Source organism: Dermochelys coriacea, chromosome 10 (genome assembly GCF_009764565.3).
Source record: "Dermochelys coriacea isolate rDerCor1 chromosome 10, rDerCor1.pri.v4, whole genome shotgun sequence".
Taxonomy (NCBI): Eukaryota; Metazoa; Chordata; order Testudines; family Dermochelyidae; genus Dermochelys; species Dermochelys coriacea.
The window spans coordinates 642,272-786,450 of record NC_050077.1 but is presented as its reverse complement, the minus strand read 5'-3'; the positions used below and the strand labels follow the sequence as shown (position 1 = coordinate 786,450).

At 48.7% G+C, this 144,179-nt stretch overlaps 1 long non-coding RNA gene across 1 annotated transcript; it reads right to left on the bottom strand.

Moving 5' to 3' along the window:
- Positions 1 to 62,474: 62,474 nt before the first annotated feature.
- Positions 62,475 to 111,757, bottom strand: LOC122456071. The gene is made up of 5 exons (XR_006274711.1): positions 111,230 to 111,757; positions 108,173 to 108,266; positions 102,192 to 102,263; positions 63,419 to 63,530; positions 62,475 to 63,121 (listed from the first exon to the last, which is right to left on the bottom strand). It is a non-coding gene; the product is annotated as an uncharacterized LOC122456071 (long non-coding RNA).
- Between the last annotated feature and the right edge of the window lie 32,422 nt (positions 111,758 to 144,179).

Here is a 144,179-nt window from a genome sequence, read left to right as displayed (position 1 = left end):
AAAAATACAGAGCTTTATTTATAAACTGCATAATAGATTTCAAAGGACAGGCACGCCACATTTTACTTTTTATTGCCACTTATCTTCAATCTCTGCCGTTGTATTTGTCCTGCTCTGTACAAAGGTGCATCAGCAGCCTTGAGTTTTTCTAAGCCTGACATAGTAGAATGCTAGGAACTCAGTCAAGTGCAATCCTTGTAATTTGTCATAATGCTCCTGGAAGAGATCAGCCTGATCTCTGAAATACCACTGAGCATATAAAGCAAAACTAAAAACCATAAACGATCACTGACCATGGAGCCTGCAGTAGGTACAATCTGAGCGCTACAGTCATGGAAATTGTGAAATCAGACTGGGACTGTGGTTTGCTGCCTGGCCGTAGGAAGGGAAGTGCTTTGCTGCCAGTGAGTTAGTGCCCCTGGGAGGAAAAGCTGCCACCTGCTTGCTAGGCCCACCTGCAGCTTGTGAACAAAGCCCTGCCATTCCCCTCCCCCCAAACCTTTCCCACGCACAGAAGAAATCCCAACCCCCACCTCCAAGTGAAGACGCTCAGGTCCCCCACCTTTGCTAACACAGATGCAGTGTACGGTGTGCAGGCCATGGACTGTTTTTGGGAAGTTCCCCACACAGCTTCAAGGCAGGGAGACAAAGGGAGGAAAAGAACGACACCTCCTGGCCTTAGGCCTGTAAAGCCCTCTGGGGAGGTGCCCAGACCCTGCAGGGATGAGGGCTGAGTAAGAGGCACCATGTGACATGTCTCTACCATGGCTGGGTCTCACATGCCCACTCACATGTCTTGGAGCACCAAGATTTACTCCTATAAAGAGCACTCATTGCCCCAGGGATCAGCCCGCCTCCCCTCCCCCCACAGGAGCCCAGGCTTTGGCCTCAGTTCAGGAACATGTCTTTAGCAAAGGGCCAGACAACCTACAGCTCCCCATGCATGTGGTTGATTCATGCAAAGGGAGATAAGCTTTTCTAGGTGCCTCCCTCGGGAAAACCAGGGGCCCCTACCCCCCAGATGATTAGTACTAAGGCTGTAGCAATGCTGCGGCTGGGGCTGGATGATCCTGCATGAGCCCCACCTCTCTGGATTGAACCTGCCTTCATGGGGCACTTTCTGCCTGGTGCCTGTGTGATCCCTGGCAGGTGGCTGGAGAGTGCAAGTGAACCCAGAGGAAAGAGCCAGAGCAGCTTGCAGAAAGCTGGCAATTCCTCTGGCAGTGTTGCTGAACAGGACGCTCCCTCTGGAACACCATTTGGGTCGCCTCTGTCAGAAACGTTGGCAAAGTCGCTCTGTGTTTCATATGGTGAAAGAGCATCCCACCAATGCTGGAAACGCTAGTGAATCTTTAGTTCTCTCTACTGACATGAAGACAGGTCTTGTGGCTGCCCCTCAGGAGACATAAGACAAGTGCATGGAGGCAGCTAAGCACTTGGACCTAAATAATACAACCCCTTTCTAACAGCATTTTAATATCCAAAACAAGTCAAGAACCCTAGCATTTCCCAGCCAGAGTAACTTTTTGCAAGTGCAGGAACACTGATTATAAAGGGAGCAAGGTAATTAAATGTCAGCTGTTTGTAATTACCCACTCAAACTATTTTGCCTCCCAGCTCCCCGAAATATTAAAAAATTGTTCTCAGGTCATTGTGCTGTGCCAAATGCCTTAAGATAATAGCTCTGGCTCGCTGAGCACTCAGCTTATCTCCCTCTCATGGTAGTATGCACCACTGGAGTTTGGTGTTTTTCAGTGAGAATGAGAAGGGTAGCAATTGTTTGATTCATTGGTTAATTATATGCCGCTGGTGTTTCCTTGCCGGGCTAGCTGTTAAACCAGTGCAAGGGAGGCAGTTTCTATGGCAGGGAAGAGGAGGGACCTGCTCAGACTTTGGGCAGGGCATTATAAACCAGCCAGGAGGGCCCAGGCTAAGATGGTGCTGTATGATGATTGATGGTGGCTGGCCATCTGTGTGCTTTGACATGCCTGGACTGGTGACACACTTAGCTACAGTTTGGAGGTGTCCTGGCGGCTGCTTGTGGGTGAAGCTTTCAGACTCGTCTCTTCAGGAATTGCCCAGTTCTTGCTGATTGGCGATGGATGCCCTCAGCCAAATTCACCCCCAGTGTAATGCCACTGAGGTGAATGGAGTTACACCGGAGATGGAGCCAACCCTCTGAAACCAAGGGAAGGCATTTCATTTCCCTGTCAAGTGTCCTCCCCCAAAGTCCGGGGAGAGGCGTACTTCCTTGTCTCTGTCACTCTCAGCTGGCGAAGGGGCCTGGAACTCGTCCTCTTCCCCACGGTCTCTGCCAGACCACAACAAGCCTCATCCCCCTTCGGTTTTACTTCCCTGCTGTGCTGAGCTCTGCTCGCTGGTGCTGAACTGCCCCTGGAGCCTCGTGCCCCTCATGTGGCTCTGACCGGGGGGAGCAGCTCTGCTCCTGAGCAGCCCTCGTGCTACAGAACTCATTGACTCCACCAAGGTCACCGGCACTTTACTAATTGGACGCGAGGAGGAGTCTCATCCCTCATTAGTTTTAGGCCTGGAATCCATTCGCTCCCTGGCAGCGTCTTCGACTATTAAACCCAGGGCCTTGTGTCCTTTCTCCCTTTGTTAGGGCTGTTGCCGCCACTCCAAGGCACGGGCTGTGATTTATTACCACACACCATATGGCTGCGCTCGTCTTCCATTTGTCTGCTTTAAATAATTATTTAAGCTTTATTAGGTATTTATCAAATAAACTGTCAGCATCTGAAGTTTCCTTATTGTAGCCAGAGATTTAGAGTGGCAATTTGTATGCATCCCAGCCCCTCTGCAGAAAAGCTCTCTGTGGGCTGAAATTATGATATGAACATGATGTTTTATGAGATAATAGAACTTGAGTTCAAAATTCTGGGGGGTTTAAGCTCCCGTGCACTTGGTTAGCAATCAGATGGAGGCTCTCCTGGCTGTATTTCTCTCTGGAAGGTGCTAGGCAGTGAGCTGGAGGTCAGGGCAGTGACAGATAAATTGAAGAAACTGCTACACTCTCAGCTCCAGTAAGTTTGACTTAGCTCAAGTTTAGCAGCCCATGGATCCTCTGCTCCCCATATTCACCCAGAGACTCCGCTCTGCAAAGGATGACCAGGACTGGGCTGGCTTTCTCCCTAGTTCACCCAATCCTCCCTTCTCTGTGGGAGGATTGGAAGCTCCGGATCCTAGGTGAGAATGTAACTGCAATGGTGTTCCATGCCGACTGGGTGCTGAGGGAGTAGCCCCGAGGCAGCCGCTGTATTAGAGGAGAGATGGAGCCCTGCCTATGCCCCACTCCTCCTCTGCAACAGGAGGGCTGCAGCTGCCAGAGGGACCAGAACAGGATGCTGAATCGCACACCTGTCCTGGGGACGATGACTCGGGCACCCAATTCCATGCACTGACAATGCCGTTAAACTTTCCCCATCCAGCACACTGGGCCAGCGGGAGTCCACTGTAAATGGGGTTCCTTGTCTGCACTCTTTGCTTCTGGTGCCTTCACATGTTAATACCAAAAGTTTGAAACGGAAAATGGAGAGGCCAGCGGCACTGTGGGAAGGGAGCAGGGACGAGCTGTCCTGGGCAGCGTGTTAGTTCAAACATGAGGAAGCTGTTGAGGGAAATCTGGCCAGGAAAGCAGAGTTCCTGGTCTCCATGTGGTGGTGTAATTATTCTGCTCTCCCCTGTCTCTGGCCTTGGCACCGGCTGTCTACTGTGACTTTAATTTTCCTGATATCTGCTGGGAGAGCAATACAGCGGTGCATAGACAATCCAGGAAGTTTTTGGAAAGCGTAGGGGACAATTTCCTGGTGCAAGTGCTAGGGGAGCCAACTAGGGGGAGCGCTTTTCTTGACCTGCTGCTCACAAACCGGGTAGAATTAGTGGGGGAAGCAAAAGTGGATGGGAATCTGGGAGGCAGTGACCATGAGTTGGTTGAGTTCAGGATCCTGACGCAGGGAAGAAAGGTAAGCAGCAGGATACGGACCCTGGACTTCAGGAAAGCAGACTTTGACTCCCTCAGGGAACAGATGGCCAGGATCCCCTGGGGGACTAACATGAAAGGGAAGGGAGTCCAGGAGAGCTGGCTGTATTTCAAGGAATCCCTGTTGAGGTTACAGGGACAAACCATCCCGATGAGTCGAAAGAATAGTAAATATGGCAGGCGACCAGCTTGGCTTAATGGTGAAATCCTAGCGGATCTTAAACATAAAAAAGAAGCTTACAAGAAGTGGAAGGTTGGACATATGACCAGGGAAGAGTATAAAAATATTGCTCGGGCATGTAGGAAAGATATCAGGAGGGCCAAATCGCACCTGGAGCTGCAGCTAGCAAGAGATGTCAAGAGTAACAAGAAGGGTTTCTTCAGGTATGTTGGCAACAAGAAGAAAGCCAAGGAAAGTGTGGGCCCCTTACTGAATGAGGGAGGCAAGCTAGTGACAGAGGATGTGGAAAAAGCTAATGTACTCAATGCTTTTTTTGCCTCTGTTTTCACTAACAAGGTCAGCTCCCAGACTGCTGTGCTGGGCAACACAAAATGGGGAAGAGATGGCCAGCCCTCTGTAGAGATAGAGGTGGTTAGGGACTATTTAGAAAAGCTGGACGTGCACAAGTCCATGGGGCCGGACGAATTGCATCCGAGAGTGCTGAAGGAATTGGCGGCTGTGATTGCAGAGCCCTTGGCCATTATCTTTGAAAACTCGTGGCGAACGGGGGAAGTCCCGGATGACTGGAAAAAGGCTAATGTAGTGCCCATCTTTAAAAAAGGGAAGAAGGAGGATCCTGGGAACTACAGGCCAGTCAGCCTCATCTCAGTCCCTGGAAAAATCATGGAGCAGGTCCTCAAAGAATCAATCCTGAAGCACTTAGAGGAGAGGAAAGTGATCAGGAACAGTCAGCATGGATTCACCAAGGGAAGGTCATGCCTGACTAATCTAATCGCCTTTTATGATGAGATTACTGGTTCTGTGGATGAAGGGAAAGCAGTGGATGTATTGTTTCTTGACTTTAGCAAAGCTTTTGACACGGTCTCCCACAGCATTCTTGTCAGCAAGTTAAGGAAGTATGGGCTGGATGAATGCACTATAAGGTGGGTAGAAAGCTGGCTAGATTGTCGGGCTCAACGGGTAGTGATCAATGGCTCCATGTCTAGTTGGCAGCCGGTGTCAAGTGGAGTGCCCCAGGGGTCGGTCCTGGGGCCCGTTTTGTTCAATATCTTCATAAATGATCTGGAGGATGGTGTGGATTGCACTCTCAGCAAATTTGCGGATGATACTAAACTGGGAGGAGTGGTAGATACGCTGGAGGGGAGGGATAGGATACAGAAGGACCTAGACAAATTGGAAGATTGGGCCAAAAGAAATCTAATGAGGTTCAATAAGGATAAGTGCAGGGTCCTGCACTTAGGATGGAAGAATCCAATGCACCGCTACAGACTAGGGACCGAATGGCTCGGCAGCAGTTCTGCGGAAAAGGACCTAGGGGTGACAGTGGACGAGAAGCTGGATATGAGTCAGCAGTGTGCCCTTGTTGCCAAGAAGGCCAATGGCATTTTGGGATGTATAAGTAGGGGCATAGCGAGCAGATCGAGGGACGTGATCGTTCCCCTCTATTCGACACTGGTGAGGCCTCATCTGGAGTACTGTGTCCAGTTTTGGGCCCCACACTACAAGAAGGATGTGGATAAATTGGAAAGAGTACAGCGAAGGGCAACAAAAATGATTGGGGGTCTAGAGCACATGACTTATGAGGAGAGGCTGAGGGAGCTGGGATTGTTTAGTCTGCAGAAGAGAAGAATGAGGGGGGATTTGATAGCTGCTTTCAACTACCTGAAAGGGGGTTTCAAAGAGGATGGCTCTAGACTGTTCTCAATGGTAGCAGATGACAGAACGAGGAGTAATGGTCTCAAGTTGCAATGGGGGAGGTTTAGATTGGATATTAGGAAAAACTTTTTCACTAAGAGGGTGGTGAAACACTGGAATGCGTTACCTAGGGAGGTGGTAGAATCTCCTTCCTTAGAGGTTTTTAAGGTCAGGCTTGACAAAGCCCTGGCTAGGATGATTTAACTGGGACTTGGTCCTGCTTTGAGCAGGCGGTTGGACTAGATGACCTTCTGGGGTCCCTTCCAACCCTGAGATTCTATGATTCTATGATTCTACACTTCTCTCTCCCATGCTGGAGCCTGCTCTTTCCCACCAAGGGAATGGCTCAAGTCCAGAAGCTACATCTTTGCATTTCAAAGGCATTTCTCTCTGGTAGCTTATCTTCCCTGCTATTTCTTCTCTTTCTTCTCTCCTCTCTGCTGAGCCTTGGGGAGCTGCCGGCTTCCTTCCCTCTATGGAACCCTCCCTTGCTGCATCCCCAGGCAGACCAGCCACCGGGGGAGTTTAATGGACATTGTTTACAAGAGAGTCAACACTGAAATCTGTTTGGTTGGAGCCCTTTGCTGATCTCTGCGAGAGCAGGAGCCTGGCCACACACGCGCGGTCCAGGTCAGCCTCACATCGCAGACCACGGCGCAGAGAACTTTAAAAGGCTTCCCCTCGGTTGATGACATCTAATGTGCCCCATACTGTTTCACCCCTACACTGGGGCCATCACTCCTCGCCCTGCCAACTCCTCCCAGCTTGCCCAGATGGCAACTGGTGGCAGAGGAGCAGCTGCAACACAAAGGATGAGACCCACCCACAGACATCATGATTCCAGTTGCTTGCTCCAGTGTGCTTAGTGAGTCAGGGAATTCTCGGCTACTCTTTTGTGACTCGGGCCCTCGAGAATTCGAGTCCCTTCTCTGTGCTAACCAGCTGGGTGCTGCAATGCCATCAGATTCCACAGGGCCTTGCTTATCACCAGGAAAAGCGACTTGAAACTGACGGAATGTGCTGCTTGCAGTCTCTCTTTGTTGTCACGAAGGTGTTGTTTTCTGGGCTTATCCAGCATTCCATCCTCCTTGTAATCTATGAAAGACACCTGCCCTAGAAAGCACAAGCTGGGACTCCAGTTACAAACATTTCATCTGTAGGGAGATTCTTGGCATCTTCAGGCTCTGAGCCTGCAGATGCTACTTCTGCAAGTAGTTTTACACAGCTGAGGAGTCTCCTAAGATAGGAGCCTTTGGCTGTCATCTCCAACTGGGTCCATGCAACTGAAATGAAGACCTAACTCTAAATGCCTACTTGGAGCAGTGCCTCACTGACTTGGTCTTGCAGGAGAGCCCTAGTGGGGAACAGCACTCTCGCTGCACTTCCTGAGACATATTTCATTCCGGGAATTAATTTTGGGGGTAAATTATGTCATTTCATCAAAACAGTGATGCCATCGGTGCATATGAGTTGGGCCAGGTAGCTAGAAGATATTTGGGGTGCATTTTTTAATAGAAAACATGATGAGTGTTCCTACTGTGAAATGTAAAATGAGCCATTCCACTGACACTATCCACAACTTATTAAAAGATAACAGGAGTTACAAAGAGTCAATGGGAAATTATTTCAGGTACATGACATGGAAAGGAGAAAATCGTAGTACTAACGTACAGTAACTTCTTGTTAGGGCAGAATCGTGAGATGATTAATGCGGGGGTGGAAACTTGTCCAGATTTTGATTCCTGCAACAATGCACATGAACCATTTTTCCTTTATAGATTCTCGACACTTAACCTACTCAATGCTTTTTATTTGCATTGATCATGTTTTATAGTATGATTAAATTTGTATGGAAGAGAACCAATTAGTTTTGTTTTACACTTATTGAATGCATTTTATGGTCAGACAAATTAACTCTCAGCAGTTAGTTTGATTTATCCACCAGTGTAAAGCTTGACAGCCTGTACTCTTGACTAAGCAGGTTTAAAAGAACGATCTTTCTTGTTCTTTCCTGATTGGAAGGAAACCTGAAGGGAGATGGAAAGGAGGATGCTCCTGTGGGTGCCACCATTCACTCTCTCAGGCCAGAGCCCTTACTGCTAAGCCAGGGAGCAGAGATTCCAGACACAGAGTCACTGACTGAACTGGACCTTCCAACAGCGACACCAGGCTGCAGCCTTCTTTGCTCTCACTACCGTCCTACCTGTGTCTCACAGCCCCTCCTCAACCTGGAGCCTCGCAGCAAGAGGTCACCTAATGACATGGTGGCCCAGCATCTGCTTCCCCTTCTGAAGATGTGGGTATTGGGGTAGCACATCGCCAACGTTGCCAGCAGAGGTCTGACAAACGGGGGCCACCCTGAGTGGGCAAAACAGCGTTTCTTGCCTCCTGAGCTTCTCGTTCTCTGAAGGTCGGGGGTGGGGTCACCAGGTGGGACGGGGCTTTGAAGGTTTTTTTGTTAAAGAAAAAACCCTTCTGACCTTGAATGGTCCCAGGTGCAGACCGGCAGCAGCCCAAGCAGTTCCTTTCTGTCTGAGAAAGCTGCTGACTTCAGTTGCTTCATAGCAATGGAGCCGCGGGTGTGGGACGGATGGCGCCTCCACCAGCCTGCCCCCCATGCTACAGGGATCCCCGCCCTCAGGCTAAGGGGAAGGTCGGGGATGCTGCAGCAGAGCAGCTGAGACCCTTCCCTAGGGGGAAGAGGGAGAAATCAGTGCATCCACCTCCGGGGCATGGCCAGCCACAAGTCTGTGGACGGCTCTCTGTCGGAAGGGGATGGAAGCCGCACCACTGGGCTCGTTCACATTAGACTGGACAATGCCTAGGCAGTATTGTGTGCACCAGGGAGCAGTGCACTCTGTCCCCTGGACGTGGGTTAGCACTCACCTAGAGCAATGGGCTTTCCCGCTATTACGGCCATGCCCAGAGGCCTACACCAGTGCACAGCGGCACAGCCTATGGCCGCATTTTGGAATGTGCCTGCCCCAGAGTGGCCATTGGTTTTCTCTGCTGTTGGCGCAGGGCAAACCAGAAGTACTTTTAACATTGGCAAGAATCAATGTTGGGATTGGGAGCAGGCCAGCTATTGCCCCAGCACTGCAAGGGGCCCACTGTCTCAGTTTCCCCTCTTTTCAGGGCTTCCTCTATCAAACTATCAAAAAACAGCTCTTCCCTGGTCCCAAAACACCCCTCCTTGGGGCTGGATTTAACAACACAAAAATCATCCCCAAAATAAAGTTTGCAAATCCAGCAAGTCCATTCTCCCAGCCTCCCCCCGCAGGAGCTCCCAGCCATTGCATGCCTGGAGCAGTCTCCCCAGCAGGATAAGTTTGCCATTGACACAAGGACAAATAGGCAGGGGAGGCCACCATGGTGCTATGGGAGCTCTGCCTCCCAGGCTCATTCCTACTTAACAGCTACCAGATAAACAAATGCATTTGTTCTCTGTTCATAAATTGGCTCATCTGAGTAGCCTTGCAACTCTGCCTAGGGGATGCAATAAGCTAGTAGGTTAAAGGCTATTATTTAAGGGCGGAGAGCTGCTTACATAGCTCCTTCAGGACTAGACACTGCTGGGCAGGTGTTTAATGCCTTTGCTGGCATCAGTAATTACCCAATGCTCCCAACGATGAGCCCGTTACATTTCCCAGCACTATTAACATGCTGCTCAGACTCCGGACCAGCACCTCAGCCAGCTGAACTGGGGATCCAGCCCCAGCCACACCAGTGTTCTCCCAGATCTTAGGAGATCTGTGGGGACACCTGCCAAGACTTTGACCCCAGGCTTTGGGAGGCTCAGCCCAGCCAGACTTTTCCATGACATGCCTGCCTAAGGACAGGAGACGCCGAGCCCCCTGCTGAAGATAGAGGAGCTGGCTCTGGCGGGAGCCCCAAGGCTAAGGGGGTGCTCCTGGCGTGGGCAGGGAGACAGTGGCCTCACAGCCCGTCTCTCGTGTGTTGCCTAGTGAAACACCCTCCATGAGGCCACGTGCTAGAACGCCACCCTCTGGAAGAGCCAGGACTGGCTCATTTAGGGCCATGGGAGCAGCTGGCTGGGGCCGATGTGGGGGCGCTCAGATTTAGGTGAACCTCAAGGCTCCAGGAGGCAGAAAACAAAGGCCGTCATGGGGGAGAGCCTGCTAAGGCCAATGAGGATGCAGGGGGCTGAGATGGGAGGCATCAGATCCAAAAGCCCAGACATTGTAGCAGGAGCCAGAGAGGGAGCCCTGCAACCCCAGCTCACGCAGGAGGGCCCCAGCCTGCGGGTGTTAGGACGTGATAGGACAGGAGCCCCGAAGCCAGTACCTGCCATAAGTCAGTCACAGCACCAGGACTTCCCTTCGCAGGGACTTCAAAGGCCTGCGTGGCTCGTTCCTATGCGGGCAGCGGGCTGGGCATCTCTCGCTCTATCCCTCTGGCAGTCAGAGACTTGACGAATAAGGCTCATGAACGCAGGAAGAGGACATCGTGAGATGGGGAAATGCAAATCAAGCTCAGACCAGAGAACCAATTTTTCTGTTCCAAAATGTAATTAATCAATTATGTCCGGTAAGGGGGAATCGATATTTGTATAAATGAGATGTTCAGATCCAGAGTAGGAATTGTTGTGGTTGTTGCTTAATCTTTCTAATCTAATGTAAATGTTGGTCCTTGGTAGCTAGGCTCAGTTCTGCTTGTCCAGTGAGCCATCTCTCCTTGCAGATTCATGTCATGCTGTGAGCAAGATGCTGTTTTCCCTGCTGCTGCGGCATGCTGGGGACTGGGGTCTCGTTGCATTGTCCAGAGATTCCCACTTACGAGGGCTGCTTCTAGGCCTGTGTTTGGGAAGGTGAAAACCCCTTTCCCATTCCCCTGTCTCCTTCCAACACTTATATAGAAGGTTACTTGGCCATTTGCCTCTGGAGCCAAGTAAAAATCAGCTGTGGGACCCATAACGGGGCCTGTTGCCTCTGATTGCCCCCTCATGGCTAGCAGTTGCTCTGCAGCACCATGCCTCTGTTCTCCTCTTCAGGGTCCCTTAAGAATGACACAGTCCACAGATGATGCAAACAATTCCCTCAAGGGGTCCCAGTTATTTGGGTCTCTGGGGACACACGGACCCTCCACCCCCAACCCTTCCCTCCCGGTTGTCCAAAATAACCCGAAGTCTTTGAAAACAGAACACAACTCTCACAGGCTGGGATGCCCCCTCCTCCTGGGGGTCTGTCAGTTTCCCAGCACTGCCTGTTTGCCCTTCTCCATAGTGGGTGCCATCTCCCTGCGGACATGGGGCCTGCTGGAGCCTTCTGACTACTCCCTGCAGTGTCAGCAGACATCGCTACAGTTCCCTAAGTGTCCCTGTCCCTGCTCCTTGTACACTGGACTCACCTGATTCCTTTCCAGTGGGGCCTATTCTCTGATCAGCTCGGCTTCACCTCACGCTTTCCTGAGCCTGGGGCAAGCCACCCTGTCCTAGACCCGCCGCCCTTCACTCGGTCCTTTACCTCAATGGATGTTGGCACATACTCCCAGAATTAAATATTTCATCCCAGGTCACTCACCCTTTGGACAAAAGGGTTTGTTAAAGCAGCCCCAGCCCCAGCTAGCAGGGGTGTGTGCCAGGCTTCTGGGGATAATTACAGTCCGGGACTTTCTGAAGACAAAATGTCCCTTTTCCTGTGGCTTGGCATCTTTCCCCAGCCTATGGTGGAAACCCCCTCGTGTCTAGCCCAGTGGCTCTAGGCTCCCCGTGTGCAGGCACAGGGCACATTTTAGAAAGTAAAAGGAGATCTTACAGACTGGCTGGTGGAGCAGCCTCACACCCCACGTGGCGAGGGGGATGTGTTTTCACATGGATGTAAAACAACGGTCTCTGACAGTAAAAATTTGGATGAGTGTTTGGCAGCAGCATCCCAAGCCATCAGTCAGGACCAAGGCCCCATCTGCCCTGCAAAAGACTAGCAGCAACCTCTGCTTCCAGTGCTCTCCTTTCTCTTTAGTGGTATGGCAGCTGCCTCATCATGTCAAGTCTGCTGTTTGCTGAGTGAGTATCGCTGAGGGCGGCTGCTGTGTGAGAGGGGAGCTCAAACCCCCTGTGCCCCACTCCTCTGCATCAGGAGAACCTGCAGCTGCCTGCTGTAAAGAACAGGCTGGTGGGTGTCTGGTCATAAGAGTCTGTCTCCTGGGAATCGACAGCTCTGATGAATTTCAGAAGCACCGCACTGGGCAGCACATCCTGGGTGCGAGAAGCCAGCCGCACCCAGCTGCACAGCAGCATGATGCACAAACCAGTTTGTTCCAGGGCTCCTGCTCCCTAATTCTTACTTACTGGCCGGAGACCTGTGAATTGCATTGAAACCAAATTCCTGTGCAACATGGCGAGGAAGCTGCTCAGCTGTCTGAATGTTCTGAGACTCTATCATGTTTGTCTGTCCCTCCTGGATAGTGGGGAGGTCCGTGGCCAGCAGGCCTTGCTGACACTGCCATTAGTTATTTCTTTGTTTACTTTTCATGGTTTTAAAAAATGTGATTGATCAAAGCCCCCTTAACTGTGCCCTTTGCTCCCTTCGTGTTCTTCCTGGTGCCTCGTTCTCCCTCGTTGCCTCCCATTCACAGTTACACCCCTTGGCATTTCTTTTCTTAATGAATGCATGCATTGAGGCAGGGTCTGTCCTCACTATGTGTTTGTGCAATGCCTGGCATGCTGAGCCCCTGATCCTGATTGAAGGCTCCAGATGCTACTGTAAACCAGTAATAGAAATGGCAACTGATCATTTTCAGATTGCTACAGAATGAGGTTCTGCCTTCTTGCACATCATGAAAAACACACAGTCATCACCAACTGGGCAGACGGAGGATGTCTTGCAAGCCTAGTGTGCTATCCTGGGAGAGGGCTCCAGGACACAAAGCCACCCAGGCCAAGCTTGGGGCTATGGACAAGAGCCACAATGTCCCTTGCTCCAGGAAGGGCTAAGGAGGCCAGGGCCAGCTCAAGCATTGGGAGACTGTGGCTGGAGATGCACTGAATGACTGTTTGTTCCATAGATCCAGCATGCATGCCCAGTGAGCCCACTCCTTCAGTGCAAGTGGACAGTCACAGAAGTTTTGTGCAAGTGAAGATAGCAGCAGAGTGTTCTCAGGGGAAGGAGTGGCATCCAAGGCACAGATGCAAGTAGACAACTCACTGGCCACATTTGAAATCAGCACAGAAATATGTGAATGGGCAGACCCAGTGCATGCTCCTTGCTGTATGTTCTGCACTCAGTGCAGTCCATCACCCCCGCAGCAAGCAAAGGGAAGCCGTGGGGGTGGGGGTGGGGGTAAGAGAAAGGGCTTGATGGAATGGAATCCCAGGCACTGAAATGGGAGGTACCAGGACTTATCAAACATTTCCATGACCTGTTGAACGACACATATCCAGAGGCAGATAGTAAATCCTCAGAGACAGCTGCCAGCCACCTGCTTTCCCTGTGGCTCCCGCTTGGGCAGTCATGATCAGCCGCCACCCTAGGAAATGAATATGCTTAGGGTATGGTCAATTCACGGATCTCGCCGGAAGAAGGAAAAGCCACTAGACTGCTGCCAGCACAGAGAGGTATTGGGCATTCTGGGGAAAGGAGAGCCGTACACTGAGCTGCTGGAGAGCTGGCATCCAAGTGATACTTCTGCAGCGTCCCAGCCTGAATAACACCAACATTTAATTGTGGACAAATTGGAACACAAAAGAAAGTGAAAAACGTAACAGAGACATTTTCCCTGTGACAATTCTGACAGCTATTCCCCGAGCACTACACAATGTGGCCCCTCCCTCTGCGTCGTACTGTAGCTGGCAATTAGAGCATGCCAGTCACTGTCACTGCCTTATTGGTGATGATGGGGAGACGAAGAAGCTGCGAGACACACAGATTCTCCCGAAGCCTTTCTCTCCCATTTGTCATTTCAGACTTGTAATTAGAATCAAAGGTTATGTTCAAAATGTGTTTCAAGGATTTCACTTCAGTTTTGTCCTGTACATAAAAAAACTTTGGTTGCTCATGAAAGGGCTTCATTTCAGTCATCTTCAGTACACAATAAAGTGCTGTAATAAGGACTTGCCAGGAAATAATCAGTGCTGGATCAAACCCTTGGCACCCTGCCAGCAAACTTCTGAATGCTCTGCGCTGGACGTAACTATTCATAAATGCTAGTGATGTCACCGGTACGGAAATCAAATCCTCCTATTAGCCACAGTCTGTACTTACAGAAATGGCAAATATACGTCATTCCAGCAACATGGAGGGCTAACTCCTAGACTGTATCAAACCTTAAAGGAATTCAGAACAAATGACCAAGAGTACGGGGGGAGAGCGATAAATAATCCCCTGTGTTTGACCCAGCTTTTTGGCATGTTACAGCAACCTACACCCGGAAGATTCCCTTTGTACACATGGTCTGAAGTATGGGGACAGCATCTCCTGGCTGATCAGCCTAAGTGTTTATTGCTTGAATGGAAAGTGAACTGCAAGTGGAAGCTTGCTGAACAGAGCCCAGCTTCTGTTTCTACAAAGCACTATACATAGCTAAAGAAAGGGCATGTGAACAGCGCCTCTGGAGTGGCTGGCTGTGGGGCAGAGGGAGGTGGGTGTTCTTTTGTCTGGGAGGAGAGATGGCCAAGGCTCCAGGTGCCTCCGACTGGTCCATCTGAGAAGGAGGCCTCACAGGAGAGCCCAGCCCAGAGGTGTAATTGCTGCTACAGCAGAGGTGAGTAGCAGGATAATAGCACCCACTCCAGTTCCTGCCAGGAGGATCAGATGACCTCCCAGAACAGAATAAGTATTTGCATCAGGCAGTCCAGTTTCATAGACACCTTATTGTGGCTTAAAAATATTCAAAGCCAATTATCTTTGTAACAGAGAATAAAATTCTTGGCAGCCAAAAGAGAAGTCTGAAAAGTCTGGAGTTCGAATCCACCTTCTAGGACTCACCTAGGCAGGGGATAGAAATCATTTGGCTGCATGAAAAAATGGCCTTCATTCCCTCTTAGCATCTGACCCTCTTTGCAGTGTGGCCACTTCCAAGCAGGACCTATACGTTGGGAGTGTTGGAGACTCCCACTGGGCCTTGTATTTCAGTGCTCGTTGTTCTTTTTCTCTCCTGTTTGCACTTTATGTTTCTTTCTTGAACAATGACCTGACACAGACAAGCCTGCAGCAGACAGGCAGAATGCTGATGGTTTCATCTGACTCTCGCCCAGGCATTTTACCCCGCCATTGCTACAGGAAACACCTTGGCTCTGTTAGCTCCATCTTTCGTCTCTTTGTGAGCTGGATGGGTACTTTCCCCAAAGAAAGGGCTGAAATGCTTCAGTGACTTTGAAAAAAAGGTTGTGTAGATTCTGTGAGATTTTGGAGTTGAGTTAAAGAACAGTCTTCTAACAAGCAGGATGTCGTTTTTTTTCAAAGATAAGAAAAAGGCTACGCGAGCTGTCAGAGTTTAAGCTGCAACCTTTATGTTTACAAAGCAAAAAAGGGCAATTAAGTGTGGAAAAATAAATCTTCCAGGATTCTGTCAAAGGTTCTGCAAGGTTTGTACTCAGACTGCTGAGTGACAGGCTGTATTAGTGCCTGAGGCGCTGACTCAATTTAGAGCAGCCCCTGAAATTTCTTTGATGCTGCATTGTATCCCAATAAAGATGTCTCTTAAAACTGTACCCCTCCTCGCTGGTAACTTTTCACTGTAAAATTCTACCCTGGATGTTGTCTGCAGTGCTGCTTTGGCACACCATGGTCTGCCTTCTCTGTTAAGATGCACTAATTTGGGGCATGTTATTAAGGGCACAAGAGCAAATTATTCCATTGCATAGGAACAATAGGAAGTATGGCAAGAGACTGTGCTTGCTTATCCAGGAGATCTTCATCGAGCTGAAACTCAATAAAGAGTCCTACAAAAAGTGGAAACTAGGTCAAATGACAAAGGATGAATATAAACAAATAATACAAGTAAGTAGGGACAAAATTAGAAAGGCCCAGGCACAAAACAAGATTAAACTAGTTAGAGACATAAAGGGTAACAAGACAACACTCTATGAATGCATTAGAAGCAAGAGGAAGACCAAGGAAAGGGTAGGCTCATTACTCAATGGCCGGGGTGGGGGAAACAGTAACAGAAAATGTGGAAATGGCAGAGGTGTTTAATGACTTCTTTGTTTCGGTTTTCACCGAAAAGTAGTGATCGGATGTCTGACATAGTGAATGCCAGTAAAAATGAAGCAGGATCAGAGGCTAAAATAGGGAAAGAACAAGTTAAAAATTACTTAGACAACTTAGATGGCTTCAGGTCACCAGGGCTTGATGAAATACATCCTAGAACACTCAAGGAGCTGACTGAGGAGATATCTGAGCCATTAGCAGTTATCTTCAAAAAGTGACAGAAGATGGGAGAGATTCCAGAGGACTGGAAAGAGGCAAATCTAGTGCCCATCTATAAAAAGGACAATAAGGACAACCTGGGGAATTACAGAACAGTCAGCTTAACTTCACTACCTGGAAAAATAATGGAGCAAATAATTAAGCAATCAGTTTGCAGACACCTAGAAGAAAATAAGGTGATAAGTAACAGTGAGAATGGATTTGTCAAGAACAAATCATGTCAAATCAACCTGTTAGCTTTCTTTGATGGGGTATCAAGCCTTGTCGATAGGGGGGAAGTGGCAGATGTGGTATATCTTGACTTTAGTAAGGCTTTTGATACTGTCTTGCATGACCTTCTCATAAGCAAACCAGGGAAATACAACCTAGATGGAGCTACTATAAGGTGGGTGCAAAACTGGTTGGAAAATCGTCCCCAGAGAGTAGTTGTCAGTGGTTCACAGTCAAGCTGGAAGGGCATAACGAGTGGAGTCCTGCAGTTCTGTTCAGTATCTTCATCAATGATTTAGATAATGGCAATCATCTATTAGCACCTTTCACGCACGGTCAGCTGCTTGGGGAGCGCTGCACTCCAGGGGCCTCAGACATTGTTCCACTTGGCACAGAATGAACCATGAAGAGGAAGGAGGGACAGGGCAGGGAGCAGAGGCTGGGAGCCCAATGTCCAAGCACTGAGTCCTGATTCAGTAACAGACAAAGGGCTCAGCCCTGCAGAGCCTATGTCAGAGCAGCACCATTATCACCAGCTTGCCAGGCTGCCACTTCTCCTCTTCCTCCTTATGGAAAGGTCATGTTTCTAGTGATTTGCAGCCACCTTCCAGCAGTGCCACAGCACAGCCCGCCGCCAGCCACACCACTGCTCCGATGGGGTCTAGGCTCACTGTCCCTGCGTCTCCCTGGGATGACCTGTTTAGAATCTGACACCCCAGCGCTCACCGCAGCCTTGACGCCTGGCCCAGTCTGAGATGCTTGGGATCAACTCAGCATCATTAAGGACAGTCACGTGCCACATACATGCCATACTGCTGCTGCCCCAGCTGACGCCTCAGGGCAGGGAGGCACAAGGGACAGGAACTAGCACTGCCCACTGCCACCTCAACAGAGTGACGCTGGTGTCCAAGTGGAGCCAGGCCGCTCTGAATCTGGCCACGTGAACGTGCTGTGGGAGTTGAGTGGTAGGACAGGGTTACACCAGCTGCTCTCCCTGAGTTCGCTTTCCATAAGCCAGCTGCAGCAGGGATCGCCTTTGCGTGTGGCGGTGTGGAAGAGCTGGGACGTTCTCCCAGGGGCTTCTTGCGCACACCGGGAGCAGAGTGCAGAGTAGGGTGACTAGATGTCCCAGTTTTATAGGGACAGTCCCGATATTTGGGGTTTTTTCTTATATAGGCTCCTATTACCCCCCACCCCGTCCCGATTTTTCACACTTGCTGTCTGGTCGCCCTTGTGCAGAGAGCTACATGGAGCTCGGGAACAGGGCTGAGGCATACCACCATGGCCCCCTTCCCATCCCAGCTCTGGCTCCCCCTTGCTCTCCCCATCCAGTCCACACTGCTGGCATCCATCCTGGGCGGGGGGGGTTCTCTTCCCTGGCTTTCCTACTGACACAAAACATTTTTGTAGCCATCCCCAGGAGAACAGCCAAAGGCACAATCATCCTGACAGCCATGCAGGCCTGAGGGCTCTTTGCAGAGCCTGTCCCTTGGCCCCATGCTCAGGATGGTTTAGCACAGGCTCTGTCCTCCGGTACCTTGGCCAGCAGGGGCAGGTGGCCCACACCAGGGGTCCAGACAGCATAGGCCATGCAGGCTCCCGCTGTCTCCATGGCATAGCTCTGCATTGCCACCATGAATGGTGGTGCCCACAAGGCCAATTCAGCCCTTGGGGGAGCACCCAACACCAGGGTGCAGAAGGGACCCAATGCCGCAGGACTAGCCGTCCCCCACTACCCAGGCTCAAATCAGGCCAGCTGGGGACTGCGATCCTAGGGACCCTGCCAGGAAATGTGGATCTAGGCCAGGCTCCAGTTCCATCCCCTCTGCTGAAACACACACGTTGCATGTGCCAAACAGGCCCTGGGGCGCACTGGTCTGCACACAGCCCAGGCCACAGCATGGCTAGTGTAAAGAGGTGGAAAGCACGCATTGCCCTCCCCGATCCTGCAGCACCTCTCTGCTGGGACAGCCCTCTGTGCCACAACAGGGCAGGCAGGAGGCTACACGTAGCCACCAGATGGGAAATGCAGCCAGGAATGGGTAATGCACAGGGGCATTCCAGCCAGACATCCCTAGTCCCATGGCGATAGAGTACATGGGGAGCATTGCAATCTGCAGTGGCACACAGTGCTGAGAGAGACATGGTGACTCCGAGTAGATGTTTCACTTTCTCTCTGCAGGAGCCTCCCAAAAACCTGGCAGCTGCTGCTGAGGGAACACAACCAAATCCCCATGTTGAGGACGCCCAGCTGCCCTGGGCCAGCCTGGGATCCAGCCACCTCTAGAGGGGGATTCATGAGAAAACAAGCCTAGGGCCCAGGCTTTTCTTCCGGGCCTGGGGTTTCTTACTGTTCACCCGCGGCTGGGATTAAGCCTGGGCTGACATTGCGACTCTAGGCCAACCAGCGAGGCTGTTCCAGTGCTTACAGGTGAGGCTTTTTTCTCATCCCCAATGTGTTTTCTAGGAACTGCCCCAACATTAGCAAATCACTGAGCACAGAAATGGCATCAGTGCATGCACACACACACACACACACACGTGCACAAACACATGCACACACACACACAAATGCATGTGCACACACATGTGCACACACACACGGCGCCTGCACATTGGCACACAAACACCACTCGTTAGAGAGTAGATACGGTTAAGCTCAGCTACCCCAGCCCACAGGCCTCCGAGAAGCAGATGCTCTTTACCCAGAGGTGACGGAGACCTACACAATATGTGTAGCTCTGAGTAGCTATGCCACCTTGTCACAGGGCTTTGCCTGGGCCAGAGCAAAGGGCTGGGGTGGAATTAGGAGGGGTCTCCTTTATTAAATAAATCCAAGGGAATGTGCAGCCATTGCCTCTGTGCAGTTCACCACATTCATCGCCATGGGGCAGGCAGGAACGAGATGTTCTGGTCTCCTGGGCATGAACTGCCCATCCCAACACTTCAGTGAAATGACGCTTCTTTTGTTGTTGCTGTTTGCTTAGTTATACGGCACCCCCGTGCATCCAGCTCCCCCGGAGAATGGTTCTGCTGGGGAGTCAGGCTGAACTGAGAGAGCCTTTGCTGCTCACTCAGAGCCCTTTCTGCCCATTTGCAAGCTGCAGGGAGCAGCACCTGGGCTCAGAAGAAACATTTGGCTACAGAGAGGGCCCAGAAACACCCATGCCAGGAGCCCTCCCATCTGCAAGACGGTGACCTGCTTCGGACTGGGGAGTGTAAAGAAGTCAGTTGGAGGCACCAGGACCACATGAAGTTATCGCCCAGCAGGGGCCAGAGTCCAGCTGCCCCACCCACACTGAGAGGTATCTTCCCCGTTGGCAGCATGGCTACTCCCCATGTCTGGGGCTGCTTCATTTGCACCGGGGGACAGAATGGGCCTGCAGATATCTGTGTTACAGACAGACTGTCCTTGCTCACTGTATATTATTGGTTCCTCTGCCACGCGCCGGGAAGCCTGAGCCCTGTGATAAATGGACTGAAGGGCTCCCGGTTGCACTGTAGTGTCTGGAAGTTCAATCACTGAGAGCTTGGCATATTTTACAGCTTGTCTCCTTATACAAGGGCACAGAGGGCACATAAAAATATCTGGCACTGTGCCTGCCAGGGAATAAGCTCAGACATGGATACAGTGACTGATGGCAGAGCTCAGCGTCCAGACAATTGAATGGAAAGAACCACTGGCTCCCGGGGTAGAAGGGGTCTGGTGCTGAACATCAGGGGGCTCAAGAGAAGAGAAGAGAAGAGAAGAGAAGAGAAGAGAAGAGAAGAGAAGAGAAGAGAAGAGAAGAGAAGAGGGCGGGAGTCAATGTTTCTTGCCGTGCAGGCTGTCAGTGAGAGCTGGGTTCTTGCACACGAGGGACTGGTTAGCACTGGGCTTGGCAAAGCGTAAGACAGAAGAAGTCCCCAGCAGTGCCAAGTGGGGGAACCTTAGGGCTCCATAGCTTCTGCTATTTCGGGCCAGATTCTGCCAGCCTTATGCCCACCAAATGGTTTCTCTCGCCCACTGAAGTCCCTCTGAGTGAGGGTTACACAGCGGGACCCTGGTAGGGCCCAAAGAGTCTTTCCTTCATTAACATTATTTTACATTGCCGTTGTCTGCACTTACAGCAATTCTCCAGCCAGTGTTCATCTGTAAAACTCCTCGCCTGAGCCCTCGCAGCCCCAGTGCCCCCTCCTCCTGCTGCTTTTTAGATGCCTGCTGTCAACATGAGATTGCACCCGGTTAGCAAACACACAGCTGATCACTTGCACAGAGGTGCGTAACGTTTGCCATGCTTATGTCCAGGTGTCTGGCAGCAAATGATAAATGGCCCCTTTGGGGAAAATTCGTGAGCCATACTGCCTGGGTAAAAGAGCGCCTTCTGCTCACTGATCTAGAAAGTTATAAACACTGGAGAAGCATATGTTTGGGAGACAGAATTCAAATTGAATTAACTTGTTGAACAAGCGTGGAAAACTCTGGTCTCATTATTTACACAAATAAATGCAGACTGGGCAGAATACAATCAGCTGATAAATATACAGTGGGCACGTCCATATTCACACTCCTCTGCAGGCCAGAGGGTGCTCTCACAGTGCCAGCCCCTCAGCAGAGTTTGCTACATGGCAGACTCATAAGTGTGGCAGGTTTATCAAAACAGAACCCTTTGCAAAACTCTGCAGGAAATATATGACACTTACTGGAAAGAACTTTTTAGTGCAAACCTGGTTAATGATTAGTTGGAGTTTTCATCATTTATTACTTTACAAGAACATCAGAAACTCAAGGAGAGTTATTCCAGGCACGATACAGGGATTGTGGGACTGGGTTTGAGCTGCATGAACAAAGCAGGATAAAGAAAATTGAAAAGATGAAGGGCAGCTTTTAATTCTTTGCAGTATTTATTACACAGAGAAGTGTGTATGGATTGCCTATTGAAGTAAATTGTAGATAAATAAAGAGGTCATCAGATTTCCTAGGGTTTGCATACACAGGCTGTTTATATTGGTTTGCAGGACACTTACGTATTTCAAAGGTTTCATATATTGTACATTTGCAGTGAAGGTGTTGCATCTAAATGATGCAAGTGCAGAATCCATGTGTGTATTTATTAACAGCTGCCACAAACAGAACGAGAAAAGAAAATTGCTATGGGAGTTGCTGTTAGCATATGTCAGAGAGATGTTTCCAGTGAGATGTTTCTTTACACTCATATGTGATCAGATATGTATCAGATATGGAGATTCCTATGATTGCCTGCAGTCAGAGCACACAGACTACCAGCCCCCAAATCCAAGCGCAAAGGCAAGGTTTCAGAGAGCCCCAGATATTCAGCCTCCCAAACAATAACCATTTCTATAAAAGCCAGGCCAGTGTTTGTCATGGTATGAATCCAGTCAGACTACATTGCAGGGCTGGCTCACTGTCAGCCATTGATCTGAGGTGCTTCCATACGTGTCCCCAGCACACGGCATCCAAGCGCCCCACAAACCAGAACGAATAATCCCCCTCCGTCACTGTGCTGCAAGCCAGGTTTGAGCCGAGTCCAGGCAAGGGAAGCACTGGCACCATACAAAGCTGTTTGTCTCACCCAGTAGTTTCATTGCAGAGGCTGGAGCCATAGATGGATTTTCCATTGAGGTCACGGGGTTCTGGGAGTTTTCGCTGAGCCTTGGGCGGCTCTTTGCACTGAGCAGCAGGATAAAGACATACGTATCAGGCTGCACTGGCACGGCACCCGGCACGGTTGCTTTGTCTATTAATAACTGATTGGAAAGCAGGGAACAGGGGCAGGAGGGATCAGAAAGCTTCCCTTGCTGTCTGAATCTGCGTTCGCTGGATCAGGCAAATGCGGCCTGAGGACTGTCACCCTGGCCGGAGACTTCAGCATCACTCACCAGAGGCTAGCACGGTGACTGCTTCCTATGCAGCCACGCTGCCAACAGCCACTGCACCTAACGCCGGGCCCCCTCTGTGTTTAACGTGGGGCAAACCCTGTGCATCTACACCATTCGCTCTGCAGGGGTCTGAACGCGACATGGAAGCAGCTGCAGAACTTCCGACCTGCCGTGCAGACCCCTGGAGCAGGGACATATACAGGGCCAGACTTAGTAGCACTGACTGGAGTATGCACAGACATTGCGCCTCCCTGCACCAGCCTGGCACCCAAGGGGGCATTCACCCAGAGGGAGGGCAGAGTTGAGGCTACAAAGGAGCCCCACCATTGGGGAACAATGTGACACAGTGAATCCACCAACTGCACTGGCCACAGCCGCTTCCCAGCCAGCCTGCCTACTTTTTGAGCGTCTTCCTAGGGCCCAGCAAGGCCCCCAGAGGAGGGCAGGTGGCAGCCACTTTCTGCCTCCACAGTCTTTCCCCAGACTCTGCCACTCGGGCTCTGGGCCTGGGTCAGCAGAAAGCACTGCAGAGTCCGGCTGAGCCCGGCCCAGCTTGGTAAGCAGGGCAAGGTACGATCTAGGCTAGTGTTTGGATCCAGCTCTGAATGGGTTGCATCTGGACTTGGGAGAGCGATCAGGAGTCAACCAACTGGGCTCCCACCTGATGGCTGGTGTCTACAGCTCAGCTGGTGTATGAATCTGGGCACCTTCCCTAGCCATGCAGCGAGTCTGACCCAGGTCAAGGTCTGCTGCCTCAGGAGGGCAGCGTGGCAGCAGTTCAGTGAGTCTGTGTGAAGGAGACACTGCAGAGCTCTCCAGACCTGGCCGCAGACAGATCCTGTGTGTGGTAGTGATCCTCCCGGGAGTCAGTGACACCTTGTACTGGATGGGCCTGAGGGGGACTGGGATTAGAAGCTCGGTTTCATTCAGTCAGGAGTCAGCTCCCCACCAGTTGCACTGTGCATGGCAGATGCACTCAGCCTTTTGGAAATGCAGAACTGAGTCTGCTGCGTGGCTGTGTCTCTGGGAGCCCAGCCCAGTATGGTGGGAGCCGGTGGCCATGCAGGGGGCGAGGCTGAGGCGCACTCCTCCATCTCTCTATTTGAAAAGACCAGACTTGGTGACAGAATCACTCTCACACACTCTGGCCTGTCCAAACTATTGTCATTTCCCAGCTGTATCTCTGGGAGAAGCATGAGGCTCTATTGTACCAATTATCTTTGGTGCCCTTGGCAATGCCGATTTTCCTTTCATCTCTCCACTGTGTTTCATCTCCCTCCATGCAAGCAGTTCGTGGTGCTTTTTTAAGGCACTTTAACAATCCCTGGTTATTCTATTGCACCCGAGGGATATTGTTATTTACTTGTTTGCCGGTAGGTTAAGTAGAGCACCAATGTGCAAGCCATGGCAGTGCCTTGGTGTTCCCAACCACGGCCCATAGACCTACCTCCCACCATTTCTCTCTGCGCACTTCACCAGTCACATAATACAGCCTCATGTTTCAAAAATATATAATTTTTAAGAGAAGCTGCAAGGAACGTGGCCATGGTAATGAGATTTCAGTGGGGAGTTAATGGAGTGTGATCAATAGCACTTCATCAGCAGCGTATGTACAATCAATCCGCAGCCAGCACAGCACTAGTTTTCATTACACTGGAAGGCGCACATGGGTCTCGATCTCTAGGCACTGGCAGTTCTTTCTGACACAGCAGGGGACAGTTCGTAGCTTAAAAGAAGCAGCCGTTCTCGAAGGCTGGGAACTATATGCCATCTGCCCAGCCGCAGGGCACTGACTTGCCCTGGCTTCACGAGAGTTTTGCCAGAACATGGACTGCAGGAACCCGCCTAGTGCAAGGATTATCCCGCCTAGTAAAGTGACTCCACAGACCACAAAGTCTCCCAGCAAGACGCCAGCCACAGTCACTGTTCACCAGCCTCCCGGAGCGGGAGGCTTGGAGCTCAGCCAGCCGTTTCTCATGCATGTTTTAGCCTAGGCCATTAATGCCGTGCTAAAGGATGCTGATGCGTGACCCAGGGCTGCTCAGGGACACATCCAGGAATCCCAGTGGCAGGGCCGTGTCGTTTGTCACCAGCTGAATCCCACACTTGTGTCCCAGAAAGCCAGGAGCCAGGGCCAGCCCCAGAGGCTGCAGCCCAGTCGTGCCAGTCTGTGCCTGGCCTTTGGGCCAGCTAAGCGGGGTGTTATGCAGACTGTGAGGGAGAGGACACTGGGCTCTGTGTGCCTGGGGAGACCCAGAGGTTGTATCAGAATAAAACAGCTCCAGCAACTCAGGTGTTAATGTCAGATTCTATCTCCCCTCCCAAAAGAAGGAGGAATGAATGGGGCCTGGCCATCCTGAAGGCAGCTTCTGTCCCTGCTGCACAGGCAGACACGTGTAGATGGCTGTGAGACTGTCAGGGCAGCTGCTAGAAGAGTCAGTCTGGACACAGCTGGCCTCTCCCCCTTGACTCACCAGTACCTCCTGCCCAGGGAGGGGCTGGCGAAGCAGCCAGCTTCCCGGTGCCAGCTGCCAGCACCCAATTATTGTTCAACACTTTGCATGGACCAGGTCCCACAGGGCCCTGGGATCGTGCCTCCAAAGAGGGTGACCAGCCCTGCAGCCCGGGGGGAGGGAACGTGGGGGGAAACTGGTAGGGAGGGGTCAGAGGGGACTCTGCCAGCAGGTGCAGTGCTCATCCCATGAGGGGCCCTTGAGCATCTGGAACTAGCACCAGTGAGTGCGGCTATCCCAGTGAGGCTGGTGGCGAGCGATGCAGTCTGCCTCTCACACCATGCGCTGCACCACTCCATATGGCTAGGAAACGAATGTGCGTAACGATGGGTCAAGCTGCCTGGCTGGGTTGGGCAGAAAAGGCGAATTAGAGGGTGAGCGTAGTCTTCTGGACAAGGGCAGGTCTGAGAACCGGAGACTTGGGGGTTTGAATTTCAGCTCTGCCATTGATTGGCCATGTGATTTTGGGCATCACTTAAACTTTCTTTGCCTCCCTGTCTTTGTCAATAAAGTAGAGCTATTGAGACTGGCCCAAGTCACAGGGTTATGCTGTAATCATTCTTTACATCATTATCTCCATAGAGCACTAGAGAAACCCTGAGTATTATTCACACCACAGGATTGTTGAGCCAAAGGTGCATTTGAGAAACCTGAAAAACTGAGCCCTGTGAGTTGTTGGTGCCTGGTAATGAACCTTGCAAATAGTGAAAACTTAAATAATAACAACACAACACTTATATGATGCTTTCCGTCATTTCTCTTTAGAGGAGTCCAGACTCTATAGCGATGGGACTATTAATGGAGCGCCCCCTTGTGGAACTGTGCAGTGCAGCAGCCACTCAGCCTCAGTTTCCCAACTGATCTTCTGCTCTGCCCAGCCTCCAATTGCCTTCTGGGTTGCAGAGATGTAACACTTCAGCTAGGTTACAGTTCCACCCCTCTGGGGCATGCCATGTCCAGAACATGTATGAAACAATATAAACAAACTCTCCCGTTCCTCCAGGAGATCTGCTAGGCGCTAGGCACCAGTCTGGTCCTGGCCACCCATCTCTCCCACAGTGAGATTTCCACATCTGCCCTCTCTGCTTGCTCCCCTCCAACTGAGCAGGGCTCTTTTCTTTAAGCCCCTCTCTGGAAGCCTGATTGCTGCTCCTGTTTTCTTAATTTGGGCTAATTGGGCCTTCAGTAGCCAATAATCCCCTTCCTGCCTTGTGTGGAGGTTTGGGTGCCCCATTAAAGGGACCATGCACACAAACAGGCAGAGAGACAACACAGCCCTAAACTAGACACCCAGGCAAAATGGATGATGCAGAGCTGGAAGTCGCACAGATTCTATGATGCAGTGACCAGGACAAGAAGCTACATAGACCCGAATGATGGCATCACAAGCTGGTCGGATGCATTCTGTAAGTACTAGCTGGTGGGTTAGTCATGACAGCCTGCCAGGAAAGACCATCCTGAGGGGCAATTTAAATGAGAATTAGGACCATGATTTGCTGCATCTTCTCTGATTTCAGTGATGCCCATCACTGCCTCTGGATTGACAACTCTCAGGAAACGCACCAGCCCAATCCCAATTAAAGTGCCTGAGTTTAATAAATAAAAGTCACATAAGTATTAAGTTATAATCTTCTGGGAAATGAGGCCAGACCCTTCCCACCAACAGTGCACAGAGGAGCAATGTTGTGTATGTCCAAAGCTCTGCACCATGTCTAGATCCTCTCTGGGATCCCAGCCAGGCCCCATACATGAAGCCAAGTTGTTACTAATGCAGCAAATTGAACCATTTTCCATTAAAAAAAAAAACCCTAACCAAGCTGGGCTGCCAATCAAAGTCTCTTTAAACCTGCTCCAGCATACACCCACTGATGCAGAGCTGCAGCGCTCCACTGTTGATGCCAGTCTAACATTCTCAACAGAGCTTGCTGAAACACTGCAACGGCTCTGCTGACCTCCATTATTTATGACAGCATGTGAAATTGATTGTGGTTGAAAGATCCTTCCTGGAATAAAATGAGCTTCTCAATTATTGCTATGCGAATAAATCTCTGTTTGCCCATGATCCCCCCTGGGGAGCACTTACATAACCCCTGGTTCATGGCAATAGATACTTCTAGCTGGCAAAATACAGGTGACTGTATTGTAATAATTGTCAAGTTACATGAATCCAGAGGTCAAGTGATTTTCTCTCTCTCTCTAACAATACCAAAGGAAAAACATTAGAACAACATCTCTATTGTAAGGCTAATGCATAGCTCTGGGTAGACACATGACAAAACCTCTTGTATTGCAAGCTGTGGTCCTTTTCAATATCTTCTTTCAAATGTAGAACAGAAGATATGCACTCAGTGTTAATGGGGTTAGGGAAAGATTAATAGACCTTTCAGGGATCCAGCTTCCCTCTGCTTTTTCTTTCCCAGAAAATCTTCAGCTAAGTGTAATGTAATGACTGAACTTAACCCATTACAACAACACTGAGAAACCCTCCTGGTATTTTGCTGTATTTATTTCTTCCATCAAGAATGCAATTTTTGTCTGCTGGCGACAGGACACCACACAGCTGTGAGTGGGAAGATTTACCAACCCGTTGTCTGTCTGTCTGTCTGGGCAGCTGTCTGAGTGCCTCGTGAGCAGGGGGCAAGTGCAAGGATGTTGCATCTGTGCCAGCTCCAAGCCTGGCAAACACGCAGCCCAATCACCACACACAGGAGCTTGGTTCTAACGCGAATCCCCATCTGGGGCTGGCTCCAGGCCCTGGGACCTCTGTACTGTGACGGGTGTAAACAGGTAGCTTGTGGACAGCGGCAAAGTATGAAAGGGAAAAAGAATTGTGGGGAGTCCATCCAGTGGTCCAAATCTGCAGGGGGAAGAGAAGCACAGCATGTGGGAGGGGAGGGAATCCAGCACTCTCCGTCCTATCTCAGTCTCACAAACCAGAGGACAGCACATGGGCTCAGGCTCTCCTCCTAGCTGGGAGCATCCATTCGCCAGCTCTGCGGACCCTACCCCAGGGGGAGTCAATTAGTTTTTGTCAAGGTCCAAATTTATTTGTCTAGGTACAGCCAAGGTCCAGATTCCAGAGATAATAATAAAAAACTACCAATGATACCAAATATGTAGGAAGATTTCGCAGTCCATTCAAAAGCATCTGGTTGTCCGGATTTGGCCCTTGGGCCACTTATTGGCCTCCTGCCCTACCCTACACCTGTACAGATGTTCCCAAGGCAGCTGGGGCATCCCCACCGCGCACTGTCCAGAGTGCTGACTTCACCAGAGCCTGGCGTGCTGGCAGCGTTTAACTCCCCATCTGTGCAGCCAGGGCAGCGACTCCATGAGCCCAGCGCTCCCGTCCAGCAAACAGGCCATTTACCCTGGCTTTGAATACCAGGGCTCTTCCACACGGGCCACACAGACTGCCCCAGCTCCAGGTCACTAACTGGCTCGGGTCACCCAGACTCCGCTCCTGCTGCTGGTCTCCTCCCTCTGCGCATGAAGCAAACCCCGCTGTGCACGCCCAGCCGACCCGTCACATGCTCCCGGGAGCTACCGGGCATGGGGCAGCAGCAGCCCCTCCTGTGACCACTCATGCACTCCCAATGCCACGTCTTTGATTGAGCCTGCCCGTAACAGAAATAAACCAACGCCTGCTTTCCTGGGGGCAGAGGCCATTCTGTGCCCACTAGATACCTTTGGGAGGGGCTCACATACCACAATGTTGGGCACCTACACAGACAGAAACTCCTCCAGCTGGAAAAACCAGAGCCTTCATTGCCGGGCTCTTGGCATAGCCCCCATGCCCTCTGCAGCCACCACGCGGTGAAGGCAGCCGCTCCAGGAGCTGCCAGCACCTGCACTGAGCCAGGGAGGTGTCAGAGGGACACTGCTCGCATGGGCCCGTGGGTAGTCAGGCCTGCCTACATTGCGCCAGAGAGCCAATTTGCATAAATGTGTGCTGCTTTGCATACATTTGCATACTCTGACCATTTGAAACCAAGTTTTTTTTTAATTTCTACCCCCCCCCCAGAACCAAGTGGCCTCAGTCCCCCTCGCCCCAGGTGGCCCCTCTCCCCATTGCTGTTCCTCCCTTCAGGGCTCAGCCTCCTTCAAGTCCCCCAGCCCCGCGTCCCTCTCTCTGTAACACCCAGAGCTGTCAGCTCAGTTGTGCTTCCCTACAGTTGCCCCCTCAGGGCTCTGCTCCCCTCCAGTTCTCTCCTGGCCCAGCTGGCCTCCGCACACACATGCCCCACAGAGCACTGAGGGAGACAAGACCCACCCCAGCAGCCCAAGGAGACAGGGCCTGGAGTGGAGTGTGAGAGGCAAAGCTATTAAAGCAGAGCATTAGCTGGCTGCCAAGAAAAGCAGGCAGGAGAAGCCAAGGGCAGAGGCTGGCTGGCCACAAGTCACAGGCCTGGCAGCTCGGCTGTCTGTCTCACCTCCCTTTGCCAGCAGCACACGGCCCCGGGCCCTCTGTCAGAACCACTGAGGGGCTGTGTCGCCATCGTCCCCGGACAGGCTGGGCCTCCTGTGGCATCTGTCCCAGCCGCATAGCTCTGCTGCCATGAGACGAGGGTCTATCGGGGTAACCTGAGGCGCTGGCTCCTGGGCTGGAGCAGGAGGGGCCAGGTGCTCTCTGGCTTCCTGCCTACATCATGGCAGACAGCCCCAGCCAGCAGAGCCAGACGCGAGAGCGTGGGCCAGGATCATGACCTGTCGTTGCCGCTGACGCTCCACAGTGCCTGGGCGCCACGTCACAGATCATCACCAGCTGGTGCCATTACTTGAGAGCCTAGTGTTATTACACAAGCCTGCCCAAAGAGCTCACAGTCTGCCAGGGCACAGGAGGACGGCCATAGATGGCACCGCATGGCTAGTCTGGAATGTGGTTCCATGGGGGAAGTGACCTTGTTATTGCTGCTGTCCTGTCCTGTCCCCGGCTCAGAGGCAGGCAAGTGGTGCAGGGAGGAATCTGAATGTGTTACGGGTCAAATAGGGCTGAGGAGGGTGTTCGCGGCACCAAGGGGATGGCTGGGCTCATCCGTAGCGGAAGCGGGTGGGACATGGAAGGAGACAAGGCCTCCCAAAGCAACAATCCCTTCCCACGCTGGCAGTAGGCAGCGCCCCTGAGCACTGCCCATAGAAGGGGGTGTTCTCGATCCATCCCTGCCATGCTGATCATGCAGCGCACCCAGCCTCTGCTGGCTCAGAAGGCAGGGGACCAAAGATCTCCAAGTGACCCCGTCCCAGGCAGGCCCAGCCAGAGATTTTCACAGCCTATATTACAGCAGCTAGTTATGACACTCTGCTCTGCATTCCACCCCGCACACTGCCCTCTCCAAAGTCTAATGGCCATAGGAGACAACAAGGGCTATGCAAACATCCAGCTTAGCCTCCCTTAAAAGAACTCCAGGGAATATTATATTAATTAATTATATTATACCGAGCAGGCACAAACCCGACACACTCCTTTTTCCTAAGGGTTGATTTTTTTATATGCATTTTATATGCAAAAGCGTCACTTCAAATGCATAGTTAGAGCACTTGGGTCATTTACATTGTGGTGATGTTTAAGACCTCCTTAACCTTCTCAACTACAGAAGAACTTAACAGGACTATAGAAATATATTTGCTAATCCATATTTCGAAAGGCCATGCTATGTTGATCCAGTTGTGGTCTTGTCCTTAGCACACTAAGATGCTACTATATGGCGAGCCCTTTTAAATATTAAACACTGTGAGCTTCCTACAGCACTACCCAAGCAGTCTTTTGGAGCATGCAATGCTGTTTCTGATATATTATTTCATTTCTTTTAAAATCCCTTGTTCACCGTCTCTCAGGAGGGACTCATAGTTCAAAGCTTCTAGCTGTACCTTTCTTGGCGACCTTTAATGTAAAAGAACATTATTAATTCTTGATTTATTTAAAAGAGTCATTTTATGCCATTATTGCAGGTAAGGACACTGCTCTGTATTAGGCTCATAGTTCATCTATTAATCAAACTCCAATGGCAGAACACCAAATACTTTTCCAAATGCCTGTTAAAGTCTCTCTCTCTCTCTCTCTCTCTCTCTCACACACACACACACACATACACACACGTTCTTTACTACAGAGACCAAAAGTGGCCACCAGTCGCCGACCATACCGGCAGGGCTGCTGATAGGGCGGGGCAAAAGGGGCAGCTGTCCCAGGGCCTGGAGATTTAAAAGGGCCCAGGGCTCTGGCAACGATTTAAAGGCCCTGGGGCTTCTGGCAGCAGCCAGAGCCCCAGGCCCTTTAAATCACCGCTGGAGCCCCGGGCAGTGCAACCTGGCACTGCTGAAGGCTGGCTGGGGGAGTCTGGCCCCAGCCCTGCCCATGGCCCCACCCCTTCCAGGGGCTCAGAGTCCCCCAGACAGGACCCCAGCCACCCTTAAGTTACTTTCACCCCTGATCCTACCCTCCCCGGGCTTCCATTCCAGGAGCAAGTGGAACAGAGACAGAAGGGCCTTGCATTCTCCCCAGTTACTGCGTTCCATAACTTCCCAAATCAGATCTCCCCAATCAGTAATGAACCACTTTTATCGGCACACCGGCCCTGAGTCTGATCTCACACCAGTTTAGCAGAGGAGATGCCAGACTGCATCTGACCAAACCTCCATCCACTCTAGGATCCTGTCCCTGGCAGAGGCTAATGCCAGACGCTCCAGAGGCAGAAGCAAGACACCCCACAGAGCAGTGGTTCTCAACCAGGGGTCCAGGGCACCCTGGGGGGCTGCGAGCAGGTTTCAGGGGGTCCGTCAAACTGGGCCTGTGTTAGACTCACTGGGGCCCAGGGCCGAAAGCTGAAGTCCCACCACATGGGGCTGAAGCCAGGGCCCTGAGCTCTTCCATCTGGGACTGAAGCAGAAGCCTGAGCAACTTAGCTTCCTGGAGACCCCTGTGGCATGGGGTCCCAGGCAATTGCCCTGCTTGCTACCCCCTAATGCCGGCCCTGGCTTTTATATGCAGAAAACTAATTGTGGCACAGGTGGACTGTGGAGTTTTTATAGCACGTTGGGGAGGCCTCAGAAAGAAAAAGGTTGAGAACCCCTGCCACAAAGGACAATAATGGAATAAAGTTCCTCCCAATGGAGGTTTCTCCCTGACCCTGCTAAAGTTGGTACAGGCTCTGTAGCCGGAGGGTTGCAGCACTTTAATATCCTCTTTAATTTCACAGTGATTGGCCTCATTAGCCATATGAGTCTCTGATCCTTTTTTAATCTTACTAAGATCTTGACATTCATCATCCTCAGAGCTCTTTTCTGAACCAGTTCCACTCTGAATCCATCCTTCCTGCACAGGGGTGACCAAATACAGCCAGCAGGAAGGCAACAAACCCCTGGGCGTCCACTAGCCTGATCTGAATGAACTGCTCAACCAGTAAGTGCCTGATCTAGTCACTCAGCATCTGGACAGTGTTTTATAGCCTCCACGCACCCCGATGATTGGCTGCTGGTTATTAATACTCTTTTCTGTCTGGAACTCCACCTAGGGCATGCACCCTGCACCTCACTGGCACAGACTCATCTCCATTTCACTAGCTTCTCTTTGCCCCTGCAAGGGATCCCCACCTGCTGGGGAACCAAGTCAGTTTGACGCCAGTCCAGGAGTCCTCCGACCCTTGCACCCAGCTGTGCCATCACCCGTTGCCCTCCTGAGTCACTTCCCCTTCTGCTTGCTCACTCAGTGCAATCCAGACCCCCTGCACAAGGTCCAGATGCTGCACAGGACCCAGATTAGCCCTAAACTGAGTCCTGCCCTCTGACCATCAGGGCCCCTGGAGTCATCTCAAGCTGATCACCAAAATCCCTAGTCGCTTTGTAACCAGGAGGAGACTCCAGTCTTGGCCTTTTCCATCCCACTCTCTGGCTCCTCCTCACCTCCCAGGATAACAGACATTAATTAAATAGCATTATGAGCAGCGCAGTGTGGAAATCCCCTAATAATCCACAGTGACTCGCTCTGCTGCTTGTTATTTTTTCTTCATCTTCACTGTTCTCATCCTAGATTTATGAGGGGTAAAAAAGCAAAGTGGGGTATCCAAGGGAAATAACTGGTCCAGGCCAGTGCCTGGAACTAGAGAGGTGTCAGCAGTGAGAACAATGAAATGTCCCTGAGAGCGGCTCTGGGGACAGATGTTTCCCGGAGAGGCCAGAGGATGAGGAACTCAGCTGTGAAGCTGTCCAGAGCTGGAGGCTTGTGCCATTACTAACTCGCTGCAGCTTCGAGTCCAGCCCTGCGTCAGCCTAGAGTCCACCCAAAAGGCTTCTGAAATGCCAGCTTTGGATGTGAGGAGGTGAGTGCTGGTCTGGCAGTGCTGGGACAGGGCACCACTCTGTGCCCTGGGGCTGACCCCGGGGCTGCCAGCTGTGCTGGGCTGCTTCTGATTTTTAAGTTTCTGGGCATAAGGGGCCTGGCTGGGGTGACCCACCCAATCTTCCTGGCTGCGGCAAAGCATCCGTATGGCCTGTCAGTGCAGCAGGGACGCTCACTCTGTTGTAGGGAGAACCCCAAAATCCCCATCTTTCTGGAGCTGTTCCCTTAATATGCCCTTTCCAGCTTCATTTCCGTGCCCCTCACCAGTTTATTGGTAGCCAAATAGTAATCACTAAAAACCACAAGTTTCCTTCCTGCTTCCCTGGGGCTCAGCCCTCAAAGCTCTAGCAGCTGGACATAGCCCTGGGCTCGTGCTACTCCGCAAGGCCCTCATGAGTACAGGCTGCAGCCTGGCTCTTATGCAGCCGGTTCCTTCATTTAACGCACTGTGTTTCTTGGTGAAATGGGTTTGAAAATTGCTAGTAAAATCGAATGGGAGGGCACCGAGCCATGGAAAGACTGGGAGCTATACAGCAAAGGCTGTCTGTCTCCCCAAGATCCTGGTCCCAGCTGGAGACATCCTCTGCTCCGGAGACAGCACTTAGCCACCGCAGAGCCACTGCGGCTGGCCCCGCAGCACACAGCCGAGGTAGTCACTGACTGGCTACTCAGCTGGCTAGCAAGGCCTGCAGTTTAAGGAGCTTCTAACAGGCGAGGTGAGCTCAGACTGGGCTCAATGATACACTCTAGAGCAAAGCCCAGTGCAGCCCCAGGATCCTGCATTCTCCATACCTTGCTCCCACCAGGGCAGGCCGGGGAGCTAGGCTGGTGACAGAGGCATGTTGGAGCATTATGAGCAAGCATTTCCCAGGCCGTGAGCTCCCTGTCCACTACACCTCAAGGGCTTTCAAGGCCCTTTAGCTCTAGCCCATGCTGGTCAGGGCTCATCGGTCATTGGGCTCAGGGGCTAGATTTCTCTGCAGATGAACAGACTAGCCATCCCTTAGGGATAGCAGCAATGACCGAGGTTTAGCCGTGGCTCCCTATCGCTATAGCAACAATGAGAGCTGAGCCCACGTATTTTGTTTTTCAGAGAAAAATGCAGATTTGGCAACACCAAAATGTTTTGCAAACTGGAGTCCATTTAGCTGAATTGGTCATTTTGGAGAAATACAGAAGCCCCAGAAACATTACAAAATGAAAACATTTTATTTTAACGTTTTCAAATGTTTTAAATGGTTGAAATTAAAACAAAACATTTGGGCCCCCTCCCCTTGATGATTTTTTTCTGACTTTTCAAAAATGTTGACAAACCAAGACACATGTAATTCCCCCCGCTCTGGAACAACCAGGCAGGGCCGGACTTGCAGGACTCGGCTCTGTTAGGGCTACTGGCTGCCTCAGAGCTATTGGGAGTCACACCAGCTGGTGTTCTAGCCCACAGTGTTACAACGGGGCCAAACTGCCCCTGTCCCATGTCCAGAACACAGCCCCAACCCCCGCTTCTTTTCAGTGCCAGCACAGCAGTGGGACCCCAACATGCCCAACCCGGACAGTAGTCTCTGGGAGCCATACCTCTGTGTTAAATATGCATTTATGCAAATTAGACAGAGCCCTGCAGCTCCTAGTTAGCTGCTAGCATGGCTCTCCAGTGGTCAGTTTGGGCATCAGCCCTGGGGCAGGGTGCCCGCCACTCTCTGCGCTAGAGGAAGTCCTCCGGCAAAGCCAGTCCAGACATGCAGTGGGAGAGGGAAGACAAGGCACCTCTCCATGCACCCTGGGTCATCCCACCTGCACACAGGCCTGCGGCCCAGGAAAGGGAAATGCAAACCTGAGTGTCTGTGCCTCAGAAACCAGTGGGCATAGGCCCGCACACAGCACGCCTGGCCTTTGTTCAGGGCTGCGCTTTGGGTGGGGCAGGAAGGTGAGAGAGGGACAAAAGCCTAGGAAAAGCCTCCAAACCCAGTATTTCCAGCTGCGAGCATGCCAAGCCTGGACTCAGTGCCCCACAAGTATGAGTCTGGCTTAAAACTCGTCAGGGCTTTTTAAATAACAACTCAGGGGGACGGGGGGCTGTGTCTTTGCTTTCTGGCTTTTGAGCCTTTAGAGGGTCATGCATTTTACAATTTTAAGCTTTTCTCTGCAGCTATGAGGGTTAAAAACAGATCTTTTTTAACAGAAGCTGAGATTCTCCTGCAATCTACTGACTCCAGCAGCTGGGGCTTTCAGTAAAATACTAATTATTGCGATAGCTGGCAACGCTGACAGTTTGCCTATCTAAAGTCCTAATGAAGCTGGAACCAGGAGCACCAACTCCTGTCTCACCCTTCCACAGAGACAGGCAGCTGCAGTGCTAGGGGGCTGGTAGAACCCAACACCCCAAAATTCAAGCATACCAGAGCCTGGATTCCAGCAGCCATGATTCTGGTCAGGAAACGGGCTGTTTGTGAATGAAAATCCCCGTCCTCAGCACTGCAGCCACAGTGATACATGGCATCGCTCAGTGTAAACTCACCCATCAGGTCAGGAACTACCCCATGGTTCCTACCTGCATTGTTACCACGTCTGGCACAATGAACTCCATACAAAGCTGCAGGAACATGGTGCCTGCTACACTGAAGCAGATCATGGGCCACCTAGCCAGTGTCCTATCTCATTTCTCAGGCTCTCCCAAGTCTTGGATTCATTTCAAGTGGGACTGGCTGGATCTCCCAGAACCCTGCAAGGTCTGGTCATGAGCTCACTCTGCTGTTACTGGAAGCTGTCACTGGGTGTCTGCTTGGCTTGCTGAGCCTATCAAAATGAAGGCTGAGGGGAGATAGGATTGTGCTCTACAAATACAGCAGAGGGATAAACACCAGGGAGGGAGGGGAGTTTTAGGGCCAGTATTGGCACAAGAACAAACATGGATATGAACTGGCCATCAATAAGTTTTGGCTTGAAATGAGGTGATGGGTTCTAACCATCAGAGGAGTGATGGTCTGGAACAGCTTCCATGGGGAGCTATGGGGGCAAAAAAATCAACTGGTTTTAAGACCAAGCTTGATAAGCCTACTGATGGGGCAGTGTGATGAGTTTACCTACAATGGCATGTGGCCCATCTGCAATTGCTATTAGCAACTAGCTCCAACAGCCAGAGACGGGACACTAGATGGGGAGGGCTCTGAGTTACTTCAGAGAATCCTTTCCCAGGTGTCTCACTGGTGGGTTTTGCCCATGTGCTCAGGGTCCAACTGATCGCCATATTTGAGGTCAGGAAGGAATTTCCCCCAAGGTCAGCTTGGCAGAGACCAGGACGGGGGGGGGGGGGGGGGGTCTTCGCCTTTCTCTGCAGCATAGGGCACAGGTCACTTGCTGGTTTGAACTAGTATAAATGGTGAAGTCTCTGAAATTTGGAGTCTTTAAATCAGGATATGAGGAGTTCAGTAACTCAGCCAGGGTTACAGGCCTGTCACAGGAGTGGGTGGGTGAGGTTCTCATAGACTTTAAGGCCATCAAGGACCATCAGAATCATCTCATCTAACGTCCTGCGTATTGCAAGCCACCGAACTGCCATGTGGAGGAAGTCAGATTAGATGATCATGCTGGTCCCTTCTGGCCTAACAAGTCATGAATCCTGATGATGCTTTGAACCCCATCTGTAGGGCAGTTTCCAGTTTCACCAGGGTGACCCAGACACATTGTTTGTTACAGCCAGAAAAGTGCACGCCCAGTTTGATGGTGCCATGTGACTCCACCCAGTGCTGCTGAAGAGTTAGTGCAGGAGCAGGCTAGATTCCTGTCAAACCAAACCGGAGTTCACATATGCTGATCCCTGTGACTCTCAGCTTGGTTCCCTGCATTATGATCAATAGGAACCCTCAGACTAATAAGGAAGCTAATACACATTGCCCATGTATCTGACAATTATTTACACATACATTAACAGACCTTGCAGACTGCTTAATATAAATGCCATTTCCATTTCCATTATAACCTATTGAAGTTGGAGTCTTTTGAGTGACTGTAACAGAAGGAAGGTTTCTGAACAAGTGATTTGAATATGGCTACTTAAAGTGACAAGAACCAGGCAATTGGCAGAGCTCTCTCAGTTCGACCACAGATGTATTTGGTATAGTGAGCACTGGCCATGGCACTTTGGTCATCGGGATTCTAATGGGTTTTGCATTTGCTTTTTAAACAATTCAGAACTGGATTTCTCAGTTTGCATCTCTTTGGATTTTGGGGGTTTCTGTGCAAGAAAATAAAATAACAAAATGTCCATGAACGTTTTCCCCAAAGCCTGCCCCTGCAAATCACTAATTCATTCCTTGGCCTGACAATGAGAGCAGAGCGCTCATTAGCATCTCGCTTCAATCCCAGACATGACCATGGGAAACTAAGTAACGATGAGCAGCGCTTCCCACTGATACGTTGCCAGAGCAGCCGTTCCCAGCAGCGTGGCTGGGCTCTCCAGGGTGGCATTGACTGCGTGACCTGGCCCAGTGCAGACCAGCCCGGAGGTTATCCTGGGTCAGCCATTGTTTGTCTTGCACCAATGAGGGTGGAAGAAGGTGTCTCTGGTTCCTGGAGCAGGATTCCCTTGTTGCTCAAATCATTGATATTTGTGTTTTCACTGATGACATGAAGGGGTCACTGGTTTTGGAGAACCATGAATGAGTTCTGAGGGTAAGACTGAGCCCTTCATATTTCACAAGTGACGTTGCTGGAAGTGGCTCTGCGTGAGCCAACACACTGCCAGGTGTGTTCCTATGAATCACAGGAGCCCTGTGATCTGTAGCCACTGTGAAGAGGAAGGCATGAATGGAGGGCTAATAAGAAATTAATAGCACTGGTGGAAGCTTTGTCACTGGCCTGATCCGAGCAGGGTTTGCCTCTGGGGGAAAGTGGAGAAGTCCCATTGCTGCCATATTTAAAAGCCCCAGAACTCTCTGAGGGACTGCTTATAGTGGTGTCTAATGCAACAATTCTGCATTGGCACTAGGGGCTGGCACCCAATGGGGCTTTCCCAGCGCTAATTTCTATGGGTTTTTGAGCCCAGAAATGTGCCAGCCTGTTCCCAAGTTATCCTTCAGTCCCCATCAACCAATCCAAGCAGGCTGGGGTTAGGCATGATGGGCTTCATCCTGTTCTCAGTGGATTAACACTGGCCTAGCCAGCTTGGGGTCAGCTCTGAATTTGCACTAGCCGTGTAAGTAGAGGTCCACTCCAGTGGCAGGGTAAAGGGAGAAAGTGGGCAACAAGACGGTGCAGGAGGCAGGGGAGAGAAGGGACTGACACAGGCGCCTTTACAAAGGAGGCAGCTCATTAGCAGGAGGACGACTGCAATGATTTCTGAGCACAGATTACAGAGGAGCCCAGAGACCCAGCGTAACAACATCCAATTCTGGAATCAGAGCAGAATGGTTGTTCCTTTCGGCATAATGATGAAGGAGGCTACAGAGCAGAGTGATCCATCTCAGATATGCAGCTTACACAGATTTCTCCAAGGACTGAACTGCCAGCTCACTACCTTTCTTGATCTTACTGAAAACCCAGCAGGCTTTATACCAGGGTCCTCAGTACCAATTACTTCCACGTGCTAACCGAAGTGCTGGTAGGAAGGACAAATGCCATGGAAGTCACTGCCCCTGGTGCAGGAGCTGTCATTCACCCAGCAAAAGCTTGTGGCTCCTGTTAGTGTGTCAGGAAAGGTCCATCCCCGTGCCCAACCTTAGCTATGGAGTGTGCCAAAGGGAAGCTGTGGAGGGAGCTAGAGAAGAGAGACAAGCAGACACCAGGCTGTCACCCCCTCTCAGCCTGCCTGCCTCTGACACAAAGCCAAGCGTCTGAGCCCTTGAGCACACCCTGTGCATGGCAGGTGCAAAAAACCGGAGGGCAGGGAAGCTCCTCAAGAAGGGTCCAAACCAAGTGGGGATTCAAAATGGCGCAAGCAGCCAAGTGAGCAACAACTCAGCAGGAGTTTCCAACCGCTGGCCAGCGTGCACTCTGCCTCCATGTCCGAGGGGACAGGGATACTGGATTCCTCTGGGCAGAGGGAAGGAGAGAAACTTGGAGTGCTGCTTGGAATGGTCTAGTGTGAGAGCGGGGAAGGAGGGTCCAGGACTCCTGGCTTCTCCCCCAGCTCTGTCTCTGGCTCTCTGGGCATCTGTTTTTCTCTCTGGGAAAGGTGACAAACAATATTCACCACAGGGCGCAGGGCCTGGCAGTGCCTTGCATGTTCACGGTGCTGTGTAAGTGCCCTGTGCTGTTGTGACGTCACGCATGCAATGAGAATCAGGAGCTGACAACCTCAAGGTTCAGCTCACAGATCGCGCCTTCCATGCCAAGTGCTGGATTTCCCCGGAAGCATGCCTTGGTCCAAAACCAAGGGCAACAAACCATACTCCAGATGGGTCTAATCTGTACATCCTTCATTGATCCATAGTGCTCAGAGTGCAGAGGGGACTCAGACAGACAGGCAGGGAAGTGCTGGGCTGGCAGGTGGTAGCTCCAAGCAATGTGTGTATGCTCTAAACTGCAATACCTAGCTACGGACAGCTGTGCTGGCAATGCACCAGTCACAAGGGTTGCTAGCACCACGATGCTCAGGCATATCAGTGTGTGTCTCTACGAGACAGGTGCCCCACTAACAGGAGGGATGCTTCCATTTTAAATCTGGCTGCTCCTGTCTGGTCTCAGCCTGCGGTGTGACATAGTGTAGGGCTTGCTCAGCCCTTCCCTGTTCCATGCAGAGTACTGTACATCAATCAGGGCTTGCCCTGGTATCCTCAGCCAACATTTCCCCTATCTGCCCTCCACCCCACAGGGGGTTGCATTTCACTAGTACTGCAATTCCTGTACGTGTGTAGCTTGCAACGTGTGTTGAGATCCCTCTGGATGGAAGGGGGTGCTCTAAAGGCTTACTGTGCCACAGGCAAGATACATAGTAATAGGTGATGTAAACAGCATTATTAGCATTACTGGGCAGGAGGAGGGGGGGATATCCAGGAGGAGACGTTAAACCCCAATTCTGAGCAGGACCAAAATGATGTTTCTTGGCAATAAGCAGCAGTGCCACCCAGTCGCAGGTGAGGGGACAGGGACCAGAATGCAGCCTGCCGGGGCCCAATACTCTACTGCAGAGTTATTCACTGAAATGCAAGTGTCCAATACAGAATAACAGACGCCTGTCTGTGGAGTTCCTTGCTATAGAGTCACATACAAGCCTCTGCCATGTTGTCCCACCCAGGCCTGTGTGCCCTTGGCAGCCCCTTGGATGCTCAGACAGATATGTGTGAGCCACTCCTGGACCACTGATTAGCAAAGAGTTAACGCTCTCCCTAAGAGCCATGCTCTGCCCTTTGCTCTCTGTACTGATCCAAACACACCCTCTCTTGTGCCAAGCTGCAGAAAAGCAAGTCCCCTCAGCTCCATTCGAAATAAGTGCTGTGACTGCTACTCTGGGGGAGTCAGGGGTGAATCATAACTTCATCAGCTTACATGGAAAGAACCAATTATCTGGCTGTTGTATTCAGTCCATTGCAGTCGGAGGCTCATCACCTAACCAGTCCTTGTAGTCAAGGGGAATAAAATATATGCTGACATCAGTATACAAAAGTTCCCATTGGAAGCCACTTTCATTGCAGTGTCATGAATCTTTTCAGAAACAGCTTGAGAAGATTCATTCTGTGTATCAATCGTTCTGGGGAGCTGGGCTGACGATGGTCGTACATAATAATGCTGACGTGAATTCGCATGCACAGGCAGTTGCTGTCTACAAGTCCTGGGCCTAATCAGTACATTAAACAGCACCTCATGACTAATAACTCTGGAAAGATCTCTACAGGGGCAGCAAAATGCTCCTCTGGCTTCGCACAGCTCCTGGGGCGTGTGCTGTCACTGCACACTCTCCCCTCAGCCTCAGCAAGGGAGAATGGAAAGCCATAACTCTTCTTCTGTTTACTTGGGTGACATTTTTTATGAGCCAAATTCTTTACTTTCTACTTGACAGTCTTTCTGTGACTTTATGTCTGTTTTGTAATCACGGGGCCTCATGGGATTAGGCCTGAAGCCCATAAAACCTGGCAGTTTAGTCCATTCCTGGCGTGAGTGGAGCCAGGCACCCCATTGCAGCAGCTTGGAAACTACTTGGCCATTCAGCCCCCATGGGTACTGTCTACTCCAGCAGACGGAGGCTCAGACAAAGCTTCTGTGGCTGGGAGAGCTGGCACTTTATGGGAGGCTAACCATTAGCACAGGCCAGTCCCAGTTCCAGCCCCAGAACAAGAGAATTCTGAGAGGTGTAGCTCCCAGAGGGACCCATGGAATTGTATCCTGGGCAGCAGTGCTTGCTGGGAAAGGGGTATGAGCTATAAAAAGAGCACTTTCCCTCCTCAGCAGAGTAGAGGCCTGAAGGGAAAAGGACAAGCTGAGACTCTCTGGGCAGAGAAAGGCCAAAGGGCTGGGCAAAGTACCCTAAGATAGGGGTGCTGGTGTGGGGGGAACCAAGGGCTGCTTGTGGGTCTCCGCCAGAGGGCTGTGGAAACTGCCCTGTGGTAACGCCCTGCACTGCGGGATGAAGGGGTTGGGGACTTTCAATGGGCCTGTCTTGTGCTGGACTTTTGTCACCCTGGAAGAGGAGGAGGTCTTTAGTGTAGCCAGAGGTGAAGATGGAAACTGAGGCAGCACCAGCCCCTGACCCTGGAGAGGTTCAGCAGCTTCGGAGAAGCACCTAGCACATCGTGGGCTCTTCTGAAGTATTACTAATAAGGTACCACTACAGCCTGCTGCCTCTCACCACTTTTCCCCCAGCTCCCAGGAGCACACTCACTTACATGCACATGTCAGACACAGAATATATGGCCTGACAATAACTCCAGCCATTTCAGGCTTGGGACCCCAGATTGGACAGAGTCCTGGGCAGCTAGGGGCACTGGGCTAGCATCCTCTCTGGGAGGTGTGTGAAGGCAGCAATGCATGCTTCTTCCTTCCTGTCATGTCCCAGAAATCTGAGCAACCCTCCCTCTTTCACTGAAGGGTTCAGAACAGAGCAGGGAGCCATGCAAACCTGTCTGCGGAGATTCATTCACACCAGCGTCTCAGCATAAAGTGAGATGGGCTGGCTGTATTTATTTCTCCTTATTGCCTGTGCTACTGCAGTGAGACAGAGCTCCAGATACCACGGTCCTTCAGTCCCTTACCTTGAAGAGCAAACCAACCCCGCTGCGCTTTGCTGGGTGCCAGCCACTGACTGTTTCGTACGATAAGCCACATGTTCTCCTTACCGCTGCATCTGGGGAGCAACCATCACTCAGTGGCCAGCCCAGCCCCAGAAATGTTCCCCCATTCTGTATCCCTGCTGGTGGGGAGAGCCCGCAAGCTGGAGCCTGACAGGGTGAGCCTCACACCTCCCTCCCACCACTGCAGCAGAGCCAGCTGCTCCCAGGCCACATGCAGCAAGTTAGTTTCAATCTGACACATCTCCACTTGTCTGCTGTTTCCTAGCAGCTCCGAGGGCCTCTGGGGGTGAGAAGTGTCAGGCATTTCTTTACACCAGCTCCTTATTGGTCACGTACAGACAGAGAGTGGCCCCAGAGGTCACCATTCCCTAGCCAGGGAGAAGATGCTGCAGTCACTGGACTCAGGAGCTAAGGCTGGTTTTGCCTAGACACTAGCAGGAGTTTGCTGTCCACTCTTGGTGCCGGGTAACCAGAGGGGGAAGCACAAAGTGCCGCTGAACTCCTGAGTTGCTCGGTACCATGCCACAGCCGGCCAAGTCAGAGCGCTGAGGAGCCAGTCTCTGATTCGAAATCCAGACAGCCTGTCCATCTCCCTCACGCAGCGTATTTGAAAGGCTCAGCCAGTTGTGGAGGATGAGAGTGATTCATCAGTTCCAGCCCAAAGAGCTCTTGGTTGGATGCCATCTGCCTCCTGTCTCGCTGGCGTCTTCCATCTCTGAGCCCAATGCAAGGCCCTGGGAAGAGCAGCTGAGTGTGTGAAACCCAGTGTCAGCTGCACTCATTGGGCCTGACCCAGCCTGGTGGAGCGCCGTAACATCAGAATCCCTCCAAGCTACTACAGCCACATTCATAGCACTCTGCAGGCTGGTGGGATTTCAAAGGTCATGCCATGTGCGTTTGTGTTTTCTGCCTAGAAAGCTCTGCAGGCCCTTCAGGGCTGGGAGCCAGTGCTGCGTCTCCCAGAGGGAAGCCGGGCATCTCCTCTTTCCAATGGGACTAGATGCTCAGTGCTCAGCCATAGGACACCAGATCTTATGCCTGTCACTGGCCCAAGGCTGAAAGCTCCCCATCCAGCACCTTAGCCCAAGTTCAGGTGGCAGATGGGGAAAGCAGGGGAGGAGAGGGGAGAGGCCCTAAGCTCCCCTGTATTCATACCCTTGTAATAAGCTCTGTACCAAGTATGCCTTGTGAGGTGTCATGTGAAAACCAGTCGCTCACTGATCAGTAATATTCCTGTGTGATGTCTGCACACCACGGGCACTAAAATTTACACACACAAGCTGGGATTATAACTGAAGTATGTGTGAGCCAGTATGTCGGGGGGGGGAGGGGGGCGGCGCAGTTGTTAAGCAGGCCTGTCCTAAACACTGGACTGTGTGCTTACCTCAATTTACATATGAGCAGTAAACAGAACCATCAAGCTAACAAGGGGTGGAGGCAAACCTCACACTAACAAGTGGGGCCGGAGAGAGCCTGACGGCTACACAGCCCGAGAGGGAAGCTTGGTCTGGGCTCTGCTGTTCAGCCGAATCCATTGCAAAGGTTCACTGGTGTAAAAAGGCAGGGGGCTGACCCTCCTGTGATACGCAACAGAATTGACTGATTGGCTAGAACATTGCTGTGATGTAAGAGTGAGGTCTTGACTGAAAGCTAAGGGCTCAACAGTGGTTCCTACCCATGTAACATGTCTGTACTTATGCTGCAGGAGGCGTGAATCCACAAGGATATTATGTTTGAAAGTGTATGATCGGACAAAAGAAGGAGGCCTGTCGGAGGTGGGGGGCAGTTATCGACCTCTCTCCTGTGTCAATGGCAGAATCAAAACACTGGAAGCCCACAGGAGGGCAGGAACAGCATGAGGTCAGCTTCCAGGTGGACACAGCAAGCTGAGCACGCAGGGGAGCATCCTGCCTCCCAAAGCAAAGTCATCAAACTGTGGGCGATAGAAACAAGGGCTGAAGCAATCCTTGGCATCCATGAGTAGACCAGCACAAGAGGCCGGAGCTTGTTCAAGCTGAGGAAGGTGGATCCTTCAGCCAAGTCAGGTCTCAAGTCTCTGGAAGTGAACAGAGGTGAGAAACCTGCTTGGGCAAAGCTCTTTCATCTGGGCAGACAAGGGAAGCTGGCCCCCTGTACTTTTGTGGAAGGACCTGACTGAGGGAAAGGCAGCCATGGCTGGGGAGGAGAAGGACCAGGGAGAGAAACCATCTTGAACAGAGCCTATAGCTTGCTAGCTTACGTTTTAGAATTTTAGAGCGTATTTTGTTTTACAGCTAACACTTCCTATCTTCATTCCTTATATGTGAACTCACGGGGGCCTGGGTAGCTTTTGTTAATAAATGTATTTCATTTTTACCGTAACCTAGCTCCATGCAGGGTTTGCAAGGCAGGGGGTGTTCACCCCAGCTAAGTTAACAAGCTGTGATGTGCTTTTGTGTCTTTAGAGCAAGAAATGAACCATATTATCGCTGAACAGGCCAGGCTGAATGCTTTTGAAAATATGGCTCCAATTGTGGTGACAAACGAACCCTTGAAAACCTGGCGCTACCTTGCCTGCTGTCCTGGGAGCTGGGCCATGCTGCGGGTTCAGAATGAGCAGCAGAGGCCTAGCTGTGCAAACAGCCAGCGTGTAAGGTGACATGGTTGCTTCTATTGCAGTAACTATTCACTCTCTGTTCCAGACTCTTTATGATTCTCCATGAATATACAGCTTACCTAGACGTATCCAGAGCCACCCTGGACCAGGCTGCTTCTTGCAGCTGCATGGTTTTTAGGTGACCGGTAATCACCCAGATGGAAAAGGGCAGCCGAAGAATTGCAGATCTATACAGTACATCACTAAATTCCTTTATCCCAGGCTTGCCACAAGGCCCCACAGCCAGGAGGCCTGTCAAGACCAGGCTGATATGTGCCCCCACCATTGGCTGAACATTACTTTCCAGAACTGCTCTGTGGGTTGCAGTGACCAGTGCTCTCCTGTATCCTGGGAGCTGCCTCCCCCAGGTCTAATATGGCGAGTGGACACTGTGGGTAGACATGGGCCATCAGTCAGGCCGCTCAGTGAACCCCAGGAGGGAGAGGGCTCATTTTCTTTTCCTGGAGTTTCATTCTTCCCCATTAATATTCCCTTAAATACTCATTTAAATGCACATTTTTACATGTAAGGGCCCAATCTTAGGCCCTTAAATTGCTGCCTACCTTTAGGCAAGGAGGTGTGACAGTTCTGGCCATGGTCTGTGAGACCCAGTTCTGCAGCCAAGCTGTGCCCAGGGCTGGGCTGGAGAGGAAAGGAACAGATGCCTGGCTGGCGGCAGCTGAAAATGGCCCGTGGGATTCCACGAGCCAGTGCGCAGGGGCAGCCCCCATGCTGAGAGTCCGCTGGTCACAATGGTGGCTAAGCACTTGCCGTGATGCGGGCAGAGCACATGCCTGACCGTCCCTCTCCCTGCATCTCTTCAAGGCATCTAGGTTCAGCCTTTGCCAGTTCACCCTCAGGCCAGACCCCATCTCAGACAGGCAGGGGGAAAAGCCCAGACTCTGCAACAGGCAGGTCTGGTGACAGTAAGGCAAGGAAATTGTTATTACAGCAGTTCTGTGTCAAACGTGTTCTATTGGTACCTAGCAGCCAGAGGAAATGGACCCAGCGTTATTAACCAAATTAACTGCCCCAGAACTAAGAAGATTTAGTGGCTCTTCTGAAAACACAGATCTACGTGCAGTTACAAATGCAGACTCTGAGCTAACAAAGCTTGAGGGGGATGGCCACTGGAGGCCTGATGCAGCCGGTTTGAAAGCCACCCACAAATAAGCAAATGGCAGAATTTCAAATTAGGGCAAAAATCCTAATAACAGTAACAAGAAAACAGATGCTAATGTCAGCTTTTCAGAATAGCAGCAGCCTCAGCCTCTGAATGGCCAAGATCCCGCAGACAAGCCAGGGTCTCCAGCCAGTGTATTTATATGACAACATTACATAGCTCTGACCAGTGCCCTTTGAGGTATGCCCGGAACAACATGAGGATGAACTCCTTGTATCAGCCTGGAGCGAGCTAAGAACACCAGGCTGTCTCAGTGCTGTGGAGAAGGCTCAATGCCAGGATCTGGAGGCTGCGGGACTTACTGAGTGCTGCCTTTACAGAAAGGGAATGTGGCAAAGGGCAGAAACAGCCACAGATGTTGCTACCTCTGCAGAGGCGAGGCAGCTGCCTGGTACGTTGAGCAAGGGCACGAGGGCTTCCGAAGTGACGGCACAGGGGCTTGAGGAGCTCATCACATAAGAGTTAGAAACATGCCTGGATACAAACCCCAGGCGGCTCCCTTCCAGCCTGAAATGATGCTATGTGCAGTCCAGCCCAACTCAGAGCACCAGCCACAGCATAAGAGCCTGAAGAAGCATTTCCTGTCCGGCCTGGATCAGCCTCTGTAAGCGTGTGGATGTTTGCACAACACGAATGACAGCTCGCCCCAGACCTGCCGTGGATATTATCATTACTTATGTAACCATAGTGCCTAGGAACCCAGCCATAGACCAGGCCCCCATTGTGCTAGGCATGTATACTCACAGAGCAAGAGTAGGTCTCTGCCCAAAGCAGCTTACACTCTAAATAGAAGGGAAGAGACAATAGCTGGATACAGGCAGACTGGTGAGAGAGACCAAGGTAACAGTGGGATAGTACCGGTCAGCATGACAGGCTGCAGTCTCAGCACCCCCATGGTCTAGCTGATGTCAAGTTTTTTGTTGGTTTCCTGCAGAGGAGAGTTTGAAGGCAGGATTGGAAGGAGATTAATCCGTTTGTTTTGTGGCTGTTTACACAGGGGCCTCCCAAGCGTGTGGGGCAGCCTGGGAGAAAGCACAAAGATGCTCGTTTGAAAATGTAACCAGTGGATTATGGAGCCTGGCACCACAGGCCAGCAAGGGCCTGGCATGCACAGAAAGGGAAAAGACAGAGTGTCGTTGACAGCAGCACATGAAGGGCAGCAAGGATCCCCCTCACTGGCACTGCCACAGGACAAGCCATGCCGGGGGCATTCCTTTACAGAGGGAATGGGATTACAGGGCTGACATTTCTTTCCTCTGTTCCCGAAATGGAATACAAGAATTTATCAAAGGTTGGGAGACCTCAAGGGAATGTTTTGACAGACACAGTTCAGGCTTCAGAGAAGAGAGCTCCCAGGGGAAATCCAAGTTGTGCTGAGTAAAAAGGAAGATTTAGGTTAGTTACAACCACCTGAAAACTCGGATTAACAGTTGCAGTGTTTGCAATTTATATGCAGACCAATGACTCTGAAACAGCTGGCTTCACAGTACTTTTACTTTACATATTTGAGATAGATTTTACAGTAACCACAGAGCTAGTTAAACACGTTCTCTGCCAGGCCTAGAAATTACACTAGTAGACAGAAACACCAGAACTGCCACTGCAGCTCAGCCCAGCATCCAGCTGCTTCATAGGAAGGTGCAAGAAATGCCCCCAGGGGGACAAAAATTGAATAATCTATCTGGGGGGAAAGCTCCTTCCTAGTTCTGTCAGCTAGAAGTTGGCTGAGGGCCTGGAGCAGGAGTAGCTCCCTTCTGCATTTGTCTTTGTCTTATGTAACCTGACTGTGACTGTCCTCACTATCCATATAAATGTCCACTCAGTCCCTGGTCTCAGTGACAACTCACAGCAGGGAGTTCCAGGGGTTAGCTGTGCATTGTGTAAACAGCTACAATTTTTTTGCGTTAGTTTGAACTCAGTCGGCTTTTCAGTGGAAAGAAACATCCCTTTGTACCTGCAGAGTACCAGGGTAAATAGCAGTGCCTGATTTGCTGCCTCTATCCCATTCATTATTTTGTATACCAATTATCAGTCTCCTCTTGAAAGAAGCCAGCACTGGTCTTTTCTCTCTCTCTCTCCATGTGAATGTCTTTCTGCACCTGGCCTCATTTCATCGCTTTCTCTGTGATGCCCGGTGTGCCCCCTGCTGCCTTATCAATAGGTACAACTTGGCTACCCCAGAGCTCCAGTGCAGCCCTGATTAGGATGGAAACTGCACATTGGTGCTAGCAGCTCTGCCGCTTCACGCTGAAATTCCTCCAGAACTCCTGCCTGGGTGATCTGGTCCCGGCAGCGCTGCTCTGGTAATGTAGCACTTTGTTCCAGCACCTCTTCTCCTGACTCCTCAGTGCTTGACACCACCTCATCTTCCCTCCCGGAAAACAGCTGCTCCGTGCTCCTTGTCAACTCCGTTGGGGTAGGTGTGTCTCGGACAGGTGCCTACAGCTTGAAAAACATCAGCAGCACAACTAACACCCTGGGGAATCTCAGCTGGTGGCTGCAGCCTCCCTGGGGGTATTTGAATCCCTGGGGAGGACCCTGACAGCTCCAGTGGGGAAGCTTTTGGTTTTAATGATGATCATTTCTGCAGCACCGAGAGGGCACTGACTGCTGTGCAGACATGAAGGAAGACATGGGTCCTGCCCCATAGAACTGGCATTCTCTGGAGCTGGGGTAGTGACGAGAGGACAGGACGGGGCTGAGCAGTGGAGCTGGCTCCACCCAGCACATGCAGGCCCTGGTCCTAGGTCACTCACGGAGCTGTGACACTGCTGTTATTGCATGGAGCCATTCCTGATTTACCCAAGTGCACGACGAGCACCAGCCCTTGGCTCTGCCTCTCTGTTTGGAGGCGAGGACTGGCATTCACGGATCTCCCAGGAGAAGGGAGCAGAGGCTTGGCAGACCAAGTCAGGGGAGGGTTTTGGCCACCGGACTGCATAGAGACAGCTCCAAGATGGGGGCATGGGAGGGACATGGGGTGGCTAGTCACACAGCCTGGCTGGATGACAGGGAGGTGGGGGGCAGTAAATCTGCAGAGCCTTGGAGGTGAGGCCAAGATGGTTAAAGTGGTGCGGGCAGCAAGGGGCAGCAGGTAGCTGGAGCAGGGGGCTGCGGGGCTGGACTTAATTTTTGCAGCAGCATTCTGGACAAGTCAGAGGAGCAGGCTGAGAGGAGGAGATGGCAGCAGCTACGGGGGACAAGTGCTTTGGTGCTGGAGATGGACGGCTGGGCAGATTTAGGTGACACAGTAAAGATAAAATAAGCCTGATTTACTGACAGCCACAGAGTGAGAGGAAAAGGAGGGAGGTGGGAGGTGACGCTCAGTTTTGATAAATACAAAGTAATGCACTTTGGAGGGGAAGAGTAACAAGAAGGGTTTCTTCAGGTATGTTGGCAACAAGAAGAAAGCCAAGGAAAGTGTGGGCCCCTTACTGAATGAGGGAGGCAAGCTAGTGACAGAGGATGTGGAAAAAGCTAATGTACTCAATGCTTTTTTTGCCTCTGTTTTCACTAACAAGGTCAGCTCCCAGACTGCTGTGCTGGGCATCACAAAATGGGGAAGAGATGGCCAGCCCTCTGTAGAGATAGAGGTGGTTAGGGACTATTTAGAAAAGCTGGACGTGCACAAGTCCATGGGGCCGGATGAATTGCATCCGAGAGTGCTGAGGGAATTGGCGGCTGTGATTGCAGAGCCCTTGGCCATTATCTTTGAAAACTCGTGGCGAACGGGGGAAGTCCCGGATGACTGGAAAAAGGCTAATGTAGTGCCCATCTTTAAAAAAGGGAAGAAGGAGGATCCTGGGAACTACAGGCCGGTCAGCCTCACCTCAGTCCCTGGAAAAATCATGGAGCAGGTCCTCAAAGAATCAATCCTGAAGCACTTAGAGGAGAGGAAAGTGATCAGGAACAGTCAGCATGGATTCACCAAGGGAAGGTCATGCCTGACTAATCTAATCGCCTTTTATGATGAGATTACTGGTTCTGTGGATGAAGGGAAAGCAGTGGATGTATTGTTTCTTGACTTTAGCAAAGCTTTTGACACGGTCTCCCACAGCATTCTTGTCAGCAAGTTAAGGAAGTATGGGCTGGATGAATGCACTATAAGGTGGGTAGAAAGCTGGCTAGATTGTCGGGCTCAACGGGTAGTGATCAATGGCTCCATGTCTAGTTGGCAGCCGGTGTCAAGTGGAGTGCCCCAGGGGTCGGTCCTGGGGCCCGTTTTGTTCAATATCTTCATAAATGATCTGGAGGATGGTGTGGATTGCACTCTCAGCAAATTTGTGGATGATACTAAACTGGGAGGAGTGGTAGATACGCTGGAGGGGAGGGATAGGATACAGAAGGACCTAGACAAATTGGAAGATTGGGCCAAAAGAAATCTAATGAGGTTCAATGAGGATAAGTGCAGGGTCCTGCACTTAGGATGGAAGAATCCAATGCACCGCTACAGACTAGGGACCGAATGGCTCGGCAGCAGTTCTGCGGAAAAGGACCTAGGGGTGACAGTGGACGAGAAGCTGGATATGAGTCAGCAGTGTGCCCTTGTTGCCAAGAAGGCCAATGGCATTTTGGGATGTATAAGTAGGGGCATAGCGAGCAGATCGAGGGACGTGATCGTTCCCCTCTATTCGACACTGGTGAGGCCTCATCTGGAGTACTGTGTCCAGTTTTGGGCCCCACACTACAAGAAGGATGTGGATAAATTGGAAAGAGTACAGCGAAGGGCAACAAAAATGATTAGGGGTCTAGAGCACATGACTTATGAGGAGAGGCTGAGGGAGCTGGGATTGTTTAGTCTGCAGAAGAGAAGAATGAGGGGGGATTTGATAGCTGCTTTCAACTACCTGAAAGGGGGTTTCAAAGAGGATGGCTCTAGACTGTTCTCAATGGTAGCAGATGACAGAACGAGGAGTAATGGTCTCAAGTTGCAATGGGGGAGGTTTAGATTGGATATTAGGAAAAACTTTTTCACTAAGAGGGTGGTGAAACACTGGAATGCGTTACCTAGGGAGGTGGTAGAATCTCCTTCCTTAGAGGTTTTTAAGGTCAGGCTTGACAAAGCCCTGGCTAGGATGATTTAACTGGGACTTGGTCCTGCTTTGAGCAGGGGGTTGGACTAGATGACCTTCTGGGGTCCCTTCCAACCCTGATATTCTATGATTCTATGATTCTATGATTCTATGATTTAAATTGCTTATATACCTCACCGGATTCTGTGTTAACAGTGAGCATGTCTATGCTGCAGTTAAAACCCAGGCTGGCTCACGCCAGCTGACTCAGGCTCGCAGGACTGTTCAATTGCACTGTCGATGCAATTGTTGAGCTTAACCTGGATGTGTAGATGTCTGCACTCAGGCTGGCACCCAGGCTCTAGGGCCTGGCGAGGTGGGAGGGTCCCAGAGCTCAGGCTACAGCCCAAGTCGGAACGTCTACAACATTGTAATTAAAGAGCCCCATGAGCCCAAATCAGCTGGCTCGGGCCAGCCACGTGTGTCTAATTGCAGTGTAGACAGATCCTGTATTAACTCAGGAAAGAGACCTGATCCTCCATGGTGACCTTGGCTCAATGCACAGTTGCGGTCAGGAAAGCTAAGAAGGAGTTCGGATGCATAAGGAAGGGAAATGGAGAATAATACGAAGATAACACCTTTATATAAATCAGTGGTGCAGCCCCATCTGGCTACTGTGTGTAGGACTGGCCACCCAATCTCATACAGGATACTGCAGAACTAGAGAGTGCTCAGAAATTATCAGGATGCTTGAAAAACTCTCCTATGCAGAGAGATTGAAAAGACTGGGATTGTGACCTTAAAGAGGAGACGAATAAGAGGGGACAGGATGAAAGTTTATAAAATACTGAATGGTCAAGAGATGGCAGATCCAAACTTCTGTTCTCCGTGTCTCATAGCACAAGAAAATGGAGACATTTAATGTTAATCAAGGTGGCAAATTCAAAACTGGTAAAAGGAAATACTTTTTCATTCAACATGAGATTATACTGTGGAACTCAATGCCACACGAAGTAGTTGAGGCCAAGAACCTAACGCATGAAAAAGGGATTGAACATTTATATAGATAAGATGATCCAGAGTTGTAACAGTTAAAGCTAAAATAAAAGTTTTGAATGGACAGGAAATCTGGCTTCAGGGCTTAGCCTGATGTCTAACTATTAAGAATCAGACTGAGACTTACATGGTGGGCAAATTATCCCACATCTCCCTACTATGGGGTGCTTGCACCTTCCTCTGCATTATCTGGTGGTACGCACTGTCAGAGTCTGGATACTGGACTGATGGACCCATGTCTTTACATAAAGAGTCCGAGAGGATGCCATGGAAGTAAGGCTGTAAAACAGGAAGGATGGGGAGCATGATAGTGAGGGGTAAAAGGGGGAGAAAGCTCCTCCTTTGCCACATTGAGCTTAACCTGGAGATTGGAGCTCCCCTCTGAGCTGTCAGAGAAGCAAGCTGGAACAATGGGGATTCCCCGTGGGGTTGGGGAAGATCAGTGAGCATGGAAGCCACACGACCCAATGCAGTCAGCCCAGGATACGGTGGAGAGGGCCAAATGCAGAGCCCTGAATGTCACTAAGGAAGATGCTAGGACCTGGGAGTGAGGGAGGAGACATCGAGAAAGCAGCCAGGGAGAAATGAGGTGAGGACGTGTTCTCCCTGGTCTCCTCATCCAAACCATAGCACCTACCATCTCACCCTGCCAGGGCTGAGACACTAATGAACTGCAGTGTTTAACATATGCAGATTAACAGCTCTGTAGGTGATACATGTTTCAATAACTCTTTATTACACAGCTGGTAAACCTCAATAAATCTTCCTTTGGTAATTAACTGGTGTTTGTTTAATATAAAACAATGACCTTATTAAATTGGAATGAAATGTATACTTCATTGAAAGTGTTATCAAATAAACCATGGCACCACCACATGGGGGGCTGGGTGAGGACGTTCCATCCCCTAGGGTGTCTGTGGATAGATCTATGCCTTTAATGCTGCTGTGGGATCACAACAGTGATGCCCAGTACATCTCAGCACTCCGGATACTGGGTGCTGTGGCCTGGGCCATGGCATTGTAGCATGGACTCTGCAGCCGGGCTTCAATCGTGGTCCAGGGCATATTAGTGCCACCAGTCAGCAGAGAGCTCAGCTCCAATGTGCTGTCACTCCAGTTGATGAGAAGCTGGCTTTCCTGGAGCTTTTGTCTAGGACCTCAGAAAGCCTCAGGGGGTGGGTGGGGTTGACAAACCGGTGCACAATCCAGGCTAATGGGGGGGGGGCTGTGTTCCCCCTGCACATTACCTGGGCTGCCCTTTGCAATGCTTTGCTGCTGTAGCCTACAGCCTGGACTGCTTACAAGCAACCTCTGGCATATAAATCACTCCCAGCTACGTCTGTGTGTGAGCTGCAGCCAGCCAGCCACGCCTGGGCTCTCACCAGCCTTCGTTATGCTGCAGAGTGACCCCAGCACATTCAGTCTCAGATTTCCCCTCAGAAATGTGTGTCCTGCCCCACTCAGTCCTCTCCTGGACAGTACACACATATTCAGTACCAGCTTATTATTTTAAATAGAGTACCCAGGCACTCCAAATTCCTCACACAGGAATAGATAAAACAGTCAAACAGATTTATTAACGACAAAGCGAGAGATTTTAAGGGAGTCCAAGTAGTGAGGCATAAAAGTCAGAAATGGATACAAGAAAAATAAAGATCAAACACTGGTGCCTAACTTAACAAACGATGTTAGATTCAAAGCAAAGTTCTCTCACCATGTGCTTTCAGCAGTCTGACCGACCAGACTCTCAGGTCAGGACCCCTCCCACAACATCCAACGGCTCCTTCCTATGTCTCTTCAGGTACAGTAAATGTAATGAGCAGGGAGGGGGGGACAGAGAGACAGAAGGAGGGAGGGATCTCTAGGGCCGTTTGTCCCTTCTTTTTATAGTCCTGTCCCCACTTTGAGAAGCATTTCCAGCTAGGAGCAAGGTGACAGGCAGTCTGTGTGGACGGGAACTCCATGCTATTTCTTTGCTAAGATGTAGATTTTTGCTTTACCCCCTTTCCTGTCAAAGAGTGGGCAATGCGCAGGTAATGGCCCATCAGCCTTGTTTAAACCTGGCTGAGGCATCAGCTTGACTTTTCTTTTGGTCACTCCCCAGTCATCTCTGGAAACACACTTTTAGTTGTGATCTCAGCTTGTGTATAACTTCACACACAACGCTGCTACGTGCATTTTGCCATGATATTACTGATCAGCAGATGATGAGGTTTTAAATGCTACCTCACATGGCATGGCCTGTACAAACATCATTACAACAGCGTGCAGGGTGTGAGCATGGGGCACACTCTGACAGGGGGCACAATGCTCAGACTCTGCACAGGCAGGGCCACAAGGCTCCCACCACGGAGCCCGCTGGGTGCTTTTCCAATGCGGGCTCCTGCTCTACCTACAGCAAGGATCTGCACTGCAACCTCCCTGTCGCTTGCACAGCACCCTTGGGATAAGGGCAGCGTCTCTGCCTTGGCTGTGGCTCCAGCTCCCTGACAGAAGCGCTTCTCTCTGCAGGAACACAGCGAGTTTATGCATCTCCCTCCTTTTCTCAGAAGTGGGCCTAGGTCTCTGTCAGTCCCTGCAGGCTCCTGGGCAGACAGCCTGTGGCTGCAGCACTCTGCAGGGCTCCGTGACTACAGCAGCATGCACGGGCTGCAGCGACTCCCTAACTCTGCTGAGAGCAGCACACCTCAGGCAATTACCGCCCAGGATCCCAAAGGATTTTACCAATGGCCAGGGCAGCAGGAGCATCCCTTTCCCGCCACTACACTGCAGTGAAGGGGCGAGAATGAGACACCCCCTTTCCATCTGTGACACAAGGCTAGATCGGAACCCAGGTCTCCAGAGCCCTGAGCCTGGACAGAAGACTGATGTTCCAGTGAGGAGCCAGAGAGAACCTCCCCTGGGATATTGGGCCAAGTGTTATTTAATCCCCTTCCGCTCATTTGGTTCCTGTTCTGCAGGGCCCCACTGTTCCTCCTTTGCTGGCTTGTGCAGGAGACCTCTGGGACACTGAGGGCTGAGACTGGGGAATGGTGGGGAGCTCCACTGCTGGGCCATTCCCAGCTAGGAATGGCCAAGACCCTGGGGGACAGACTGCCCTGAACCCAGCAGGTCCTGGGTGAGGCCAGTGGGACTATTACTCCTCCAGCACGGCCGCCTCCTGTTTCCCCTGGGCTTCCCCTCTGGCCAGAGCCCCAGACTTGGGAGGAGAAAAGAAAATGTCTCTTGGAGACACCATCCATCCCCCAGCCATGCCTCCCGGAGCAGCACTGTGCCCCGCTGGTCACCACAGCAATAGGTGGGGGAGCTGCGCGTCTTGCAGTCCTTGGAGAAGCTGGATCCAAGTGGCCCACTGGGCATGTTCCACATGAGAACTGAGCAGCCATGCAGATGCAGCAGCCCCGCTGGTGGCCCTCTGCAGCACCAGCCTCTCCCCCATTGCTTCATGTCTTCGAAACCAGCCCCACATGTCCTGCGACCAGCGTTGTCTGAGATGATACCACTCCAGGCCAGCCATTCCCAGGTGCCAAAGGCTTGTAATGGAGGTTCCAGGAAGGACTTGGGGGAAGTAATACAGGAGTCTGTAAGTGTCAAAGCATCTTTGGGTGAGGTGTGAAAACCCAGCTCAGCACCATCCCATAGGTATGAAGCAGGACTCAGCAAGGCTGGAGGAGCAGGGCTCCAAGACAATAGGGGGACGCAGAGGTAGCCGTTAACGACGGCTCTTGATTGCTGCTGCAATCTAACAGCAAGAAAGGAGAGAAGCACCTTGACCAGAGCAAGAGAGACCCTGGCTCCAAGCAGGAGCAATTCAGTTTCCTCCAGTGCTGAGCTCTGCAGGAAGCAAGGGAGAGAGCAGCATAGCCAGAGCCCCATGGTGAAACTCTGTCCCTCACTTGCCTTACACTGGGCGGGATGACCATCAGGAGCCGGGCTCTAGGCAGCCAAACAGCTAAACCTGCTGCTGCAAAGAGATGCTTCGGGGGTGACATCATTGCAGTCTATGCGTATCTACAGGGGGAACAAATATTTAATAGTGGGCTCTTCACTCTAGCAGAGAAAGGTTAACCACATCCAAGGGCTGGACACCAAAGCTAGACAAGCTGGAGATAAGAGGTTGATTTTAGCAGTGAACGTAACGAACCCCTGGAACATATGGACAAGGGCTGTGGTGGAGTCTCCATCACTGACATTTCTAAATCAAGATGGGATTTTTTCTAAAAGCTCTGCTTTGGGGATTGTTGTGGGGCAGGTCTCTGACCTGTGGGTGCAGGAGGTCATACCAGATGATAACAATGGTCCCCTCTGGTGCTGGCATCTGTGAAACCAATCCTCTATCATGCCGAGGATGGCGAGGTTGCATTAGGAAGGCCATGTCACCCAACCCATAGCAAGGGAGGTGTCTGGCCAGCTGCCTCAGTGCTACCCTTAATATGCAGTGTTAATGAAGGATACTATGCGGCAGGCATCCATGGTGAGGAGGCGAGGTGGTCATGGCTTGCCTTACGGAATTATCTGAGATAGGGCAATGGCAATTGACCCTTCTCCACCATATTAGTGTGTCCCCAGTCCTCAATGCCTGCCTTTGCTTTCACAGTGGTTACAATCAGAGACCAGGAAGCCCAGCGGCATCCCTCTAACCTGCTCTCCAAGAGGACCGGCTTCTAGAGAACCCCCATTCTTCCTGCTGGGACAGGGAGGAAAACAGTGTTTTTTGCAGAGTTCATGAAGATTTGTCTCTACAGGAAGCAGGGTCACACCAAGAAGGAAGATTTCACCAGAGGAAAATCTCTGGAACTCAACACTCTGCTCCGGGACAGGATTTCTCCAACTTTACCATGAAAACCATGTTCACTGCCAGTGAAAATGAAACCAAACGGAATTGTTTCAAATGAAGAAATCTACAATGTGAAAATGGACAATGTCACACATTCCTGCCTAATTCTGCACTTCATGGTGGCCCCAAAGATCTAGAAGTGGTGGAGAGCAAACTTTCAAATGAGGCAAAAGCTCAGTCCCGACATATCTAATAGGTACCAGTTCCTACGGCTGAAGAGCAGGAAATGTGAACTCCTGACCGGGAAGCCTTTTCTGCCTCATTCCCAGCGATTTAGCTGGAAAGTGAATGTCTGAAACCCTGAAACTTTTAAATTTTTCTCTAAGAAAAAAGCTCTTTCCCTCCCAGCTTGCCTCATGCTTTTTCAGGCTACACAAGAATTTCAGGCAAGATACCTGGAAAAAGCTGCAGCTTTCACATTGACCTTCCTGACACCTACTGTTAGAGACTCCACTGTGAATCAATGCAAAGAAACCTGACTCTTGAGACCTAAACCTTTCAGCAGGAAATGAGTCAGAATGAGAAAAAGACATAAATACAGACAAAGATAAGAGGAACTATAAATGGCAAAGAAGCAGAGGATGAGAGGGAAGCGGGGAATAGAGAGAGTTTCAACAACTATTATCAGACCAGCTCTGTTTACTTAGTGGTCATTCTAAGTTGTTTTAACCTCTCTATCCGTGATAGCAGAATAACAGTATAATCGACATCCTCTCAAGGCCAACCAGCCATTCTCCTGAGAAGCAGTGCACATAGCATGTCATTCCTAAAATGTGTAAGAAAAAATAACCAAGTACTGCAGCATGGTCATCATCTCTGCACTGCTTTAGCTGCTGTCTTGAAAGGCAAGGAAGCTTTGAATAAGCCAATTTCTTAGCTGAGAAATGGACATCATGGGGCTGGTAGATACGCTGGAGGGTAGGGATAGGATACAGAGGGCCCTAGACAAATTAGAGGATTGGGCCAAAAGAAATCTGATGAGGTTCAACAAGGACAAGTGCAGAGTCCTGCACTTAGGACGGAAGAATCCCATGCACCGCTACAGACTAGGGACCGAATGGCTCGGCAGCAGTTCTGCAGAAAAGGACCTAGGAGTTACAGTGGATGAGAACTTGGATATGAGTCAATGGTGTGCCCTTGTTGCCAAGAAGGCCAATGGCATTTTGGGATGTATAAGTAGGGGCATTGCCAGCAGATGGAGGGACGTGATCGTTCCCCTCTATTCGACATTGGTGAGGCCTCATCTGGGGTATTGTGTCCAGTTTTGGGCCCCACACTACAGGAAGGATGTGGAAAAATTGGAAAACTTCCAGCAGAGGGCAACAAAAATGATGAGGGGGCTGGAACACAACTTATGAGGAGAGGCTGAGGGAACTGGGATTGTTTAGTCTGCGGAACAGAAGAATGAGGGGGGATTTGATAACTGCTTTCAACTCCCTGAAAGGGGGTTTCAAAGAGGATGGATCTAGACTGTTCTCAGTGTTAGCAGATGACAGAACGAGGAGTAATGGTCTCAAGTTGCCGTGGGGGAAGTTTAGGTTGGATGTTAGGAAAAACTTTTTCACTAGGAGGATGGTGAAGTACTGGAATGGGTTACCTAGGGAGGTGATGGAATCTCCTTCCATAGAAGTTTTTAAGATCAGGCTTGACAACACCCTGGCTGGGATGATTTAGTTGGGGATTGGTCCTGCTTTGAGCAGGGGGTTGGACTGGATGACCTCCTGAGGTCCCTTCTAACCCTGATATTCTATGATTCTATGGTATTTGTGGCTGCTGCTATCATTCGAAACCTTTCAAAGGATTCATGACTGAAACAGAGCCACAATACTTTGTGCCTTGACACTGCTGCTTCGGAAGGTCTGTGAAGCCTTTGTGTGTAACTCATGCCTGAGCTGAGAGGATAAGGGACATCAGAGGCTCATTACAACACCCTAGACCAGTAGCCAAATAATTAACTATGTCAGTAACACTCCCACACAGACAACAAGAACCCACTAACAATATCCCGGACCTGTATCAGAAACCCGGGTCACACACTCTTGCAAGCAACGGGAGGAAAACTCTACTGCTTGTTCCTTCATCTTTAGAGAGAAGGCACCGATTCTGCCAGGACTTGAATCTAACCTTCAGCAGTTTCCTTATGAGTCACCATATGCTGGGAAATATCGCATGGCACTTCATGCTCCCATCATTTATTTGTATGTGCACAGTCTGCCTGTTCACACACCTTCCCAGGATTAGGATGGTCCCAATCCAGCAAAGCAGGTAAGTATGAGCTTCATTTTAAGCTATGAATAGTTCTATTGATTTCAGTAAAGGACAAGCTCTATGTGTTCGAAAGCTGGTCTCTCTGACCAGCAGCAGTTGGTCCAATAACAGATATCACCTCCCACATCTTGTCTCTCTTAAGCAGAACTACTCACATGCTTAAAGTTAAGCACATACTTAAGTAATCTGCTGGATGGGGGCCATTACATGAGGAGGAAAAACCAGAGCTCAAGATGAGCGGATGTCCCTCTACCTTCTACCAAGGTGATGACAAGTGATGAACGCAGCATGGCGGGAGGAGAGAATGGGAGAGGCCCATATAGGTCCCAAAAATTGAACAGTGACTGGGTCCACGTATTGTAGAGTTAATGTCTACGATTTGGTTTTTTGTATTTCTATATGGAAATTGATGGTATGTGAACACTTTGGCCGTGCTTTATAATAAAACAGAAATGGAATATTTTAGAGTAAAGCGATTAAAAGAGTTAAATAATTTTTGTGGAAAAATATAGAATATTCCAGTTGATGGTAACTTTAATGTACTCGCAAGAGGGGTAAAAACTGAAGAAAATGCTGATCTGCTGATGCACAGAAGGCGCCCGTTGCTGACGGACAAAACTTGGAATGCCTGCAAATGAGACACCCCCGAATATCCTCCAGGGAAGGAGACAAGTGCCATCTCCTCCTTCCATCCAAGGACAGGAAGGAAGAGCGTTTTCTCAAATAAACATATTAAAACATGTGCAATGAAAGATATTTTGCTTCTTTAATTGATGCATAAATGGGTTTGCCTTGAAAGATAATGGTTACGTTTGCAATTGTAGTTTCAATTAGTTTTAGTAAAACTCCCTTTTATAGCTGGTTAGAAGAAAAAGGATGCTTCATTCTGCAGTTGTGTATGTTTCAAATATAAGGCCCATGTAAAATCTACAGAATGTTAACCCTAAAAGGCTTCAAAGCAAGGTTTTCTATTAAATAATACTTGGATAAAATGAGATGATTTTTTAAAGATTTTGAAACATTTTAATGAGTTGATTGGTTGTAAAGGTTTGGTATTTGTAAGCTTGCCAAGGTCAAGTCACACATGATGTTGCCTTTACAGGGTTAGTTTTAAGTATGGTGTAACAGAGTGTTTACACTGATGATTAATGAAAGGTAAGATTGCCTAGGGTGCATTACAAGGCACGAGGGCCTTGCATTTAAATGCATAGAGGTCTAGACACCAATCTGCACAAGCAGGTTTCTGTGCCCGCCTGGAGATAGTTTCAGGATTAGGACTTTAGTCTCCTTTATTCCCCACTCATGAATGTGCTGCTTCAAGATACAGCGATAAGCTTTACTGGAAGTGAACATACTGAATAAATGAAAAGACTCTGGGTGTAAGACGCTGGCTGATTGCCTCTTACAGGTAATCATTGATTATTCCTTTTTTCTGTGTATTAAAGTCTCTTAAGGGTGAGCCAGCGAACCAAGTATGTTCCCATAACTTACTACAGAAGGCAGGGGCAGCTCTACCAATTTTGCCGCCCCAAGCAGTCGCCGAATTGCCTCCCCCCCCCCCCGAAGAGTGGCGGAGCTGCTGCTGAATTGCCACCGCAGGACACAGACTGCCGCCCCATTCTGAATGCCGCCCCAAGCTGGTGCCACTGGAGCCGGCCCTGACAGAAGGTGCCTGGAAACACCCCAATTCTCTGCTATATTTGTCATGTAAGACACACAGTTAACCCCCCCAAAACCAGGGCATGGAGGGTTAGAAGCTAAAACTGCTAATAATACTAATAATGGCCCAGCAACAGCAAAGACTGAAGATTTCACACATCTCTTATTGACTAGATCCTCTAAAGTGATGTGCCCAGCTCCTCCCAACCCTCTGCCCGAGAGCAGTGCTGACTGTGGGCCCAGCTCATTCACTGCAATGATTTCCAGGAAGAATTTACAGCCCCTCTGTTTGTAATATAAACCAAACCCGTCTGCTCCAGACATTCCTGTCACTGCTGCCATCCCCCAGCTCATCTCTGAACTGAAAGGAAAGAGAAAACGATTTAGGAAGAGAGACATCTGCAAGATTTCTATTGAAGAATCTCAATTCTCGGCACATCCCATGTGGAGCTTAGTTCCTGGGAGGGTTGGAGGGGGGAATTGGTCCCCAAGAGAGGGCAGGGCACTGAGCTGAGTGAAAATGAAGTCCTGCACATGGTATGTGGGGACAACCAGGAGAACAGAGCACTAGCCAGTAGCTAGTAGCAATACGCTGGCCCAGTGCACTATGTCCAGTACCCTGTCCACTGGGCCAGGCATCCTCCCTGTTTTGCCTTCCATGTAATCTGGTTTTTATCAGTGAAAGCAAAGAAACATCTCAGAGTTGCACCAGGGATGGATTTGTCTCCGAGACGCTGAACTGCTCCCAACTTTAACTTCTCCATTGCTCTGGCTAAGGACAGTTCTCTGCATGGCGAGAAGGATTGTATTTACACTCTGCTAAACTGGGGCCTGGCTAAACTGACACCATCCCACACAATGCTTCAGGATTCAGAGGCTTTTCTGGTCTGCTGATTTTTTTATGCCTTCTGTTTGTACATTTAATGGGTTCAGGTCAAAGTTCCTACCATGATTAACACAAAAAGTAAAGGGCGGTACCTGCTGAATGGGATTTGACCTGTTCTCAGGGGGCCTGATACAGTGATGCTTATTCTAGATGTTAAACACACTGGTCAGATTTCTGCTTACTCCCCGCATTGCAATCCAAGACAGCTTCACAACGCTAGGAGTTGTGGTCTATATGGCAGGTTTCAGAGTAGCAGCCCTGTTAGTCTGTATTCGCAAAAAGAAAAGGAGTACTTGTGGCACCTTAGAGACTAACAAATTTATTAGAGCATAAGCTTTCGTGAGCTACAGCTCACTTCATCGGATGCATTTGGTGCATTTTCCACCAAATGCATCCGATGAAGTGAGCTGTAGCTCACGAAAGCTTATGCTCTAATAAATTTGTTAGTCTCTAAGGTGCCACAAGTACTCCTTTTCTTTTTGTGGTCTATATGGGGCTCTGCTGTAGAAATCCAGAGGCAGGGCCAAACGCAGACCACAGCAGCAGGACTTCTCTTACACCTTCATCAGGCTCTTAGCCAGGCTGGGCCACCCCCTGGATAACACCAAGAGGTGACATCCCCTCAGAGATACTGTGTGGCAGACCTATTGCAGGCAGACTGCCCGCTCCCAGAGCTCACCCTTTTTCCAGTAAGAGCTCTGGTTGGCCTTGACGGCACATCGGGGCACACCTTCAGAACTGGAGCTCTGAGACTTTGCAAGTGTCCTTGCAAGACTTGCAAGAAACAGGAAGGTCATTGCTACCCATTGCTTGGTCTCTTCCATGCACAGAGTCAGAAATCTGGGAATGTTCTTTGTGCTGAACCTTCTCTGAAAACAACACAGATCATCTGGGTTCTCAACATTGTTCCAAGCCCCAGTATCAGCAGAAAAGGACAGACCCCCCAGTCTGGCCAGGGACACATTCAAATAAGTCAGATTCCCTTCCAGTGAGAAAGTGGTTCTTCCTCATCCTCAGTACCTGCTCTGACAGGGGTGTGTCATGCTCACCTGCCTGCTGGGGCTGCTGGAACCAGGTTGGTACAAGGGCAGGGAAACGTTACTGGAAGAATCATGTTGTTCCTGGCACATGGTTCAGCTCGCTCCTGGCATGGCAGGTTTAGAAGCTAAATCGTTATTTTAAAAATGAGTAAACAGCAGAGAGCAGAACCTTCCCTCTTCCCAGTTCAAACAGAGACCAAATAAACAGGAACACACACATTACAGGCAGCTGGAATGGCAGAGACTGTAACTGGCAATTAACTTCCCATTCACCCCCCACCCCCCAGATGCAGCCAGCAACTTCTTTACGGTTGCTGTGGGAGTCACCCATTTAATTAATGCAGTAATTGAGCACTCCTTTTCTGCTGACTGTCAGATGAACATGACATGTCAGAGAGAATTTCCCATTCACCCTTATTTACCTTGATCTATGCTTCTCTAAGCAACACCACAGGCAGGCAGCACTGATGTAAACAGGTCATCCTGGGACTGGACAGCTTGCGTCCGAGCCATAACTTTACCTACCGGACGTAGCTGCAGAGATTGCTGGCAGGGTTATGGGATTAACGTGTCTAACAAGCAACAAAGCCACGAGGAGAATTCCCTGGCAAATGGTGCTTGCAGGGAAAGCAAAGGGGAAAACATCCTCCATACCAGCCCAAACCACCTCTCCACTCCATGAATAACTCACCATGAGCAGAACCTGAGACCACCAGCCGCTGATCAGGTCTCATGATGACAAGGGCCTGCAGCCAAGACCAGGATTCTCCAAAGGGACCAGAAAGATCACAGCTCCAAGGAAACCTGTGGCTGGAGCCCCCATCAAGATCACACTCCGAGGCCAGGGGAGCCCAGAAGGGATAGCCCAGATCACACCATGTGCAAAGCCCAGGCAGAGATCCTGCCTTGCTTGTTTCCTGAAGCAACTGAATCACAGATGGTGCCTCATTAGGCTCTAGGTTCATCTGCCATTGTTAGTACCACGCTGGGTAATAAAATCATCATTTAAGGGAAAGAGGAATTGGAACTAAACAAACCTGCCGACTCCCTCATTCTAATTCAGCCCAGCATGGCCAGGAGAAGAGAGCTGCTGCCCTGCATGCCTCCTGCCAGGAGGGCAGCCAAGGGAAAGCCCCCAGTGGCTGTTGGGCTGTTCACTGGGCCAGCGTTGTGAGAAGCTGCTGTGTATTTGTCACCACCCAGCATGCTGTTTACCGCTCTCCTCAACACTCCTGAAACAATATTTGCCAGCGACTGTAATTCAATAGTTCATGCCCCAAAAGCTGCAACACCGATGTCAAGAGTGACCTGATAAATGCACTGTGTCCCCCTGGGGTTGGGGATGGGGGGAGCCGGCCCACTGTTGCTCCAGTTCTTAATTACCCCTCGCTCTTTGAGTAAATCTGATTTCTAGGACTCATATCCCAGCTGTGCTGCAATATTTAGTATCAATGTCTCCATGGAGCGTCACAAAAAGTCATATTGTTTTAAAGAACAAGCAGCCATTTGCCCCTTTGTGTAGCAGTAGGGAGCTCAGAGGAACATATGCTAGGACTGGATCAATAAAGCTCTCACTAGATTAGACACACCAGGGTGCAGACTCAATGTGTACATGTAGCAGAAGTGTAAGTGAAAGGATGCACCGAGAATGTGCTATACACCTGGGTAATTAAACACATGACACACGGCGCCCACTCATGCCCCCCTTGTCAGGCCAGGCTCTGGCCAGGCCAGCTGGTACATAGAAACCATCTCTGTGGCACTGAGCCCTCGTCTACACTTATCCCTTCTGTCGCTGTCAGAAGCATCAGCATTGCGACACTACAGCAGCCTGGCTCCCGTACTGCTGCTTAGCGCCCGCAGTGTAGACCTGCCCAGAGACAGCCTCAGACAGAGAAACTCCAGGATGCCGCCTCGAGGGCAGGAGCTTCAGAGAGAAACCCAGCACTCCAAAGCAGGACATGCCCAGAGCTACCCCCAGGTCCTAAATTCCAGTGTTTCCAAGAAGAGAGCACGTGCTATCAGAAGAGTGGTGTAGGAACAGAGACTGTGCTTTAAGCGTAGGCACGAGGGTGCACAGTGAAGGCTGAGTATTGCACCCCCTGCCTGGCACGCCTGGCTTCTGACAGCCAAGGGAAGTACCTTTACCCGCTGGGAGGGGAGGAGGCCAAGACACTGTGGGGATGTTTACACTGCAGTGTAAGCCCAGGACTCAAGCCTAACCCCCCTTCCATCGACACACAAATCGTGCTCAGACCCCCGGTCCCAGAACCCATGGGGGGTGGAGGGTCTGAGCCTAAGTCAAATGCTAGGACTGGACCCAGGATTCAAGCCCTATTGTTCTGCAGTGTAGACACAGCCCCACTGGACTCATGCTCTGGGAGTCTGCCAAAAGGATCCCACAGGCTGACTTCTTTTGTCCTCTGAACAGTCACGTTTGGTCACACTGCACAGCAAACAGAGGGTCAGAGCAGCCATGTTTTGGGAGGGTGCCGGGAAGTCTGGGATATGGGTGGTTGGACTCAGGCCCACATAAAGCAGTGCAGATGCTGGAGTCCCAGGCTGGGATCCAGGGTTCAACGATTCAAACCAGGGGTTACTATTGACTGTAGACTCTCAAGCCCTATGCTGACAAACCCACTGTCGGCTCACTCAAGTTCTCACACTGCAGTGCAGCCAGACCCTCTGTGGCTTATACAGTGGGTGGGGTAGTCCCAGGGATCTCTGTGGGCAGCCAGATGTTTCACAGTTCAGCCGTAGCCACGCTTCTGATTCAAAGCCCTGCTGTCAAGCCCACGCTGTCAGACAAAAGTGGTCTCCAGAAACTGGGCCTGAAGAACTCTGCCCTTGGTGACAGACCCTGTGCTTTGTCCTCTGCAGGAGTAAAGCAACCAGTCGTTCTTCCTAGTTCTGGCAGGCACTGCAAGTGTTAATTCCCCTCTTTCCTGAAGGTGCATCCAGCTAGTCAGTAGAAGAAGGAGGGTTACAAACAACCCCAGGTGTCCTGCAGCAGGAGGTGGCCACACAGGAACCTTGCACAATAACGACTGGGTTCTTCACTCTGTATCAGCAAAGTGCAAATGGCTCCTGTCATTCCCCGCAGGAGACAAGCAAACAGTGAGCTCCAGGGCCAGCGTAGCGTAGCATAGCACTTCGAGGGAGACAGGGAAAGGAGCCGTAGAGTGGAGGGCCCGCACTGAGCAGCCCAGCTCGAGGATCTGAAAGGGCAGTGTGACCTGGGGTGCCCGTTACTGCTGTTCCTGACCCAGCTGCATGGACTTTGCCTACAGCCTGTTACTAATGGACTTCTCTGCACAGGGCCATTCCTCTTGGGCCACTGAGTCCCAAGGGGGCATTAGCCAAGCCACACTTCCAAGCTCAGTTCTGCATCCTGCCCTGCCCTCTAGCCCTGTGCAACTCCATCAGGGCATGGGATGTGCACCCTTTTCCCTCCCGGGTGCCCACGCAACACCGTCCAGACACTGCCCAGGAGAATTAATGAGGCAATTGCTTCTCTGGTCATAAGGGCACCTCTGCCGCTCCTCTGCCCTCACCTCATCCAGCCGGTCCAGTGCAGGGAGTCTCAGCCTGTCTGCACTGACCAAGCCACCCACTTTCCCTTTGGTAACCCCCAAACTGCTCCCCCTCGCCCCCCCCCCCGGACCCAACACTCCAGAATTCTTTGTGCAGTTGCAGACGGGAAAACTCAAAGTCTGTGATACATCATAGCGAACAGCCAGGTCAGTGTTACAGGCAACCGCCCATTACACTTGTGTTCATTACACAGAAACTAATTTTACAATTCCAAAGTGGAATTCATGCCTTTAGAGTGAGAATGGGGTAAACTGCCCCATACCCATTGCTACATATCCAATACACTTTGATGTTGCTGTTTCTATAAGGGATGTTTTCTTTGCAGTGACAAGAACTAGGCCTTTATATATTTTTTTAATGAAAGTTTGGATCCTGTAGGAAATTTTAGAACCTCCTAGAAATTCCCTAGGTCAGTGGTTTTCAACCTGGGGTCCGCAGGTGCCTACGATTTCCAAAGGGGTCCGCACCTCCATTCAAAATGGTTTAGGAGTCCACAAATGAAAAAAGGTTGAAAATCACAGCCCTAGTTCCACCAACTTTGAGACCCCTCTGGTCTAGCAGCCCCTATGATACAGTGCCAGGCTTCTACTGCTGTAACGCTCACACCATTTCTGAGTGTTTCAGAGTGGAACTGGGCTGGGCCCCATATAGGGACAGGCCAAGAATTGTACAAACATCCACCCTCTCTGCCCCCCTCACAGGGAAGCAAGTATTAGTATCCCCAGTTTGCTTCCAAGCATCTCACACTGGTAATTAAGGCCTATGTCTCTACTGCTGGAGCTGCATATTGCTGGTATTTAATGACATTTTCCAAATATTTTTAATAGAAATCTCAGATCTTGTTCCTAATCTGACATTTATCTTCTGTTTAGCATGGAAAACAAATATAGAGTCTGAGAATCATTGCTCACATTATAAATGACTTTATTGTAGGTTTATTACCTTGCCTATTAAGCTGTCACAATCTGTGCCTCTTCCCATTTTGGTGATGACCAGCCAGTGAAATCTGTCATCTTTGCTGTAGGATTTACACAGGACCCTAGTGATAACTTTAGTCATGCAGAGGATAATTATCAACTAGATTATTAATGTTGCTCGGTTGCCCTAGGGGATAATATGTCAGAGAGGTCAAAATATTGACAAGCAATAAAGCCTGTGTTATAATGAGACCAGCACCAGAATAGCTGGCTGGCTGTGTGTAGGGAGCTGAGATACGGCATTACATTCCCAGTGCAAAAAGGGCCAGGGGTCCAAAATCATAGAGTCAAAGGCCAGAAGGGACCACCGGATCACCCAGTCCAACAGCCTGTATATCACAGACCACCAGCACCTGCACACTAAACACAGCAACTGGGATTAGCACAAGGTAGACAGCCCACCGGAGACTGGACTATCATGTGCCACAGACAGATAACAGAAGCAGCTTAGATCACCAGTGCACAAGGCCTCTGCCATGGCAGGGAAGTGATTAAGTGAGATACACCCTGGTAATCCTAGCAAGGGACCTGCCCCCACAGGACGCTGAGGAAATGGCCACATCTTGAATTATCTGCTGGGGTGAGACTGCGCCAACTCTGTGTCCATTCTGATTCAAAGAGTGTGGCCCATCCCATTCCTATTGGGTCCATAAGCTCTACTGACTCTCACCCTACTGAGGTCTGGCTGGCTGTGAATAATTTAATAGAATGTTGTAACTAAAGTAGAAGGGGCTTCCTATGTTTCCTTTGTATCTCCTTTGTCTTCCTGAAGGCTGTCTTCAGTGTAAGGTATGACAGACAGGGAATTGCAGAGCTTTCTTCTGGGACTGGGGCAGAATATGTGTGATGATGTTTGTGTGATAGCCTCTTGATGTTCACCTGAAGGATTTTGCTGAGCTAAATTGGCCTTTGGTTTGGGCACTACCAGCAAGAGGCACTGAATAACTTCTTTGGTGGCATATCTGAAGTGAGACTATAAAGCTAACCTTGGTCATTCCTCTGGATCTACTATTGTCACATCAAGAAGAGTAGATCAGGGACTCAGCAGTTCATAAATAATTTCCCATGGAAAGCACGTATGCCAGCCAGATGAAATCTCTCTGAGAAAATGTGGAAAAGTGGTAGATTTAACCTACTTCAGAATGTCATTTTCTGAAAAAAAATTGATCCACATCTCTTTCTAAGTGATGCTTAAAGGATGTGTATGCACTATAGCTGCATGTTAAATGTGCAGCCCTCTATCTTGAGAATGGGGGCTGTGGACAGTGGGAAGAATTGGCTGTAGGATGCGCTGCCAGTGCATCTGTGTATAATCATATGGAAATATATGGGTTCCCCATAGCTGGGCAAAACCAACAATACAGCCAGAAGACATGTCATAAATTAAATTGGGTTAGAGATTGCCCTTTAAATTATATCACTGTTAACTCTGCTCTTCAAAGGGGGAGCTGGGGTCCTTGAGAAGTCTTATTTACCCTTGGAAGATGTTCTATAAAACAGGCTCTTCTATGCTGCCTCTGGAGTCGTCCAAGGATATGCATTCCTACTGAACCCTGGGCTTTTCCACCAGGCTGACAGAGGGCAATTTTCAAAACACCAGCCCAGCGTGGGCACAGTGACACAGGTGTCATGATGGCCTGTCTCCAAGGCCAACTGAGGAGCTACAGGAGCAAGTCCTGACATCTAGAAGAGTCCCAGACATAGGAGATGGCACCCAAGTGGCACTGGAAAGTATTTAGAAAATACACCCTTCTCTGCATGTCTCAAGATGCAAAATGTGAGAACATGCAATTCTCTCTCTCCTTGAAAACCCAGCGCTGCAGACGTGCTCTGTCCCCCCGGGCAGCAGCCCAAGTCTATTCTAATGTAACAGCTGCAGATAGCTGAGGACCCGGCTTAGCAATGTCCATAGCTATAAAGATAGGTGGGCGGCAGAGGATCAGGCCATGGGAAAGGGCCTGGGGTCAATCAATGGTTTATAGTTCAGAGCAAGGCAAATTGATAAGAGGGATTTAAAAAGAGGCAAATTGATGCTACTTCTTTGACCAGCTAAGACAGAAACTGGATAGGTCAAGCATAAGGGCATCAGCTAACCTCTCCAGCCAAAACTGAGGGAATTGCCCTGCCTGGGGGAGGGGTCTAAGGAAGTGGAGAGCAAAGAGGCCTTTTGCAATGCTGGACTTAGCAATGGGGAAAGTGCAAGAAACCCCAAGGGAGATGAGGGGACACGACCATGAACTCTAACTCCTGAGACTTGCTAAGCAGGGTGGATGAGGCATTGGAGGAGACTCCTCTGGGCTGTCAGGGCATGATTTCTGGAGACAAGATTTTCCTGTCTCTGTAGCTAAGCTAAGGAGTGCTCGCCTCCCTGGGTTTTGCAGAGCATTTGTTGCATCCGATGAAGTGAGCTGTAGTTCAGGAAAGCTTATGCTTAAATAAATTTGTTAGTCTTTAAGGTGCCACAAGTACTCCTTTTCTTTTTTGCGAATACAGACTAACACGGCTGCTACTCTGAAACCTGTCCCAGGAGCATTACTCAAATAGTTGCTCTTTTTTTATTACCACTGCCTCTGGTTTTAATAAATCTTGTGTTCAAACTTCACACAAACAGCCCCAGAGGCTATGTCTTCAATGCAATTAGACACCCACAGCTGGCCAGTGCCAGATCCTCGGGCTGCAGGATGTTTAATTACAGTGTCCCTGCGCAGCTGCAGCTCCTTTCCTCCTCAGCCAACACACACTCAGATCCAGTGGCTGGAGGTGTGAGAACGTGAGCACAACCCATGCGCCTTCTGAGACACTGGCTTCATCTCCACACTAAAAAGAAAAGGAGGACTTGTGGCACCTTAGAGACTAACAAATTTATTTGAGCATAAGCTTTCGTGAGCTACAGCTCACTTCATTGGATGCATTCGGTGGCTGTATTTTCCACCGAATGCATCCGATGAAGTGAGCTGTAGCTCATGAAAGCTTATGCTCAAATAAATTTGTTAGTCTCTAAGGTGCCACAAGTACTCCTTTTCTTTTTGCGAATACAGACTAACACAGCTGCTACTCTGAAACATCTCCACACTAGGAACGCACAGCCGTCCTGACCAAACACACCAGCCTTTGGACTCACTGGGGAAAGCGTCAAACTGGCGGCAGACCGCTCCGCCCGTGCATTGGGAGGGGTTGGATGATACTGGGGACAGGAACTGGCTGGAGGCATCTCAGGAACTAGGTGAGTTTTACAAGGTGGCACCAGCACACAGGATACAGGGGACACAAATGTAAATGAATTAAAACCAGCCACGTCCAGAGGCTGACAGCGGTGATGTGCAATATCCACTCGACTGCAGCCTGGGAGAAGCAGGAATGTTAAATGTTCCCCTTTACAAACAGCTTGTCCTGGTCTTTTCTCTGATCCGGGAACACTGCAAACCACCTCTCTGGGAGGAAGAGGAGGGGGAGGTACCCCCTTCTGTCCTACTCCCCCAATATCCCCCCACTCACACGCTCCTGCTCCATCAGCACCCGCATCGTGACAGACCCTGCCCCATTCACATGCTCCCTGCTCCCTCCACACCTCCAAAGTCAGAGCCACCTCACTCCTTCCCCCCCCCACACACTCCCTGCTAGCCTACAGCCTGCCAGGTCAGAGTCTCCCCCACACACACACATACACACTCCCTGCTCCCTCCGCACCCCCAAGGTCAGAGACACCTCCCCCCCCACACACAGACACTCCCTGCTAGCCTACAGCCTGCCAGGTCAGAGTCTCCCCCCCATACACACAAACATACAGACAGACACACCCTGCTAGCCCTACAGCCTGCCAGGTCTGTCTCCCCCCAACACACACACACACACAGACACTCCCTGCTCCATCAGCGCCTGCGTGGTGACAGACCCTGCCCCACCCACACGCTCCTGTCTGGATTGCCACACCCGTAGCAAATAAAATAATCTAAATGCCACATCAGAGGGCACCAAATGCCACACCAGGGCCCTGCTAGTAAAATGAGGCCAATCTACACAACAGCCTGGACAGGGCTGGTAGGTACAGACAGCACACACAGAGAAACAGGAAGCATCCATCAGACACAGGCTAGAGGTCAAACTTCATGCTGCCAATAGTTTAAATAGAACTTGAGTTACTCGGTACCTCATTGTCTTAAAGGCTGGTGGGAGATGTTGGAAGGGAGGTTACTTCATGAGCAAGGACAGGGAAGGAGTTCCAGGTGACCCCCCTCTTTCTGTTCATACAGTCAGCAAACGTTCCTGCCATGCAGAATGAGGCATGAGCAACTCAGGGTCACAGCAGCCCACTGCTAGGGATACATTCATCAGCGACCAGTTTCCAGAGCCTCTTGTTCTAAAGCTCAGTCATTCCAGGGCACTGGCTGCTTTATCTCTCCACAAGAGGGAGGAATCTTATTCTGTTTAAAAAAAAAATCCCTATGGATTTGAGCGTCTAACCAAAGCAAACTGGGGCTGGGGCTGGCAGCCGAGGCGAGTCCTGAAGCATTTCAAAGGAAGTGATGTTGCAACTCCATCCAATGCAAGCAGATGCCTCCAACACAGCCAAGAACACAGGAGAGAATGGTCTCAGCAGAGCCTAAGTGCCTCTCCAGCCGCTGGGCACTGAACCGAGCTGCCGCAGTTGCTGTGCTGAGTGGCCTCCTCATCCCTTTGGAAAACCAGCAGCCCCTCCTCCCCAAGAGGTGTTGGCTTGGCACAGCTGCTGAGAGCATCTCCAGAGGCTCTGAGATGAGCTTACAGGCCAAGATGCTGCCACTGCTTAAATTTACAGATGGAGCAGGGAGATTTTCCAACTCCTTTCCTGTCTAGTGTAAAGTCCGAAAGCCTCAGAAAAGAGAAGGGGCAAGGGAGGGGATCACGGAGCTGCAAAGGCAGGAGAAAGGCTAGAGCTGGTGCTGAGGTGACGGGCGCATTAAGAAGAACGGGTGGACAATGGAGAGCTAGAAGCAGGAAAGTGGGGTGCTTTCTTCTCGAGATGCAAGAGAGGCTGCACACAAGGGGCCATTCTATGTTTGATTGCAATGCAATTGCCACTTTCTTTCTGGCACTTTGTCTAATGGCATGTGAGCACATTACAAAGAAACATAGACCCCTTTCTTTTCTGTGTGTCCTAATACTGACCTAGGATCACTGTACACACCAAAAACACACTCCAGGGAACATGCCATGGGGGAATATGCTCTGAGCCTATTAACACAGCTGAAAGGGGGTGCTCTCCCAGCACGACGCCCACATTGGGAGCGTGACTATTTCAGAAAGATGAGACAGTGACTCAGGAGGTGTATTTGCTAAGTGTTGTATAGGAGGCCTAAGCACAAATCTCATCAGTTGTTAGCAGCATTTGTGCGCTTACCTCCCACTCGTCACCCAAGATGTGTCTAAATGAAACAAGGAACGAGGCAGTGCAGGTATCAGAGGGAGGGATTTATACAGAAGCCCATTTTCTAAAGCAAAATCCGGGCCACTGAGGCAAGTCTGTATGAATTGTCTGGAGTTCAGGGTACCTCCCTCCCTGAGCAATAATTGCATCCACAACACAGACACAAAACACCCCATCAGAAGAGAGGGAACAGCTAGTGTCTGTTTTGTAACAAACATGGGAATTCCAGTGTGTTATCCAGCGACAGTCTGAAAAGGACCTGGGCACTTGGGGGTTATTGTTTACAGAAGAATAGAAACTAGAAAGAGCCAAACATACAAAGCTCCTTCTCTGCCCAGCTCCTGCTAAAGAAAATTGCAGCCAGGATGTACTTGATACTGTGCAGATAACGTAAGTCTTTATTATCACCAGACTGCAGCTGCTGGGAATGTACAAATCACTCAGTATCTTCAGGGTGCACGAGACAGGGATGTTAGGAAGTTCTTCCTACCAGTTGCTGTCCATTTATGTTATAGTCAGCAGAGCCCTAGGAATCAATATTGCTGCACATACAAATTACAAGTATTTGGGATGTTAGGTAGAATGTGAACTTGTCCTTTCTTAGAACTAAATGGCTTTTAATGGCACCTGAAGTGGCCTAGAAATTAATCTGCCTATACCGGCTACATCGCTGTTGCTGCTGATCTCCCTGCACCTTATGAACAGGTAACGGAGCCCAGCACTGCAGGATTGCAAGAAAAAAAGAGTGTAAGAATGTGACTTATAGGTGATAAGACAAACAGGGAAATTACTCTTAGGAGATGTAGGAGGAGGAGAGTACTGTCTCTTTAAATCTGTAGCATGAAGGCAGGCAGGCAGAGGATGCAGTGCGGCAGAGTCAGAGGCCGAGCAACATGAAGAGGACTCAAAATAGCAGCCGTGTTAGTCTGTATTCGCAAAAAGAAAAGGAGGACTTGTGGCACCTTAGAGACTAACAAATTTATTTGAGCATAAGCTTTCGTGAGCTACAGCTGTAGCTGTAGCCAATGGTGAGCTGTAGCTCACAAAAGCTTATGTGCAAATAAATTTGCTAGTCTCTAAGGTGCCACAAGTCCTCCTTTTCTTTTTATGAAGCGGACTGTTTCTCCTGCTCTAAGAAAGTTGCTTGGTCAGTGTTAGCAGAAAGCGGTACATCCTGTGACTCTTTCCCAGGGTCCTATGGCAATGTGGCCTTCTCAGACAGAGCTAAATATGAGTACTTAGTGGCACTGCCTTCTCAATGGTGACTTCAGCTCAGCTATTTACAGAGACATGGGTATTTTACACTGTATGGTGCCCCTGTCGTGTACCTGATTCACCCACTTGTGCAATAAGTTTCAGAGCAGACACCAGTTAAGGCAACTAGAGCAGGGGCTCAGCCCAGCTGGCTTCAGATGCCTCCTCACTGTCTTTTCTTCCCTGCTTAATCTTTATCTTGTGAGTGTTTGCACGAGAACCCTCCCACACATCCTCTCCCTCCCAGTCCTTCAAATCAAGTTAAATGCATAAATCTTCCAAATCTTTGTGCAGGGCTCACAGTCCTAACCCTGCTGAGGCTTTCCCAGTTGGCTCCTTCTCCTTGTAGGCTTGCACTCCATGGGCTCTGTACCCAGGAACTGCAAGAGTCTCTGTCTCTGTCTCTCAGCCCTCCTACACACCCACCCACATCTCTCTATCCTGCCTGAACTCAGACTGCCTTTATATCTCCCAGCTGGCCTGGTTCCTAAAAACATAAGAACGGCTTTACCGGGTCAGACCAAAGGTCCATCTAGCCCAGTATCCTGTCTTCCGACAGTGGTCAGTGCCAGGTGCCCCAGAGGCAATGACCCGAACAGGTAATCATCTCCTGTCACCCCTTCCCAGCTTCTGGCAAACAGAGGCTAGGGACACGATCCCTGCCATCCTGGCTAATAGTCATTGATGGACCTATACCCCATGAACTTATCTAGTTCTTTTTTGAACCCTTGGTCTTGGCCTTCACAACATCCTCTGGCAAGGAGTTCCACAGGCTGACTGCGCGTTGTGTGAAGAAATATTTCCTTTTGTTTGTTTTAAACCTGCTGCCTGTTAATTTCATTTGGTGACCCCTAGTTCTTGTGTTATGAGAAGGAGGAAATAACACTTCCTTATTTACTTTCTCCACACCAGCCATGATTTTACAGACCTCTGTCCTATCCCTCTTAGTCGTCTCTTTTCCAGTCTGAAAAGTCCCAGTCTGATTCATCTCTCCCCATATGGAAAATGTATTTATCCTCATAATAAAAATGTTTAATTTTAACAATTTCTGTTTAACATTCTCTGTAATTACTGATGGAACAGGAAATATCACTGTATGATATGAGTACATCATTCCATTTCTTTCCAAATACGGAACAGACATTTATTGAATAATTCTGCCTTTTCTGCATCATGACTGACAATCCGGACCTAGCATTGGATCTACATGATTTCTAGGATTTCATTTGTTCCTCATATATTTAAATAATTCCTTCGTGTTATGCTTAACACTACTGGCTACAGATCTGTAATGGTATCCTTAGGTGTCTTTATCAATTGTCTGCATTTCCTAACTGCCAGTCAGCACTTAATTATCAACTTCCCCATGTTTCCATGTGTGTATATATATCTATACCTACATCTACCTATCTATCTAATTGTATTGCTGCTTTTACTTAACTCTTAATGAAGGTTTTTTTAATGGAAGTAGCCTTCTTTCATTATTGTGGAATTGTGGTTATTTGCCCCCTCAATTAGAGTATTCTTAAACAACTCCCAATTATCATTCACATTTTGAATGTTTAAATTTCTCCTTTAACTCAGTTTTGCTCATGACTGTTTGCAGTTTTGGGAAATGGGCCATTTTAAAGAAGCGAGTATGTGTACTAATAGTAAGGACTGTATGCTGGCTGAAATAGTGCTGATCCTGAAAATACTTGATATCAGACCCACCAAGCGATGCTGAGTGGAGCAGTAACTATACTGAAAGTTTAGTTACTTCATAAGGGCCACACTTTACCCTCACCTTAGTGCAAACTCCCAGTTTTCTGGGAAAATCCACTGGGGATCAAGTGGAGTGGATGGCTCTATCTCCCATGACCTGGCCAGGCCAATGGACCATAATTAAAAATGTTGTCGGACCACCTCTGCTGTGTGAGATTGATACCCTGGGTCTAAAAACATTGCATTGCAGCTCTCTGCCAAACACTCCAGGCAAGCAGCCATCATGCCCTAGGATCCTTCCAATGAGTAATAAGTAGTCTTTATTCAGTAGATTCTTAGCTGATACCAAGCTGTCCATAGCTGTCAGTAGTTTCGTGGTTCAACCTAGACATCACCATGCACTTTACTCACTCTGCTGGGGCAGTTTCCATCTTAAGTCTGTGATTTCGTGCATGAACTGTTGCCTTCATAATGCCAAAAACTGCTAATGTTTGATGGGTCAGATCAGGACCAGGGTGCTAGTCTGGGTGCTAGTCAGAAAGCTAATAAACTCAATGCTCTGTGCAGCTTGTTAGTTACTTTAGGAACATGAAGTTCAAAGAGAGGGTATTTCAAGCTTCTTACTAACAGCAACTTTGAGAATTCGCCAGGGATGCATTTAATACTTTGGAAAAGGTTAGCGTTGTTAGGGATTTACTGCCATATTTGAAATGGTTTAAACTATTATTTTTATTTCCTTGGGTACAATGGAATCTCAGGGAGTTGTGCAAGGGTAGATGGTCAGTTTGTGTCTGAATGAAAGAACCCATGAAAAGCTTGGGCAGTTTTAAATAACTCCTGATTCCGCATCCTTGGCAGAGGGCAGGGAACTGCCATCAGGCCTGTTACACTACAGCAGCTGGCCCCAGATTTCTACCTTTCTGCACTGTCAGACCCATAAGATCCAGGAAAATCCTGACCATGGCAAGTTTACATCCCAGCTCCCCCAGGCGGCTCCCCAACTCGCTGTCAAGCGAGCAGAGCCAGGAGCCATTAGTGTCCTTCCCTGATCGGACACAAACTGACCAGCTAATCATGTACAGTTGCCCCCATGGTGTTTCAGAAACACGGGAACTGCCATAGCAGATCATCCCCTCTCCAATGCTGACCAGCACCATGTGCAAGAAACCCTCTCCTTGTCTATTACGGAATAATCTGCCCATGGTGGAGGTCCTTCCAGTCTGGGGACCTGTCTCTGAGGCTGTTTTATAGCTTGAAGCAGGAGAGTTTTCTAATCTTATATAATTCTGAATGTGCTCACTACACAAATAAATGTCTAATCCTCTTTGTAACCATGCCAACCTGTTAACCCCAGGGATATCTTGTGGCAGTGAGTTCCACAGGTTAATTTGACACTCAGTAAAAAAGGGATTTCTCTTTATCAGTTTTAAATGTGTTGCCTTTCAATTTCATTGAATATTCCTTTCCTCTTGTGCTGAGAGGGAACATAATGCCCCATTTACCATCTCTGCACATTCATTATTGTATATACTTCTGTTATGTCCCTTCCCAGTCATCTCCTCTCTGCACTAAACAGTCCCAATCTTTTCAATCTCTCTTTACACAGAAGCGTTTCCAGGCTTCTAATCATTTTGTCAGCCATCTCTGAATGCTCAAGGAAATGACAGCTTATACTTTTATTATGCACTCCTATTTCATTGGGAATTGCACCTGTGTGTATCTGTCTGAACCTGTGTTTGTCATAGTTAGCAGCCAGCCAAAAAATCTTCATGAACAGCAGAGACTCTCTTAGGAGATGGAGTGTCTGGGGTCTTCAGAGGCGACTGAGCATGGAAGGGAAAGGGGAATTCCCCTTTATCAAATGTACTTCTCAGCCTTGCCAAAACCCCTTTGATTTTTAGACCCCCTTTGGTAATTCTTTCCCTGTGTCTCAGGCGATGCCCTGAGGTGGGAAGCAGCTCAGAGAAATAACTGCTCTTTTCACTCAGCCAGCGAGAAACTGTTTGCTTGGAAAACTTGACATCTGCTGCATCCTACTCCAGCTAAGCCCTCTTTCCTGTGGAGGAAGTTAAGGGTGTTTGTGTCTATTGCTGCTAATTTCAGTGGGTATGTGAGAGCCTCCAAGTGAGGTCATTTGTGTAAAGCCCCATAAGAGTGTCAGCTGGGGTTGCATCTGTCATGCCATGCAACAAGACAAATGGGACTGGAGGTGGCATGTCAACCTCAGCAATTGCATAAGCACAGTGGAGGAAACAACAGTTTTCAGAAACAATTATTTTACTATTGTAGGAGTAGTAACAGCTCTCATCTTCTGCACACAGTGCACCTGGGGGATAGCTCCGAAAGCTGCCATAGTCCCCTCAGTTCTTCATAGGATACTAACAGACAAACCAAAAACACCTAACAGCAATGCCCCATTTCCCTACGGTATTGGAGTTTGCACCCATGGGTGCAGCCCTGGCAGAAGGCATTACCCCCTTTGCAGTCGTCAGTGGACAGACTTTGTAACACACAAGGATCTGAGTGCATGGAGGGTCGTGTGCTGCTAAGGGGTATGATGGGGGCTTTGTCCTACAGACCTCAACACTGAGAAATGCCTCCGTGACTTATCCTCATTTCCTTCAGCTATGAACAAAACGCACAGCTTCCATGCCATTCCTATCCAATCCCAAACCCACAGCACATCTTTCCTGCCGGTTTGCCTGGTTGCCCTTATCTGGAGCAATTCTGTATCAAAGTGTCTCCAGCTTGTCACTTGCTCACTGTGATGAGGAAAAGAAAAATGACCCAGCTTTCGGTCAATTATGAACCTTGCACTGAGGCAGCACAAACCAAGCAGAGGTGGCTGGGGGGTGTCTCTTTTTAGTGAAATGAAACGGTTTGTGCAAAGTGCTGGTTGCACTGTCTTGCACTGCCCGCTGCAGGAGAAGCTATTGATTTCCACAAAAACTTTATTTAAGTGAGTGACCTATTAAATGAAACTTATTTGACACCAGCTGACTCTTGTAATTTAATTCCTGAGTGAAGCGAAGTCTCCAAAGGTTTGTCAGGCTCTTTATCTTGAATGATGAAAGGCATTTTCCTTCCAGCCATTTGTTTCTGTGCAGGAGCTGCTCGTGTGCTCTCAACTCAGCGCGAGCCCTCCAAAGAGTCCCACACAGTTACAATGTCGAAGTGGGGGTGATGCACATCAGCAGGCTTGCTGAGTTAAACAGCTCAGCAGACAATATCCTCTGGTCCAGGAGCGATGGCTTCTCTGTGCCATCAGCGGCAGCTTATGCTGCTCGCCTGGGGCTGCATCCTGTTGGCATACAATGGTATAGACTGCAGCTACTATCGTCATTAGCACAAAGGTGTGGCCTGCTTGGATGATAGGTCCCAGCATGAAAAGCCCCATCTGGACGCTAGCAGCCAGTACCTCTGTGAAGGAAAGGAGAGGGTGGCTACATGAGGCCACGCCCTGGTTTCGTCATCCCATCTGTTACAGCATTGAAGACCAACTGAGCAGAGCCACTGGTGACAGAATTCACACCCCCTTTCAGCAGGGCATGCACACAGCATTACCAATGCCAAACTCCAAATGATCATGAGATTGGCTTTAAAACCATAAATCTTTAAAAATGCTATTGGATTCTTGTGCCCTCTAGATTTTGAGCCTGTAGGAGTCACAGTTTCATACCTTTCTCTGCAATTTTCTAGAAAAACAAACAAGTTGTAAGGAAAGCTGAGATTCTCACATGACACCATGAGCTGGGGCTTTATGAAAAACACTAAATGCTGTGAGACTCACAGTAAAGTCCATGTTTCCTTACAGGGTGTCATATGTGGCAGGGGGCATATTTCACTTGCCCAGCAGAACTGTCAGTGTTTGGCCTGTATTTTATCCCACAGATTACGGCTGAAGTGAAATCAGACGGGTGGGGTTAGTGCAGCTCTGCCTGAATCTCACCTCCCCTCCTAGAATTTTCCAGGTGCTCACTTGCCCCAGAGGAGTGGAGAAGCAGGGGGAGGCACAAAAGAGACAGTGAGAAACATTGTGGGGAGGTTGGCTCTTTGGGCTGCTAAATTCAAACAAAGAGACTTGTATCTTAATACAAACCAGTGATGGGCCTGCACAGGCACTCAGCTCCCCAGCTGCAAGCCTGACTCTGCAGCCGTAGGCCCAGGTCAGCCCACAGCAGGAAAAGGCCTGAGTGCCAGGTTTGCTGAGGCTGTTTGGCTGGCCCCTAAGAACAACCGTTCCTGGCCCTGGAGCACAAAGCTCCCTGATTTTGAGGGAGACACTTCGTGACAGTTCTAGCCCTTTCTTTCCAAAGGACATGGCTGCACTTCCCTTCTGCATAGAGCTGGGGGCAGTGTCTGCCTGGCCCTGGACAGCTCACTCACATGCCTGTGGCTGGAGCACCGGCACCTGGGCTGACAACCTCCTCCCGTTACACTCCTCTTATTACATCCCAGAACCCCACCCAGGCCCTGAATGTGTGTTTAATGCCAAGGCAGCTGCCTCCCAACTGCGCAGCTGTGCAGAATTTAATTCTCCTGAGCCCCACTGCTTACACATAGTTACGCAGGGGGTGCTCCAAACCTGTCCTCAATAAAGTCTGCTTTCAAACTCTCTCTCTCCCTTTCTCCCACCATGCTTTAGCTCCTGTGCTGACCCCCTTGTTTCTGCTACCCATCTGGCCATCCACTCCCGGCCAGACTCTGCGCTGCTGGCCCCAGCAAGTCCCTAACACCTCACCTCAGTGCTGGACAGTCCTGGTGACTAAGGGCACCTGAGGAGGCCAATGCAACAGGACACTGGCTGGAGGAAAGGACAATCTGATAACATATAAAATCTAGAGACAAAGATTCTGAGCAAATAAGATCTTATAGATGCAAAGAGAACTCGCCACTAGCGCCGCGGGGTTTTGTTGCCCAGACTAGGGTATGCGCAGTGCCTGCCTCCCACGGGGCCAGCATTAGAAGGCATCCTGGGAAGGAGATATGAATTCAGAAAGCAACAAAACACAGTCCCGGTGCCACCAGCTCCAACACTTGGAACAAACACTCAGCCCCATGAGTCACATCCCTTGGCCAGCTTGCCAGGGCAGCCAGGCAGTCCACATGGGTTGCCTTCTGCTGAGCTCAGTGCACCACTTGCTCCCCAAGTTCCCTCCCACAAGACTAAAGACCTTCTCACAATGCCCCCAACACATTCCCCTCCATAGCACCTCCCCCAAGCTGTGCCTCCAGTCTCCACCCCAATGCTGGCTGCTTGGAGTGGCTTCTCCCCTCTCCTCACATGGGGTGTGTCCTTTCTGGTGACGCCTGGTGCCTCCACCAAAGGTGACTCCTCACAGTGCCCAAGCAACAAAGGTGCTGCCCCTTGTGAAAATGACCAACACTACCAGTGCCGGTATGGCTGTAAAACCTAGTACCCAAAACAAACTATTCAGCAGCTCAGTCACAGCAAGGAATGCCGCCCCCAAACCAACAGTATCACAAAGGGGGCTCTCGGGGAGCAAGAAAATAGGATCTGGGGAAGGAAAGGGGTCAGGCTGACTAAGAGGTACTAGCACATCAACAAGGCAACCGATTCCCCACCTCCCAACACTCCCAGCTCCCAGATGGTGCCTGGGGATGAGCCTAGGTGAGTGCTGCAGTGCTGGGAACAGCTTACACAAGAGGGGCCCCTTAACTGTGTCTTCTCCCCTGGCTGGGGCAGGGCCCTCTCCTGGCTCCCTGGCTGGGTTGTGGTAGCCAGTGCTGGGTTGGACCTCTGCCCCTCTAGATGCGATCCCAGCACCAAGGAGGGGCTGTGACAGGTGCAGGCTGGGGTGGGTGTAGGTGTGGTCGAGGGGGTGGGTTGTAGCAGGCATGGCCACAGTGGGCTGCTGATGCTCTCACACCTTCCTCATTTATTTATTTTAAGAATTGTTTTCAGCCCAGGAAGAGGCTTTTTCCAATCCCAGCCCCTCTGTGCACTGGCCCTGGAAATCCCTGTCAGCTGGCAGTGAATAAGCACTGCAATACAGAGCTGTCTGCCATGCTTCGGAGCCGCTCACTTCTGCTTACATAGGCTTTCTGCAGCTGTCCTTTTAAAAGAAGCCAATTTATTTTTATTCAAAATCTATAAGAGACAATTGAGCAGTAAAGCTGTCAGGCCCCGCCTCCACCTCCAAACGACCCAGTCAGGTCTGAAATGACCGCTCTGAATAACAATCCCATCTCCTGGCGTTGCCACACTGCCCTGACCATGCTCCTTCCAGCAGGTGCGGGGCCAGGTGTGGAGAAACCCCACCTCCATCACAAAGCCTGGGACACAAATGCGCTCTTTGGGTCAGTGTGGCGAAACCCAAATGGCTCTGCACCCCCTGGCAAACTCCCCAGCAGGCCCGGCTGAGCTCCACAGCCAGCAGTTACTCTGAGCTTTTACTACTCACTGCCCAAAGAGCAAACATATCCAGCAGGATAAAGGCTGCAAACGTGTCAGGAGCTTGCCTGAGCACTGTCCATGATACTGTTCCTTAGACAGTGGGACTTCCAGAACCCCTCTCCCAGGAACCGTGTCCTTCCACCTTCCCACTGAGACTGGCAACTTTGTTCCAGAGACTGTGTTTGGCAGATGAAGCCAGCCTGAGAGTGCGTGTGTGCTCCTGATGCTGCATGGACACAGGAAGATGTAGGTACTATCCCAAGATGCCTACCACATCGCTGTAGCATGGAGCAGATCTCAGCAGAGGGATTGTCTTATGAACAGCTCCTCTCCCAGTGACAAGTAACAGTCCCTCCTGGGAGGCAGGAACAGAGAGCAGGCGACTCTGTGCTCTGGTGCACACAGTTCCTATCCCCGTCCCATCACTGCAGCAGTCTGGCTTGAAAGGAACAGAATCTTTTCGCTTCCCATGGGCCAGTTGTTGTCCCGGCTCTGTGTTGTGCTGGGATGAAGGGCAGCCCAGGCAGAGTCTACCTCCAGCAGGCAGCCACCCAAATTGTTTCTCCACAATTGCTTTATAGTTCCTCTCAGCAATTCAGTCAAGTCAGAGCAGCCCCCAGGATTTGATGCACTTTTCTCATTGAATTATACGGAATCCTTCAGGGAAGGAGGCAAAATTATTTAAAACGCTTAAAAACTAAAGCAACTTTTCTACTCTGTTTTTTAACTTTTTGATTGTTACTTAGAGTTAACCTTTTCTACTTCTAAATCATAAACTCATTTTATTTTCGGCCATCAGACATGGGCCATAAACTATTTGAAACATGGGCCATAAACTATTTGAAACATGAGCCAAGTGTTTCTTTGATACACACAGGAGCTGAAAGATAATGTGGTATCCAGCGGAGCAGCGGGGACAGCAGAGCAGCTCACAGCAGGAGTTTGCCTGGGAGTTCGCCTGGAGTGAGCCCATTGAGGCTTACATCTTGCCAACGTCTCTGAGGAAGCTCATAGTAGGTAGGTGATATGGAAGGGGGGGGTTCAGCTATTGTGACCTGCACTGGATGTGCCATGTTTGTCTTTCTTCCACAGGACAGAAGCGACTTTGTCTGTACAAAGTGCAAGCTGGTCTCCATATTGGAAGAGAAGATTGAAGGTCTGGAGCAACAGGTAACGACCCTGCGTTGTATACGAGAGACTGAGGATTTTCTGGACCAAACTCAGGATAGCCTTCTAGGGGCACAAAGCTCTAAAGATGTAGAGCAGGTTGCACAGAGGAGCCAAGAGGCCAGTGAAGAAGCTTGGCAACATGTGACCTCCAGAAGAGGTAAGCGGAATGTCCGGGTTCCAGTAACACAGACACAGGTAACTAACCGCTTTCATGTTCTCTCCACAGGTACCAATGCGGAGAGTGGACCAGATGATATGTCTGGGGGGAGAAAGCAGAAGGAGACCCCGCTGGTTGGGAGGCATGAGATGCGATGTCCTGAGGTTGGGGGTTCCACGACCACCACTCCCAAGAGGAGAAGGCGGGTGGTGGTGGTCGGGGACTCTCTCCTCCGGGGGACTGAGTCATCTATCTGCCGCCCTGACCGGGAAAACCGAGAAGTCTGCTGCTTGCCAGGGGCTAAGATTCGTGATGTGACGGAGAGACTGCCGAGACTCATCAAGCCCTCGGATCGCTACCCCTTCCTGCTTCTCCACGTGGGCACCAATGACACTGCCAAGAATGACCTTGAGCGGATCACTGCGGACTACGTGGCTCTGGGAAGAAGGATAAAGGAGTTGGAGGCGCAAGTGGTGTTCTCGTCCATCCTCCCCGTGGAAGGAAAAGGCCTGGGTAGGGACCGTCGAATCGTGGAGGTCAACGAATGGCTACGCAGGTGGTGTCGGAGAGAAGGCTTTGGATTCTTTGACCATGGGATGGTGTTCCATGAAGGAGGAGTGCTGGGCAGAGACGGGCTCCATCTTACGAAGAGAGGGAAGAACATCTTTGCCAGCAGGCTGGCTAACCTAGTGAGGAGGGCTTTAAACTAGGTTCACCGGGGGAAGGAGACCAAAGCCCTGAGGTAAGTGGGAAAGCGGGATACCGGGAGGAAGCACAGGCAGGAATGTCTGTGAGGGGAGGGCTCCTGCCTCCTACTGGGAATGAGGGGCGATCAACAGGTTATCTCAAGTGCTTATATACAAATGCACAAAGCCTTGGAAACAAGCAGGGAGAACTGGAGGTCCTGGTGATGTCAAGGAATTATGACGTGATTGGAATAACAGAGACTTGGTGGGATAACTCACATGACTGGAGTACAGTCATGGATGGTTATAAACTGTTCAGGAAGGACAGGCAGGGCAGAAAAGGTGGGGGAGTAGCACTGTATGTAAGGGAGCAGTATGACTGCTCAGAGCTCCGGTATGAAACTGTGGAAAAACCTGAGTGTCTCTGGATTAAGTTTAGAAGTGTGTGCAACAAGAGTGATGTCATGGTGGGAGTCTGCTATAGACCACCGGACCAGGGGGATGAGGTGGATGAGGCTTTCTTCCGGCAACTCACGGAAGCTACTAGATCGCATGCCCTGATTCTCATGGGTGACTTTAATTTTCCTGATATCTGCTGGGAGAGCAATACAGCGGTGCATAGACAATCCAGGAAGTTTTTGGAAAGCGTAGGGGACAATTTCCTGGTGCAAGTGCTAGGGGAGCCAACTAGGGGGAGCGCTTTTCTTGACCTGCTGCTCACAAACCGGGTAGAATTAGTGGGGGAAGCAAAAGTGGATGGGAATCTGGGAGGCAGTGACCATGAGTTGGTTGAGTTCAGGATCCTGACGCAGGGAAGAAAGGTAAGCAGCAGGATACGGACCCTGGACTTCAGGAAAGCAGACTTTGACTCCCTCAGGGAACAGATGGCCAGGATCCCCTGGGGGACTAACATGAAAGGGAAGGGAGTCCAGGAGAGCTGGCTGTATTTCAAGGAATCCCTGTTGAGGTTACAGGGACAAACCATCCCGATGAGTCGAAAGAATAGTAAATATGGCAGGCGACCAGCTTGGCTTAATGGTGAAATCCTAGCGGATCTTAAACATAAAAAAGAAGCTTACAAGAAGTGGAAGGTTGGACATATGACCAGGGAAGAGTATAAAAATATTGCTCGGGCATGTAGGAAAGATATCAGGAGGGCCAAATCGCACCTGGAGCTGCAGCTAGCAAGAGATGTCAAGAGTAACAAGAAGGGTTTCTTCAGGTATGTTGGCAACAAGAAGAAAGCCAAGGAAAGTGTGGGCCCCTTACTGAATGAGGGAGGCAAGCTAGTGACAGAGGATGTGGAAAAAGCTAATGTACTCAATGCTTTTTTTGCCTCTGTTTTCACTAACAAGGTCAGCTCCCAGACTGCTGTGCTGGGCAACACAAAATGGGGAAGAGATGGCCAGCCCTCTGTAGAGATAGAGGTGGTTAGGGACTATTTAGAAAAGCTGGACGTGCACAAGTCCATGGGGCCGGACGAATTGCATCCGAGAGTGCTGAAGGAATTGGCGGCTGTGATTGCAGAGCCCTTGGCCATTATCTTTGAAAACTCGTGGCGAACGGGGGAAGTCCCGGATGACTGGAAAAAGGCTAATGTAGTGCCCATCTTTAAAAAAGGGAAGAAGGAGGATCCTGGGAACTACAGGCCGGTCAGCCTCACCTCAGTCCCTGGAAAAATCATGGAGCAGGTCCTCAAAGAATCAATCCTGAAGCACTTAGAGGAGAGGAAAGTGATCAGGAACAGTCAGCATGGATTCACCAAGGGAAGGTCATGCCTGACTAATCTAATCGCCTTTTATGATGAGATTACTGGTTCTGTGGATGAAGGGAAAGCAGTGGATGTATTGTTTCTTGACTTTAGCAAAGCTTTTGACACGGTCTCCCACAGCATTCTTGTCAGCAAGTTAAGGAAGTATGGGCTGGATGAATGCACTATAAGGTGGGTAGAAAGCTGGCTAGATTGTCGGGCTCAACGGGTAGTGATCAATGGCTCCATGTCTAGTTGGCAGCCGGTGTCAAGTGGAGTGCCCCAGGGGTCGGTCCTGGGGCCCGTTTTGTTCAATATCTTCATAAATGATCTGGAAGATGGTGTGGATTGCACTCTCAGCAAATTTGCGGATGATACTAAACTGGGAGGAGTGGTAGATACGCTGGAGGGGAGGGATAGGATACAGAAGGACCTAGACAAATTGGAGGATTGGGCCAAAAGAAATCTAATGAGGTTCAATAAGGATAAGTGCAGGGTCCTGCACTTAGGATGGAAGAATCCAATGCACCGCTACAGACTAGGGACCGAATGGCTCGGCAGCAGTTCTGCGGAAAAGGACCTAGGGGTGACAGTGGACGAGAAGCTGGATATGAGTCAGCAGTGTGCCCTTGTTGCCAAGAAGGCCAATGGCATTTTGGGATGTATAAGTAGGGGCATAGCGAGCAGATCGAGGGACGTGATCGTTCCCCTCTATTCGACACTGGTGAGGCCTCATCTGGAGTACTGTGTCCAGTTTTGGGCCCCACACTACAGGAAGGATGTGGATAAATTGGAAAGAGTACAACGAAGGGCAACGAAAATGATTAGGGGTCTAGAGCACATGACTTATGAGGAGAGGCTGAGGGAGCTGGGATTGTTTAGTCTGCAGAAGAGAAGAATGAGGGGGGATTTGATAGCTGCTTTCAACTACCTGAAAGGGGGTTTCAAAGAGGATGGCTCTAGACTGTTCTCAATGGTAGCAGATGACAGAACGAGGAGTAATGGTCTCAAGTTGCAATGGGGGAGGTTTAGATTGGATATTAGGAAAAACTTTTTCACTAAGAGGGTGGTGAAACACTGGAATGCGTTACCTAGGGAGGTGGTAGAATCTCCTTCCTTAGAGGTTTTTAAGGTCAGGCTTGACAAAGCCCTGGCTGGGATGATTTAACTGGGACTTGGTCCTGCTTTGAGCAGGGGGTTGGACTAGATGACCTTCTGGGGTCCCTTCCAACCCTGATATTCTATGATTCTATGATTCTATGATCCACTGACCATTGCTCTTCAGAACCAGACCTAGAGCAGAGTAATTTGCTCAGGCTGCACCTCTGTAAATTGTTACCCTCTTGTTATAAATATTAGAGCAGCGGGTTAAAGGTGCAGTGCATAACCCGGCAACGCACCCAGCTCACTGCAAGAAGGGTTCATTCATGGTGCTTCCATGGCAATGGAGAGACACAAAACAATCTCTCTGCGTGGCTGATACCTTCTCTCTCCTCCCAAACAGCAGGGACAATTTACATCAGACTCAGCCACTTGTTACCCATCAGTACAGGCTGGCCCCAGTGCAGCAGCAGGGAGAGGGGATCACTCGCCTCTGAAGCACAAGGCTCTGGCCACGCCAGAAGCAAGATTCTGGGTTTGATTTCAATTATGGCCCATCTCATGTCCCTGCTTAGCTAAGTTGGTTGTTGGAACCATGTTGCTGAGGCCTGGCACACCAGCCAGATGCCAAGGCCACCTCACTGAAGCCTAGTTCACCAGCCAGATACCAGGGCTGTGTCACCCAGGCCTGGTATGCTGATCAGAGTTGTGTCACTGAAGCCTGGTATGCCCGACGGAGGCTGGGGCTGTTCCAGGGGCTTGTTGTTCCAGCACAGTTAATGTAGGACACTTCCCGTCTTCTGGAGAGAAGAGGAATAGAAATGCAGGAAGCAGTCACAGTCTGAGCAGTGAAGGGGCAAGTTCATCAGTGAATGCTCCTGAGTCTCGTTTGATTTTCAAGGAAGCAAAGTTCTTTTGTTGTCCTGTTGAAATCGTTATCCTGTTGGAAACCTGGCAGTTTTGGGTTCCTTGCAACATGGCACTCGTGGGCTCAGAACAAAAGCTGCCTTGAAAAAAAACCAGTGAGGCGCTTTCCCTGCTTGTGTGTGGAGCATGTGCTCTCTCACAGACTAAAGCAATCAATCCAATCAACCTGTTAGTTTAAAGCAGCAGCTCATGCCACAAACCAGCAATTTGCCACTAAAACCAAGTCCTGCCAAATGTGTTGGTATTCTGCTGCAGTCTATTGCACTCCACAGACACAGCTGATGGGCTGCCATATTGGGCTCTCACCGCTGTCTACAGCTAACGGAAGGAATCTTCAAAGACAAGTTTCCTTCATCTCAGGTTTGTTTTCTGCTCCTGCTGCCTTTTCTGATGCTGAGCCTCCTTTTAAACCAAAGCATGAAGATCAGGGTTTAATTTACAGAATGTTGCTTTTTTTCTGAAATTTCAGCAAAGTTGCAGATTTAACTTGAAAAATAAAATCAGCTGGCTCTCTCCATGTGTGCAGTTAATTTCCTTCATGCCATGCTCTACCTTTGTAAAGAGAACAAGTAATAAACATATTCACCTGTCATTAAAAAGAAAAACAAAAAAAAAAGCCAGCCAGCCAGCCAAAGTAAATAATTCAGGAGATTTAAAAATAAATTCACACTTTCATGGAATCTGGCTTCCAAGCTTCTTTTCATCTCCTCTCTGCAGCATTTTGCTGTAATGGAGTAATGATAAAGCAATACAACAAGAGGTAGGGAACAGAACAGGTTGGGAGTCCATCTAGGCTAGGAACCAAAAGGAGGACGGGGGAGAGATGGAGCCTTGTGAAGTAAACACAAAGGCCTCCTGGATTTGGAGATGTCAGAGAAATCAAACCCTTGGTCTTCTGACAAGCCCCTTTAAATGGGAAAATGGGAAAAAACCTTTGGTGCCTCTTTAGAGCACCATGAAATGGGCTCTGGAGCAGAGTCATGTCGTGGGGGAACATGGCCACTTTGCTGTTGCTGAGCATTTCTGACATGGTTCTGAGCATTTCAGGGCTATTTTGGTCCTGACTTTTTCTGCCGTTTAATAATAGCCTCCTCATTAGTATGTGATGGCGTTCAAGGCACACAGCACTCACACTGCAAACACAGAGCATGCCGTGGGACTCCCAGAAGCATGTTCTGAGAGATGTGGGCAGGAGGAAGGGACTCACACACACGTACGCGCACACACACACACACACACACAGGCACAATGAACACAGACTTGTACACAAGGGGAACGCAGCAGCTCAGCCCGTTCCAGTTTTCTGGTGATGTTCCCCTTGGAAATAACAACAGACATGCAACATAAAATATAGAATGGCCCTGTGCTGAACCGATCAAGTGAAACTATGCTACCCGAAGAGTGCTGTAACATGCTTCACTGCAACCATGCCAACAGAGCGCACACTAGTACTGGGGTTTGCACAAGTGATTCGTCTTGCACTTTTTTATAGACATTCCTTCAGCACACTGATTTGATTGTATTTCCTGGTGAATTTTATTAACTGACCTTGGCCTCTGACACCCTAGGAAGCCCCAAGTGCTGTGAGCTTAACGATTCTGGAATTTACATCTGTCCTTCAGGTCAGAAATGAACCAGTATCTCCACGTGACACCAGGCCGGCTCAATGCTGCAGTCAGTGTCTCTCTGCAAAGATGTAACACTAAGTTCCTGGCCATATGCAGCCACTGAAGATCCCCTGGCTCTTTTGCAAGAGGGCTATTAGCCCTGGTTTTTTGGCCTAATTCCAATATAGGAAATTGCATTTTGGTTTCCCAGCTCCTCCTGCAGTGTTACTGTCACAAACATTTATCCTCTGAGATCGAGCACGATGGTAACTTACATTAATGCAAAGTGTGTCAAACCATGAGGATTTGATTCTGCTCTTTGCTCTGTGGGCAAAGCCTACTGCATATCTTGTCAAACCAGCTCTGGGCTTACAGAGTGCTACTTACAACCACCTTCACTCCCCTGTTCTCCTGAGCTCAGATGCAGCCCAGGATCAGAGCCTCCATTTCTTCAACTCCACCATATCATCCACAAAGTCCCTATCAGTTGAACCACTGCAGAGAGTGACCCTGCCTGCTCTTCAGTTCATGAACCTGGCACCGCCCAGTGCCTCTTGCTGTGAGGCAAGGCATTGTGATTAGTGACTCTTAGGAACTGAAAGACCAGAAGATAGCATTTACCCGTTCCTGGTCTGTAACCATAGGACCCATGTTCATGTGGGGAGCGATGCAGGGTGGGCTTGTCCATTGTCTGCAGCAGGAGAACTGCAAAACTTATCTGGAGAATTCCCAGAAAGATGGGTCCAAGGCCAACACCGAAATACGTCCAAATAAGTTCTGAGGAGTGGGAACCATAATGTAGCTGCTCTGTTGGCTTGTCTGCAGATTTTCCTCTCTTGCTTTTATTATAGACAATAATTATGGCCAGGAAACAAGGGGCTTCAAGGTGTTAGAAGAGTGATTATGCCCCTGCTCCCTTGCCCCGGCGGTCATAGCGCCAGTGCCACCTGGGAATATTCCTTTGGTAATTTTGCTTCATTTTATTAAGAAAAAAAATGACACTGAATTTGGGGGACAGGAGTTCTTGGTGATAATTAATTTCCCAGGCAGCTCCCTGACAGCACCCCCTGCCCTACGAAGGCTGCTTCTCCCAGGCCACACTTTACTTCAGGACAGACACCTTATCAAATCTTATCGGTGCTGTAGATGATCAGTTGGTTGAAAGAGACACCCTGCTTGTTTCCAGGAATGTGCAGCAGTATCCCAGTGGCCCAGGTTAGGAGACAGACACAAAACTTCACACTGTGTGTGCAGCACTTCTTCAGAATCAGCCCATGCAGTTGCACATATGTATGGAGGCAAGTGAGTGTCCAACATGCCTGCAAAAATCCTATACATGCATGTGGCCACTTAGGGGCTTAGCTAGCCATGTTTGTGCCCAAATCACTGATTTAAAGCACATACAGGGGATTTCATGCACTGTTGTGACAATTGGGCCTACAAATGTGTCCTCATTGTGAGTTTAACTGTAAAGAGTGAGTGTAAATTCACAAAATGTCACAGCAAAGTATATCAACAAATGTGGATAGGAGCAGGTGCAAGAACCGGAGAGAGAAACTGAATTAGTCTAAACCACAAATACAATCCATGGACTGTTGAAATTATGTTTGTTAAAAACAGAAGATGTAGAATCAGAAATTAATGAACTGAAATTGGTGTGTTGGATATTAGGCCTAGTTGATGAACAAAATAATGAAGGGATGGGCTATTCCCCCATCACTCCCTCTGTGGGTCCTTAAAAGAAACAGAGGTTGTGGGGAAAGTACAAAAGAACAAAGAGAAGAATAGAGGGAAGCATAGGTGCTGGAATTAGGAGTGCGGCACCCCCTGACTTGACATGGTTTCCATTATATCCAGGGTTTACAGTTTGGTTCAATGGCTCTCAGTACCCCCTCTATAAAAACTGTTCCAGCGCCCCTAGAGGGAAGGAAAGACAGACAGAGTCTAGTGTAGCAAGCTTCACCATCATGGCTGCCAACCCCTCATTTCCTGGGACCCCGGGCTGTCATTGTCCTGATCCTGAGAGCTGTCCTGACCAGAACCATGCCAGCAAGAGTGACCCAGATGAAACTGCCATACCTGCCAGCGCCAGCTGAATTCCCAACACCACCTTGGGGGAAAGGACTTTAACAGCAGCAGCAGCCACTATAGCTCCAGCCCATCTCAACTAACTTCTCTTCAGCTCTGATACTACCAAAGAGACTGTCCAGGAGGGTTTGCCTTTTAAATCCCTCTCCAACTCAAGGCAAAGGAAACAGGGGATGGGGTTGTGATGGGTTGGGTCACAGAAACCCCTTTGGGACTGCCACCTGATGTGCCTAGTCTACCTCTGAGCCTGTTTTCCCTGCCAGCTTGGGACTTCAGAGCCCTGCCTGGTTGTGACAGACACGCTAGCCTGCTACAAACACAGAACCAGGTCTGAACCACGTCCCCCAAAAGCTGAAGGCTTAACAGAAAACAGCTTAAGAAGTGCTCCTGTCTCCAGCACTCAGATACCCAACTCCTAATGGGGTCCAAACTCCAAATAAATCCGTTTTACCTCATAAACTCATAAATTGTTTGCCCTCTATAACACTGATAGAGAGATATGCACAGCTGTTCCCCCCGCCCCTTCCCCTGGTATTAATACTTACTCTGGGTTAATTAATAAGTAAAAAGTGATTTTATTAAATACAAAAAGTAGGATTTAAGTGGTTCCAAGTAATAACAATCAGAACAAAGTAAATTACCAAGCAAAATAAAATAAAACACGCAAGTCTAAGCCTATACAATAAGAAAACTGAATACAGGTAAATCTCACCCTCAGAGATGTTTCAACAGACTTTTTTCACAGACGGGATGCCTTCCTAGTCTGGGCCCAATCCTTTACCCTGGTACAGTCCTTGTTCCAGCTCAGGTGGTAGCTACGGGATTTCTCATGACTGCAACCTCCTTTGTTCTGTTCCACCCCCTTATATATCTTTTGCACAAGGCGGGAATCCTTTGTCCCTCTCTGGGTTCCAACCCCTCCTTCTAAATGGAAAAGCACAAGGTTAAAGATGGATTTCAGTTCAGGTGACATGATCACATGTCACTGTAAGATTTCATTACCTACTTGCCAGCACACAGGTATACAGGAAGACTTGCAACAGAGCCATCTACAGTCAATTGTCCTAGTTGATAGGAGCCATGAAGATTCCAAACCACCATTAATGGCCAACACTTTGCATAATTACAATAGGACCTCAGAGTTATATTTCATATTTCTAGTTCCAGATACAAGAGTGATACATTTATACAAAGAGGATGATCACACTCAGTAGATTATAAGCTTTGTAATGATACCTTACAAGAGACCTTTTGCATGAAGCATGTTCCAGTTACCTTATATTCACACTTACTAGCATATTTTCATAAAATCATAAGGAGTGCAATATCACAGGCGTTAAAATGAAAACCTGATTGAATACTTCACATTTCAAACACTGTAACTGTTTTCCCTTCTTTCCTGTATCTTTTAGAGAAGGTTTGTCAGGGTCCTACGCAGCCTGAGGTCTCTGGATGCCACACCCCGGACCTCGTTTAACACTGTCTAATCCTGGACAGTGACTGGGTTCCAGTAATGCCTTTGGCCCTATTTTTCATCTAAATGAATACAGTAGCACAAAGGGGGAGATCCTGGCCCCTTTGAACCCAAATTTTTCAATTGAGTTCAGTGGGGCAGGATTCACCCAAAGATAGCACGTACAAATGTATGTGATAAATTGCCCATGCTCTGGGTGCTGCCAGGCTGGCATTGAAAAGGGTGCCCCTGATTTGGTGCCTAACGCCACAATGTCTTATCAGAGTCTGTTTTCACCTACTAATCATGCCCAGGGTCATACACTGGCACGCCATGTTGGTACCATGAGTAAAACAAGGGGGGAGGAGGTGCTCCCCCAAAATAAATCATCTTTCATGTTTCTGATTCCATTTGTTATTGTTATTTAAATGTAGATGATGCCCCAACACATGATGGACTTTGAAAATACGACTGTCTGTGGTTCTGTCCCTGAGCCTCAGCTATCTTCATGGCCACATGGCGCCCCGGCCACCTCCTCATCCAAAGACTGACTTCGGTCACTTGACAGGTTGAATTTTGACCTCTCCAAATTCTAGCTGTTGGCAGAATATGTCACCTCTACATCTCCTTGCTGCATGCCCCAGAGAACAAAGAATGGCCCCCAAGCACAGAGTGCCAGGCCAGGGGTCTATTTTACTGCATCACTAAGCGAGAGGAATAGGAACTTTTCCTTTCACCTCCAAGCCCAGGGCGTTCTGTCTGCATCCATTTCCAAAGTTAGCACGCTGCTCTGAGGGAATGGCACACAGTGATGGAGGGGTAGGCAACATGGACCTCACCCTGCACATATTGCACATAACAGGATCCCAGTGGATGCTGTGCAGAAGGGATGACCAGGAGAGGATCCCATCAGCAGGCCAGGCCTCCCCAAACAGCCTGGTGAGGCCCCGCCCACACTCTGCGCTCAGGCCCCTCCTGCCCGCTTCCAGTTCCGTTTCCGGTGCTCTTCTGTGGCCGAGAGGCTGGGGCAGGCACGCTGGGGCTGGTGCTCACAAGGCCCAGGGGCTGGGGCCGCTGGGGATCGGGCCATGCTGTGCCGTCGTCTGCCCAGCGCTGGGGTAGGGGGTGGTCTGGCCACACTGCCCGCCTGGTGCTCCGGTGCTGGGGGTGCTCCAGCCAGGCCACCTGCCCAGTGGGCTGGGGGCACGGGGGGGTGGGGAGCAAATGCCAGGGGGGTGCTCTGGACTTCAGTGGGGGAGAAGGGGTGGAAAGGGAAGGAAAAGGCCTCGAGCAGAGGGGGAGAGGCCAGGGGCCAGTCTACCCCAATCGCTCGTTCACCCACCACCCAAGAACTCTCCTTAACCATTTCCTGAATAACGGAACCTGGTTCCTTGTTTCAGTCGGTCATGCGGTGTTAGTTGTTGACAGGAACCTGCAGTAGCTCAGAGTCTGAGGGCGCTTCTCAAATTCAAGTGTTTAGACTCTGTATGAGTGAGGGAGCAGCTGCTGCTCCCACCAGCTATGTTTATTTACATGTGTTTATTTTTTTTTCACTTTGAGTTAGGAAAGTCAAATTGATGCTGTCAGAGAATTATGATCCATTCATTTTTACTAGCTCTAAAAATCTGTAGTGATCCATTTCTAAAACATGTGCCAATGACTCTGGTCGGCTGTTTAAAAAGTGTCTTTGTTGCTGGGTTACAAGAAGTTTCAGGGCTTCTTCAGTGATTCATGTCACTAACTTTGGGGGCTGGGGACATTTAGCTACATGCTCTTTATTGCAGACTTAAGCAATCAGCTCTGCGTGGGTATAGGGGTTTGCTCACATGGGCCCAGTGCAGAATCAGGATCTTAATCTGTTAGGAACCAGCTTGTGTTGGACAATCTGGGCCCTCCCTTTTTTCATGTCAGCCTCTGATCTCTTCTTTCAGCTCCAATTCTTATGTGGATAAATTCATTTTTCCCAGGAGCAGCAAGTGGGAGGGGAAGTTCCCTGACCCATAAATCAGTATTTCCTGCAATGCCATTTTCCTGTGCAATCCTGGGGTGCATAAACAAGGGAATCTGGAGTAGGAGTAGAAAAGTTATTATACCTCTGTGTTTGGCCCTGGTACTACCATTGCTGGAATCCTGTGTCCCATTCTGGCATCCATAATTCAAGAGGATGCTGATAAATTGGAGAGGGCACAGAGAACAACTGGGAGAATGATTAAAGGATTAGAAAACCTGCTTTACAGTTATAAACTCAGGGAGCTCCTGAGCATTAATCTATTCAGCTTAACAAAGAAAAGGTTAATGGGTGACTTGATTACAGTCCCTAAGTATCTACATGGGGAACAAATATTTGATAATGGACTCTTCAGCTAGGAGAGAAAGGTCTAACATGATCTGATGGTAGTTGAAGCTAGACAAATTCAGACTAGTAATAAGGTGCAAATTTTTAACTGCCTGTGTTACACAGGAGGTCAGATTAGACGGTCCCAGTGGTCCCCTCTGGCCTGGGAATCTATCGATCTGTGCTGTGGCCTGAGATTTGCAATCACTGTTTGTCATTTTAGCTAGTAAATCAAATGGCAGCTTGTTTCAGAATATTCAAGTGAATGATCCCTGCTCCGTGCTGTGTGGGCCCCCCACAATACATCAACAAAGACACTTTTTAAATAGCTAACAAGAATCATTGGCACATATTCTACAGATTTTCAAAGACAGTAAAAGTGCTGCTCCGGCCGCCAATGCAGTTTACACAGAACTGGCAACTGTCTAGGGTGGAAATTCACCCTTCTCCCAGCAAGCTGCTGTTCGCCAGTGTACACAATTCAGGTAGTGCAGTGGCATTCAGGACAGCATGGAACATGTGGGATGATCCCTATGCTTGGGGTTTCTCAGGGTTTGGGTAAAGCCATGAGTCCAGCTGGCATCATGCCACTTTGGGTAAATACACACATGCACACGCACTAAAAGGGAAAATGAGGGTAACATTCAGCCAACAGCACAGAGCAACTTTTACCAGCAGCTTCCTCTAGGGCTTGGTTCTCAACCCGCTGCCCGTGGGCCACTTGCGGCCCAATCAGCACAGCTGCGGCCCATGTGACATCCTCAGGGCCATACAGGTAGCATTGAATGCGACCCACAATAGTCAATAGGTTGAGAACCACTGGTCCAGAGCAAGGATAGCATTATCTTTCTTAATGCAATGTTTATGACTCAAAGAGCAGCCTGCTCTCCTCTGGCGGAGACACCTTGGGCAAGTCTGAGGGAGTTGCCAGGACATCAGTCACACAGCCTGGAGGGTGTGCTAGGACCCTTCCCTCGGCACTGGGCACTTCGCTACAAGATTCTGTTAACCCCTCCCTGACCAGGAGAGTGTCTGGATTGCTGCGCCAAGCCAGGTTTCACTCCCAAATACAGGCAGCACATGCATTATCTCAGCTCCGCACTGAGCACACTTATCCCCCAATCCTTGTAAGTATGGTTGCCTATGGAACAGCTCTTGGTGTTAATACCATAGCAGACACAGACATCCGCAAAGCCTGCGAGCGTTCCTGCTGTCCCAGATTCCTTCCAAGCCCTTCAAGTCTGTGGGGTATGGAGTGGAGCAGGGAGGGGCGCACACACTGGGCCACCAGAGCCAGGCACTCGGATTGCTGAGCTATGAGCCTGGTTGGGGTCAGACTGTAGGGGATGAGGTCCCAGCCCATGAGGGCTCCCTGCCCTCAGCCTCTCTTGCTCAGCAGCAAGGGGCTGCACTCCTGGTAGCAGTGCCTGGGGCCCATGCGAACCAGCCATTTGCTGACTACCTTGGGCTGGATGGGGAATTGCTGTAAAGATGGATTAATGCTTAGGATATCTGAGTGCATCTGAGATGAAGGGACTTTTTCTAGTGCGGGGGGGTTGCCCCCATGTCTCTGCTGATATTTACAGGTACTTATGCCCTGGGGCAGGGGGCAAAGCATAGCATTTATCCCCACCTCCCTTCTCCACCCCCACTTCATTATTCTAAATCTGTTATGCCAAGAATATTAATCAGACACCGAAGGGGCTTGAAGAATGGAATAGCTCCCACAGCTTCCAGCCCTCTGGATCTGAATATCTGATTGGCCGGGTCTAACAATGCCCCTCCCAGCTCTGCTCCCCAGTATATGTCTGATCATCACAGAGCCAGGGCATAAGACCCCATCCAAGCACGTGTAGCTGGGAACTAAACACAGATGCTGGTTTGAATTTCACACCCAGTGCAGATCCAGACCTTGGAGTTTTCAAAACCATGGCTGAGATTTGGTTGGGGCCTGTCTCTAACCTAAACCAGGCTTCCCAGTTCCCTCTCTTCTCCCCCAGCACTACAATGCCATCTCAGACAGCAGCTCTCTCCTCCATCACGCCAGCCAGGCCCTGCAGTGTTCCCCTCTCCCCATCAGGCACTCCTGACCAACACCCTCCCAGAGCCAGTCCTTCACAGCCTCCTGAAAACAGAAACCTGTGTCAGTCATTGTTATGGAGGGGAGCTCAGGGGTTGCATTGCGCTCTGGGATGGTCTGACTCAGGCTCTTCCTGACCCCTTGTCTCCCCTCTGCAGTCCCCAGCCCCTGGCTGCTCCACAGGACAGTCTGGGCTCTGCTGCAATGAGTCACGGAGAGATAACAGGCCAGGCTAAGGGCTTTGTGTAGGAGAAGTGGGACCTGGTTTCTGGGGACAGTGCAGCAAACCTGGACTCTTTGGGAGTCCCTCTCCAAGCATCTCTGTCTGGTCTGCTCTAGTGAAAGGAACATGGGGCGTCTTCTCCTGTCTAGGACCAAGGGCTAACCCGCAAAGAGGCAATTTGTGTAATAAACACTGGTGCTTCAGCCCTTAAAAGTACGTCTTATAAAAGACCCATGACTGGCCAGGACAGCTGACTCAGGCTCGCGGGGCTTGGGCTGTGGCCCTATACTATGGCATTTCAGTAAAGACATTTGGGCTTCAGGCTGGAGCTTGGGCTCTGAGACCCCACAACGGGGCAAGTCTTGAAGCCCAGGCTGCAGCTCATGCCTGAATGTCTCCACTGCTATTTTGTAGCTCCGCAGCCCACGCCTGTGAACCCGAGTCAGCTGACCTGAGCTGTGGGACTTGGTGCTGCAGGTTTTTGGTCGCAGTGTAGACACAACCTTACTGACCAGAGCACCCTTGCGAAGGGTGTCAGCGCCGGCCACTGCCCCTCTGGGATAAACACTTCATTTCTCTCAGTGTCAGGGGGCAGCAAACTCAATCCCTCTGTTCAACTTGAATCGATTCTTTTTTATTTCCATGAAAACTAATTTGGGAATAGTTCTTCCCCTGTTTAAATCTGGGAAAATATTGTTCAAGAACTTGCTGATGTTTCTCTAACTGACAGCTTTATTGGGCAATAGCCACCGATGGTGTGTGCTCAGACAGTCAGACCCTTTTATACTGTGTGTGTTCCCATAAAAATGATTGTCTTTGAGTTATTCTAATCTTGCTGTGATTGTAACACTGGGGCAGCCAGACTGAACAGGAGCTGTATAGTGAAGGCTGATTAATAGGAGCACACCAATTCCATCAAGCTCTCCATGCCCACGCGGGGGATCAGTCGGATACCACCTGCTGCAGGAAATAGACCCAAAATGGCAGAAGTGCTGACTCCTCAGGAGAGGCTGACTGCAGCCACATTTACCAATTGCTTTCTGCATGCAGTTTCGGGGGTTAGTTTTGAGCTACAATGTTCTAAGCGGCTGAGACCTGCCTATCGGAGAGACACCTCTCTGCCCGCAAGAGGCTGCCTCAGGTGCAGGCAGTGCAAAGCGGCCGAGTTGACGCCCCTTCAGCCAGAGACAGGGGGTGGCTGACAAGCCTTTGACTCCAGGCCTTTGGGACCTGCTTCCTCCCAAGCCTGGAACAGGCAGTTTGTCTGCCTGCAGGGGGCACTGCAAGCCCATCCTTCCCCCTTGCGCTGACGAGAGGGGTGCTGGCTGGGAGGAGAGCATGGAGATGCCGATTAGTGTTGCTCTGGTAGCTGGTGGGTCTGTTTGTTTATCAGTGTATTTTTAAGGGACTCTCCATGGTGTCCACATTATTGAATGGGTGTTCGGTATTGCAGTCCGTAAAACTCCAAATAAATATATAGACCACCCCTCCCATCCGCAGGGCCCCAAGAAAGGAACATAGCTTCCCCATCCATACTAAGGTTGCTTTAATGCCAGAAGGGAAAGGGTGCGGTGGTTGTTAATTCATTAATCAGTGCCAGGGTTCCACTGTTATTTCTTAATCAGAACTGGAATTTCACACAATTTATAGTTTTCATTGTTTAGATCTTGTTACATTTTTCAAAATATCCTGCAATCCAAAGTTACACAGCTTCCATGTTGTGCCTGGTGCCAGCTGACTGACTTTGATACTGGGAAGCGAAGGTAACAAGGAAGTGAGTGATTATTTTGAAAGGGATGAACAGATGGTCCACATATTAAGGAAATATTATGCTCAGTGTCATTCCAGTGACTTATAGGCGCTTCACTTTCATTTGATTAGGAGTAGCTGTTCTAACAAGGTCATTTAGGCTTTAACGTGATTAGCTGTGCCACTACCACAAAACAGGAATAAAGCACAATTACTGTGTCACAACAATATCTCCATTGGTTCAGGCTTCCCTGGAACTCTAACTGAGCCCAGTTCATACCCAGGATAGGTGTCTGCAGAACTGCAAGTGTTTGATGCCAGGCTATCAAAGCTGGGCTGGGGACAAGAATCTGTGGAACTCTGGGAATCTAGGTAAAAAACGTCGGGGATTCAGGCAAAATGCCAGCATATTACTCTCCTCAAAGGCAGCAGGGTGACTGGAGAACCCAAGAGGTTCTTTCTCCAACCCATTATCTAGGAAAAAAAGCTCCATGGATTAAACTGGCTTAGCCGCATTGGCCCTGCTTTCACTGGAGCTACTCCAGGGAGGAATTTGGTCCCAGAATTTTTTTTTTTAATCTCACCTAGCTCACAACTGCTTTTCTGGGTTTCAAGTGAGCCTGATAAAGAGACTGGGTGGCTCCAGGAATTGCTGCAAGGACACAGAGCCTTTATTATTTCTGTAGCACCAGCGGCTCTGTCCATGGGAACCTGAGCCATCATTCACTGCATGGTTTCTTACAGGCACTGTGGTCAGCAGGTCCTCACCTGAAATTCAGCCTTGGTTAGCAGCGACCCAAAGCTCTGACCCTTCACTGGCAGCTCAGTGCCTGTGTGAAACAAGATGCATTTCCCCACAGGAACCCTCAGCATAAGAGCTCTCTTCACAGCCACTGGTGGTGGTCTCAGCATTAGGGTGACCAGACAGAAAATGTGAAAAATCAGGACGGGGGTTGGGGGTAATAGGTGCCTATATAAGAAAAAGACCCAAAAATCGGGACTGTCCCTATAAAATTGGGACATCTGGTCACCCTACTCAGCACGGAGGTCAAACTACGAAGGGCTGCTGAAGCTGAATTCCCTTCTTATCCCGAACAGTGGGGTCTCCGGAGAGCAGCATGCAGGAGACGCTTGTGCTGCCACGGTATGTCCCCTTCCCTGTTCTACAGCTAGCCGGGGTCCTCAGGCTGGTCCACCCAGTACCTTTCACTAGAGGAATATTCTGTTTCTAGAGCCAGGTGAGATGAAACCCCAATTTCTGTCACAGTGGCAGAAGTATGTCCACAAGGCACAGATTTCACCTGCCAAAGGCTGGGAGTGGGTGATGGGGGATGGGTTACTTGACGATTGCCTGTTCTGTTTATTCCCTGTGAAGCACCTGGCATTGGCCACTGTTGGCAAACAGGATACTGGGCTAGATGGACCCAGTAAGGCCCTTCTTATGAGCAGTTTGATACATCAGTTATTTAGAGGAGGAACCACAGAAACAAACTGTTTTCAAATGAAAAGAATTCTTATTGCCATGCAAACAGGACCAAATATATTAACTACATCTGTCATTTGCTCCCACTATCTGCACGTCCCTATTGCCTAGACACCCAAGCTGTGCTGCCCATGCCTAGTGAGCTCTCTTCCTTGCCACAACTGGCAGTGGTGGGACTCCACAATACAAGCCAAAACCTTAGTCCACTCAGCCCGCAAACTATGGTTGGACTGCCATGAGCTCTGTGCCAAGTGGCCGGTGTTGCAGTCAGACTAATAGCCTGTGACGAATCTGCTGTTACTCAAAGATGAGCTACAGAGCCACTTCTCAAAGATGAGCTACAGTGCTCTTCGCTCCTCTCCTGTTGTGTCACAGGACATAGCAGGGCATCTGCTGTCATTGCCTCTGAACTGCCCATCCTTGGACCCTCATTGCCCGCAATGGCTTTGCTCCTAGGTCAGCACTATCTGTCCTCAAGTAGGAAGCTCACAGGACCGAAATTCTCTTGTTTTCAAAACCTTACAAGAGAATGAAGAAATAAAAAACTTTCACAAATATTTAACTAGCTAGAAATGTTTGCAGGAAAGTGGTTTTAAAAGTCTAAATATTTGAAAATGATGTAAACAATACGTTTTCATATAAACAGCTGTGCCAAGAAACCCCATTCAGAATTCACCCGCTCATCACTACAAAGCATGTCAAATCTGAATCAAACAGCTTAGCCACCTGTTTCCACTTTGCAGGCAACCAATCATTGTCTTCAAAGTTACAAAGCTATTTTCAATTTGAAAGCAACAAATCAAAGTTTAATTATTTTGTCCTTCAAAGTCTTCCACTATCTTTCACTGAGGCTTTTTCAGATATGAAGAACTACGATTGGCTACCTTAAAAAGGGAAGAATTGATTGACAGTTGATGAAAACACTTCTAAGGACAATAGTATTTGTCAGTCTGATGCTTTCCACTCAGAAGACAAAATGCATTTTATCAACACCCTGAAATTATTTTGTCAACAAAATTCACTTTATGGCAATACCTTAATCTGTCACATTGATAGAAGAACAATCTTCAGAGCATTTCCAAACCATTTTGCCAACACAACTAATTTCTGTAAAATTAAATAAAAAGAAAAGGAGTACCGGTGGCACCTTAGAGACTAACAAATTTATTAGAGCATAAGCTTTCGTGAGCTACAGCTCACTTCATTGGATGCATTTGGTGGAAAAAACAGAGGAGAGATTTATATACACACACACACAGAGAACATGAAACAATGGGTTTATCATACATACTGTAAGGAGAGTGATCACTTAAGATAAGCCATCACCAGCAGCAGGGGGGGGAAAGGAGGAAAACCTTTCATGGTGACAAGTAAGGTAGGCTAATTCCAGCAGTTAACAAGAATATCAGAGGAACAGTGGGGGGTGGGGTGGGAGGGAGAAATACCAGGGGGAAATAGTTTTACTTTGTGTAATGACTCATCCATTCCCAGTCTCTATTCAAGCCTAAGTTAATTGTATCCAGTTTGCAAATTAATTCCAATTCAGCAGTCTCTCCTTGGAGTCTGTTTTTGAAGCTTTTTTGTTGAAGTATAGCCACTCTAAGATCTGTGATCGAGTGACCAGAGAGATTGAAGTGTTCTCCAACTGGTTTTTGAATGTTATAATTCTTGACGTCTGATTTATGTCCATTCATTCTTTTACGTAGAGATTGTCCAGTTTGGCCAATGTACATGGCAGAGGGGCATTGCTGGCACATGATGGCATATATCACATTGGTAGATGCGCAGGTGAACGAGCCTCTGATAGTGTGGCTGATGTGATTAGGCCCTATGATGGTATCCCCTGAATAGATATGTGGACAGAGTTGGCAACGGGCTTTGTTGCAAGGATAGGTTCCTGGGTTAGTGGTTCTGTTGTGTGGTGTGTGGTTGCTGGTGAGTATTTGCTTCAGATTGGGGGGCTGTCTGTAAGCAAGGACTGGTCTGTCTCCCAAGATCTGTGAGAGTGATGGCTCGTCCTTCAGGATAGGTTGTAGATCCTTGATGATGCGTTGGAGAGGTTTTAGTTGGGGGCTGAAGGTGATGGCTAGTGGCGTTCTGTTGTTTTCTTTGTTGGGCCTGTCCTGTAGTAGGTGACTTCTGGGTACTCTTCTGGCTCTGTCAATCTGTTTCTTCACTTCAGCAGGTGGGTATTGTAGTTGTAGGAATGCATGATAGAGATCTTGTAGGTGTTTGTCTCTGTCTGAGGGGTTGGAGCAAATGCGGTTATATCGTAGCGCTTGGCTGTAGACAATGGATCGAGTGGTATGATCTGGATGAAAGCTAGAGGCATGTAGGTAGGAATAGCGGTCAGTAGGTTTCCGATATAGGGTGGTGGTTATGTGACCATCGCTTATTAGCACTGTAGTGTCCAGGAAGTGGATCTCTTGTGTGGACTGGTCCAGGCTGAGGTTGATGGTGGGATGGAAATTGTTGAAATCACACAACAGAACCACTAACCCAGGAACCTATCCTTGCAACAAAGCCCGTTGCCAACTCTGTCCACATATCTATTCAGGGGATACCATCATAGGGCCTAATCACATCAGCCACACTATCAGAGGCTCGTTCACCTGCGCATCTACCAATGTGATATATGCCATCATGTGCCAGCAATGCCCCTCTGCCATGTACATTGGCCAAACTGGACAATCTCTACGTAAAAGAATGAATGGACATAAATCAGACGTCAAGAATTATAACATTCAAAAACCAGTTGGAGAACACTTCAATCTCTCTGGTCACTCGATCACAGATCTTAGAGTGGCTATACTTCAACAAAAAAGCTTCAAAAACAGACTCCAAGGAGAGACTGCTGAATTGGAATTAATTTGCAAACTGGATACAATTAACTTAGGCTTGAATAGAGACTGGGAATGGATGAGTCATTACACAAAGTAAAACTATTTCCCCCTGGTATTTCTCCCTCCCACCCCACCCCCCACTGTTCCTCTGATATTCTTGTTAACTGCTGGAATTAGCCTACCTTGCTTGTCACCATGAAAGGTTTTCCTCCTTTCCCCCCCCTGCTGCTGGTGATGGCTTATCTTAAGTGATCACTCTCCTTACAGTATGTATGATAAACCCATTGTTTCATGTTCTCTGTGTGTGTGTGTATATAAATCTCTCCTCTGTTTTTTCCACCAAATGCATCCGATGAAGTGAGCTGTAGCTCACGAAAGCTTATGCTCTAATAAATTTGTTAGTCTCTAAGGTGCCACCGGTACTCCTTTTCTTTTTGCGAATACAGACTAACACGGCTGCTACTCTGAAACCTGTAAAATTAAATGTTCACTTTTTAATCAGATGTCCAGGAAGATGCTGTAGCATATGCCAAACAGGGCATGAACTGAAGCACACTAGCTGACTAGCAACATCAATGGGATTTTATGAATAAAATCCATACCAATCAGATATTACACCAGACTGATACAAACGGCATATGGAATAGATGCAGCAAGTGGTCAATTATTTGTAAGTCAAGAACCTTTCTTTAGTAAATCATGAAGTACTAATTATTCAGTCTTGCTAACTAAGAACATAGTTTGAAGAGTCTGAGATTGCTGAGTTGTAATCTAGTTGAGGAATGCGCATGGTTGTGTACACACACAAACTAGTGTACCATTTTCCTATACTGAATGGAATCTGCCAGACGCCTATATCAGTCTACATATCAGTTCACCTTATTGGCCTGATAGCTAAGATGAACCTTTATTTAACATTCAGGGCATTGTGTTTTAGAGGAGGAGGATATGAATCATACTCTCATATATTATAGAATCATAGAAGTGCAAAGCTGGAAGGGACCTCGAGAAGGCATCAAGCCCAGTCCCCTGCACTATGGCAGGACCAAATAAACTGAGACCGTCCCTGACAGGTGTTTTTCCAACTTATTTTTAAAAGCTTCCAATGATGGGGACTCCATGACCTCCCTTGGAAGTCTGTTCCAGAGCTTAGCTACCTTTAGAGTTGGAAAGCTTTTCCTAATATCTCACCTAACTCTCCCTTGCTGCAGATTAAGCCCATTGCTTCTTCTCTTACCTTCAGTACATGGGAGAACAACTGATCACCCTCCTCTTCATAACAGCCCTTAACAGATTGGAAGACTGTTACAATGTCACCCCTTAGCCTTCTTTTCTCAAGACTAAACATGGTCAGTTTTTTCAACCTTTCCTCATAGGGCAGGTTTTTTAAATCTTTTATCATTTGTATTGCTCTCCTGTGGAGTCTCTCCAATTTGTCCACATCTTTCCCCACATGTGAGTCCCAGAACTGGACACAGTACTCCAGCTGGGGCCTCACCAGTGCTGAGTAGAGCAGGACAATTATGTCCTGTGTAGTACATAAAACACTCTTGTTAATACACCCCAAAATCACATTAGCCTTTTTTGTAGCTGTGTCACATTGACGGCTCATATTCAATTTGTGATCCACTATGACCTCCAGATCCTTTTCAGCAGTACTGCCATCTAGATAGTTATTCCCCATTATGTAGCTGTACATTTGGTTTCTCCTTCCTAAGTGAAGTACTTTGCACTTGTCTTTATTGAATTTCATCTTGTTGAATTCATGTATACTTTTAGCTAACTCCCTGAAAAAGCACAAGAACAAATCCACACAGACACAGCCCTGAAACCCCAACTTGGGGTATTCTATCTGCTACCCAAGATCCATAAACCTGGAAATCCTGGATGCCTCATCATCTCAGGCATTGGCACCCTGACAGCAGGATTGTCTGGCTATATGGTCTCCCTCCTTAGGCCCTACGCTACCAGCACTCCCAGCTATCTTCGAGACACCACTGACTTCCTGAGGAAACTACAATCCATCAGTGATCTTCCTGAAAACACCATCCTAGCCACTATGGATGTAGAAGCCCTCTACACCAACATTCCACACAAAGATGGACTACAAGCCGTCAGGAACAGTATCCCCGATAATGTCACGGCAAACCTGGGGGCTGAACTTTGTGACTTTGTCCTCACCCATAATTATTTCACATTTGGGGACAATGTATACCTTCAAATCAGCCGCACTGCTATGGGTACTCGCATGGCCCCACAGTATGCCAACATTTTTATGGCTGACTTAGAACAACGCTTCCTCAGCTCTTGTCCCCTAATGCCCCTACTCTACTTGCGCTACATTGATGACCTCTTCATCATCTGGACCCAGGGAAAAGAAGCCCTTGAGGAATTCCACCATGATTTCAACAATTTCCATCCCACCATCAACCTCAGCCTGGACCAGTCCACACAAGAGATCCACTTGCTGGACACTACGGTGCTAATAAGCAATGGTCACATAAACATCACCCTATACCGGAAACCTACTGACCGCTATTCCTACCAACATGCCTCCAGCTTTCATCCACACCACACCACACAATCCATTGTCTACAGCAAGCTCTACGATACAACCGCATTTTCTCCAATCCCTCAGATAGAGACAAACACCTACAAGATCTCTATCATGCATTCCTACAACTACAATACCCACCTGCTGAAGTGAAGAAACAGATTGACAGAGCCAGAAGAGTACCCAGAAATCACCTACTACAGGACAGGCCCAACAAAGAAAATAACAGAACAGCACTAGCCATCACCTTCAGCCCACAACTAAAACCTCTCCAATGTATCATCAAGGATCTACAACCTATCGTGAAGGATGACCCATCACTCTCACAGATCTTGGGAGACAGGCCAGTCCTTGCTTACAGACAGCTCCCCAACCTGAAGCAAATACTCACCAGCAACCACACACCACACAACAGAACCACTAACCCAGGAACCTATCCTTGCAACAAAGCCCGTTGCCAACTGGGTCCACATATCTATTCAGGGGACATCATCATAGGACCTAATCACATCAGCCACAATATCAGAGGCTCGTTCACCTGCGCATCTACCAATGTGATATATGCCATCATGTGCCAGCAATGCCCCTCTGCCATGTACATTGGTTAAACTGGACAGTCTTTACGTAAAAGAATAAATGGACACAAATCAGACGTCAAGAATTATAACATTCAAAAAACAGTTGGAACACAATTCAATCTCTCTGGTCACTCGATTACAGACCTAAAAGTGGCAATACTTCAACAAAAAAACTTCAAAAACAGACTCCAATGAGAGACTGCTGAATTGGAATTAATTTGCAAACTGGGTACAATTAACTTAGGCTTGAATAGAGACTGGGAGTGGATGGGTCATTACACAAAGTAAAACTATTTCCCCATGTTTATTCCCCACCCCCCACCCTCACCGTTCCTCAGACGTTCTTGTCAACTGCTGGAAATGGCCCACCTTGATTATCACTACAAAAAGCTCCCCACCCCACCCCCGCCGCTCTCCTGCTGGTAATAGCTCACCTTAAGTGATCACTCTCTTTACAGTGTGTCTGGTAACACCCATTGTTTCATGTTCTCTGTGTATATAAATCTCCCCACTGTATTTTCCACTGAATGCATCCGATGAAGTGAGCTGTAGCTCACGAAAGCTTATGCTCAAATAAATTTGTTAGTCTCTAAGGTGCCACAAGTACTCCTTTTCTTTTTTGCACATGTTAAAGCCACAGATGGGCAACTTCAGACTTTTGGGTGCCTCACTACACAGACTTTAACATTCATTTAATGTGGTTGTTTGGAGGTTTTTTGGTTTTGTTTTTTTTTTGTTAATGCTATGGAATGTCTAGGGTTAATTTTCTTTTAAATGATAAAATGGTAACATTGTTTTGCTTTTTGCTTTTTTAAAGTATTATTTCCAACTCTCTTTCTTGTCAAAAATAGCTGCACTGTTTTTGCTCAAATTTTCAAAAAACATTTGCACCCAGGGAACAAACATGGAAAATTTCAGTCTAAAAGGCAAAAGGCTGACTAAGTTTAAAACAACTGAAAAAAATCCATCCAAATGAAAACAGTTGTGCAACCAGAAGCATAGGCATGACTACCCACTCCGCTGTAATGAAAATGTTCGTACCTTCCATCCAAGGGTCTCCAACTGCTTTCAAATTTGAGTTCAGGTGTGTAACACACGATACTTCCCGATATCATCCATTATCCCCATTTTACAGCTGTGGAAAGAGAAGCACTGAGAGGTCAAGTGATTTTCCCGAGATCCCATAATAACAAAAGAAGTCAATGGTACAACCAAGAATAGACCCAGACCTCCTGCCTCTCAGTCCATTCCTGTAACCAGCTATAGCAATATCAGTCATTAACATGTTCACAAAATTACAAAATCATTAGGTCAGCTATACCACATTCATTGGTACCACACAAGATTATCCCTAGGTTTGTATTGACAAAGTTACACCCTTCCTCACTGATGATGCATTGCATTTTCTGGGGGCACTGAAGGGGTTAAACGAAAAAAACATTTTTGAGGCTTGAGGAGGATACAGGGCAAATGAAGCAAATTTCCCAAGTGCTGTTTAGATATGGGGTGCACTCAGAATGGCAGCTGCTGAAATGGCTCTAGCTAAAATGTTGCTTTCCCTTCACTTGTCCACTCATAAGCAAACACACGCACATTCACATATATAAATATAAGAGTCAACCTACAAAGTCAGGCACATGCAAATTTATTCTGTTCTCTTAGAAATGCTGATAAACATTATTCTCCAAAGCCAAATGCTCCATCAAAGTCTCTCTTTAACCTTGTTTCTTTATCTTTTAGCAGTTTATTTGATAAGCCTCAGTAGCCACACTAAGGCTGGAAGTTTTTGCCTCATTCCTTTTTCTGGGGCTTCCAGAACTTGTCAAGTCCTGCTCATCTCTAAATGTTTATAGAGATTGAAGCGGGTACAGGCCAATAACAACCAGTCAGAAGCTTTCAAACCCAACATAAAACTTCCCGGAGTGTGAAAACCTCTGGACAGCTTCTCTCATGTAATTTTCCATAGCTGAACTTCAGAGCTTGAATCCCAGCCTACAGGTCCCTAGAATGCAGGGGAAGTGGGCTCACCTCATCTCCAGCTCACTGCTCCTCCTGCTCACATTGGAGGCTAACGTGCTGGAAGACCCTGAAGGAACGATCCTGGGGCTCCAGATTTCTGCCGTGGCTATAGTCAGGAAGTCCCAGGAATCTCAAGGGAAAGCTTGTTCCAGTGAGATTTTCATCAAGATTTTGCAGACCTATGACGTTTGAATAAACCAATTCTGCAGGGCTGTGTTCAGTGCTAGCACAGTCCCCACTGAACTCTATGGATTTGCACCCACATGCAATAGGGTGGAATTTGCAGGCTAGAAACACACCCCCTCAAGCATGATTCCCCATGTACAATTACATTTCAAGACCTATCTGTTAGAAAACTTTTAATCCATGGAAGGTATGCCATGTTCATTTTATATTGTTCTAGTTTGCTACGTCAAACGCCTTACAGAAATCTATTACATCAAAATCATTATCTTTATCAAACTTGTAATTTTGACAAAAAAGATATCAAGTTAGCTTGACAGGATCTATTTTCCATAAACCCCTGTTGATTGACATTAAATATATTGCCCTCCTTTTATTCTTTATTTACCAAATCCCAGGTCAGCCGATCCATTATTTTGCCCAGGATCAATGTCAGGCTAACAGGAATATAGTATAGAACTGGCTGAACATATATGCCACACTGCTACTTTTGCTGATCTCTTCCCTACTGCTCAGAGCTGGGCTGAGCTCTCCCCTGCCGATCCGGGCTGGGCTCTCGCCTACCACTCCGAGCTGGGCCGAGCTCTCCCTGCCGATCCGGGCTGGGCTCTCGCCTACCACTCCGAGCTGGGCCGAGCTCTCCCTGCCGATCCGGGCTGGGTTCTCGCCTACCTCTCCGAGATGGGCCGAGCTCTCCCCTACCACTCCGAGCTGGGCCGAGCTCTCCCCTGCCGATCCGGGCTGGGCTCTCGCCTACCTCTCCGAGATGGGCCGAGCTCTCCCCTACCACTCCGAGCTGGGCCGAGCTCTCCCTGCCGATCCGGGCTGGGCCGAGCTCTCCCTGCCGATCCGGGCTGGGCTCTCGCCTACCACTCCGAGCTGGGCTCTCGCCTACCACTCCGAGCTGGGCCGAGCTCTCCCTGCCGATCCGGGCTGGGTTCTCCCCTACCACACCGAGCTGGGCTGAGCTCTCCCCTGCTGATCCAGGCTGATGCACTCCGTACTGCTGAGCATGTTTAGCTCTAATGCGTAGAATAGAATGTCTCTTCTATCTAAGCAATGGAGCATTAATCCCAAAGATCTCTTTGTTCCTTACTAGGAACATGTCTCTTGCGAGTGTGAAAGTGACTTGAAAGAACAATAATGTCAGTAAACATACCGCCGTGGCCCTTTAAATAGCCGCCGGAGCCCTGGGGAAGCGGCAGGGCTCCAGCGGCTATTTAAAGGACAGGGGTAGCAGAGGCAGCTGGAGCCCCTGCTACCCCAGGGCTCTGGGGACTATTTAAAGGGCCCACGGCTCCCCTGCTTCTACCACTCTGGTCCTTTAAATAGCTGCCGGAGCCCTGGAGTAGCAGCGGTGGGGCTCCAGTGGCTATTTAAAGGGCTCGGGAGGTAGAAGCAGGGGAGCCCCGGGCCCTTTAAATAGCCTCCAGAGCCCTGGGCTGCTGCTTCTACCCTGGTGGGGGGGCACTTACCTTACAGGGTGGGCTGGGGCTGGCTCTCACCACCTCAACCCCGCCCCTTCCGCCCTAGGCCCCACCCCTTCTGGGGGCCAGAGCTGGCCCCAGAGTACTGGTAAGTCACTCGACTTACTTTCACCCCTGCATCAGGGTCAATTTTTAAGTCTAGAAACAAAGAATGCAGGCCATGCTTACAGGATGGGGGACTCAATCCTGGGGAGCAGGGACTCTAAAAAAGACTTGGGGGTCATGGTGGTTTATCAGCAGAACACTAGCTCCCTGTAGAACACCATGGTCAAAAGAGCTAATGCAATCCTGGGATGTATAAACAGGGGAATGTCAAATAGAAGTAGAACATAACATATGGCCATACTGGTCAGAATAATGAAACTGTTGAAGCTGTCCCCAGCTTTTACTATTTGGGCTCTATACTCACCAGTTCCTCCAACTCTCACATGGAGGTTCTCCATCAGATTGACATCACAGCATCTGCCATGGGTCATTTACAATTAATATGGAATCAACATCACCTCAGGACAACAACCAAGTTCAGGATCTGTTTGAGCTTTATGCTCCCCATACTGTTGCATGGCTGTGAAACATGGACACTACGCCGCTCAGATTGGGCAAAGCTGGAGGCTTTCCACACAAAATGCCAACTTCGTATACTGGGCACAAAGTGGTATGACTTCACCTGTAATGCAGATGTTTATGGTCACTCCAGTCGACAGACTACAGGGGCCATTGTCCGCAGATGGCGCTTTACGCTTTTCGGACATGTCGCGAGAATACCATAAGACATTCCAGCGAACATCATTCTCCGGGTGGCTTGTAACATCTGGGATAAAATTTCACCAACCGAGGGGTGGAGGCAGTCCAAAGGCAGACCCCTTATTCCATGGATTCATCAAGTCTGTTCCGATGTTCGACTCTCAGGCCACCAAGCCCTTGCAGCTGCACAGGAACAGACCAAATGGCGAACAATCACTACGGCCAACTGTTCGGCTAAGCACTGAAGAAGAAAATACTGGGTCAAACCAAAGGTCCATCTAGCCTGGTGTCCTGTCCTCCGACAGTGGCCAGTGCCAGGTGCCCCAGAGGGAATGACCAGAACAGGGAATCATCAAGTGATCCAGCCCCTGTTGCCCATTCCCAGCTTCTGGCAAACAGAGGCTAGGGACATTATTGCTGCCCATCCTGGCTAATAGCCATTGATGGACCTACCCTCCATGAATTTATCTAGTTCTTTTTTGAACCCTTGGACTTGGCCTTCACAACATTCTCTGGCAAACAATTCCACAGGTGGATTGTGCTTTGTGTGAAGAAATACTTCCTTTTATTTTAAACCTGCTGCCTGTTAATTTCATTTCATGACTCCTAGGTCTTCTGTTATGAGGAGTGAATAACACTTCCTTATTTACTTTCTCCACACCAGTCATGATTTTATAGACCTCAATCATATCCCCCCCTTAGTCGCCTCTTTTCAAAGATGAGTAGTCCCAGTTTTATTAATCTCTCCTCATGCGGACGCTGTTCCATACCCCTAATCACTGTTGTTGCCCTTTTCTGAACCTTTTCCAATTCCAATATATCTTTTTTGAGATGTGGCGACCACATCTGCACACAATATTCAATGTGTGGGTGTACCATGGATTTATATAGAGGCAATATGATATTTTCTGTCTTATTATCAATCCCTTTCTTAATGATTCCCAATATTCTGTTCACTTTTTTGACTGCCGCTGCACATTGAGTGGATGTTTTCAGAGAGCTATCCATAATGACTCCAAGTTCTCTTTCTTGAGTGGCAACAGCTAATTTAGACCTCATCATTCTATATGCATAGTTGGGATTATGTTTTCCAATGTGCATTACTTTACATTTATCAACACTGAATTTCATCTGCCATTTTGTTGCCCTGTCATCCAGTTTTGTGAGATCCCTTTGTAACTCTTCACAGTCTGCTTGGGATTTAACCATCTTGAGTAGATTTGTATCAGTAAGTTCTGTATCAGGAGTCTGAAGAACAGCTAGCCAAAAACTCAAAAGGTAATAACAAAATGCTTTTTTAAGTACATCAGAAGCAGGAAGCCTGCTAAACAACCAGTGGGGCCCCTGGACATCGAGATACAAAAGGAGCACTTAAAGATGATAAAGTCATCGGAGAGAAACTAAATTAATTCTTTGCTTCAGTCTTCACATCTGAGGATGTTAGGAAGGTTCCCAAACCTGAGCCATCTTTTGTAGGTGACAAATCTGAGGAATTGTCACATATTGAAGTGTCACTAGAGGAGATTTTGGAATTAATTGAGAAACTTAACAGTAACAAGTCACCAGGATCAGATGGCATTCACCCAAGAGTTCTGAAAGAACTCAAATGTGAAATTGCAGAACTATTAACTATGGTTTGTAACCTGTCCTTTAAATCAGCTACTGTACCCAATGACTGGAAGATAGCTAATGTAACACCAATATTTAAGAAGGGCTCTAGAGGCGATCCTAGCAATTACAGACTGGTAAGTCTAATGTCAGTACCAGGCAAATTAGTTGAAACAATAGTGAAGAATAAAATTGTCAGACACATAGAAGAACATAAATTGTTGCACAAAAGTCAACATGGTTTCTGTAAAGGGAGATCATGTCTTACTAATCTATTAGAGTTCTTTGAGGGGGTCAACAAACATGTGGACAAGGGGGATCCGGTGGACACAGTGTACTTAGATTTCCAGAAAGCTCCTAAACTTTGACAAGGTCCCTCACCAAAGGCTCTTATATAAATTAAGTTGTCACAGAATAAGAAGGAAGAGGCTTTCATGGATTGAGAACTGGTTAAAAGACAAGGAACAAAGGGTAGGAATAAATGGTAAATTTTTAGAATGGAGAGGGGTAACTAGTGGTGTTCCCCAAGGGTCAGTCCTAGGACCAATCCTATTCAACTTATTCATAAATGTTCTGGAGAAAGGGGTAAACAGTGAGGTGGCAAATTTGCAGATGATACTAAACTGCTCAAGATAGTTAAGACCAAAGCAGACTGTGAAGAACTTCAAAAAGATCTCACAAAACTAAGTGATTGGGCAACAAAATGGCAAATTAAATTTAATGTGGATAAATGTAAAGTAATGCACATTGGAAAAAATAACCCCAGCTATACATACAATATGATGGGGGCTAAGTTAGCTACAACTAATCAGGAGAAAGATCTTGGAGTCATCATGGATAGTTCTCTGAAGATGTCCACGCAGTGTGCAGCGGCAGTCAAAAAGGCAAACGGGATGTTAGGAATCATTAAAAAAGGGATAGAGAATAAGACGGAGAATATCTTATTGCCCTTATATAAATCCATGGTACACCCACATTTTGAATTCTGCGTACAGATGCGATCCCCTCATCTCAAAAAAGATATACTGACATTGGAAAAGGTTCAGAAAAGGGCAACTAAAATGATTAGGGGTTTGGAACGGGTCCCATATGAGGAGAAATTAAAGAGGCTAGGACTTTTCAGCTTGGAAAAGAGGAGACTAAGGGGGGATGTGATAGAGTCACAAGTACTCCTTTTCTTTTTGCGGATACAAACTAACACAGCTGCTACTCTGAAATAAAAGGAAGTTCTTCTTCACTCAGCACACAGTCAACCTGCGGAACTCCTTGCCTGAGGAGGTTGTGAAGGCTAGGACTATACCAGGGTTTAAAAGAGAACTAGATAAATTCATGGAGGTTAAGTCCATTAATGGCTATTAGCCAGAATGGGTAAGGAATGGTATCCCTAGCCTCTGTTTGTCAGAGGGTGGAGATGGATGGCAGGAGAGAGATCACTTGATCATTACCTGTTAGGTTCATTCCCTCTGGGGCACCTGGCATTGGCCACTGTCAGTAGACAGGATATGGGGCTGGATGGACCTTTGGTCTGACCAAGTATGGCCATTCTTATGTTCTTATCTGCAAATTTTGCCACCTCACTGCTTACCCCTTTTTCCAGATCACTTGTGAATATGTTGAACAGTACTGATCCCAGTACAGACCCCTGGGGGACACCACTATATCTCTCTCCATTCTGAAAGCTGACCATTTATTCCTACCCTTTGTTTCCTGTCTTTTAACTAGTTACTGATCCATGATTTAGTTGGGGATTGATCCTGCTTTGAGCAGGAGGTTGGACTAGATGACCTCCTGAGGTCCCTTCCAACCCTGATAGTCTATGATTCTATGACCTTCCTTCTTATCCCATGGCAGCCTACTTTGCCTAAGAACCTTTGGTGAGGGACATTGTCAAAGGCTTTCTGAAAATCTAAGTACACTGTATCCACTGGATCCCCCTTGTCCACATGCTTGTTGACCCCATCAAAGAATTCTAGCAGATTGGTGAAGCATGAGTTCCCTTTACAAAAACCAAGTTGAGTCTTCCCCAACAAATTGTGTTCATCTATGTGTCTGATAATTCTGTTCTTTACAATAGTTTAAACCAATTTGCCGGGTATTGAAGTTAGGCTTACTGGCCTGTAATTGCCAGAATCACCTCTGGAGCCCTTTTTTAAAAATTGGCATCACGTTAGCTATCCTCCAGTCATCTGGTACAGAAGCTGATTTAAATGATAGGTTACATACCACAGTTAGTAGTTCCGCAATTTCACATTTGAGTTCCTTCAGAGCTCTTGGGTGAATACTATCTAGTCCTGGTGACTTATTACTGTTTAATTTATCAATTTGGTCCAAAACCTCCTCTAATGACACCTCAATCTGGGACAGTTTCTCAGATTTGTCACCTAAAAAGAATGGGTCAGGTTTGGGAATCTCCCTCACATCCTCAGCCGGGAAGACTGATGCAAAAAATTCATTTAGTTTCTCCACAATGGCTTTATCTTTCTTGAGTGCTCCTTTAGCATCTCGATCGTCCAGTGGCCCCACTGGTTGTTTAGCAGGCTTTCTGCTTCTAATGTACTTAATTCTTTTGCTGTTACTTTTTGAATCTTTGGTTACCTGTTCTTCTAATTCTTTTTTGGCTTTCCTAATTATATTTTTACACTTCACTTGCCAGAGTTTATTCTCTTTTCTATTTTCCTCAGTAGGATTTAACTTCCACTTTTTAAAAGATGCCTTTTTGCCTCTCACTGCTTCTTTTATTTTGTTGTTTAGCCACAGTGGCACTCTTTTGGTTCTTTTACTACGTTTTTTAATTTGGGGTATACATTTAAGTTGAGCCTCTATTATGGTGTCTTTAAAAAGTTTCTATGCAGCTTGCAGGGATTTTCCTTTTGGCACTGCACCTTTTAATTTCTGTTTAACAAACTTCCTCATTTTTGTGTATTTCCCCTTTCTGAAATTAAATGCTACCATGGTGAGTTGCTTTGGTGTTCCCCCACCTCCACCAGGATGTTAAATTTTATTATGTTATGATCACTATTACGAAGCAGTTCAGCAATAGAAAGGTTATTTTACCTCTGTATTTGGCACTGGCGCAACCGCTGCTGGAATACTGAGTCCAGAGCTAGTGTGCACAATTCAAGAATGCTGTTGACAAATTGGAGAGGGTTCAGAGAAGAGCCATGAGAATGACTGAAGGATTGGAAACCTGCCTTATAGTGATAAGCTCAAGGAGCTCAATCAAATAGAAGGTTAAGGGGTGATTTGATCAGTCTGTGAGTACAGAGATGGGGAACAAATATCGAATAGTGAGCTCTTCAGTCTAGCAGACAAAGGTATAGCAAGATCCAATGGCTGGACTCTGAAGCTAGACAAATTCAGAAACTATATAAGGTGCAAACATTTAACAGTGAGGATAACTAAACATTGGAACAACTTGCCAAGGGTGGTGATGGAGTCTCTGTCACTGTCAATTTTTAAATCAAGATGGGATGGTTTTTGAGAAGATCTGCTCTAGTATAGCCTGTCTCTCGCCTGTGCTATCGGAGGTCAGAAACACTGGTCCCTTCTGGCCTTGGAACCTATTAATCTGTGCTGGTAACGGCTGCAGGGCAATGATTGTTATGGGGGATAGTCAACACCCTGCGACTGTCCCGCTCTTGAGAAGATTGAACAGGCTGTAGCTTTCCAAGAGAAGGATCCCCAGAATGCTGCGTGGAGCTATCCTAGAGAAACCTGGGGCCACGCCTGCTCTCACACCTGGCAGAGGCGCTATTGTTATTCATTCCCCCATGTCACCCAGTGGGAGAATGGAAACGGGCTTGTCTAGCTTTCATGACACTAGGAAGGAGGCATTATAGCCAGGGTACAGAGAGAAAACTCAGACCCAAAAAGATGAAGTGACCTGCCCAAGTTCACGCAATGATCGGAGTTTGAGTCAGGATTAAAACTGGCTGATGTCCAGTGCTCAGACCACTCGAGAGGCTGTCACACTCTCAGCCTCAAACACAGGATTAGGTTCTGGTGCTCTGCTAAAACCAGGATACTGAGCGCCGTTGTGGCACTGGGCCTTCACGTTCCCTCAGCGCCCAGATTGCAGAGCAGCTGCCCCAGCGGCTGCGAAGGAAGGAAAGAACTGAGCATTCTGGTATAGCTGATGGGAAGGCAGGGGTGGTGAAAGGCCATAAAGGACAGTGTAAATATGAACAGATACTGAGGCAGCCCCACCAATGGGCATTCTCCAGTCTATAGGCTGTTGGGAGCGCTCTGTTACTGACCACACGTCCATGGTTTATGAGGGTCTCCCACCAAGCCCTGATATAGCCCAGCCCTGGTCAGCTTGTGAGACCAGATATGATCACAGCCAAAGGGGGTAGGCTGCAGGTTGCCATTGCTGTTGACGCATTTCCCTTGGCACACATGGAGAGCATTCAGGGATGGAGATTTGAATTAGCACCAGCCAGTGTGTTGTGAACAGGGAAAGTAGTTTCATTCCATATGGCTCCTGGATGAGAACAGACAGCTCATCCGACTGGGTCTTCTTCTCAGATGGATTTGATTTAACAGAACAGTTCAAAGCCCGGCTCGGCAGTCCTTCGTGATAAATACGCCTGGGTATAATCAGCAAGAAATGACAGTGCTGGGCCATCCTGAGGCTATAGCAGACCCAGCAATGGAGATTCTGAGAGCTCTGCAATCCCAAGCGGTTTTTACAGGGTTTTTCTTGGAATCTCTCTGTGCTCACAGCAGCCTTGTCAAAGGCCAGGGGCCTGGTGCAGTGAACCCACTGAGGAAAAAGGCAGATTGCTCCAGTGACTGACAAATGCATCAAGCACTTGGGAAAGTGAGATTTCTGGTGCCACACTCCAGGCACAATAGAGGACACGGGGCAAATTTACTATCATACCAATTGCAAATGCACATTTAATAACCTGTAGGGTTGCCCTGGAGAGTCCAGGAATTAAACATTAATCTTTCATTAAAGATTATGTCTCACAAGCTGACAAGGGCTTGGCTATGATGAAACCTCCAGAAATATGTCTAACCAAAATTGGCAATGTAAGCCTGAGGGCTCCAGTCCAGAGTGAATTGTTTCAAACAGTGCCTCAGAGCAGAATTAGCACAAAGTGCTCATGAGGACAAAACTACAGGGCAGCCCCATGTAGAGCTCTCAGCTTCAAGGGATCAGCATAGGCACCTCTGGTGGCATTTCATTGACTGCAGTGGGTTCACACCAGGGATGATTCTGGCCCACAGTGCACAGTGCCCATAGAGAGATAAGTGGCTCTGAAAGAAGCCACCGTTGGGTCTCAAATTCCTCTCTCATATCTTAGATATATCTCTCAGAATTATTTCAGGTCTATTTCAGGTCACGTTGCAAGCCAAGGCAACATTTCTACTGCTGGCACCACAAACTCCAGCCAGGCCCTTCTGGACTCTTACGTTCAATCTCCCCAGGAGGAGCGCAATAGGAATGCTTAGGGGTGCTCGCTATTACTCAGCCTTGTGTATCTTGCCCAGCCATGGGGATGTTCATTTAAAAATAAACACATTTTGATGAATCAAGAGCAGGAATCTTAAGCAATGCTCCCACTGAAACAGATTTTACCTAGATTTGACTAATGGGAATAACAGACAGATAGCAGCTGAGATCAGAAGAAGCCTGCAAACCAGAACGTGTCTGAATGTTCAAATACTTCCACAGGTGGTAGCCCTGGAGCCAGCATGGCCCTCATTCTGTGTTATCACACACATAGTCACACCAGGAAGCAGCAAGAGAAACTGGCTGTTTATTCCCCATGGACTTGGCACGTGAGGGTCCTTGGAAGGAGGCCCAATGGGTAAATGCAAATCCAACAGCAGGGACAACAGGCTGGGCTGGGTGACAGTCCAGAGTACTTGACAGAGCTGATGGGCTGGGTGACTGCAGGTGTGTCTGGCTGGGCTGGGTGCGCTTGATTTTTTAATTTAATATATTAATGAAGAAGAAAATAATTTGGACTCGTAAACATGCGGGAGGACAATCCCAGTCATGAGCACTGTGCTAGGCAGGTTAGACAGTGCATGCCTAACATCCCAAGGAGCACCTGAAAACCCCCGAGCTCCCATTAGTTCTCTGAGTGCTGCCACCATTGTCACTTTGTTCAGCTTTGTCCTATTAAACCAGTGGTAGCAGCTGAGGGAGAGTGTTGACAAAGGGATGCCCGTAGGAGAGCAGCAGGCCCTGGCATGCAGGATATGGAGAAACCAGGAGCTAGCCACATTGCCACCTTCGCTGTGAGATCTCTCCTGTCTGCGTCTGGATCAGATCCATGGCAGACTCTGTGCTGAGACATGGTTGTATTGAGGGAGCTTTCCCCAGACCCGTGCGGAGAGGGTTTTAGGACCAGAAAATAGCCATTCTCCGCTCCCATCCCACGGGCGCTGATGGCTCCCTCAGGAACACTCAGCCCCAGGCCGAGGAAGCCACGTCAACCCCTGCTAGCTACAACCGCTTTTAAACTCTGCAGTACTATGTGTTGTTCTGATCCCATGGAGACATGCAGGGCCTACCAACATGCTGTTATGAGTCAGGTATGGCAAGATGAATGAGGTCCCGAGCCCAGGGCAGCATCACTTTAATGTATGGAAGCAGCTGGAAGTGATGAGATCACAAAAGTGAAGTGAATTCAGAAGTCCCTGTATTTGAGGTGAATTCGCCATCCCCCAAAAGGAAACATCTCCTCTTGCCAAGCGACTTCACTCGCACACAGCAACTCAACCTAACAGCTCTCATTTCTAGCCAATGTAACTCATCTCCACGCAGCTGTCAGACCCCTTTTTCACTTCAAGCTGGCTCCCCTTGTGCAGCAGCATGCACCTTGGGGCAGGGCTTGTGCTAGAACATAACTTGTGCAGTTTTAAACATGAAAGTTCACAAAACTGACTTCAATAGCCCAGGCAGGAAAGGCAAGTGACACAATTCCTGTGAATTCCAAAGAGAGGAAACCACATCTCCTGCTTTTTACTGTATCAGGGGGAGCTTTAAAGAGACATTAATGGTTCCTTTAATCATGATTACAGACAGATGTCACTCTCTCTCCCTTTGAGGACTGAGCACATTGATAGCTGGCTCTCAGAACTCCCTTCCACTGAATTCAAACTTGCTCTGTGGTATATGTCAAACCACAATGAACAGTTCCTTTCATTGGTGCTGTAGCAAAGGCCTAACAACCAAGGCTATTTCTCCTGGCAGTAGAATTCATTCTGCATAAAGGATTACAAATTTCCCATGCCTACAGAGAGACAAAAGCTAAGGCACTAGAGAAGTCCCTGGAACCTCCCCAACCTCATCATCAAACACATGTAGCCCACTGAGGACCATTGCACCAGGCAGAGGGATCACAGCCGATAGCATTGTACCAGGCATCATAGAGCGAGTCAGTCCTGTGAATCCACAAATCTCGGGGGGGGGAGGGGGGAGGCACCAGAAGCAACACAATGTAGGATCAAGGCATCTCCTTTGCGCATTGATGGACGTTTGAGAGCACAATGTGCTGAGGTGCTTTTGTCCACCCTGGCGACATGGCTGAAGAGCATGTAAGACAGCTTCTGAGTGTAGTGATAGGTTTCAGAGTAGCAGCCATGTTAGTCTGTATTTGCAAAAAGAAAAGGAGTACTTGTGGCACCTTAGAGACTAACAAATTTATTTGAGCATAAGCTGTAGCTCACAGAAGCTTATGCTCAAATAAATTTGTTAGTTTCTAAGGTGCCACAAGTACTCCTTTTCTTTTTGAGTGTAGTGAGTGGCTGGAGGAAGGTCAGAACTCTGTGAGATTATGGCATTTCACACAAAGACACCCCACTTGAATAGAATAGAATAGAATATCGGAGTTGGAAGGGACCTCAGTAGGTCATCTAGTCCAACCCCCTGCTCAAAGCAGGGCCAATCCCCAATTTTTGCTGTAGATCCCTAAATGGCCCCCTCAAGGATTGAACTCACAACCCTGGGTTAAGCAGGCCAATGCTCAAACCACTGAGCTATCCCTCCCCACTTATATTCAGGGACCTGGCATTGATAACACACATGGAATGCCTCTAGCTGCTGCACATCTGCCTGCAAGGGGATCCAGGTTTCCAGCCCACACAGCAGTACCTGCAGTACACAGGTTAGATAGGTTTCAGAGTAGCAGCCGTGTTAGTCTGTATTTGCAAAAAGAAAAGGAGGACTTGTGGCACCTTAGAGACTAACAAATTTATTTGAGCATAAGCTTTCGTGAGCTACAGCTCACTTCAGCGGATGCATTCAGTGGAAAATACAGTGGGGAGATTTATATACACAGAGAACATGAAACAATGGGTGTTATCGTACACACTGTAAGGAGAGTGATCATTTAAGATGATCTATTACCAGCAGGAGAGCGGCGGGGGGGGGGGGGAGAAAACCTTTCATAGTGATAATCAAAGTGGGCCATTTTCAGCAGTTGACAAGAACCTCTGAGGAACAGTGTGTGGGGGGGGAATAAACATGGGGAAATAGTTTTACTTTGTGTAATGACCCATCCACTCCCAGTCTCTATTCAAGCCTAAGTTAATTGTATCCAGTTTGCAAATTAATTCCAATTCAGCAGTCTCTCGTTGCAGTCTGTTTTTGAAGTTTTTTTTGTTGAAGTATAGCCACTCTTAGGTCTGTAATTGAGTGACCAGAGAGATTGAAGTGTTCTCCAACTGGTTTTTGAATGTTATAATTCTTGACGTCTGATTTGTGTCCATTTATTCTTTTATGTAGAGACTGTCCAGTTTGACCGATGTACATGGCAGAGGGGCATTGCTGGCACATGATGGCATATATCACACTGGTAGATGCGCAGGTGAACGAGCCTCTGATATTGTGGTTGATGTGTTTAGGCCCTATGATGGTGTCTCCTGAATAGATATGTGGACACAGTTGGCAACCGGCTTTGTTGCAAGGATAAGTTCCTGGGTTAGTGGTTCTGTCGTGTGGTGTGTGGTTGCTGGTGAGTATTTGCTTCAGATTGGAGGGCTGTCTGTAAGCAAGGACTGGCCTGTCTCCCAAGGTCTGTGAGAGTGAGGGATCGTCCTTCAGGATAGATTGTAGATCCTTGATGATGCGTTGGAGAGGTTTTAGTTGGGGGCTGAAGGTGATGGCTAGTGGCGTTCTGTTATTTTCTTTGTTGGGCCTGTCCTGTAGTAGGTGACTTCTGGGTACTCTTCTGGCTCTGTCAATCTGATTATCACTACAAAATGTTTTCTTCCTCCCCCCTACTCCTGCTGGTAATAGTTCATCTTAAGTGATCACTCTCCTTACAGTGTGTACGATAACACACGTTGTTTCATGTTCTCTGTGTATGTAAATCTCACCACTGTATTTTCCACTGAATGCATCCAATGAAGTGAGCTGTAGCTCACGAAAGCTTATGCTCAAACAAATTTGTTAGTCTCTAAGGTGCCACAAGTACTCCTTTTCTTTTTACAGGTTAGATAGATATTGAGCCTGGTCTCACACCCCACCATGACTCCCTTTCCCACCCCGAGAGATGGTGGGGACAGTCAGATAATATTGTCAAACTCCTACTTCAGTGACTCTGCGAGCGACTATTTTACCCCAAACGGCAGAGAAGCTGCATTTGTTTAGACAAAATGGCAGAATATTAAACCAGTTTCTGACACATCCTCTGAGCAATAACATTGTCCCCACAGGGCGCAAATCAGCACAGAGTTTGGCTCATTATATCTAATCTGAAAAAATTACTCTGCCATTCCCCCTTCCAACAAACTCTTAGCGGTACGGTCAGCCGTCTGTGCCAGCAATGATCTCTGCATGAGCCGGCAGGAGAGAGGTGACTTGAACCCAGTGTTGGCTTGAGAACCTTAAAGTTGGTTGCTGCACAGTGCTGGGATGTTGGCACGGTCTGACTCCTCAATTCTTTTATCCAGTCTCCAATGAACCTCCCTCCAAGATGTGACCAAGGAGGAGTCAGAAAGCTGAGCAGGACACAGCAAAGGAAAGGAGATCACAGAGGGTCAGAGCTTTCAGCTGTTACACACACTTTGGGCCCTGGCTTTCTTGTCTTCAACCACCACCAAATATTTATTAAAGAAACTGGGCTGACTGTTGTATCATTTCATTGTGAAAGCTTGTGGAGCTCATGTTATTATTCATTCTTATGAATGTTTCCAGTTCAGTCTCTTTCTTTCCAATAATTCCACAGAGAAAATCGAAGGTTGAAGCCAATCGTTACAGTAAATGAATGATGCAGCCGCTTGAGGATAGGAACGAGGCTGCTGCTCGGAGACTGTTGCAGGTTAGTGGGAGTGAGTTAATTTTTGCACACAAGGAATGCAGAATGAGGGAGCACTTTAGGCTAGGTTTAATCCTGGCCAGCTGTTCTGTGCACTGCTTCCTGAGCTGACTTGTTTGTGAGTTTCACCATCACACCTTCAAGGCTGGATCTACAGGGAGGAGCTGTGCTGATGAAACAGCTCAGATTAGATTGCCAGCATGGACAGCAATGGGAGTTCTCATGCCCACCTTCCCCCAGGCTTCAGCACAAGCCAGAATGTCCCTTACTGCTGTTTTAGCTCACTAGCCTGAGTCTGTGTATCTGGGCTGGGAAACGCACTCCCAGCTGCAGTGTAGACAAATCCCTAAATCACCTGACACCTGCCTACTTCAGAAATGCTTCTCCCTGTGCCCACTGCCACAACTGCCATTAACAGAGACCATGGGCTGAATGCTCCTTGTTATAAAAGTGGGGGCTGCAGCAAAGCATGCTCTGCAAACATTCCCTCGCTGGGAACCAAGATGCTTCTGAATTCTCCTGTGGGGACTCTCACCGGCCACCCAGGACCTTATGTTTGTTCTTATTATGGCTCGGGCTCTGACAGAGTCATCACACACCATATCCTGCCTACAATTCATCTCAACGGGAGAATGCTGCAACACAAGAAGAAATACAACAGAGCTTAACGCAGTTTTGTTCAAACGGAATTTGCCAAAGACTCACTGAAAAATAGATTTAATTAGGGCTGCTAATGGGGAGCAGTTTGTTCCTGAGATTTAAAACTGAAGTCAGAGGACTTTCAACATTTTAAATTATAGATAGGAGCTTATTTCTCACTTCCACCTTAATTATAAAAATCCATCTTTATGAATCCCAATTTTGAGGCAAATAAAACAAAGGCTGCATAACTTTTTCCAAATGCAAACGGATGGACATCATACCAAATGGACTGAAGGTGAAAAATCCATTGCTAGCTACATACTGCACAGACCACAGTGGAGATTATGCCACACACTATCAAAGAAACTGAGGAACCACCTGATCAGCATCCTATACAGCAAACAGGAAAACATCAAAAAAGAGCTCTCCAACCTGGAGACTCTCATAAATAACATACCTTCCATACAAATGGACTTTACTAAAATAAAACAGGAGATCTACATTACACACTTCACCTCTCTACAAAGGAAAAAGGACTGTAAGCTGTCTAAAATCCTACCTTCCACATGGGCCACAACAGTGGTACCAGAGTAGCAGCTGTGTTAGTCTGTATTCACAAAAAGAAAAGGAGGACTTGTGGCACCTTAGAGACTAACAAATTTATTTGAGCATAAGCTTTCGTGAGCTACAGCTCACTTCATCGGATGCAACAGTGGTACCCCAACTCATCCAGCAATATCATCAATCTATCCAGCTACACACTCAGCCCGGCAGAAGAGTCTGTCCTATCTTGGGGACTCTCTTTCTGCCCCGCCACCCCCACAAACATGATACAGTTCTGTGGTGATCTGGAAGCCTACTTTCGCCATCTCCGACTCAAAGAATACTTTCAAGATAACACTGAACAGCGCACTGATACACAGATATCCTCCCACCAACAGCACAAGAAGAAGAACTCCATATGGACTCCTCCTGAGGGTCGAAATGACAGTCTGGACCTATACATAGAATGCTTCCGCCGACGTGCACAGGCAGGAATTGTGGAAAAACAACATCACTTGCCTCATAACCTAAGTCGTGCAGAATGCAATACTATCCACAGCCTCAGAAGCAACCCTGACATTATAATCAAAGAGGCTGATAAAGGAGGTGCTGTTGTCATCATGAATAAGTCTGACTACCAAAAGGGGGCTGCCAGACAACTTTCCAATACCAAATTCTACAAGCCACTTTCCTCAGATCCCACTGAGGAATACACTAAGAAACTAAGCACCATCTACTCAGGACGCTCCCTAGACTAACACAGGAACAAATCAACATACCCTTAGAGCCCCGACGGGGTTATTCTATCTACTACCCAAGATCCACAAACCCAGAAATCCTGGACGGCCCATCATCTCTGGCATTGGCGCTCTCACTGAAGGACTGTCCAGATATGTAGACTCTCTACTCAGACCCTACGCCAGCACTCCCAGCTATCTCTGTGACAGCACTGATTTCCTGAGAAAACTACAAGCATTGGTGACCTTCCAGAAAACACCATCCTAGCCACCATGGATGTAGAGGCTCTCTACACAAACATCCCACACATAGATGGAATACAAGTTTTCAGAAACAGTATCCCTGATGATGCCACAGCAAAACTGGTTGCTGAGCTCTGTGACTTTATCCTCATGCACAATTATTTCAAGTTTGGTGACAATATATACCTCCATACCAGTGGCACCGCTATGGGCACCCACATGGCCCCACAATATGCCAACATTTTTATGGCTGATCTGGAACAACGCTTCCTCAGCTCTCGTCCACTCACGCCTTCTCTACCTAAGCTACATTGATGACATCTTCATCATCTGGACTCATGGGAAGGAAACCCTGCAAGAATTCCACCACGATTTCAATAGTTTCCACCCCATCACCAACCTCAGCCTGGACCAATCTACATAGGAGGTCCACTTCCTAGACACCATGGTGCAAATAAGTGACGGTCATGTTAACACCACCCTATACCAAAAACCCACCGACTGCTATGCCTACCTTCATGCCTCCAGCTTCCATCCTGAACACACCACACAATCCATTGACTACAGCCAAGCGCTGAGGTACACCCGCATTTGCTCCAACCCCTCAGACAGAGACCAACACCTACAAGATCTTCAACAAGCATTCTCAAAATTACGATACCCACACAAGGAATAAGGAAACAGGTCAACAGAGCCAGACGTGTACCCAGAAGCCTCCTGCTGCAAGACAAGCCCAAGAAAGAAACCAACAGAACTCCACTGGCCATCACATACAGTCCTCAGCTAAAACCTCTTTAACGCATCATCAGTGATCTACAACCCATCCTGGACAACAATCCCTCACTTTCACAGGCCTTGGGAGGCAGGCTAGTCCTCGCCCACAGACAACCCCCCAACCTGAAGCATATTCTCACCAGCAACTACACACAGCACCATAGTAACTCTAACTCAGGAACCAATCCATGCCAACTCTGCCCACATATCTATACCAGCGACTCCATCACAGGACCTAAATCAGCCACACCATCACCAGTTCATTCACCCTATACATCCACCAATGTAATCTATGCCATTGTGTGCCAGCAATGCTCCTCTGCTATGTACATCAGCCAAACTGGACAGTTCCTACATAAAAGGATAAATGGACAAAAATCAGATATTAGGAATGGCAATGTACAAAAACCTGTAGGAGAACACTTCAACCTCCCTGGACACACAAAAGCAGATTTAAAGTAGCCATCCTGCAGCCAAAAAACTTCAGGACCAGACTTCAAAGAGAAACTGCTGAGCTTCAGTTCATTTGCAAATTTTACACCATCAGCTCAGGATTAAACAGACTGTGAACACAACTACAAAAGCAGTTTCTCCTCGCTTGGGGTTCACACCTCAACTGCTAGAAGAGGGCCCCATCCTCCCTGATTGAACTAACCTCGTTATCCCTAGCCTGATTCCTGCTTGCCTATTTATACCTGCCTCTGGAAATTTCCACTACATGCATCCGACAAAGTGGGTATTTACCCACGAAAGCTTATGCTCCAATATGTCTGTTAGTCTATAAGGTGCACAGGACTCTTTGCCCCTTTTACAGATCCAGCCTAACACGGCTACCCCTCCGATACATAACTTTTATAGTTTATTTAAGAAAATTCGAGAGATGCTTCATTGTGGATGAAACAGATTCATCCCAGGAAGTGGTGGGAGCAGCCAGCTCTTGTTAGTCCAATTATTGTCAGCTCAACAACATTGATTTTAACTGGGGAGATGTGCAAAGGAAGAAGGTGTTGTCTCTAATAAAGTATGAGAACTTGGTGTAGCTTCATGCAGTAATCAGAATTTCCTGCATAACATGTTACAATTAAGCGGAGTACTAGGGCTGGAGTCTCTAATTGGCCTAGCAAACTCTCTTTAATAATCCCACGTTCTAGGAGTCACTGCAGCCCTCTCTTCAATTGATTGTTGTCAGAATTACTAAATTGCCTGAAAATTGTTTCCTCAGATACAAGGGCCAGTGGTTCTCATTAGAATCGCTCCTCCCAAGTCTCCTGTGTAGCCCCTGATTTTATTTAAAATCAACAAGTGCTGCTTTTGTGAAGCCGTTAGCTGGCTCTGACCTGGTGACCCCAGTAAATGAGTCTAAGCGCTGTAAAACACTGATTTAATAATAAATAGCCAAGACAACTGACTAGCAAGTGAGGCCTGCTGCTCATTCTGCAGCCGCTACACTGTATTTTAATACTACACCTCTGCTCGGATCAGAATGGAATCAATGAGTGAAGTTCAGATGTGGCACATTTCCTATTTTCCTGACAGCTTATTTCATGGATCACAGGGACCAAAGTACAGCTGCTTATTCAACAGAGGAAAGAATTAATCAATTTTCATTCTTTAATACATTATGTGACCTATTCTCTGTTGCTCTTTCCTGTACAATGGCTCCAGTCTTTTTAAGGCCTTCAATTTTGTCAGATAGAGAAAATTTAAAATAATGACAAAATGACCTGCCCTAGGACTGCTTCCAGCTGAATAACTACTCTGTTGGTAATAAGTCCAAATGAAAGATATTATGTCAGCCAGTTTGAATTAAATAGATGAACTATAGTCCTACATCATTAAAAAGGAACCAATCTGCTGGACAATTTCCAAACTCCCGCTCTGGATTCCTCAGAGGTTTCTACCCTCATCTGCGCTAATAATTCCTTCCATTTTAAAATGGAAAGGAATAATTTGACAAAATGGCAGCAGCAGCACCTGGCCGAGGCAGCAAGTGCTTATTGGGGAGCAATCCAAACCACTTCTGCTCTCCCTGGCTGTAAGGAGTAAGGTCATTCACAGTAACTGCAGAGTGTAGGGATTCCCAGGAGGAGCCTTGCAGAGCTCCAATGGGATTTTGAATGGTATTTCCCATCCACGGAGTGGCAGGCTGGTGCTTCCAAGATGGGCCCTGGAGTGCGAGTATGAGGGGGCGTGGATGGCTCACGGTAGGAGGGAGATGCACAGACTCCTGGGGAAGGGCCAGGCTGGAAACACACTTCCATACCCAACTACTCACCCACCATAGCCCTGCATCAGCCAAGCCCCAACTATGCTGCCCACACCATGATCATCAGCAGGGAAAACAAGCAACAGGAAGACTTGACATGCTGAGTGGTTCCCTGGGGGCTGCGAGGGATGGGAACATGGGTGAAAGGAGGAGCAAGGGGAGAAGAAGAGGAGAGGTGCCCATGCATTAGTCCCACATTAATATCCCAGTCTAGGGGTCAAGCTCTGATCCTGCCCACAAGTGCAAAGGGGCTCCTGGTAGAGGAACTGGGACAGTCAGCAGTGCTGGAACAATGTATATAGTGGGGGGGAAGGGGTGCTGAGAGCCATTGAACCAAACTGTAAACCCTGGTGTGACGTTATTGATTTGAACTGGGATCATATAGAACATTGTTGCAACCAAGGTCCTCTAGTGGCACCACATCTTGTATAAAGGGGGTCAAATAAGGTGTCTAAGACAAGGTTATGGTTTGCTAGTTATGATTATGCTATCTGTATGCATGCATCATTTTTGTATTAAAAGTTATAAGTATTGGCTCTATACTGTCTGTATTTCAAACTTGTGCTATGGTTCTGGGTGACATCCCAAGCAAGTTGGTGTCAGAACTGCCTAGCCTGCTTGATGACCAATTAAGGACCATCAGCTATAAAATTGACCCACTGAGACAAGGCAGAGAAGGTCTTTTACTGGGGTATTGGTTTTCATAACCATTCGTCCCCATAATGAGTGGCACTGGTGGTGATACTGGGAAACTGGAGTGTCTAAGGGAATTGCTTGTGTGACTTGTGGTTAGCCAGTGCGATAAAACCAAAGTTCATAGAATCATAGAATATCAGGGTTGGAAGGGACCTCAGGAGGTCATCTAGTCCAACCCCCTGCTCAAAGCAGGACCAGTCCCCAACTAAATCATCCCAGCCAGGCCTTTCTCAAGACTGACCTTAAAAACTTCTAAGGAAGGAGATTCCACCACCTCCCTAGGTCACGCATTCCAGTGTTTCACCACCCTCCTAGTGAACAAGTTTTTCCTAATATCCAACCTAAACCTCCTCCACTGCAACTTGAGACCATTACTCCTCGTTCTGTCATCTGCTACACTGAGAACAGTCTAGATCCATCCTCTTTGAAACCCCCTTTCAGGTAGTTGAAATCAGCTATCAAATCCCCCCTCATTCTTCTGTTCCGCAGACTAAACAATCCCAGTTCCCTCAGCCTCTCCTCATAAGTCATGTGTTTCAGTCCCCTAATCATTTTTGTTGCCCTCCACTGGACTCTCTCCAATTTTTCCACATCCTTCTTGTAGTGTGGGACTCAAAACTGGACACAGTACTCCAGATGAGGCCTCACCAATGTCGAATAGAGGGGAACGATCATGTCCCTCCATCTGCTGGCAATGCCCCTACTTATACAGCCCAAAATGCCATTAGCCTTCTTGGCAACAAGGGCACACTGTTGACTCATATCCAGCTTCTCGTCCACTGTAACTCCTAGGTCCATTTCTGCAGATCTGCTGCCGAGCCATTCGGTCCCTAGTCTGTAGCAGTGCATGGGATTCTTCCGTCCTAAGTGCAGGACTCTGCGCTTGTCCTTGTTGAACCTCATCAGATTTCTTTTGGCCCAATCCTCTAATTTGTTTAGGGCCCTCTGTATCCTATCCCTATCCTCCAGCGTATCTACCTCTCCTCCCAGTTTAGTGTTATCTGCAAACTTGCTGAGGGTGCAATCCACACCATCCTCCAGATCATTAATGAAGATATTGAACAAAACCGGCCTGAGGACCAACCCTTGGGGCACTCCACTTGATACCAGCTGCCAACTAGACATGGAGCCATTGATCACTACCCGTTGAGCCCGACAATCTAGCCAACTTTCTATCCACCTTATAGTCCATTCATCCAGCCCATACTTCTTTAACTTGCTGGCAAGAATACTGTGGGAGACCATGTCAAAAGCTTTGCTAAAGTCAAGGAACAACATGTCCACTGCTTTCCCCTCATCCACAGAGCCAGGTATCTCATCATAGAAGGCAATTAGATTACTCAGGCATGACTTGCCCTTGCTGAATCCATACTACTGTTCCTGATCACTGTCCTCTCTTCTGAGTGCTTCAGAATTGATTCCTTGAGGACCTGCTCCATGATTGTTCCAGGGACTGAGGTGAGGCTGACTGGCCTGTAGTTCCCAGGATCCTCCTCCTTCCCTTTTTTAAAGATGGGCACTACATTAGCCTTTTTCAAGTCGTCCGGGACTTCCCCCGATCGCCATGAGTTTTCAAAGATAATGGCCAATGGCTCTGCAATCACATCCACCAACTCCCTTAGCACTCTCGGATGCAGCGCATCCGGCCCCATGGACTTGTGCTCATCCAGCTTTTCCAAATAGTCCCGAACCACTTCTTTCTCCACAGAGGGCTGGTCACCTCCTCCCCATGCTGTGCTGCCCAGTGCAGTAGTCTGGGAGCTGACCTTGTTCGTGAAGACAAAGAGGCAAAAAAGCATTGAGTACATTAGCTTTTTCCACATCCTCTGTCACTAGGTTGCCTCCCTCATTCAGTAACGGGCCCACACTTTCCTTGACTTTCTTCTTGTTGCTAACATACCTGAAGAAACCCTTCTTGTTACTCTTAACATCTCTTGCTAGCTGCAACTCCAGGTGTGATTTGGCCTTCCTGATTTCACTCCTGCATGCCCAAGCAATATTTTTATACTCTTCCCTGGTCATTTTTCCAATCTTCCACTTCTTGTAAGTTTCTTTTTTGTGTTTAAGATCAGCAAGGATTTCACTGTGAAGCCAAGCTGGTCGCCTGCCATATTTGCTATTCTTTCTACACATCGGGATGGTTTGTCCCTGTAACCTCAATAAGGATGCTTTAAAATACACCCAGCTCTCCTGGACTCCTTTCCCCCTCATGTTATTCTCCCAGGGGATCCTGCCCATCAGTTCCTTGAGGGAGTCAAAGTCCGCTTTTCTGAAATCCAGGGTCCATATTCTGCTGCTCTCCTTTCTTCCCTGTATCAGGATCCTGAACTCAACCATCTCATGGTCACTGCCTCCCAGGTTCTCATCCACTTTTGCTTCCCCTACTAATTCTTCTCGGTTTGTGAGCAGCAGGTCAAGAAGAGCTCTGCCCCTAGTTGATTCCTCCAGCACTTGCACCAGGAAATTGTCCCCTGCACTTTCCAAAAACTTCCTGGATTGTCTGTGCACCACTGTATTGCTCTCCCAGCAGATATCAGGGTGATTGAAGTCTCCCATGAGAACCAGGGCCTGAGATCTAGTAACTTCCGTGAGTTGCTGGAAGAGAGCCCCGTCCACCCATCCCCCTGGTCCGGTGGTCTATAGCAGACTCCCACCATGACATCACCCTTGTTGCTCACACTGCTCACACTTAATCCAGAGACTCTCAAGTTCTCTTTGTTTGGCTAGTTTGGTTTGCCTTAGAGGTGGAAAAACCCCCAGCCTTGGGCTGTACTGCCCTACTTTAAGCAATTTGTCCTGAATTGACGCACTCAGTTGGGTCCCACCAGAACCAGCATCGTTACACCTGAATATGATGGAAACCACTTCAAGCCGAGGGGGCGGCAGCCATGGGGGAAAGGTCCAAGGAGCTGTGCAGAGGGTGGGTCAAGCTGGGCTGGAGGAAGGGTCAGGGCTGGATCTTCACCCAGTTCTCGGCATTGCTTCCAGATAGCATGGCAGAGGCTACTCCAGCTATGAGGCATTTACATCCTGTTTCTGGATATGCTGAGTAACCAGTCCCTGAATCTGAGCATCTTCCCTGACTCTGTGCAGTGATCTGCCCATCCCTGGAACCCTGCACTCAACTCCACGGATCCTTACAGCTGTCATGCCCTCCCCCCATGCCCATTTCTAGCTCTGCTCACCATGTGATTGGAAAGTTCTGACATGGGTGAGAGCGAGTCACACTAATTCCTGCTGCTGGTGGCACCGTTGATTAGTGACTTGCCTACTTCCCCCCAGCATAATGGGATGCTGGCACTGAATGAGGGCTGGCGAAGCCTCATGGGCTTTGTTCTGATTAATCCCCAACACATCTTGAAGTCTAGTGGCAACTTATAGAGACATAATATCTCCTCCAAACTCTTCTCCTTCCTTCTGCCTCCCCTCCCAACCAGCCATACCCTGCTCCTGCACACTCTCACCCCAGACCCCTCTTGCAAGGATTTGTTTGGCCATCCTAAGGTGTTCAGCATATAACTGCCAGTTGTCTTCAGAGAAGTATCTTGTTCCGCTCTGCAAAGTAGAGCTTGTGGCCTTACATACTAGCTGCTAAAGAGGTAAAGACACAGCTGGTGGGATCTGAGCTGGTGCTGCAGTTACTGCTGCATGGGCGTTGGTAAGCTGAGGCCACGGTGCTGTTCCTTTTCTTTGCAAGCTGGGCCTCACCTTGCCTTGGCTGGCAGCTCCATATATTCATTCATCTGCTCACCTCTAGGCCTAGGGGTTTGAGGGTCACGTTCCACCCAGAAGACAGAATCGGTATGGGCACTACAGCCTGGCCATGAGACATGCTGCACTCTGGCTACTACATTAACATTCCCTGCTTAGTTTTCTCAGTCTCGTATGTTGTCAGCACTGTTGCACAGTGTAAGAGACACCAGTGTGTACAAAAGAGCAGGCTAATTGTCTCGCTGCTATGATTGCTCTGCACAGGCAGCATGTCAGTGTCTGTCGCTAGGACATGTGTATTAGAATGGAATGCAATGCCATCTCTCAGACAGGATCACAGCAGTACAATATCTCCTGCTACTCTGCTTAGTATGCAAAAATCTCTGTTGCACTTGACTACCAATAGCCTACAATTCTCCAAGGCATCACGGAGTGGAGAAAGAATCCACAGATCCCTCTGTTAAACGTCATGGAGCATGTCCTCACCATTAAATGACCCAGGAATCCAGGGCTCATAACCACGCTCAGGACTCGTGCCGCAAATCCCACACCCTGTAGGTCCCAGGGGTGGCTTTTCAAAAGCTTCAGTCCATCATTCTGCATGTTTGCTAATGGCTCTTTGTTTGTTAAGCAGGGCAGAGATGGCCAACTGGCCCCCTCCTCAGAGTACTGAGACTGATGTTTAACCTCCCTTGGCTGTACTGTTCTGCTCCCAGAGTCCTCCCTTGTGCATGGCTTCAGAGCCCATGTCAGGAACACCAATGGGGCAAAGCTTGTGACAGTCTGAGAGGTCAACAGAACCAGAGAGGCCTTGGATAAGTCAGCTAAGAAAACATGCTAAGAACTCATTGGCCATGACAGTGCTACTTATGCAAAGAATTGGTGCGATTCCAGGAGGCATATGCTTGGTGTGTAACTCACACATGCACATGATCATAACAGGGACTGGAGTCCACACTCTTCTATCCTGTTCAAACAGAAACCTGCTCCCTTTCTGCAGAGAAAGGCCCAGTATGGAAACAGAACAGACTCCACTTTAACAACATGGCCTCAATGGGGCTACAAAAATAGATCCGATGAAGTGAGCTGTAGCTCATGAAAGCTTATGCTCAAATAAATTTGTTAGTCTCTAAGGTGCCACAAGTCCTCCTTTTCTTTTTGCGAATACAGACTAACATGGCTGCCACTCTGAAAAATAGATACAGTCACACTAAAACGCTGTTTGTAAAAGACGAAGATTTACCAGACTAAAAACCTATCTAGTGCAGTGCTTATCTGGCTTGTTGTATTAGCTTAGATGGAATACATGGCAAAGGTGTTAACATAACCCAGTCACTGTCCAACATTAAACAGTGTTAAACAAGGTTTGACATACAGAGACCTCAGACAATGGCAAACACCCCACTGAGATACAGAAAAGGGAAAAACAGTTAAAGAATTTGAAACGTAAAGTGTTAAGCAGGTTTTTCATTATGGCACCATCCCTTGTTCCCTTTCCTTTTAACCGGAGAGCATTTTAAAAAGGGAAGACACCTGTGTTTGACAGCCCTCTCAATGGTATCAAAGATGGTAGTAACTTTTGGGTGGCAGCCATGAAAGTGAAGCTTGCTCCAGTAGCCAATTTCCCCACCCCCCAAAGTCTTTCTTTAAAAGACCCCAGAAGGGAGTGCTGGGCAGATTAGCCCATCCCCTCGTTATATTTTCCACCAATTAGGCCTAATATCCCAATATCAATTTTGGTTCATTTTGGTTTTTGGTCTTGTTCACCAGCCATGATCTTAACACAGCTCTTGAGTTATATCAGCAGGCCTTTGTTGGGACTAATTCAGTTTCCTCCATTTTGTACCTTTTCCCATCAACGTTTGTTATTATAGACTATTGGGACATCTTAGGAACAAAGTAAATCTATAGGCCCTGTTATCACAACAGGCCTTCATCACTATAGTCTGAGCACCTCACCATCATGGAACCAGAGGGTTAGAAGGGACTGAAAGGGTCATCTAGTCTAACTCCCTGCCAAGATGCAGGATTTGTTGTGTCTAAACCATCCAAGACAGGTGCTATCCAGCCTCCTTTGGAAAACCTCCAGTGAAGGAACTTCCATGACCTCCCAATGCATCTGTTCATTGTTCTATTGTTCTTACAGTTAGGGAATTTTTCCTGAGATTTAATCTCAATCTGCATGTCAGAGGACTGGTCAGTAAGGGTTGGCATGATCTGGAAAAGAAGCAGAGGACATAACGGTGATGCTGGAAGAGCAGGGGCCAGCTCATGCCAAGGCCCCCGTGTCTCAACTAAACCCTGACAAATACACAGTGGGGATCAGCCTGCCTCCCCTGTTTTGGGCATTTTACCTTCACACACTCCTGGGATGCAGGGCAGAGCTAGCACCGTCATACAGATGAGGTGGAGAGAGGCTAAATGGCTTGCCAAGATCACACAGGAAGTCCATGGCAGAGGCAGGAAATGAAGTATTGAGTCACAGTTCAGTGCAGGGCCCACTCCAGTGGGCTATCCTTCCTGCCCGCCCTTCCTCCTGTGGCACCCCTGCCCCCAGGCAGCCAGAGAGACTGAAGAGGGCCCCAGGTGTGGGCTGCACCTGCAACTGTGCTGCTCAGACCTACTGTTCTTAGCAACAAACTATGCTGAAGGCCGGACAGAGGCTCTTGCTGCTGACCACTGGGACAGGTCCCAGTTTTGCTCGGGAGTCCCAGCTCAGCCCCACCATTCCTCATCCAATCCAAGGGAAGGGCGCAGTGCCGAGCCCTCATGTGCTAGAAGGGTGCTCCAGAGGACTGCATTGCTATTGCAGGGGGTAGCTTCAAGATGCTCTCCGGGGTGCTGTGTTTGCACAAAGCCTGCAGGGCTGGGACTGAGGATAGCAGCACAGATTGGATCCCCCTCCAGGACTGTGCACAAGCTGGCAGCAGCCGCAGAGAGGGGAGTTCACAGAGCCCCCCCCACACACACACCCTTCAGCCTCTGCTCTGCTCAGAGGGGCAGCAATGAGTGCAAGGAGCTGCCCCCACCCATCCATTTGTAACAACAGGCAGGTAAGAAGTGCTCCCTCATAGGGAGGAAATTAAAGCACTGGGGATTCCCCATCTGGACTGGCAGGGCAGCTGCAGGGGCTGCTTCTTCAGGAGCGGAGCTTCTGTTCCCTCAAAGCTGTGGTCACCCTATCAATGTAGGAAAAACAAACCAATAGCTGGAGAGTCTGGCAAAGCCAGTGAAATAGCCAACCCCAGTGATGGGACAGTGTCAGCGAACAGCTCTGGGAGGTTGTGGTGGAGCTCCCAGGCCCAGCAGCATTTGCAGCTACTGTCCTACTACTGTCACCAAGAGCCCCCATTTTCCCAGTGAGGCGCTGGGCACAGTCCCACCATCTTCCCAAGCGCCATTCGCCACACCTGCTTCTTGACCCCAGGAGAGCACAGAATGGTCCAGACTCCTGCAGCATGACGCAGGACAGCACGGTCTGAGGCTACTCAAGTGCTGGGACCTGTAATCTGAAGCCATTGCATCTGCAACTGGGGGCGCTTCCATCTGCTGCATATACACCCACACCAGGGGTGTCCACTGGACACCACACTCAGCTGGGAAAGGTTCGAGTGGCCCCCACCCAATTCTCACTATGCTGTTGACATTGTCTGTCACTGGAGATCTGTCCCAACCCAGCAGAGCTGCCTCTCTTGCCCCTGCTGGTCTTGTGATGCTTCACAGATCGGGGCGAGCCTAGGGTGCTCCAAGGAAAAAGACCACTAGCGGCCTCCCGTTGTTATGTGTGGAGGGACTGCTCCCTGCTAGCAGCCCCAAAGCACAGGCCAACCTGAAAGGGATGAGGAGGTGCCATTACACGTATGTCTCTGGGGCCAGGCCCCCTGAAATTAGCAGGTCACCTCAGAGTTTCGTTAGACATTGCCTGCATTAGGCAGGATTAATACATTGAGAAGCACCCTTTTGCCATTTCAGTCTGAAGATTATTATTTTCATTTAGAAATATCCCTTGATATTGTGGTGAATTACCATCTATGTGCTTGGTGTTTGTCTCATTTATCTTATGTTCACGGGTGATATTTATGCTGTTCTTGGCACTGGCGCCTGGTTTCAATCTGTGCTTTCTTCAGAAAAGCATCTTTCAACGTTTTATACAAAAGAGTGCCGCTTTGTAAACTCTGACAAGTAGGTCAATGGGCACCAGTCAGTAGGGGACACCACAGCCTTGGCAGCTGTGGGGCTCTGCAGCAGCATACGAGCAGGGAGTGCTGAATAAGACACCCACCTTCAGATCTCTTTCCATAGGACAGCATAGGAAACCATCAGTCAGGAGAGCCCTGAAGCACACGGCACATGAGATTGATTGCCCTTAGGATGCTAGTGTCCTGCACTCCCTCTCTCTGACCCCACTCTAACAAGCTCCTGTTCCTGGCCAGCCCCTCTTTTGAAGATAAGTGTGCAGGCCCCATGATGTTTGCCCATCACTGATCTGTAATTCGAACATTTAAAGTGTGTTTTATCAGAACATTGTGCCATTGAAGCTGACAGCTGTGATCATTTGCTTTAGTTCCTGAATATTTGGTAGCTCAATTGTGAGCCATTTATGGGATGTGAATTGAACAAACATCACTATCTCAGAGCACGTTCTGGAGCCCAGGCAAGTTGCTTGTTCCTAGTGGCATAAGGGGCCTGGGAATAGTATAGGTTAATAAATTGTTGCAACTAATGTTCTCTAGACCATACCTGTATTTAATTGTCTGGAAGCTGTAACAGAGTCTGCTGTTTGATCAATCACTGCTCAGAAGGCTGTTTCCTGTGTTTATTTTCAGCATTTTGTTCAGGAAATCCAAAACAGACTTGTGGATTCAAAGCACATCACCAGTCAACTACAGTTCTGCTGGCTGTATTGTTTTGAGGGAACATAGCACCCATTTGGCTCATACCCATCAGGAGAGCCAATTGTGCATTGAGAATTGTACTGTAATCACCATTAGCACTTTAGTCCCCTTCTGGGGCAGCCATCTTGTGCTGCAAAGGAGCCCTGTTTATGATGGTGGCAGAGCTGGGGAAGGAGAAGCTAGTGCCCTGACGATAAACCCAGCTCATCCAGCTCTAGGGGTTAACATTGAATGTCTGTTTCAATATTAATCAGATCTCCTTTTCCTTATTATGCTGGCATAGAGGCCAGCACAGATTCTGGTGCTGGGTGTCCTGCTGCTAGAGGCTCTGAAGTGACAGGCCTAATAGAGAACCATGTTGTGCTGTAGAGTCCGAGCACTTGCTTCCTGAGGAAAACAGGGAGAGAGCGAGCTCTACACTGCACAGGCCAGCCCGCTCCGCCCAGGCTGCTCCTGTGCCACAGACTGGACTGAAGACAAACTAAACACAGGTATTGGCTAGAATCTCAGTTGCAGGATGCCTTTGCCCAGGTGCTCCTCAGCAATAGGGGCACAGCAAGCTGCCTGGGGTTCTTATTGGCTCATGTGAAATGGCCTCCAAGGTGCCTCCCCATCGACATTGCCACTAATAACAATCCCCTCCTCCCTGCTACCCAACCCTGCAAACTCAGAGCCACCTTTCCTCCTCCCATACATGGAGGCCCTAAATAAGTCCTGCCACTCCTTCCTTCATGGCCGAACCAGACCTGCCCTCTCCACCTACTGCCAGACGGCTACTCCCCATCAGGTGGCCTGCTCCCCTCAGATCTTGGTGACATTGCCCTCATGCAACTGCCCAGAATGACACTGCCCACAGCATCTCAGCCCACCTCACTGGCTGAACCTATGCAGATGCCATGGCAGAAGTGGGTCTTGAGGAGGCCTTTGAAAGAGACGAGGGCAGTGGCCTGACGGAGTAGTTCAGGAAGTCCCTCGCCATTCGCTCAGGTGCTGCTAAATCGTAGCATTTACTGAAGGTCACTGGAGTACTCTGAGAGCACATCACAAAAAATGTCTTTGATCAAGTTGACTAAAATAAACCCCCTCCAGGACAGAGCATGTGGGCAGACTGGATGGAACTCTGCATGACACCTAGTTGCCTGAATCCTTATTCCAGCAGAAAGTCTGGGAGAGACAGTAATAATCAAAGCCATCCATTAAGTGCCATCAAAGTGATATTAAAAAAAATGGAGTTCAAATGAGACCTTTTCCTTTCAAACAAAGTACAAATTAACAGTCAGCAGGGTTTGAAAAATGGCCCTATGCCCTGCCTGCACGGGGAGTTTGTTCCCAGTGCAATGTGCCATATTATGACAACGATATATTCTTCAAGTGAATGAAAACTAATGAATAACACACACCCTGACAGTCCTGCTATTACTGAGTGCTTAGGAGTTGGGTAAAACTGACAGAGCAAGATGAATATGGCACTAAGACAAGATGTTACTTTGCATGGCTGGTCAAAAGAGTCCAGATTTAATGGATGATACAGATGGGTTAATTCCAAAGGTGGAATTTGATTCTGAGCTTTAGCTTCGGTGTGAGCAGAGAACGTATTTCACTGCTGGTGAAAGTTTAATTGCTCTGGGTGACTGAGTCGACTTTTCTAATCACCTGTTTGTGAAGAATTTCTAGTTGGGTCGTGGGACCAAACTATGGCAATTTGCCTCCTGAACAATAAAAAACAACCTTTACTCACACTAACCGCACTCGCCAGGCACCCGGCAAACATAGTTTGGCCACTGCTTTGCTTACAAATGCGCCCTGGAAAAGAGACAAGCGGAAATCAATCTTTATCCCATCCAGGACAAAGAGAAGCTAATCACCAGTGCATTAACCCTTTGGAGACTGCACAGCCCTATGTCCCCCATCCCAGGTATTCATTGGCCAGCAGCTATAGTATGCTGCACCCCAAGGGATGAGATAGCAAAACCACAGTGTGTATAAGAAGGGGTGGGACTAACTGACAGGATAAGATCCCTCCTAAGAGAGAAATTCCTCTGCACAAGGGATCCCACAGGAACCTAGCAGCTATGGACGGTAATGCTATGGGGTGTCTCTGGGAGCTGTGGCACCAGCAAGAAGATCCATGCTCAAGCCATAAAGCTCACTCTCATTGCCTGGGGCCAAGAGGAGACAGAAGCTATATGGTACACTACTTCCCTGGTAGGTCACCCTGCCTGGCTACTATAGAAACCCCTTCCTGACCCTGGGTCTCCCACCACTGAGTGTGGGCTATCTCTGTTTATAGTAGGTGCTTCTTGCAACCTTCAGTCACATGACCCCTGTCACCTGAACTCAGCCCCATACTCTTAAAGGGCCTGGCCTTGGATCAGCGAGGTGCAGCCCTTGTGACAGTTTTCATAGACTGTGCTCAAGTCACCTCTTAGCCTTAGGATTGCCAACCCCAAGCATTCAAAACTCATTACTCACCCGCAGCAAGCATGAGACTGGCTTAAGAGTCATGAGGATATTAAAATAATACATTGTGAGCAGGTTTTATCTACCATCTGGCTTTTACACCAGTAAGGGTCACATTTCAAGTTTACCTCCACAATCATGAGGGCTGGAAGCACACTTTAGAGTTAGTGAAAGCTGAGATTTGGTCCCGTCGCACAACTCCAAGTCTGGGGCTTTAAGGAACACATCAAGCACTGAGAAATAATTAAACACAAATAAAAAAGCACTAAAAAAGTTGGTATAAGCAGGTTCCCCCTCTCTGTGATTAAACAGCACACACTCCACCAGGATGTCATCACCAAAGATATTTTTATTATTTGTTACCTTATGGTATAGGCAATGTAGCAGCAGACAGAAAAGGCTTCCCTCCTGTTCCCTGGTTCAACCTTTCATACTGCGTGCTTTCTTCTCTATGCTTTGCAGCTGGTGAATTAATTACCCCATTAGCTCCTTAGACTCCCTACAGGTGCAAGTGATCCCCACTAACCTTCCAAATGCAATCAGATAACCTACCTACCTCCTCGTCTAACCACCCAGTGCCCTTCATGTTCTAAGTGACAGGGGGCTGGCTCCCAAAAGGGGCTCTATTAGAGCTAACTGCACCCTGTCACATACAGTTGGGCACACAGTTCCCTTATAATGGATAAATTACCTTCTTTAGTCTTGCTGTGAGGCTGGTTTGCCAGACCTTACATTGTTCCTGTAGCTCTTTTCTGAGCCCTTGCCAATTTGTCAACCTTCTTTTTGAAGCATGGACACCCAAACTGGACACAGGATCCAGTAATGGTCTCCAATGCCATACCCAGAGGTAATACCACTTCCGTGCACCTACTCAATGTTCCCCAGGTTCTCACAACAGACCAGCAGCTCTGCTGCTGTTGTTAAGGTTGAGAGTCTCTATTTGAAGGATGACTGTTCTAAGTGCTCTAAAATCCACATGCTGATTCAGATGGTCTTGAAATGTGCTATGCCTTGCGGGGGTGCACAGTAAGGTGAGTGGTCCAAATTTGGGGTCATTTGAGCATGTGCGACTCATGATGTCAAAAAAAAAAAAACTCAGGAGTTCAAAGCAGATGACACTGCTACACTGTGAATTATCTCCCTATATCCACTGGGTGGCTGTATCTATGGGGTCCCCTAAAGCTATGCTGTTCCCCACCCTCTTCACGGCCCCTGTCCCCAGTACATAGGATCACACAGGGACGATTCAGTGTAGCCAGGTTTCATTCTTGACCTGAAGTACTGTACAGTGGAGGCTGGTGACCTCTGAAAGCTGGTATCACTCAGGGATAATTCACAGCAGTAGGCAAAGATCATACAGTCCCTGAGTCAAGAGAGGTTTCAGAGTAGCAGCCGTGTTAGTCTGTATTCGCAAAAAGAAAAGGAGTACTTGTGGCACCTTAGAGACTAACAAATTTATTAGAGCATGTGGCACCTTAGAGACTAACAAATTTATTAGAGCATAAGCTTTCGTGAGCTACAGCTCACTTCATCGGATGCATCGGATGCTTTGAGCAGGGGGTTGGACTAGATGACCTTCTGGGGTCCCTTCCAACCCTGATATTCTATGATTCTATGATTCTAAGTGAGCTGTAGCTCACGAAAGCTTATGCTCTAATAAATTTGTTAGTCTCTAAGGTGCCACAAGTACTCCTTTTCTTTTTGAGTCAAGAGAGTGGCTAAATCCCCAAGAGCAGCCACAGGGTGCATTTCTATTCAGCTCAAAGCCAACCAGAGAGATGCCTGCTCTATCATCTCTGGCAACAGAAAGCATCTAGGAGCCACATGCATTCCTGTGATACCATTCAGGAGCAGAAATACTGAATGGACTGCTAAGTGCCTGGTGTCCCAGTGTGATAAAGCCATGATCACAGCAATGCCAGGCCCTGTCTCTCAGCACCTACCCCAAGCACAGTGAGGGAGGATTCAAGCTTTTGTAATTATAAAGTTGAAGAGTATTCAAGGAAAACTAATCAGCTTGTTAGATGCTAGCTTATTAAATATTAACCTAACTACTGTGAGCACACAAATGCTCATCTCCAGACATTTTCTAGCACAAGTGTCAAAATCAGAGCAGGACCCAGGCTCTATTCGCTTTCTGTTATTTTAAATCAGACTGTCAGAAACTGGACAATGATGTGCAAAAGCCATTCATGGGGGAGATAATTAGCATGTAAGTTCAGACAGCTAATCATTCCTGAAATATGTTTCTGATCAAGATAACACTGACTGACTTGTTTCCCTGCTTTGTTAAATCAACTCTGACAGGTCTTCACCCGGGCCTGACATGGGATTTCATGCTTGTAGTCAGTGTCTTCAAACAACAGTTGGGTTGCTTGGGGGAGGGGTTTGCAGGTTGCCCCCCTGAGCACAGTGCAGAGGTAGCACCCAGCAGGGTGACTGGAAAGCCTTTTATAACTAGGAAAACAATGCACCCAAGAGGGAGGGAAGGCAGTGGGAGCAATGTAACTGAGGGAATATTAGAGATTCCAGGCCTGGCCTGCTGCCTACAGGAATCCTCCTCCAGGACAACATTGTGTATTTGGGCTGAAGCTGAAAGACTTTTTCACACCCCTTTTTCTGAACATGGTGACTCCAACAGGACTGGCCAATCCCCACTTCCCAGAGCTGCTGCCGCTCCACTCACTTTGCTTTGCAGTTTCAGGAGCTTGTGAACTACACGCCAGACTTTGCTGCCTGAAACCAGGCTGAGTAGCAACCTTCCCCTGGGAGCACTACCTGTGAATTCCAAACCGTCCTACAGCGCATGGGGGAGGTGCCAGGATCAGGGTCTGTGTGTATTAGCTATGGAATCGTGTTAAGCAGTGTCTCTTAGAATCATAGAATCATAGAATATCAGGGTTGGAAGGGACCCCAGAAGGTCATCTAGTCCAACCCCCTGCTCAAAGCAGGACCAAGTCCCAGTTAAATCATCCTAGCCAGGGCTTTGTCAAGCCTGACCTTAAAAACCTCTAAGGAAGGAGATTCTACCACCTCCCTAGGTAACGCATTCCAGTGTTTCACCACCCTCTTAGTGAAAAAGTTTTTCCTAATATCCAATCTAAACTTCCCCCATTGCAACTTGAGACCATTACTCCTCGTTCTGTCATCTGCTACCATTGAGAACAGTCTAGAGCCATCCTCTTTGAAACCCCCTTTCAGGTAGTTGAAAGCAGCTATCAAATCCCCCCTCATTCTTCTCTTCTGCAGACTAAACAATCCCAGCTCCCTCAGCCTCTCCTCGTAAGTCATGTGCTCTAGACCCCTAATCATTTTTGTTGCCCTTCGCTGTACTCTTTCCAATTTATCCACATCCTTCTTGTAGTGTGGGGCCCAAAACTGGACACAGTACTCCAGATGAGGCCTCACCAGTGTCGAATAGAGGGGAACGATCACGTCCCTCGATCTGCTCGCTATGCCCCTACTTATACATCCCAAAATGCCATTGGCCTTCTTGGCAACAAGGGCACACTGCTGACTCATATCCAGCTTCTCGTCCACTGTCACCCCTAGGTCCTTTTCCGCAGAACTGCTGCCGAGCCATTCGGTCCCTAGTCTGTAGCGGTGCATTGGATTCTTCCATCCTAAGTGCAGGACCCTGCACTTATCCTTATTGAACCTCATTAGATTTCTTTTGGCCCAATCTTCCAATTTGTCTAGGTCCTTCTGTATCCTATCCCTCCCCTCCAGCGTATCTACCACTCCTCCCAGTTTAGTATCA